This window comes from Siphateles boraxobius, unplaced genomic scaffold (assembly GCF_051911475.1).
Source record: "Siphateles boraxobius isolate OS27281-9 unplaced genomic scaffold, OSU_SipBor_1 24, whole genome shotgun sequence".
NCBI lineage: Eukaryota > Metazoa > Chordata > Actinopteri > Cypriniformes > Leuciscidae > Siphateles > Siphateles boraxobius.
This window is the reverse complement of record NW_027508855.1, coordinates 16,074,639-16,210,086: the sequence shown is the minus strand read 5'-3', so window position 1 is coordinate 16,210,086 and position 135,448 is coordinate 16,074,639. Positions and strand designations below refer to the sequence as shown.

At 38.9% G+C, this 135,448-nt stretch overlaps 1 protein-coding gene across 1 annotated transcript; it reads right to left on the bottom strand.

Moving 5' to 3' along the window:
- Positions 1-24,922: 24,922 nt before the first annotated feature.
- Positions 24,923-90,124, bottom strand: cabp7a (calcium binding protein 7a). Its single transcript, XM_077241681.1, has 5 exons — positions 89,630-90,124; positions 43,252-43,395; positions 32,699-32,811; positions 29,678-29,828; positions 24,923-28,565 (listed from the first exon to the last, which is right to left on the bottom strand). The coding sequence occupies exons 1-5, from the start codon at positions 89,736-89,738 to the stop codon at positions 28,435-28,437; spliced, it is 648 nt and encodes a 215-aa protein (XP_077097796.1). The 5' UTR covers positions 89,739-90,124; the 3' UTR covers positions 24,923-28,434.
- Positions 90,125-135,448: the final 45,324 nt, after the last annotated feature.

The window sequence follows — 135,448 nt, the reverse complement described above, 5'->3', positions numbered from 1 at the left end:
ATTATTATGGCCTCTCTTTGTTTGCCATCACTGCTTAATCCAACAGGTCCTAAAGTATGTTTATGGCAGTTCGGATGTAAACCTTCGGGATTACCCTCTGGATTAAGGAAAGAAACTGCCTCCAGAACCAATGAAGTCCTGTCTTGAAGGGTCTGTCAGTTGTTAGCATCCTTATCTGATGGTGTTGGACATTTGTTTATGCTAATCCACCAATATCCAATCAAAATGTAGCAAACCTTTGTCCATTCTTAGATATGGTTCAGCAAGGGCCTATTCAAAATAAATAAATAAATAAATAGAAAAGGAGAAAAATCGAAATAAACTGTACAATATAAAACAAAACAAATGTCACTAAATACAAGTCTGTAAATCACAAATTGTCCAACATCGAGACCTGTTTCCCTGTTTTGTTCATGTCTGAGTTTCACCTGTTCCTTTGTTCAGTTTCCATTCTTACCATCATTATTACAGATTGTTACACATGCTTGCAACAGGTTCACAAATCAGCCTGAACCGGTCAGATTTTGTGAGCATTCAAACTGTGTGTGAACAAATTACAGACCACATCCAAAACCGAGGATTTGATGACAAAGGGTCTGAAAAGTAGTTTAAAGAAGTTAATTATAATATGTTAGCTGTAACAAATACATATAATAAGAAATATGCTTTTCATATTACTTTTGAAGCAATGAAACTCACAATTTTTAAACTGATTTAAATAAACAGCATTATGTTGATAGAAAATATTTTCTTGAGTAAGAAAAAGAATGACTTTATAATTTAATACATAAATAAGTACAATACATTAAAAAAAAAATTAAACAAATGCTGTTCAAAAGTTTGCAGTCTGTAAGATTTTTTTATGTTTTTGAAAAAATAATCTTTTGCTCACCAGGCTCTTTTGCATTTATTTGATCAAAAATATATAGTAAAAGATAATAATGTGAAATATTATTATAATTTAAAATAACTTGAATATATATTTTAAAATGTAATGTATTCCTGTGATGCAAAGCTGTATTTTCAGCATCATTACTCCAGTCTTCAGTGTCACATGATCCTTCAGAAATCATTCTAGTATGCAGACAACAGTTGTGCTGCTTCATTTTTTTTTTTTTTTTGTGGAAAACATGATGGTTCAAAGGAAAAGTTCAAAAGAACAGCATTTATTTGAAACAGAAATATTTTGTAACATTATAAATGTCTATTTACTGCACTTTTTATCAATTTAGTGATCAATAAATAAAAGTATTCATTTATATTAAAATGGTACTTTTAAACAGTAGCACAAGTAATCAATTAAATAAATAAACATACTTGGAAAATAACGCAAATTTGATCACTTTGAAAAAGTAATTGCACACAAGCCACGTGATTTCAGGTATCATGTCTGCAGCACACAAAAAAATGAAAGAGAGAGTGTGAGCAACAGTAATAGAGATTCATGCCACAGCACTAGTAACTCAACTGTGCATTATGTGTCAACACATATATATTATCATCCAATAGCTGTTTCCAGGAGCTAACCAAATGCTCAGTAACGTATAACCTGTCCAGATATCGGCTCAAGAATTCCCCGGGTTTGCCACTCAGTCGCACAACACATGTTTTTCATCCTGACACATAAAGGCAGTGATGTAATCGAGGCCAGAGGTGATCTAATGTCACTGCGGAATCAGATGTAATTAAACCTTTCGAGTTCCCTACAGCACCTGTCCGCTCATGACCCACAGGTCAGACTGCACCCTTTCCAAGACACACTAAAGAGTTTGTTTTCTAAGTAGATGTCCATGTGTGAGCACTCAAGGAACTGTGACACAAGTTCAGAGGTCAGCAGCTCAGGGAAATAGGGTAGAAAATTACTGAAAGGTTACATTCATAACGTCAAGATGGAGAGAGACTCTCTCCCTCTCTTTTTTCTCTAAGCCGGGCCTGTCCATCATGTCTAATTGTAGCCTATTTTATGGAGAGAAAAAAAGTTTGTTTTCTATTTTTAATCACATTTGCATTACTCTTTAATTGCATGTTTGAGGAAAATGTATATAGAACGTAACACGAAACACAATTTCCAACCCATTTTACTTCTATAGACCTTATGTAGCCACGCTCGCTGTGGTCTGTCTTCCGGTTTGTATTTACACAGCATGACGCTAAGATCTTATGGATTTATGAATGAACCGCTCGACAGACGGAGCATGACTTGTTTGCAATAACCATCTCAACAGATCTCAATCTTCACAATTATGTTTAAAATACACAGTTACATACACCATAATTTGACAAAAAGTACAATTTCACATCCAGATTTCACATGTGGTTCTGCAAATGATTCTTCATGAACATTTCTTTTTTTTTTTAATAGTAATTCGTGATATGTTGTTTGGGTGTAATGACACTAAAAGAAATGGAAATAAATATTGAAAATAAATGAATATTAAATAAACATTTTATTATTTAGTAACATTATAATCTAAATAAAAAATATATTTATTTTCATCTCTTTTAAATCTGTTTTTTACTTTTATTTTTGCCAGAAGCCTTGGTAACGTCGTACTCGAACGTAATATCACAAATGTCAAAATAATGACAAACAATTTTAATAAAAGTATCTGCCAAATACATAAATGTACAACTTTACAATCTTAATTACTGGCAACAGTACCAACTGAGTCATTTAGTACATTTGGCTTGACTTTTGGTTAACATTAAACATTGACCTGCACACCTGTGATGTTATACAATACATTTCTGAACAACTTATATTTCAATTACAAAGATTACCAGGACAAACTTTTTTGTGCACAATAAGAACAAGAATATGTATTAAGAAAGTAAATGAGATCACTTCTGACTTCATCTTGACTTTAACTGTCAAGCCACTATTTGGAAGACGTTTCATATTTAACCTTGACGATGACTGTCCCTTGTACCAATATAACAGTCGGAGTTCCCCAAGCGTGTATATTTGAAACTGTAATCATCTGAACATGTTCTTCCACCCTTCTGCAATATCTCAAAAAAGACACATCATGGATATGCTCAGCATACTTAATTACAGAACCCTGTTGCCCAGCCCAGCAGAAGGCTCTCAAAAACTAATTGAGTCACGGTAAAAAATTGGAGAGGTCCTGTATGAATAATTAATGAAGGCCAGGGTCTAATTTCTCACCATACTGTTGGCTTATTAACAATGCAGATGTGAGGCACATCCATTTATCCTGAAACCGAAAAAGGCTGTAGGCCTACTCCCAAAAAAAGTGTGAACAGTTTAAGGGAGAATTGGTGTGCTCTAAAGGGGATCATTCACCCCCCCCAAAAAAAAAAAAAAAAAATGTCATCATTTACTCACCCTAAAGTTGTTCCAAACCTGTATGAGAAACTTTCTTCTGCTGAACACAAAAGAAGATGTTTTAAAGAATGTTGATAACCAGACAGTTGATGGACCCCATTGACTTCCATAGTAGGGAAAAAAAATACCATGGAAGTTAATGGCTACCGTCAACTGTCTGGTTGCTAACATTCTTCAAAATATCTTCTTTTCGGTTCAGCACAAGAAAGAAACTCACAAAGAAACAACATGAGGGTGAGTAATGATGACAAAATTTTCATTTTGGGGTGAACTATCCATTTAATATCCAAACCTGCAATACCCGAAAAGTGCTCTACAAAAGTATGTGAACCAAATGCTTCTAGCTCCAGAAGCATATGGCTGCAAGTTTACTCTTTCAGAAAAACGAATGTCATGGCAACCACCCAGAACACCATAGCAACACACATACAAATCACTCAAAACCTAAGTAACATTAGCAAATGAATGCAGCACTTGTTGTTGGAGCTTGATTTCTGTTTACTATAGACAGAGAATATCACAAATCATCATCATCACTACATTGTGTGGATTCCAGATGGTGGTACTGGCTTATTTCATTGTGTCCAGGTGAGGCTTCTGGGGGCTTGGGTAGTGAAAATGTAACTAAGAGAATGAGAAATTAAATTGTTCAATGCTCCAGAGACATTATGCAGCCAGTTGGACTTAGATTCTTTACAAACACACATGCAGAAATCCACTTACACACACACACACACACACACACACACACACACACACACACACACACACACACACACAGTTCGCAAAGAAAAAGTTCATAATACAAATTCATTTAATATTTTGCTCACTTCCAAACCTGCAAGATCTTATTTTTTCCATGCAACGTGAATTTGAAAGAAGAAATTTCACGCTTTTGTAGAGTGTGAAATTTTGTTTGTAGAGTGAAATTTAATTTGCTGATAAATATAAATGCACCCATAGTAAATTTCTCAGCCGATACGGATTATCCATGTTATCAACCAATGCCGATACCAATAATTAGATTTTTCTTATGGGAAAAAAATCTCTCCCAAATAACGGAAATGTTTGTATATAACTCAGTAGCACATATAAGGTATTTATTGTTTGAATTTCGTAGTACACTGAAAATTCAAACGACAGAAGATTCAGATCAAAATATATTGTTCATGGATATCCATCCCCTTCAGTGAGCTGACAACTTAAGAACTGGAGTCTATTAAAATTTAAAGGAAGATAGGAAATTTTCAAAGTGACTAGCAATTGCAAGTTAGCTTTGAAAGAATGAGATCCCACCGACTCCAAACCCACGCCTCCTTCAAAACACATGAACGCACACAGCAGAGTTTTTTTATTTTTTCAATAAACAGTTTGGTCTATCTGGTTCACAAACAGGACTGATCTTGTTATCCAGTCCAACTCAATGATCAAGTCACATTGGACATGGTGTTAACAGCTCGCTGGAGGGGAGAATTATTAGTGAATAATTCATTTATATTTCTGTCGTATGACTTCAACATAAACTTTTGTGGCATTTTGGTCAGAGGTTTAAAACAACACGAGGGTGATTCAATGACAGAGCTTTAACTTTTGGATAAACTATTAAACCATTTCTTTACCATGGGGAAAATTTCTCCATTGCACATGCTTCCTCTGTAACCAGAAACCCAAACAAGAGAGAGAGAGCGAGAGAGAGAGAGAGCGCGAGAGAGAGCAAGAGAGAGAGAGAGAGAGAGAGAGAGAGAGAGAGAGAGAGAGAGAGAGAGAGAGAGAGAGAGAGAGAGTTGGGGTTAAAGAGAAGTAAGGCTATAGAATACATAATTGAACTACAGTGTGTTATCAAATTATTCAGCTTATCTAGCCATCTCCTTTACAAATCATACACACATTATAATTCTATCTACATTCAAACTGAACTTTGCTGAAGACTGTTCAACTGCTAATTATAATCTCTTCATAATTTTGTGGCATTCTTGTGATGAGGTGCTGATTGCTGCTTTTTCACAGACAATGTCACAATGTCCCCTGTCATCTTAGTCCTGTAATTAAAAACCAGTGAAGTGGGTTTGGCAAGGGGGAAATGGTCAGTATTGGAAAAATGGACACATTTCAAGAAGGAGTCAGGACCCCAGTTAATCGAACTGCCATAATAAAGATAAAACTCCAATCCATTACTGAAATACTAAATAAATATTTAGCATAGTATGACAGTGCGTCTGTCAACATTATCATTTAGAACTAACTGAGATTGCCAGTAAGACTGCAATAATGATATAAACAATGCATTGTTAAAATTCTATAGCTCAATTCATGTGCTTATTGAAATCTAATTAGGAAGATGTAAGACACCATCTTTTCAACTTTCACCATTTACTCACTACCTGCAGTGAATAGACAAAGAGTTCAGTGCTAATTAAACACTGACAACCATATACCATTGTCTTGCCAATTCTCGAATTAAATGCAAGTGTCATTTATTAAGGGTACCCTCTCATTTTTCTTGATCTAAAGGCATGCATCCTAGAAAAGAGGATTAATCAAACAATAATTAGTCAGACCCAAACTGCAAACTACAAAAATGGGTCATTCAGAGATACTGTGACTTCAACAATGCCTATTTTGTATTCAATTCTTGGTGGGGGTGTTGATACTCATTTCTATAGATGCACAGAATATAATAATTATTTTCATGTTATGCCCAATATCAAAATAAAAAATAAATAAATAAAGAACTTAAAACTAAAAGAAATACATTTTAACTGCTACAGTACAAGTGAATTTAGGCATCAAAATATTAGAATGTTCAAAGTTTGGGCTCGGCAAGATATGTGGCCCTATTTTAACGATCTAAGCGAATGACCAAAATGCACGGCGCAAGCGCACCCGGCACATGGTCTGAAAGGGTTGTCCCTATTCTCTTCATAGGAGTTTCCTTCTCCCATTCCCTTTAAAAGCCAGAAAAGCCACCATTTACATGGTGGAATTTGCAAGCGGAAAAACTTCTCTAGCAAGGAAACGGATCAGACCATCTACGGGACAAAGTGTTGTGGACCCGCCTATAGGGCATATTACTAATGTGCTCTTTAGATAACTAAAAAAATATTGCGCTTTTGACTTTAGTTCAGTTTTCAGTTGGTCAATAGCGTAGTCGATTTCAGTTGCTTCAAAATAGCAACGCGCCAACAATGCGCCTGAACACACCTCGTTTTTAGACCAGCACGGCCATTGGCGCACAAATGGGAGCAAATGCATTTGCTATTTAAACAACATGGTGCAGGACATGAAAATGATAACTGCGTCGGACTGAAACTAGCAAAAAACACATGCGTCGCGCTTGGCGCTGCATTGCGCCAGGTGTATGATAGGGCCCATCCGTCAGCCCATCCAAACGGGTCCTCGAACGCCAAGACACCGAGACTTACCCTACCCCCCGCCAGCGAGACATCCGCCATCTCTTTCCACATCTACTCCAGCCAATTCACCCATCCCTGCCATAGAGAAATGGACAATAAGGCCCAGCGAGCCCCAAGCCCCCATGCAAACTCTGACCGCCCCACTACCGCTCAATCACGAGCACAGTTTATGCCATCTGGACACTCAATATTGATCGGGGGAATACGTGTTTTAAACAGTTTTGTTAAAAAAAAAAAGTGTTTTGCAGTTCTAAACGAATGCACTGCTTCCTTGTAGCTCAAACACAGACATACAAACAATAGCTTGCACATCACATATACAGATTGCACACAGAATCATTAAGGAACGCATAACTTGTTGTCAATGCTGTCCTGCAATTTATCATCAAAATCACTTAGAAACGTAAAGTTATACATGTATTTCTGTTTTGAATTAAAATAAACCCAAAGCTTCGCTTTTGGATCAGACTGGTAGGACAAACTCATGCATGCAATCATTCTCTCATCTAATCTTACCGTTCCACTTCATCTGTATCTGATTTAGAATTAACAGAAATCTTAAAGTAATGTAATGACCCATAGACAGATAACTGATGAAAATAAACTGCAATGTTAGAGCAATCGGCTTGTGGGCAGCGCTTTGCTTCAGGCGACCCGAGTTTGCATCCCAGCTATGGGGACTATCTAGTTATCGGCCTGTTGAAGGACATCAGATGTTATTTTGTAGGATATGTGTGGAGAGATAATTGTATGACTATTATAGAATGGAAATATTGACTTGCATTAGTTGGAAAGCCATTTTGTGTTACGTTGGATGATAATATTTTAAAACATCAATAAGCTTGGTTAATTGTGACCGGCTCTGTGACTGGCACTCAATTTGTTAAATTGATACATTGTAATTTACTATTGCACTGCAATTAGACCTATTTGGTCTAAACAAAATAATGAACTGAATAATAGAATAGTAGGTAATACTAGTAAAAAAAAAAGTGTGTGGCTCCCTCTGCAAATAACCTTGGCCCCCGGCCCTTTCTCCCTTCCAACTCTCCATTCTTCGCAACACCTTTGCCCATCCAACCAAACTTAACGTTACATGTGGTCTTTGATACAAGTCATACTCCATTGAAATTATAGTTCTCTATCGCCGCAGCATGATGTCTCCCCTTGCTACTGCAGCAGCTTTTCCGATTGAATCCTATTACTTCACTGCCGCAGCAGTGACCTCTTCCTCTGCTGGTTGTGGCCGCTACCGGAAAAGATTGGGCCTCCAAAGCATTCTCTTACATTGCGTCCATTGTCCTTAAGAGAAAAAAATACCACCTTTGACAAAGCAAACCAGTTACAATGTGAAAAACTAAAACCAAACACGATTTATCCTACAAACAGTTCACGAGGATACAACACGATTTGTTTTCCACCGACATAGGACTGAGGAACTGCAGGTCTCAGATGTCAACATGCTCCTCACTCAGCAGTACACTGGAATAAAAGAGCCATATCCTGCAAAGCTTATGTGGGATCAGGTGTTAACCCCCAGACAGTCTTTTCCACACGTGTTAGCTCAATGGCAGAGTAGAGCAAATAACCATTTACAGACCAGAGACCAGAAAGCCTGTTGAGTACAGAGCATCATTGCAGACAAGAACAGCTCAGGTTCTTGTCGACACGGGGAGTACCATGCAGAACAAACCTAAAGTCAAGCATTGGTGTCTGCACACACTGAGTATCCAAGAGATGGTAAAATGATCCATGAAGGGCTTTACATTTAGGTTTATCCCTCCCAATTCAAAGGCAACAGGAGCCTAAATATGAAGGGGAATACAGAACTATTCTCAAGATTTTGAAATGTCTTTACAGCACCATGTCAAGAATCCTGATGAAAAATGACATGTAGTACTCTTGTATTCTACAGTTGATTCTTTTCTTTGAACTTTGCTCTTATGCATAGGAACAGCATTTATGTGTATGTACAGGACCTCTAATTATTCCCTCTGAGGCCTATTAGTTATTGGATGAACATATGCAATTGAATAAGTCCATCCCAGTTGGTCCTACAATTTTCTAGATTTCTATATTCAGTATATTCCATAGAGTTTGACTGAGAAGTATAAGATTCAATGGTAAAATTAACGTTATATTATAAGTCAGCTCTTTTATCGCATTTTTAAAGATATTATGAGCTATAGTTAGTAGAGCCAACCATGCACAGCCAAAACACAACAGTAAGCAGTATCCAGAAGGTTCACTTTTGTCAGTTCGCGGATTACGCTAATAAATATCCATTTTTATTCAATGCAAGTATCTTTAATCAAATTTTTTGGGGACTGCATACCAAGTAGGCCTCCAGGTCTATGGTCCAGACGGAATCAGCAGACATTCTTCTTTTTTCCCCCTCTCTCTGCATTAATGTGGGAAAATCTTCAGAGTTTAAATATCGTAAAATGTGTTAGAGCTGCGAGTACACACTTTTGGAGGCTGAAAGCATTAGGAAAATTACCTAAATACTAAATGGATAAAAATGCAAGTAGAGGATGTGCAGAATTTTTTGCACACTAACCTGCTCGGCCCTGTCTGTCAGTGAATAGTCCGTGTTCTCTATGTTCATCTATGTTTTCTCACTGCGTGAGAATATATTTGTGTGGCGTGAGATTTTGTTAATTGAGTGACTCGCTGAATATGTGAGTTGTCAGCCCTGGTACACTTCAATAAACCCCCTGTAAGCAACAGCTAAACAGCTCTTTAGGTACGTTGTGTAGCCTATTGTTTGATAGCTTAAGTCAATGACATTTAAATCCATAAAATAATTAAATGATGGGAATCCATAAAAGGTTGTGTATGAAATGCCTGACAGAACCCTTTAAGGATCTATAATAGAACCTTTTCTTCTGTGCATATTGTCTGTTATAGATCAGTGATTGTAACATTCATTTTAAAAGTAACATTCCCCAACACTTTCAGTCAGAATATGCATGTAGAGTTAAGGATTTTGAAAACAGTGAGGCATTATACCAATATCCAGGTTGTTTATGTATTTGCAACTCACTTAGTTTATTCATTCAAAACTCCTATAGGCAAGGGTTTGCAAGACAAATAAAAAAAAAGCAATAGCAATCAAAAAAATAACTATTTAAAATGAAATCATTCAAAAGGAAATAAATAAAAAGCTAGCTGACTAAGTGTGAAGAATAGAAATGAGCTACACGCAGGTCTCTGCAGTGTTGATATCTTGTGGCACAGAGGAACAAATCTGACAAAAGCTTATCGTTTATATTAAGAATTTATTCCATCAATCAATACGAGATATAGCCACACAAATAGGACAGAAAAGCAAGAAAGACAGAAAAAGCTATTTATATATGACATATCTCTGTAAATCTTCTGTGAAATAAAGGTAGCAGGAAGCTTTTGCCAACAAAGGAAGCGGCATGCATTGGAAATGAGCTGGAAGTATAGACAAAAAAAAAAAAAAAAGGAATTCTCAGTACCAGTGTCAATCACATCCACTGCAAGGTGAAATGAAGGTCATGTCACAGAGACATGCACAGAAGCACTAATAGAAAATCTGAAGAACTAGATCATTTTCCGTTCTTCCAGGGTTATAGAAATCTTCAAGAGGGAGAAATGTTCCCTCCACTTCAAAAACAGTGGCAGTAAACAACAAACTCAAGGTCGGGTACTGAGAAGTGGGAATTCTTCAAATCCATTTGGTAGGACCAATGTGCAGAAGCTTTTTGGAAGGAAAAACCAAGCAGCAAATCCAAGCTCTCGAGAGGAGTGCTTGGCAAAGGAAGAAACAGAGACAATATGAGACCTGTATAATGGATGGATTACAGAACGAGGCATAAACAGGAAAGGAGAAAAGACAAAAGCTCAAAGGTATAGGGAAAGGTGAGGCAACACATCAAAGTACATGATTATAACAAGTTTCTTCAATACAACACAAACACACATCAGTGACCAATGGGAGACACAAGATCATAATTTAAATGCAAAAGATGTAGACTAGGCTACTATTTACCTTGTGTTACCAGAGCACAAATTCCACTCCCTGAAACATGTCAAGACAATGTCACGGTCCCCAAAATGAACATGAATAAATATGAAATAATATTTAACAAACAAAATTAATGTTGTTTAAAGGTTATTGCATTGTGACATAATTTCATGACATTAAGAGCATTCCCCTCAAATTCTAATCTTCAAATTCTCTTTGAAATACTCTAACTACTCTAAAAATTCTCTAATATAAAAATACATAGCCTATCTTTTCAAGTGTAAAATATTTATACACAATTAGGCTATTTGCTGTATAGAAAAACTGTTAAGAGGACTTGGCCAGTCAGAGAATTTCTTATTGGTGACAGAGGTAAAGGTCTATCAAAATCGCATACTTCCCTTATAGTAGGCGAAAAATAGCATGTGATAAATTTAGTAGACTATGTTCGAATTCACAGCATTCATAAACGAGTCGGCAAAAAGTACCCGGATGACTTAATACTTCCGGCGAGATTCTGAAGTGTGCATACGATGGACACTTTATTGTCCTATATGAGGCTACAGGAGAGGATTTATGAATGGCGTACACGGTAGAAACGTACACCGTAATTTTGGTTTACTTACGCAGTTGTTTGCGGGTCGTAATATAAAATGTTACTGAACCCCCTGGTGTGAGACAAAAAAGGAAGAGTTAGCAGTTACATAATCAACAAGTTACTAACTTCCATAGATACAACACATTCCGTTTTTGCTCCGTGGAAAAAAATAGAACAGCAGACTGCATCTCCGAGCAACACTGTGTTTTGTTTCTGAAATCCGGACTGCGTATTCGAACGAATCAGATGAGGGATTCAATTACGCTACCAATTCATACATAGTCGCGATTCGCATGTTTAGTTAAAGCTGCAGTCCGTTACTTTTTCGGGTTGAAAAAGATCCAAAATAAATGTGAGCAAGTACATAACTAGCCAGTGTTCAAAACTATCTGCTTGCCGTAGCTCGATTCAAAACGGTAAGCTTGTAGACTAATGATGTTTTTAATTCCAGTGGTACTGGTGGAAAACTCCCTTGACTTCTATTTGATACCAAGATTAAACCTGTATGCTACAAAAAGAAAACCTTTGAATTAATGCACTTGTGGAAACAAAACCCATATGAGAGAGTACTTTGTCTCCCTGATTCCTCCTGAGTTCTCTGATTTGATTTCTCGGGATGCTTTTGTTTCTGACATTCTCTAGAAATAAAGTGGCAGCTCAGGCGCTTTGTTGGAGAAACACCTGGCACTGAGAGAGAACAAACAAGACAAAATAAAACCGGAAATGTTCTAATCAGACAGCTAAAAAGACACAAACTCTATGAGTTGCTTTCACCTGCTCCTTTTCCCCAATATTCTCCTTCTTACGTTCTGTGTTGGTTTTAATTGTAATAATATTTCAGGATATTACGGTTTTACTGTATTTTTGATTACATAAATGCAGCCTTGGTGAGCATGAGACTTTTCAAAAACATTTAAAAAAAACATTTACTCACCTCAGAATTTACACACATTCATATATTTTTTAATATTTCTTGGTCTATAATCTTTGTTGTTTCACAGCTCATTCCGGCAGCACTAGGGCATTGTGTATGACTAAGACGGATTATGAGCATCATGGGGACTTTTGATTACTATATAGCCCCAAAACCATTCAAAATAACATTGATTTATGTGACCAAGTAGAAAATATGTTTTCTATAGCCTGTGGGAGAGAAATGAGAAGAGAAAAGGGACCCCGTTGAGTATTAATAGGGAGTGCTATCATGTGTAGACAAGTTCGCCCCAGTCTCCAATCTGGAATCTAACTGCATGTGGAAAAAGCACCAGAAATAGACGGATCCTCACTGCCACTTAACAGCCCACAGTTATAATAGCAGGCACCCATGATATCAAACCCCATCAGTGTTGTTTATTTACAGGTTCAATAGCTCGTGGATAACGTCCCGAAGGTTTACTCGCAGTATACATGAACACACACCTGGAAAGACACATGAATAGTATGACATTTTACCCAGGATGCAACAGGATTTATTTTGGTTTGCAAAGAATATTTCATGTGATATTTCCAATAGCAGTATCTTCCATGGTCTAACACAGAAATATCAGTAGTATTGTGATTATTTCATCATGTAGCTTGTGTCAATGGCTATCTTGGACAGTTAGTGTCGTTTCATTGCTATTGATTTTTAAGAATTTCTTATTTCTGACCTCACGCTCTCCCTTCAGATGCTGAAATGAGAAACATTAAAACTCTGGCCATACTGAAGGTTGCGCCACAGTTCTTGGTGTCAGCACCAATTCAAACCTTTTTTCTTTTCTTTTTTTTTTGTGCAGTGGAGAAGCTCTTTGCGACATACAAATAGTCCAGTAAAATAGTCAATACATTTGACTTGTCTTGAAGTAATTTTTTTTATGAATTCTTTAAAAAAAAAAAAAAGTATCACTGTTTCTCAAAAAAATTAAGTATTTTAAGATCAAGATTAAGTAATATTAACTTTAACTTTTTTTTTCATTCAGCTCAGAATGATTTCTGAAGGATCATGTGACACTGAAGACTGGAGTAATGATACTGAAAACTTACTTTTGATTATGGAAATAAATTTCAAAATGTATTTAAGTAGAAACTTTTATTTTGAATACTAATTTTACATGACTGTTTTACTTTATTTTTGATTAAATAAATGCTTTGGTGAGCATAAGAGACTTTTTACATTTCTGATCTATTTTTATTTAAAGTTGTTTACTTTAATGCTTCTCCACAGACTGACATGACGAAATACAATAGACAGTATTGATCTGTACAAAGATAATTTAGTTTTTACAGATGTAACTCTTATTTTTTAAACTGTAGGGAGTCATAAGCATTTTCTACAATATTCATATGTCCATCTATAAAGAAAAGAAGTGATAATCAGATCCCAGCAACCACCTAGCAAAGCCCTAGTAAACACCCAGAACAACTTAGCAACCACATGGTAACACCCTGGCAACCACCCACATTCCAGCATTGTGGCTGTGAATTTTGCACCTCTCAATTCTAATTAATTTGTGAATGGAGTTAACATAAAATGGCGTTATTTGTGAAGTTCTTGCCCTTGAAAATGAGAAAATACCAATGAAAGAAAGAGCAAGAGAAAGATTGAGATGGGGGGAGGGGGAAGGATGTTTTTTTCTCCTTGAACTGAGTATGACATTGAATCAGTGCTCTACTTCGATTCGTCTCTTGTTAATCACAATGGACTCTATTATGAGATTGATCCACCTGCTGCAATGAAGCACTAAAGCACTATTTAAAGAGAGCCAAGTTCCTTTCTGTGTTTATTAATTAAAGAAGCTCCACATCTACGTAAACAACTTGTTTGTTCGATGTTAACCTTGTGTGTTCTTTGAGATTAAAGCCATTACCTCTCAACTCTCCGTTTTTCTGTTCTTCCTTCTCTGTCGTCTCTTTGTTCTCGGCAGTTTACAATTAGATTCCCATTAAGTCTGATCCACTTTGTTGCTTATTCTGGCCATGAACTGCTACTTTATAGATTATTTGACCAACATGTGAACTGTGAGCTGTCAGGATTTGGGGTTGAGGAGATGAGGACTCAAGTGCAGGAAACAAGGGCTTTTGTAATAAAAATAAAACAACATACAAACAAAAACTACCCCAAGGGTGAAAACAAGATTGACTTGACAGCAGGGAAACAAACAGTGTACATACAACGACGAACCAGCACAGGACTAAAAAACCAAGGAGAATAGATAGGGAGAGCAAACAAAAGCAGGTAACGAGGGAGGACAGGTGGGGCAAATGAATCAATAATCAGGTAACAAGAAAAAGCTTCTCATGTATGTTTCCTTGTGCCATGTGCCTTCTAACCCAAACATGACTAAAACACAAGCACATGCAGTAAAAAAAATCACAACCCATGTGCTAACACAAAACGAGACATGAACATGCAATGATAACACACCAATGATAACACTCATAAGCCACGTGTTCACACAAAACATGACAACATGTTAAAACATCTTAAACACAAGCTGTGTGCTACACAGTATACAAGACATGATACGCAGTTTTCGCGTGCACATGATACGCACTTTATGGCGTAAAAATATTGCGACCTTCAAGTTCATCTGAGAGGGAAAATTAACATTGTTGCCACTTTTGCATATAGGCTAGTTTGTGCTTTCTGTTAATCATTTGAAACTGAGCAAACTGACATGTTTTAACCCTTTCATGCATGAATTATGATAAACTCAGTCAGGATTTTAAAGTGTTTTTATTGCTCTTAGGGCATGAAAAACAAGATTTGAAGATTTGAAATGTTTTTGTTTTTTTTACACATATTCTTCGAAGAGATTTTCAGATGTCCACTTAAGAGGACGCAGCATGCATTTATGGTTTAAACTGACGATATACTGTATTAAACACAATACAGTAATAACACAGCAATATCGTGTGTATTTAACAAACCAATCAATAAAATTGTATAGAATCCTGTGAAAACTATATACAAAAAATGTAAATGTGAAATATTGCAAAGGCAATTGTACTTCATACAAGTTGAAATATGCATATCTTTGAAATCAGAACATGAGGACATGATTATATCAGAGATCTCTACAGCCTTTCAAGGTACAACTTTGGAAACCCAACTCAGATGCTCCCTCCAGTGTACCAGAGTATGTCAATAATATTTTATAATTTAAATAATTCTAATTATGTTCAAGATGGACACATTTCTAACATAGCTCTCCTCTAAGAAAACCTAGCGATCAGGTGTTTTCAATCTCATCTGAAATGAGCAGTGTTGGGGGTAACGCATTACAAGTACTGTATGTATAACGCAATCAGATTACTTTTTTGATGTTACGAGTAATGCGTTACAAGTAACGTGAATTACATAATCAGTTTCTTTGATGTCACGAATAATGTATTACAAGTAACATGCATTGCTTAATCAGATTACTTTTTGATCAGACAAGTAAAGTAATTCATTACAATTAATGTGCATTATGTAATCAGATTTATTTTTGATCTAAAAAGTAATGATTTTAAAGGACCAATCCCCCAATCACTAAAGTGGGCCGACACCTTTACCTCCAGCCATAGAGGGCGGTGTTGTCATGGAATACCTGAAAAAGGTTTTCAGAAAGGGACTCTTACTAAACCTGAGCCAAATGTTGCTAAAGAACTCTTTATTTGTTTATGGTTTGGTTGATTAATGTTTCTCGCTGAATACTTCATGTGGACATTGTTTTCTTGTTTTACAAGAGTGTATAGGCCTACGTTGGCCTACTTGCCACACAAGCTTTTATTTTGAAGTCCATGAAAGGAGTGAGTGCAGCGGCACAACAGCTTGCCACTTGGTGGCAATGTATAAGATGATGCACCAGGGTCCACTATAGAGGTTGATGTGCACCTATGTCATCAAAACCCATGCAAATGCTAGAAAATGCTTTTAGAATAGGTGTCCACTGACCTCTATGCATAAAAGGGCTAGGCTGAAAAGATTTACTTTGAACTCTATCATGAAAACTATCATTAGACAACCCTTAAAGTAACAACAGGTAGTTTTTTGCTCTCGGGCTCCCCCTACAGTTGGGAAACACTATTGTCCTCTACTACTGTCGTAAACTGTCATCCTACATGCACGTGCATTTGTTGACAACCATGATAGCCCTGAACACTGTAGGAGGAGGTCACATGCAGGTGTTCTCGCGTGTGTGAAATGTCTTCATCCCAGGTACAGTGGCATATATTTCAGCATGTCATATGAATATAATTTCATGTGTTTTATTTTTTTTATAACGACAAATGATCGCGATGATCACTTTTACAAGCCAGCGTCATTATAGTAGCCTAGTCTATTGGTTACCGTTTTTCTGAATCTATATGGCTATTCATTCAGAATGAACTTTACTTTGCATTCTACAAGACACACGTTTGTGTGTTTACACTCAGCAGTGTTTTCTAGTTGCTAGTGATGAGCAGGAACGTGAGAAGACAGGTTCTTCTTGGAGAAAAGTCACATAATCCTTATGTGAAGAATCACATAAAAGGGCAATTACTTTGTTGATTACTCAGAACAAGCAACACATTTGAGTTCTACTTTTGTTGAGGTAACTTAGTCATGCACTGAACACAACAACCCTTCATGTTTGTAGAATCTAAACACACAGAAGTATTGCACAAGAACAACATGAGGGTGGAAATTAGTCATCCGAAAAAATTGCGACAAGAATCCCGTTTGCCTCTGTATCTAGCAATAATCGGAAAATACACAATCAAGTAACTTTACACATGTAACAAATGAGAAGCTATGAACTCAATGATAATATTATTATCTTCCTCCTTTGTTTGTACATGTTGAGTAGACTACACTTTTTAGGTCAAACATTTGCTATTTGCATTTCATCGATTGCAAAGTTCCAATCAGAACGAGAATGCTAAAAGAACGAGAATAGCATTTACTAGCTACCAGATTGATAATTCGCTATTCTACTATCATTACTTCATTCATGAAGATAAACGGAGGATAAAATAGCTTCCATAACATAATCAGGCAGCCAAAAAAACAAAGAGATAGTATGCACGCAATATACTTACTGGTCCAAAAGCATGACAGCCAAGTCAGCATCTGTCGGGAACCCCTCCTCCTCTTTCAGCTCACGCCAGCGAGAAAAAGCTGGCCCAATGTTGATCCTCGTTCTGCCTTTTATGCGATCACTTTCTCTTTTTCTCTTTTTGCTTTCCTCCGACAAAACCTTTGCTTTCTTTTTTCTCTGTGCTGCTTCGGCCATGACTGTATAAAATTTGGCTCGCACGTCCGACTTTAAGGAAGTGGGGGTGGTGGTGGAAGTGACGTATATGCCGTAAAGCAGTCGAATTATGTAGTTCTCTTTGTTCGCCGGTTACTACCAGAAACCCGAAGTTTAAAAGTACAATTAAAAACGCTACAGACCCCGTCAGGCTATGGCAGACGTGTCATTCAAACTATTGTAAGTCGATGTACCATCACAAGAGACTTGGAAATGTATTATGAAGGTTGAAAAGTTACCTGTTGTTACTTTAAAGGGACACCAGGCAGGAATCCCGTTTTTGTCAAACAGCGACCCCTAGAGTCGACTAGAGTGGACTACTTGTATTTAACGTTACTGTCGTAAATTTCTTTTGCCAAGTGTGTCAGAGGTTCTGGGTTCTAATCCGTACTAGTAGTATAGTTTATTTTCCTCATCAAAACCGATTGTTTATTAGTGGTTGTATTTCAAGCAGGGACACGTTTTTTGTGCATTAGGTTTTGTGATTTCACCGTAACAAATATAGAGTCTCTCCGCAACAGATTGAGGCGCGCGTTTGTGTGAAGACTGTGCGCTTCACAACAGAACACTGTATCCGCGCCACTGATCACAGCGGCAACAAGCACTTTGGTCACTTGATTTCAAAAACAACACATTTCAGATCGCCTCTTATTTAACAAACGATCGAAATGAATGCTCTACTAGAGTTACCTGGAGATGTTTTATTTGTTTGTATTGGTACATCCGTGCCACGAGATGTTTCAATGGGGACATATAACACCCGCAAATTACGCCTATGCTTGTGTCTGACTCCTCGCTCGGTCAGTCTGCCGTTTCCTCTTTCTCTGTTCCTCCGACAATGGTTTCTGCATCTTAAATGCCGGCTCAGCCATGACGATAGTGTGACAAACTCCATATCTCTCTACCTTCCTGGATGGGGGTGTGTATGTGTGCAGTGCCGTAAAGGAATATGTTACTCGCGAGAGCTGATATCACGCGAGACGGCCACCATTCAACCCGAAAGAAGTCATATAACCATTTCAATAACTCTGAAGCTGTTCAGTTAAGCTAAAAAACTGCATAGAATCCCTTTAATTAAACAATTTATTAATCAAGTATAAGGAATATGCCTGTATGATGTCACGCTGTAGCAGAGACAATTTATATAGAGACATGTCACTTACTCAATCCTCAATACAACTATACATGAATATCAGATGATGTCACCAACGTCTCCTCACTGACGTCACTCAATTCTAAAACTTGTCTTCCGCCATCTTGAGTACCTGATTCGGCAAGATCGATACGTCAGTCACAAAGGAAGTAGACCTTATTCTCTGGCCGAGCCCGAACTTGCGGGCCGATATTTCCCGTCACTATCCTCGGGCCGGGCCCTTGATCTAGAGATGTGCACTCCCAATGCAAAAGAGTGCGGCGCGGGACTAGATTTGATGGCGAGTGCGAGCGGCAATGCACTCTCTGTGTGTGCGCGCGTTGCAGGGAGAATAAAACGATTCGCGGGACTCCCGCAAACTAGAAATATCTATGAATAAAACATAAAAACTAATACATTTTTGCAGAAAAGCAACAAGAACTAAAACAAAATAGAAACGATTTACAGGCCAGAGTTTCCTTTTAAAACACGTTTGCAGCGTTGAGCGATGTAGCCAATAACAGACCTACGTGTTGATTTCTTCAACGCAAAGGCCAATCAGAAGCATTTAGGATAGACTCTCCTCACTGCTCAAAACCTCTATGCTCAAAACGGACTTTTTGTTCAGAGCTCTGTATGCCGACAAATCCTCTAATTGTAACAAGCAAAGTGTATATATTATGAAAGATTCACTGTGCAGTCATCTTAATTGATATTAACAGATGTGAGATCGCGATTAACTGATGTCAGCTTTTTAGGAATTATTAAGGGAGCGCACTTTGCGCACATTCAGTCAAAATCCTTCAATCATATCATGCCCAACCATGCACGCAGCTGCTTGCTTTTATGTTATAACCGTGGTGTGCAAACTCTCTGTGCAGTGTTCATGTTGTCTGTGGTGAGTGGATGTAAATGATAATGAGCTTACGCTAGCTTAGGGGTGTGCGATATCACGATTTATGATCGTGGATTAAAATATATCCACCATCTGCTTTTGAAGAAATGTCGTAGTATCGTGCATTCTAGCAGTTGCAGTTCTGGCGCCTCCGTCTCAGCATAGGCTACAACGCGACGTATATTCACATCAAATGTTAACGCAAAGGAACGGGACAATGCAGTTCACATAAGTTCATTATTTGCATGTGCTAACAAGTCATTCACGTGTTGATGCGCGGTTCTAACAAGCGCTTTTCTGAGCGCGTACACCCGAAGCGCACGCGCACTAAGCCTGTCTAACAACAGCGACAGGTTACTGAACGAAGTTATCTTTCTAGTCTTATTGCGCGAATACTGTCAAATACACACAGGGTTTACATAAACAAAGTTGGTTATGTATAAAGTGAAACCAACAGAGAAAATCTGCTTCCTAGCTAATGCCGTCAGTATTGAAGACAGTACTCGGCAGGTACTCAAGATGGCGGCAGTCAACTGGAAAAAGAGCGGATGACGTAAGAGGTCATGTGACTGATATTCATGTATATAGGGAAAACCCGTAACACCAAAGATGGAGGTTTTTTGCACATGTCCCACCCCTCTCGCTTGAAAGCCAATCGTCTGTTTTAACAGTCAAGCCGGGAAACATTTAAGCCTATCGTCTGGTTCCACTGACGCATGCGCATGGTTGAGGTTTGCGACAGGGGAAAATACGTTACTGTTTGAAAAGGTGGCAGATTTGATATGCAGTGTATGTTTGCGTTGTGTAAATATCAGACATCCCAAGTGTCTACCGCATATTGATAGCGGCTCCCTAACGCCCCCTAATTAGTTCAAATCTCCCGGAATCTAGAGCGAGCGAGCAAGAGCATACTGTGCATCAAGCTTTTACTGTCTACGGCTTCAAGCCGTGTAGAAAGTGCACGTCAGAGAGGGAGAGAACCCTTGCGTAGTAAAAGTATAACCTGTGGGGAAAAAGGCGTTTTAAACCTTATTTTGGGGCAAAGTCATCAAACTTTTTCAGCGATTTTTATCATATTTTACTGCTGTTTCTATACATGCAGTTTTTATGTCCCGGTGACCAGTGAAAGTGCAGTTCTGACTCTCTGCCCATTCATTTAGATAGGAGCCTGGTCTTGTTAGTCCGAAATAGCTGCCCGGAGGCGTTGCCAAGATGGTGGCCGAGTGGCATGACCAAGGGGTAATCCATCAGCCGGAAACTGAAGCTTCACGGGAGCCGCCATTGTAGCAGAACTTCACCTGCTGTTAGCATTCCATAGGCCTATTTCACAAAATGGCGACCGAGACTGGAAGTAGGGTAAACTCTTTTCCGGTGAAAGGGCTAGCAGTTGAGTTGCGGAGACTAAAAGCGGTCAGTCCTGTTGCGTACCTTTTTATGTTTCAACCCAAAGAAGAAACAACCCTATTTATCACTTCACAGCTTTCCGTGTTTTGCTGGTTTCCATGGAACAACTGGGGAGAAGTTAAATCACGCTAGAGTGACACAGACGACAAAAAGTCTTCTGGTCGCGCTGCTGCCCGCTACGATCGCCATTCATTTTCAAAATGGACTGTGAACAGCTTGTTTTCTCTCTCAGTCATTCATATATCTGACAAAAGTAAGAATAGCAGATGTTGTCCGTTTTGTTGATAGTTTTCAGGGAGCTGTGAAAAGATCGCTGAAATTGGACAAAGGTTACAAATTCTTGACGTTTGCTTACATTAAAACAAAAAATGCCATGGCATGACACTTGATGACTAAGCTCACATTTAACGTTACTATATCTAAACACAATAAATAAATAAATTGAAATGATGTCTGATTGCTATGAGTGAAATTTAGTGGCTTTTGTTACAAATTCATGTTATTAAGTGTTAGTTTGCCCAGGAGATTGCAGCAATCTTCCACTAGATTATGGCTCATTATTCATGTTACCACCATGAATGAAACTAAGAATTGAACATCTTTACAGTGAACTTGACCTAATTGTGCTATAATTAAAAAATGGTTAGACTAAAAACATGAATGAAGTGAGTGATATTAGGCCTAAATGTTTTTTAAAAAATCATGATGTTACAAAATGACATTTTAATGTCTGAGGTCCCCTTATGGAAAGAAAATAATATTTTTCTATATATGAATGGTTAATATATGAAAGGGTTTAACTGCTCACAGGCATAAATGGTTTAAAATATACATAATATATTGTGTTAACATATTACAATATATTGAATAATACATAAGGAATTTTCATATATTAAAAATATATAATGTATGTAAATTTTATATTCAGTAATACACTTCATCATACAGGGATTAAAGTTATCCGACGCTACGAGAGTCTCCGACGGATTTCCGTCAATATCAGGGTTCCCCCCTGTCCTTGTGTCTTAAATTCACTTTTCATAATTTTAAGGCCGTAAATATGCTTACATTTCTCAAATAGTGTAATAAATGTCTTAATTTTACTTTGAATGGGAAGGACAAAATGTTCACTCTGCTGAGGGGGATGTGATAAAGCCTGGAGTGGAGCAAAAGCCCCTTCCTCTCTGCACTCTAAGCGTGCTGTCGTCACTCCGCTCTTGATCCACTCCGGGTTTTCCAGTACCACTCACGGGAAAAACTGCTCTGTGTTTACACAACTTTAAAAGTCATTCTAATGTTTATTTTTTGTATATCACAAACGTCTGAATTTATAATACTATATGTAACGGTTTGGAAAGTATTCTACGTTTAATAAATGTTCCAGCTGCCCTTGCTTGCACAAGTAAACAGCAGGCCTGGCAAAGCGCACCCAGGAAAAAAGGGAAAGAAAGTTACAGAAAACAACTTCTACAAACAATTTTAAATTGCCAACATTATTATTATAATAATAATAAATAAAAGTGCATGACGTGCAAATCGGATAACAATCAAGTGCAATATAAACATGTTTTGTCAGGGCATCACTCCCGAACCCCGGCATCAACACTCAATTTCAACATCTGCTTCCTCCTTTACACGTCTCTGGCGTGATTTAACTTCTCCCCAGTTGTTCCATGAAAACACGGAAAGCTGTGAAGTGATAAATAGGGTTGTTGCTTCTTTGGGTTGAAACATAAAAGGTACGCAACAGGACTGACCGCTTTTGGTCTCCGCATTAGTCCTCCGACTGCAACTGCTAGCACTTTCACCGGAAAAGAGACACCACAACAATGGCTGTCCCTCAAACAGTTCCCTATTTAAGGGTATAGCGGGTGATTTCAGACACAGCCTAAGATTTTTATGGGAACTGAAACTTTCCAACGGCAGCTGCATCAGCGATTGATTCTTTTATTAAGAAGGAGGTACATTTTCCACCATAGCCTGTAGCACGTTTTAGTTTTAAGTAATAGGAGTCAACCGTCTTTCTAAATAGTCTTTGACCTTATGTCGTTCCAAACCAGAATGCTGCTATTTTCACATAGAACTCAAAATACGATTTTGAAAAAAATCTTTTTGCATTTCTGTTGTGCATATTTGGGCCATTAAACATTTAGGCTATAATGACTGCTGCAAATATATTTGTAAATATATTTACAAATATAAATGTATATTTGTAAATATATAATGCACATTATCCTTTGATTATGCTAAATATATAGGGTTCATTGATTTTTTTTTAATTGATTAAATTATGTTAATGATTTAATTTAGTTAATTATCTACATTACTACTTTTTTTCAATTGTGATTCAAATGTTTTGTATTGACTTCACATTATAGGCCTACATAATTAAATTCGCAACTCCACCATCACAGCATAGTTCAGACAAACACTGTGTTGCACATTACTTGCTGTCTCTTCTGATAAATCAACACCACAACGGAACTCAGTTATGTAGGACTTTAACCGGGCCTTAACTCTCCGAATATCAAAACTTCTCTTTTAATGATAGGCCTGCCCACCGGTGGCTAAAACTGATTAATCTCTGTGCTAGGAAAAGAGAGAAAAATCGAACAGCATAAAGGGAACAGATATATAGTCTCTTGCTTTGGATTGAAAGTATGACAGTGTACTAGAATTAGGAAACTGATAGCATCGTATAACCTGTGATCAGTAAACAGGCAGGTTCTACACAGAGATAAAGGGATTTTCTCAAGAAAGAAATCGAATATGTCAGATTTGTATTGAGATCAGGATTAGTTATCGTCACTGCAGTAAGATGTGGCAACATGTGATTGTGATTATGTCAAAGGATTAGGCTACAACAATCATATCTAATTATGGTAATGAACTGTCAATTTTGATTAAAAAATAAGAGTAACTAATGAAATTATGAATACATTATAGGCACTTTACTGCGAATATAGGGCTACTATGAAAGCTTGTTTCCACCACGGAATAAAAAAAATTAAAAAAAGTAATTGTGACTTTTTCATGCAATTGCAAGATTAAATTTCTTTTTTCTTCTTTTTTTAAAGATATAAACTTGCAATTCCCAGAAAAATGTCAGAATTACAAGATAAAACCTTGCAATTGCAAGGGAAAAAAAGTCAGGATTGCTTAGGTGTATATCTCACAATTCTGACTTTTTTCTCAGAATTGTGAGTTTACAATAAAAAGAAAAAGAGTCATAATAAAAAAGTCCCAATTATCCTTTAGGGTACAAACTGTTGCCCCACGAAGCATGAAACATTTTTTTTTTTGCAGTATAAACTATTATATTTTGACATAATCTGTTGAACTAATTTTCAAAAATGATTTGGTATTAAGAAATTTAAATGACCAAAACACATTTTTTCCTTTTTTCTTTTACCATTAAAAAAAATATATATTTAATTATTATTATTATCATTCATTTTTAAACACTTTGTGTATTTACTTTTAATGTTTACTTGTTATTAGTAAATAACTATTGTTATTTACTTTTAATGTTTATTAGGAAAATAGCACAAATTAAAGTTTCAAACTTTTGTGAGCAAATACGTTGTAAATATTGTTAACAACAAGGTTGCAAAACTGAAAACATTCTATACAATTCTATATAAAATAAAACTGATTCTCCTTTAACTCAACATTTGTGAAAAATGCAAAAGAAAAAAATGAGAGATAAAAATAGTTTCAGGCTCTATTTTGTAAATATGTAAAAATTGCACATTAACACAGCATGAACACAACACACCAGTGTAGACGGTTCAAGTTTTGTCGTTTAGTATCATGTTGCTATTTTGAAGTGCAGTCTTAAAGGAAAATTTGTTTTTAAGTTTCTTCGTCCAGTGTATTTTGGTATTATCTTTATTCATTTGGAATACAGTACAATGTCACAGGTGGATACACAGATTTTGTGCACTCGGTTAACACACTTCACAAGGTGAAATGAATGGATAACGTTACATTGACCCTCCTCAGAGTGTGCAAGTTGCACTAATAAACATAAGTATGGCACATTGATTATCCACATTCAAAAAATAGTTCATCCCAAACAGAAGTATTTTCAGACCTGATAGGAACACCATGTCATCACTGTAAACAATATTCTTTGTGATCTGATATGAAAAACAGCATAAGGCAAAGTAAGAAACGTCACAGGACAACATTCAACACGCTTGATGTCTCAAGTTTCGAAACGGGCCGAAGGACGGCCAAATACTTGTTTACATAAATTAAATGTGTGCAGAATTTCTGTGCATGTCTCTTTAGAAATACACAGAAATGTGGCTCACATTTTGAATAAAGCCTATGTCATATACTGTATATATTGCCATCTCTTTAACAAAAATAATGATGCTCTACATGTACAAACATAAACATCTTGATAATTCATGTAATACAAAAAAATCTGGTTATAATAAAAATGACTTCAATGCAAAATTACTAAAAATCTTGGATACTAAAGTGCTCTACAGATAATAAACTACTGGTCTCTATATGACTAATGAGAAAAGAGAACCATCCTTTTATGCACAATCATGTACAAACCAACATTCTCATTAAAATCCACAGTTATATGTAGTTAGCATTTGTCAACCCACATTTCCTAATCGCTTTCATGTATTGCTTAAATATACACTCAATATTTTCCTCCCAGGAAACAATAAATCCCATAAAAATGTATGCGTTTTAGATACCCTTTTTTACCGTTTTAGATACCCATGATGCCAAGTAGACATGAAATACTTACATATAATATATGCTTTAGGATATAATGTACATTATAATGAACCATATATTTTGAATGCTTCATGAGTCCCAGTTAAATAGGGAACATACGTTTTATGTACAGGTGTCCCCCAGTAACAAGCATAACGTGTCTTTTATAAGAAATGTCTCACAAAGAAGCTTTTAAACAAAATATGTGTCCTGTTGACATCAAGCAAGGCAAAATAAAGAAGGCATCTGTTTGAATTTCATTTGTCATGGGTCTCAAGAGAAAAGTAAATAAGTCTTTACTAGTTACCTGGAAAAAAAAAGTAATTGGATTACGTAACTCAAAGTAATGCATTGCTTTTAAATTTACAGCTAAATATCTGAAGTTACTTTTTCAAATAAATAACACAAGTTACTTTGTTTTCCTATTTATTGACTGACTGACAGACAGACAGACTGACAGTTAAAAAAAACAAATTCGAAAAACAAATTTGAAAAACAAATTCAGTATTCCTCAAAATGAATATGTTGATTTGGATAATCGAAGGTCAGCAGCAAAGTCAATGGTTAATAAAGTGAGATTAAATGAATAAAGTATATTTATGTGATTTATGTAATTTAACATATTTAATTATTACAGGTTTGCGTAACATTCTGAGTTTAGTTATACCAACAAAAGTATTTCTAAAGGCTAGAGCAAGTAGAAATAGATTAGAAGTTAACACTATTTATAGTGTGATACATCTAAAACTAAGCATTCAGCAAGGCTCTGCTTTTGTTGTAGGTCTATAATTCTTTTTCTCTCTCTTTTTTTATGAGCAGCTATTGTGAATAATTAATTCTGCTGGATCTGATTTACTAAGCACAAATAAAACTCTGGGGCAGATGGGGTTACCAGCCAATCCGGTAATGATATAATGAGAATTTCCTTATCAGCCAAATGCTATTCTAGACGAGTTTTAAATAATAGGCTATTCTCTGGTTAAAGCTAGTGCGGCTCAGGAACATTATTAGCTTTCTCATTTCTATTAATGAATTAGTATTCGTGCCTGTATAATGAAGGAAACCTGTACATTGTTGTCCTGTGACTCCTCTTTGGCTGTCACTCGATCGTAGTGCTTGTGTGAGCGCTGAGATGTGTGTTTCCATCCATTGCATATTTCGTTTATACCTGGACATCCAAATGTAAGAGTTTCATGGTGCTGTAACAGCTAAATCAATCCAGGCCCTGGGCTGAGTTGAAAACTAATGTTATGCCCTAGAAAATGTCCATTAACAGAATGACACACTAGCTGATACATATTCAAACCCTGACATTCACATTTTAAACATTATTCACATCATCAAGTCAACCTGCTCACAAACTTATGTTTCCCAGGAAAACACTGAATGATGTCACAAATGGCACATTCATATGGACATCTGAACAATATATTTTGAAATAGAAGTGAAACACTGATATACCACAGTGTTTGCTGTCAGATTATATTAATACACATATTCCTTACACTGCAAACTAATAGAAACATCATGATCATCCATTTAGGTTAGGCGATAAGCTTAAATGGACATCGATTTGGTTCAGAAACAACCATTAAATAATTTCCTGATATGTCAGAAATCAAATACTCCTTTTATCCTGTGTCTTACGTAATCATTTGGTATAATTGCCTGCCAGTCGTGTCATTTCAATTCAAAAGCTCCTAATTATCATCTCTACGTGATAACTACAGTGCAAATGTATGCAAAATGTAACCGTTACATTTGCACAGACGAGCGTTGTTGATCATTCAGAACAGAAAGCCTGAAAATGCATAGTGTATTTCAGGTGAAAAGAAAATAATTTTTATCCACATACTACAAACCTCTTAATACTGCATGTCACTATTAGTATCACTTTTGGGTTGTTTCACGCCCCCTTTGACCATATGCAGTACTACTACAATCATCTCAGGCGTGTGCAACAGGTAAAATTCCACGAAAGTTACTCGACAAACACAAGACTAACATTGCATGACATGAGCATGCCCTAAACAGCCCTTATTCTCATGCAAAGGGATCAGTATACTGGATGTAGAATGTCAGAAACGGCCTCTGCTCCATATCCAACTCTTAGTCTGTGTGAGACGAGTCCTTCTCCGGAAAAATTTGTTTTGGGATCTTATATGCAGGTGAAAGGGATGCACAGCTGAGCTCTACTGGTGCGTCCAGGCTATTGTAAGTCCATGCATCGTCATGCATTGAAGAGTAGGCTCCTCGGTTGGAGATGTCCATGCGGCCAAACTCACCCAGAACACACTGAAGAGGGAGAGAGCGGTTGAAGGGGAAACTTTTTAGAGTCCATTACAGTACAAACTTCTTCTTTCGCTCTTTTCCTGTACTTCTCAATGCGGGTAAGACACAGTATGTGTGCTTTTACATATTTGTGTGCATTCTGTTTTGAAACTGATGTCAAATAATAAAAATAACTGTCCAGTGGAAGCTGTAGCTCGTCTCAAAAATATTTCAGTCACCAGATTTGGATTTCACGTAAATTAAATTAACTTTTCAGTAGCTCCAGTTTGTGTATGCATGTGTGCGTATTTAATTTTTTTTAAGCCATTGTTATCGCTGTCATATGTTGAGTTGAATCTATGTTGTGAGCGGTCACTTCATGCCACTGCGAAGCACCTGATTGGCTGCAATGAGCATGACACTGATGATGAAAGCAATCGCGAAGGCGCAGATCAGACTCTTCCGTACGCATGTTTGCTTCACCTGCTGGGTTGGACTCTCCGCTGGAGAAGCAGAGAGAAAACAAATAAGAAGATTAAGAGAAATAAGGTGGTAAGACAAGGTTCGAAGATGATGAATTGAAATTAAATGAAAAACGTGTGAAGGTTTCAAAGGTGTTTGAAGACTCTAAGAAACTACAGCTCTGTTCCAAAACCTAGAAAGCTGTATACATAGACAATCTTTTTAGGTAGCATACTGTAGGTAATTTCATGAAAATCCATGAAAGATGGTAGATAGAATTGAGGGAAAGGTCAATTTGAAATGTACATTTATTTTGCAAAGTAATGATAAAAAGTTGAATTAAAAATAGACTTAAAAATAAGTTAGTCAAGTCTCATTCATGTTCAGTAAGAAGCACTATTTATATGTCTCACACGCTATTCGTTAAATAGTTTAGGGTCTGCTCGATTTTTTTTGTTTTTGAAAGAAGTCTCTCCTGAGACTGCACTGATTTGATTATAAATGCTGCTAAAACAGAAATATTGTGAAATATTATTACAGTTTAAAATAAAAGATTTTTATTTGAATATATTTTAAGATGTAATTTATTCCTGTGATCAAAGCTGAATTTTCAGCATTATTACACCAGTCTTCAGTGTCACATGATCCTTCAGAAATCATTCTAATATGCTGATTTGCTGTTCAATAAACATTTCTTATTATTATCAATGTTGAAAACAGTTGTGCTGCTTAATTTTTATTGGAAACTATGATAAAAGATTTTCAGGATTAATTTGATGCTTAGAAAGTTCAAAAGAACAGCATTTTCCAGAAATCTTTTTGAAATGTTTTTGAATTTTGAAATGCATTTACTGTCACATTGATCAATCTTTTTTGCATCCTTGCCGAATAAAAGTATTAATTCACATAAAAAAAAATTATACTGACCCCAAACTTTTCAACAGTAGTGTATGCCTAGTTCAAGATATTGGGATTTTTGGGGTCTTCTCACAAAATTCCAATTTAACCAGTCATACACCTAACATAATTAATCAAGATTATGAAATTATGATTTTAATCAAGATGATGAAATTATGATTTTAACAGGAAAGTAAGATATAATTGTATCTCAGCCAGAGCTGTGCATTATTAAAAAGAAAGAAAAAATTCTTACTGTCAATGTCAACCTGGCAGTCCCCAGGATTTTCTATGTGATTCTCCTCTGTCATGATGATATTCTCAATGTCCTTCATAGACAGGTGGTCACAGAAAGTATCATATAAGAGTCTCTTCAGCTCTTCCACAGTCAGCTTCTGCATATCACACTAAAAATAGAAACAAAACTGTATAATTTCATTCTGAAATTCTTTGTGATCTTCAATTGGTCTGAATGCATTACTTTACTTTACTGTACATTAATGCATTACGTAGAATCTTTTATTGAAAGAGACTTACATGGCATTAAAGGTATCCCAGAAAGCAACATAGTGTCGTTCCAGATCCGGTGGATTCCACACAGCCCAGACGTGGGCAGGATCTGGCCCGATACTATGTTGCTGTCTGGGATACATTTTTATCAGTTCATGCATTCCCTGGGAGACAAACCCATGGTCTCGAGTTCACATTTACAAATAATCAGATAGAGTAAAAGAGTAAGCAAATTTGGTGTGCTGTCCGAGGAGAGGGCTTCGAGCTCAGAATTTGGCCCAAACCCAGATGTCATTGTATCCTTGTCTGGGATATAGGAACTAGCCGATAGTGAGGAGTTGGGGTGGTGGAGGGATGCAGAAATCTGTCGAGGAACATATGAGAGCTGGGCATGTATAGGCCTTCTCTCGTGCTGATTGGATAGCTCATTTGCTAAAAAGGCGGCCATTTTTCAAGATGGCCGCCATTGCTAATCAATGCTTATTATATCAATTATTCAAACAGTAATCCAAGTAGAAAATTATATACAAATACTCTCTATATGACATGTTAATGGAAAAAGATGCTTGTCCATCAAAAACTCAAGATGGCTGCCATTTTTAAAGATGGCCACCGTTCCTGTCGAATATTAATTATTTCAATTGTTCAAATGGTGATGCAAGCATAAAATTAGGCAGAAATACTCTTCACGGAACACTCTTTTGGAAAAAGGTATGTGCCACTCAAAAATTCAGGATGGCCACCATTTTCAAGATGGCCACCATTTCTGTCAAATAGTCATAATGTCTGCTTTGTCTGCCTCCTCTCCTTTGACTTGTCCGGCTTAGTTAAACTTGCCATAGATATAAATTCCCCGCCGGCATAGCACTCAGGTTCATTGAAGTACACAAGCCTCTCCACCAAGGCAATGTGCAGTCCACAGTGAGGAAGGGCCACTGTTAAAAAAAGGAAGTGGCCAGTAAAATCAGGAAGGAAAACAATTTTGAAAATGGCTTCCCTCATTTCCTATGTTCAATGCCTATGTTTCCAAAAATGTATGTAAGGATTCAAGAGACATGGTGGCCATCTTGAAAAAATGGCCGCCATGTTTAATTTTGGGGTGGCCAACGCCTTTTTTCCAAAAAGTGACCCTTAGAGAGTATATGTATATTCATGCTTCTATACCAATTTGAACGATTCTCTTGAAATATGCCATTAATCTGCTGCACTAACATATTTTATACAAAAGGATATTCAATATGAAAAAAAAAATATGACTAAGAATGTGTCATGCACACATATTAATAGCACTGTACTCATAATTACACAGAGAGACGTTTAAGGGAGAACTCTGTAGCTATTTAGGGTCAAACACACTGCATAAAAATGCACCAGCAGTGAACTGAGATTAGATAAAATATTTGGGTGAATCACCATATAGCCCTTACAAATGATATTCTGCTCTTCTCACTTAGAGACATGCAGCGGAAGAAACTCATTTCTAAAATCGATTAATAAGTCTTATTTAACTACATCTCAAGTAACTCTCATTTGAGTATTAGTAGAGTATTAGAAGACTGCCTGCTTAATATCTGCTAAAACTTAATTTGATGGTCCCCCCAACAGACATTTTACTAACTATAACTTTGCAACTACGTCAACTTATTCTATTAACCCGAACCCTAACCCATAAACTAGTCTTTTAACAGTCTACTAATTCTCTAACGAGAGTTACTTGATATAGTTGCAAAGTTTAATGTCTAAAGTGGACCATCGAAATAAAGTGTAACAGTAGATTTTGCTCATGTTTAAAGGATAGGAGGCCAAATCTCATAAGGTGATTCATGTCTGTTTGTGTGATTTCATAGAGAGAATTGAAAGCAGGGCCTAAAATGAACACCTGCCAAATGCAAATGCGGTGTTGGTGAGTATATGAAATGGTGTCAATCAGCAGTTAGCCGTTTTCTTTTTACATTTTTATGAATTCGAACAATGCAATGTTGTGAGAACATGAACGTGAATAAACGTGAACGATGCCTAGGACAGTTGACGGCCAGCGCTGCATCATCACGAAAGTTTAAGACTTGGCAATTTAAATTTTCAAGCAAAAAAATGACGCGAAAGGGAACTCAGTTCGTTACTCGCGCGCTGTTTGGGAAGTTTTCGCCCACAAATACGAATCTCAGAGAGCGTGCAATTAGTAAATTGAGTTCTCTTTCACGTCTTCTTGCACTTAAACAGACATATTTAAACAAAATTATGTCAAAATGCCAGTATTGGGGATTATCCACGTAAACATATCAGTTATGCCTAAAGTGAACATAAACAGTTGAGAAAGAAAACGCATGATGGATCTGTGCATTAGCTCTTAAAGTGACAGGAACCTAATATTCCTGCTGCTGTCTGTGTTTTTAATGTTATTCAAAAGACAAGGAAAAACCACTCACTTTTCTTGACTGAATAACTTTTGTAACTTTGATAATGAATAATCCATGTTTAATTTAAACAGTGAAGACTATGCAGTGTTATTTTTTCATTTGATTCTTTATTAAATTTCTGTGCCTGAAAAGTGAATTTTCACTGGCATCTAAAATTTGGATGCCATAACTGCCAGTTTTTGCCAAAACAATTACATGGCTGGTAAATTTTTTGGCAGGTGTGGCAAAAAGTTAGTTTCAGGCCTTGATTGAAAGTGTCTGTAATCCAGATCTAGTTTTGGTGTGTGACAGATGCAGCAGACTGTGTGTCTGTTGTCACTTTAAATAAGAGAGAAGTGGCTAATAATCACCTTCCAGAACACAGAGTCAAAATCGGTTCCATTGAACTTGTCAGGCATCCCGGCAGCCGTGAGTTTGGGCCCCAGGAGAGTAACAAATTCCTCAAAATCCACCTGGCCGTCTCCTAAAAAACAGACCGTGAAGTATTAGAAGGATTCTAGAATGATATCAAGTTGTAGTCAATTGTTGGCTCCATGAAACAAGTATAGAAATGGATAGAAATATATTTTCTGTCAGGGATGTGAGTTATTTAAAATTTAATTGAGAAAGCCTGCATAGAAAATTCCTGCATTTTAATCAAATTTGCATTGAGAGAATGCACTGTATGTAATGTAGAATAGTAAAACGGGAAACTTAATTTCTTGCGTACCTATAAACACGTTATCAAAAACCATCAAATAGAGCGGAGTTTCCCAACTTGGCGTTTGCGAACTGCTGGTGGTTCATGAGTTGATGAAAAAATGATAATTAATTAAATCCTAAAAATGAAATAAGTGAAATAAAAATTAAACTCTTACTAAAGAAAGATTAGAATTTTATTAGATAAAATATTATAAAGATATAGAATAATTTAAAATCTTTTTTTGTGGTATTTTTAATATTTTATTTGTTCATCTGTCATGTGACTTAACTAAAATCATAGAATGGAGAACATGCAAATAAAACTTTAAAAACCTAAAATATCTCAGGGTTCCCTGAATCCCTGAAATAGAGTATTTCTAGAAATGCCATCTATAAAAAAATTTGTTTCAAATTAATGTTAATGATTTTGATTTTGTAATAATTAATAATTTTGAATAAAGTTTGGAGATGTATGTCTAATCAGTTGAGAAAATATTATGTGAGAGTAAACAGCCTGACAAGCCAGACCCACATCAAGATGTTGTGTCTGGGAACACACCATTGGCAGGTCTCAATCCGAGGGGCGGGATAAACGGTTGTCTTTCAAATTCCCTCTGCACGCGATAAGATAGCGCTACAACCAACCAGAGCAACGAAGAAGGTGACAGTCAGAGCGACAGACTTCAGTGCCGTTCTTTGATCTTTTCTCAAAGAAACGCTTAACTCCAAGTCTTCCAGAGTTGTGGCCAGTGGCGCCTCCAGAAATTTTTCATAGGGGTGGCCAGATGGGGCCACTTAAAATCTTGGGGTGGCACACCAAAACTATAAACCATAATTTCAGAATTTTATTCTACTGTTGTAGCAAACCGGCCTGTAGAAAACTATCAGAAAAACTTAAGGAAACTCCTACTGATATACTTTGGTTTATTGTGTTATATTTAATGTTACTAATGATATTGGTAGGGCCCTACTAATATATATTATATATAATGATATATATTATACATATATGATATATATATATATTTAAGGGCCCTCGCCCCGCGGCATATTTCAAGATACTTACATAATTGTGATGAATTTAATCCTTTTTAAGTTATTATTTTGGCATGTAAGATTACAGTTAACACCTTTAAGTATTACATAAATGTATTATGAATTTTTAATAAACTTAATGAGTGTATAAATCAGCAGCAAAAAGTAATTCTTGAAAAAATGTGCACAGTAATTTTATGAAATCTAAATATGTTAATAGAAACAAATTACTATTAGTTCTCTTATAAAATTCAATCAGGCAATCATACATTTCACAATTTTATATTTATATATTAATGTCAAGAATTCAGAAGTGCATATATACCCTACACTACAAAGAAATAATATACAATTAAATTATGCTTATTTTAAATGTATTGAGCAGGCTAGGTATAACAAAATATATTGGCTTTTAATAATATTTCAGTGCGCAAACCCATGATAACATGAAAAACAGCACGCACACAGCGTGTATGCGCATCGCGGGATTCGCGGGTGCAAAATGATGTGCTCAAAGCAACATGGAGTCACCGTGTGCAGCGCTGCGCTGTATCAATAAATATTGATACAGCTTAAGGGTTTTAAACGACTCACTACCAGTGTTGGGAAAGTTCAATTTCTACATGAACTAGTTAAAGTTCAGTTCACAAATTTTAAAACGAACTAGTTCAGTTCAGTTCATACTTTAAAATTTTTAACTAGTTCATTCATAGTTCTTTTTTTCCATATGTTGCTGCGAGCTATTATTTTTCAAAATGATTGCCACAACCCATGAATTAGAGATAGCAATTATTTTATCGGTGGGCAAAGTTTGAACAGAAATGTAAGATTTTTCCCATCCTCACCGACCTTGTCATAAAACCCGTTTAAATGATCAAACGATCCTCCTTGCTGCATTCTGTGTTGATGACGCATGCGGCCTTGCGACGATGGCGGCTGGTGTTGCCAGATTGGGTGTTTTTCCCGCTACATATTAAGGCCTGTTTACGGTGTGTTTTAGCCGGGGTTTCGCCTGGAAGGCTAGAAATCTGACACCCTAATGAATGAAGTGAAACTGTGCGCGCGCTGTTCACAGACACCAGAATGAACGAGTTCACAGTAACGTTCATCGGGCAGTAATACAGTATGTGCAGTTAACGTTCACCCAAAATATGAACGAGTTCATGAACTATCGTTCAATGAACGCGTTCAGGCACAACACTGCTCACTACCGTGTGCCGTTTAAAAACAGCAGCAAACTCCAACAAAATAAAGTAATTTTATGCAAATCTACAGCCTTTAATCTACAGATCATGCATTATAATGTGAATATACCATATTGGAGAGAGTTTTACCGTGCATCCAAGAGGCGCGCGCGCTGTTTGAATATGAATGGAGAATGATTGACAGCCGCAGAGGAGGGGAAACGAGTTTCCGTATACTTTAATGATGTAAATAGACTTCTGTCCCTCACATTAAGCTATGGAATGACTTCAGATGACTTTGTCACCCAAACTGACGTGAAAAAAGCGGGAGGCGCCGAAAAGCGCGCTGTTTGCATCCCTGCTTGTCAAAACGCGGCAAAGACACATCAAAAAGCTGCTGTAGCAGTATACTGTAACCATTTGGCACTTAAAGAGCACGTCACGACACATAATACCCCGTCTTCTTTTACTAAAGAATATTTTTGACTTATTTATGAAATGCATAACCGATGCTACTTTAGTAGGCAAATTTAATGAATACTAATAAAGATTTGATAATAATGAATAATTATAATGATAATTAACAATATTAATTAGCTGTTTTGACTCAAATGTTGTACTAATGACACTCCTCTGTTAAAGAATTTTACTGAAACGCAGTTCACAAATATTCAACAGTTACTTTTCAATATTTGTGAACTGCGATTCCGTAATATTCATTTCCTGTCATTCCAATTCAATTTTAGTAGAGTGGCCAATTCAAACTCATTCATTAAAACAAAGTAATTTCGTACATTTTGCATGAATTTACATGCTGGTCATGGAATGGTTGGTCAACTATTCCTTTTTGGATTAGATCGGTTAGTTCATCTACATTTCTCTCTTTTTTTGTTACCTTTATTATTTCAAGTGTCAGAATGAGTGTAACTTGGGTTTTATCGAGCTGAAAGTCCCTCTTGAGACATCCTTTAAAGCACCGCCACTACAGCCATCAAAGCACCGCCTTCGCCTTCAATTAATTTCAAGACAACTATCTTCAAACTTCAATACGCCTACTGTCAAACAGTGCTCTCATTATCAGTCCATGCATAATCCGCATGTCTCCATGCATTATGAGGAATATGATAGTTTGGGGCAATAAAAAGTCACAGTTGTTCAGCTTTTTTATTTGTTGAATATCTGTCAATTGTGTTTAGCATCCGTACAGTGCAGAGAGATGCATCTGATTGGTGACTGTTGGGCTTCATGGAATAATTCACCCCAAAATGAAAATTCAGTCATTATTTACTCGAAATGTCTTATTCTGTGGTCTAAATAAAAAAGAAAAGTCATAGGTTTGGAACAACATGAGTAAATGAGCCAAAAATCGTATGGAATTTTTTTGGATGAACTATCTCTTTAACTCTTCCTCCACCATTGACAAGATATTCCATCATTTATGACACAATGCTTCCCCGCCATGTACGAGGTTCCCTTTCTAGGGAACTCGAGCTGCGTTGAGACGTGGTGGGAACGCTCTGCGTGATTGTGTCGTGAAGAACGTGTATAATCAGCCCAATGGAAGAGCGAGACGTCATAGGCAGGTGAAGTCATAGACCAGGAAGCTATAAAGCACACCAGAAAACAGACCGCGACAGCTTCTGTGCCTTCAGCAAGCAATCTGTGTATACTGTCCTTGTCATATTTATTGTTGTCTGTCAAGTTGCAATATATATATATATATATATTATGGCAAAAGAGAGCAAGCAGCTTTGTGTTGTTCCCTGCCCACGTTATATCACGGGTGGGGACACACACATCAGCTTTTTGTTACTATTTGGGAGTGGAGCATGCCACAGTCAGTTCTCGAGTGGGCTGACTGTGAGCATTGCGAGAAGCTGTCCGTGAGGACACTCCACTCCCGCCGGGCGTTCTTCGAGGAGGACGGTTCGGTTCGCACTCCCCGCGCGGGTCCCGCGGTTCCCGAGGCACAGCGGCGACTCGCATTTTGGGACGGATCTGACAGCGGCGGTTGGGACGGGCTCCGCCCTATCTCAGCTTTCACCTGTCAGATCCAGTGCTGGCGATTTCCAGTTCCGAGGAATTGGTATCGTTAGTGTTTTGTTTAGAAAAAAGAGAACAAAACAAATAAAGATATTAAGAAAAAGGCAGATGTTTGAGTTTTCAATAAATAAATAAATAAATATATAAGTCAGCTCATAACTCTGTTGAATAAAGAGGAGCTTTACAAGGAGGTTTATCTAGTGCTGTTGCTAGTTAAATATTTACTGGCCAGCAGAACATTATGAGAGTGAAAATAAAAAGAGTTTATTAGATGAAATATATCTAAAAACAGAAAAACTCTGTATTCCAGCCTCCTCGTCGGGGACTGCTGTTTTTCCCTATCTCCACACTGAGGTGTCAAGATCGTGGAATAAGCCGGTTTCTATTTTATGTGTTTAATGCCCAAACGTCTAACTATAGTAATGCTTTGGGTATTAAGTATCATGGTATGGCAGTGCCTCGGGTTTAAGAGACACTTGCGAGCTTTCTCTCTCCCGAGTCGGAGTCATCATTTTTTACCCCGACGTTACCCACCAGCCATCTTAAATAAATACATTTTATTAGGCAGCGCTGGTGGGTAAAGTATAAGGACATGGATGAATGTGAGGATGTCAGCACTGACGCTATTCGAGAATTGCGTCGTGCAAAAACAGATAAACTATACGGGGAATCCCTGCCGGTTCGCCGTTTCAGGGTGCCGAGTAGCCTGCTTTTTCCAATGATCCTCCGAGGAGGGTCGTAGGAACTAAGCTATTTAGAGGTAGGCAAGATCTGAGGATTATCGTCATCTCTAATAAAGCTTAGACAGGAAGTCCTGTTGCAAAAAAACGAAGCTATCAGGCTTCTGAGGGCTCCTCCGGGGCAGGGACGGTTTTGAGAAATCGTTTCTCCTTGGCGCCCTCTGGGGTGCGACTCTCTGAGGAGGGTTGCAGCGCTGCCAGTTTGGTTGTTCCCTGCCGGTTCGCTGTTCAGGGCACCGAGGTGTCAGCGTCCCCATACGATCCTCCGAGGAGGGTCGTAGAACGGTCAGTTTGGTTGTTCCCTGCCGGTTCGCCGCTTCAGAGCACCGTAGTGACTGTTCAACCAAATCCAGAGGCCAGTCTTGAGAGAGTGGTTCCCCTAGTGGAATTTCTGGCAGCGTGGAAACTACTGCCACATATTTCTCAGTGGGTCCTGCACACTATAGGAAAGGGTTCAGAATTCGGTTCTTGTCCGCTCAGAACAGGGGTTCCTCCTCCCGGCAGGGTTTTACAGCCATTACTTCATTGTTTACGAAAGAGGATGAGGGGTTGGTTCCTACTCTAGACCTGCGTCATTTAAACAGCAGGTTTCAGAATCTTAAGTTCAAAGTATGCTTACGCTAAATATGATTGTGTCACAGACTCAGTCCGAGGACGGGTTTGTCACAATAGACTTAAAGGACGCTTACTTATCTATCCATCCTCATCACAGAGGTTCTTGAGGTTTGCTTTCAGGGGCGAAGCATACAAGTATCGGGTTCTTCCATTCGGCCTAGGTTATCACCCCGCACTTTTACAATATGCGTGGATGCAGCTCTGGCTCCTCTGAGATTCCAGGGCATTCGCGTATTAAATTATATCGACGATGGGTTGATTTTAACTCAGTCCGAGCTTTTGGCAGTTCAACATCGAGATGTCGTTCTGTCCTAAATAAGGAGGTTGGAGTTGCGGCTCAACACCAAAAAGTGTACTCCAAGCTCAGAGGACCATTTTTCTAGGTGTAATATGGGATTCGACAACATGCAAGCACGTCTGTCTCCTGCACGCATTTCTGCGATTCTCAGTCGTAAAGAATGTAAACTAGGTCAGTCATTCACTGCAAAACAGTTTCTGAGACTGTTGGGGCTCATGGTAGTTGCGTCCAACGTAGTTACTTTTGGCCTTCTGTACATGAGCCCCCTGCAGTGGTGGCTCGGGACCAAGGGGTTTTCTCCGAGGGGAAATCCGTTTTCGCATGATCGAGGTCACGCGGCTATTCCTTCGTGCCTCGGTCATGTGGAAGAAACCTTCTTCCTCGCCCAGGGCCCAGTGCTGGGGGCTTCTTGTCGACGTGTCACGCTATAAACGGATGCTTCCCTCACAGGATGGGGGGCGGCCATAAGTGGCTGCTCGGTGAAAGGTCTTTGGTTGGGGCTCATGGCAGTTGCGTCCAACGTAGTTACTTTTGGCCTTCTGTACATGAGACCCCTGCAGTAGTGGCTCAGGACCAAGGGGTTTTCTCCGAGGGGAAATCTGTTTTCGCATGATCAAGGTCACGCGGCTATGCCTTCGTCTCTCGGTCATGTGGAAGAACCTTGGTTCCTCGCCCAGGCCCAATGTTGGGGGCTTCTTGTCGACGCATAATGCTTTCGACGGATGCTTCCCTCACAAGTCGGGGGCAATCATGAGTGGTCGCTCGGCGAAGGGTCCGGACAACACACTGATGGTCTCATATATCAGAGCAGATATCCTGTTGAGGCAGGGGCTGTGGCCCGGGGAATTGAGACTTCACCCCGAGGTGGTGAAGCTTCTTAGGGAGAACTTCGGTCAACTCAAGTCGACCTTTCGCATCGTTTGTACAATGCATTTCCCTTTGTGGTTCTCCCTCACGCATCCAGCTCCGCTTGGACTGGACGTGATGTATTAGGTGTGGTTGACGCTACACCTGTACGCATTCCCGATATCTTTGCTCCTGGGAGCTCTGGAGTTATGGATACTGTTCATAGATTCAGGTCTCTCGACCGAGGTCGTGGAGACCATACTCCAGTCCAGAGCTCCCTCCACGAGAAGACTAAATATGCATTGACATCGAAACTGTTCTCTGCCTGGTGCAGAGAACGCCTTCTGAATCTTGTTTCTGCCCTGTTGGTACAGTACTTGATTTCTGTAATGAATGTTTCTTTGCTGGGTTATCTCTGAGGAGAGATCCTTAATTTCATCTTCTCCGTGGTACATAAGGCTGAGGCCTGCAGGTACTTTGATTTATACCTGGTTTGGTGGTAGTATTTCTTCACCCCAGGTCGGGTTGTATTTCTTAGTTCCCTACTAAATGTGCGGGTCATTTGTGCTCCAGGCCTTCTGTCCTCCACCTTTAATACCCCAGATCAGGAAAAACTTAATCTGTTATGCCCTGTCCGGGCTTTGGATGCATATGTCCACAGAGCTGCTCAGTGGCGTATATCAGAACAAATTATTTGTCTGCTTCGGGTACCTTAAGATAGGTTGCCCTGCATCTAAACAGATAATGAGCAAGTGGGTAGTTGAGGCTATCTCACTTGCTTATAAAGCGGCCGGACAGCCTTCACCTATGGCTGTTCAGGCCCATTCTACAAGGAGTATGGCTGCCTCTAGGCTTTAATTTCGGGGGTTTCCCTTCAGGACATTTGTAATGCGGCAGGCTGGTCCTCACCACATACATTTGTCAGATTTTATGACCTAGACCTCTCCACTCCCGGGGCTAGGCTGCTTGCTTCTTGGTGTGCGCAAGGACTTCACACAGAACAGGCATTTCTCATTATGGCGTAATGGGTATAGGGTTCCCACCGCGTCTCAACGCAGCTCAAGTTCCCTTGAAAGGGAACGTCTCAGGTTACGTATGTAACCCTGGTTCCCTGAGAGGGAACGAGACGCTGCGTCTTCCTGCCATACTTCCTGCATGCCCTGATCGACTTGCTTCAGGCTTTTTCAGAAGCTGTCGCGGTCTGTTTTCTGGTGTGCTTTATAGCTTCCTGGTCTATGACGTCACCCGCCTTTGACGTCTCACTCTTCCATTGGACTGATTATACACGTGCTTCACGACGCAATCACGCAGAGCGTTCCCTCCGCGTCTCAACGCAGCGTCTCGTTCCCTCTCAGGGAACCAGGGTTACATATGTAACCTGAGACTTTTTCTGGCAATCCATGTTTTCACTGTTATACTGTACGGTATGGGATGCTGTTATGGATCTTTTGAAATAGTACTACATCTCCGGATCCAAACACAAGGGAAGAAGATGATCTGCATAAAACTGTTTTAGACCTAAACGAGTTTTTGTAGGCCTATATATGTCACCCTTAAAGGTCAGAGAAAAGAACAGAATCAGAGATGAATTTTTTTATAGAAAATTGTACTTTGCATATTGCACTGTAAAAACACATAATTATAGTTGATTTTATAGTGCATCTTAACTAGAGATGAAATGGCATGAAAATTTCATTTCATGATTATAGTGAACAAAATGATCATGGTTATCACAGAATCCTGTTCAAAAAGTACTAATACCATACAATAAAATCAATTGAACAAGTTTTATGTCGAAAACCAGCAAATAACAAATATAATTAGCATTAATATGCACTTTTTGTTTACATAAAAATTAAAATAACAACATTAAAATTGATGGCCAGATTTTAAAGGAGTGTCTTGCGGCATGTTATCTAACATGTACAAGTTCAAATAAAGTTTTGACAAAAAAAGATTTATAAAAAGAAACATTGCATATTTCAGCCTTTAAATAATTTTTATAAAAAGAATGAGTCAAAAAAGATAATTTACTGACGTTTGCAATGCACATTAGCTTATCTTTTATTATTAATAGTAAAATTCGGTCAGATTTTCCCGTGGCGTCTGTCGTTGCTAAGCAACCATGCACTGCGCTCTCCACAATGACAAAGTTTTAATGGATTTTTTCATCTCACTGCGCCTGGAAATAATGAGTGCGTCGCTTCAATTATGAGCTTTCTACATTTGAAATAACGAACTTGAGCGCACAAAAGACGAACTACCTCCAATCAGGCCACAAGCTACTGGTAGCTGGCGAGCGACGTGTTGGAGAACCCTGCTATAAGCTAATAATCAAACATTCAACAGCGTATAAATTAAAACTGCGTAACGTTACCAAGCAAAATGTCGAACTCATGAAGAGGTAAATGACTGTGCAAGCTTTGGGGGTGTTGATGGACTCAATCTACTCCATCAATGTTTTGATCATCGCTCTGAATCCGATCCTCTGAATCTGAACCGATATCTATGTAGGTTTGTAACAAATTTGCTTAATGCCAGCCTATGGTATTATTCATTGGCTTCAAACAATGCCAACTTAGAACTTTGACCCGCCCTCAAACACTGTAGTTGTAGCTGAGAAGAAACATTTTGTAGCAATATGTCGTGTTGTTGACATGTCGAGAAGATGTTATTTTCTGCACTGCGAATCCACATTGCATGCACTTCAAAAGGATGTGGACTCAAGGCCTCATTATGCTTCTGCGTCAACTCCACGGCGTAGCTACGGCGTCACTCCTACGGCGTCGTGGCCGTTTTATGGTTCTGCGTTAGGTTGCGTTGCATCGCGGTGCATCTGACCAATCACAGCCCTTGCGGTCTGCGTCGTCTCGACGCGTAGTTACAATTTCTTGGAGGTGCACGTCGGGCTACGGCGGAGGGGTCGGTGAGGGGTTTGTGCCGACGCAGAGGGGTCTGCGGGGGTACGCCGTCGATTCGACGCAGAAGCATAAAACAGGCTTCACGCTCAAATTGATATAGTAAAACTGACGCTGTTCATATCACTGTTTATACAAGTGTTGAGAAAGCCTCCAGAGCTGAAATTCAGATATAATGGGCGTTTAGTTTCCGATGCACGATGTAAGTGGTAGACCAATCACAACAGACTGGGCCATCTGACCAGTCAGAGCACACTAGGCTTTCGGAAAGGAGGGGTTTAGAGATACTGAATATTTTATCGAGCTGTTTCAGACACTGTGAGAAAAGAGGTGATTCTGCAATATAAAATGAGAAAATTAAAGTGTTTCTGACCTTGGATGCATGAAAACTTGTTGTGAGAGACCTTTAAAATAGAATAATATGGTCACTTTTAGCAGCCTGGTGGGAACATCAGCACACCAGCATCCCATGCTAAGGACTTCTAGCTATTCTGGTCTTTTCTCTGTGCAGTCCATTCACAGTTTGTGTAAGTGTCTCCTCACCATCCATGTCGAGTCTCTGAATGATGACCTCTAGCTCGACCTCATTGGGCATGTACCCTAGAGAGCGCATAGCCATGCCGAGCTCCTGCTTTGAGATGAAGCCATTCCCATCTCGATCAAACACCTTAAACGCCTCCCGGATTTCTGAGGAAGAGAATCACACACAGATCTGTAAGACGGTGCTTTATACTTCCCATTTTAAAAGTATTACTCTGCAACATTGTTATAAAGGACATATATTAAAATCATCACACCGAAGTGACTCAAAAAAAAGGGATGATTACAGTACATTGATTTTTCCCACAATAATTCACTTTCTGCTCCTTAAAAACATTCAGCAGAGCACAGCCTCTTTACTTTATGGATTTAAAACAAAGGAACAGGATGGTTTCCGTTACATTCGTATAGGCTTGTTAAAAGACGTGAAAATGCCGCAATGCATACAGTCTGTTGAGCCGACTTGTTTCATCGTATATGCATTATACATCATCATTAAGTCATTTGCAATTTTCCACTTGTCACGCCATGATGCCATATTCATAATTATGAAATATGCGCCACACAGGCTGCAAGATATTACTATAAATCCAGATAATATATTCAATACGGAGTGTGAACAGGAGTATTTGGTACTGTGGCTTGCTCACTGTGCTGTAGGTTTGATAAATGGCTATTTGGACATGGGGTCCAAACAAAAAAGCACATTAAGTCTATCGCTCCCCTGAGTGAAGGATATTAGGAAGGAAATATGAGAAAAATACAAGAAATTATGCTATTGCGGTCCATAACAACAGCAACAGATGGAGAAAGCAACTTTACTCCACATTACGGTGGATGTAAGCAGATTTTAGAGGGAAGTGAAGTGGGGGCTCTATTTTGCTCATTTCAAAGCAAAACTGTTTAGCTGCAAGCAACACATTAGGATGCCCAAAAAAAGAAATAAAGTTTTAAAGAAAAACAGGATGGTTCTAAGATGCCCTATCAGCCATACGAGAGAAAATCAAACAGGATATTCAGACTCATTTGCAGATTTTAATGATCATTAACATGCTCATGTTATCACCCATCTTTTAAGAAGCTCAGCAAGTAGATCATTTGTGTGTGCAACATTTTTAGAATGAAGTTTTAGAAGTGCCATGAATGCAATCCAATCATAATAATCCTTAACTATATATGAAATTACAATTCTAAACAAACTTTATTAAATAATATAATACGCCTAATTTTTTAAAGAACTGAACCAGTTACTTTGTTATAGGTAAGGACATAAATCTGCAGAAATGAAACAAGATACAGCAAAAATGTACCTTTTATGTGTTCAACAACTGCTAGTGTCATCTACAAAGTGTACTCTATAAAATCAGTAGAAAGATAAACATTAAAGATAAATGATGTACTGTACTGTATATAATCCCCTGTATAATATATATTTTTATATAATTTATCTTTAATGTTTTTTTTATTATAGTTTAAAAGTATCAAACCATTTATGAATGTCATTTGGTTCTGGTATTTAAGTATTTCAAACCATGCCAACAACCAAATGTATTATAATTCATGCACTGCATTTTGAAAAGAAAACAAAGTTTATCGGCAAATTTCAGCAAGTTCATAATTAATTGTGATTGTTTTAATAGATTTACAGAACTACTGTTGAATACTTGAACTGTAACTAAAAAGTGCTAAAGAACTCATTTCAATGTTATTGAATATTGTGCAGTATGTTTAAGTGCATCAAAACATTGTAAAGTACAAATAATAGAAATTTTAATCTTGAAATAATGCGGCTCAACTGCCTAAGTATGTCTGTGCACACCGCAAAAATGATCATTATTCAAGCCAAGTCCCCTTTATTTCTATAGCGCTTCATTATACAGATGGTTTCAAAGCAGCATTACAGTGATAAACAGAAAAATGATGATTCAGTGATGCAAACAGAATTTAATTCTGCTGTAAAGCAGCTCTAAAAAGAGAATACTAAACAGTCATCATTCAGTTGAAATCAGTCGATTAAATAGCTGTAAAATACATAAATTATGAAATAAGTTCAATTAAGCTATAAAGCAGCTCTGGAGAAAACAGTGATGTCATTGTCCACTTCAGTTCTCATCCAACAGTCTCAGTGCAGTCAAATCATTAATATTACTGAATATTAAGTGTTCCCAAGCAAGCCATAGGCGATAGTGGCAAAAAAAAAACTCAGGGAGAAACCAAGCTCAGTCAGGTGACCAAATCCCCTCTGGCCATCGAACGAACACTGTGTGATTTTGATTATTATGAAGAACAATATAATTAAAGCTTCAATCTAATAAATAATAATGTCTAAGTCTAGGTTATAGTACAGTACAGAAATAGACAACAGGCCTCTTGTCTAAATATATCCTTGACTGATATAATTACTGCCATGCACTATACATACTCCATACAGTGACACAACCCATGTGACCACAAAGGTACAGTACATGATACAAGTGTATCAGCATTTGTTTTGAATGACTGATTCACTATTAACCTTTAGCCTTAAATTGAGCAGATACAAGTTTCGAACACGCTGACTTAAGAAGTATGCTTTGGGCCAATCATAAAGTTTTAATGGATGCCGCGCTGTGTACAGTAAGCTCCACTGCTTTTTAATATTTTTTTTAGGTAAATATGCACTAGATGGACATTTATGACATTGCTTTGCGTCTCGTGAGAAGGGTAAAGCTGCAGCCTGGACGTGGCTTCCGCCCATTGACAGACAGGCACATGACAGGAATGCGTGATTTTTCACCCCAACCAACCCCCGTCCCTTAGAGCAAAGTAATACCGTAGAAGCCGCGCTGAGGCGGCTCGTGGGAGAGCTTGCGGGGTATTCCCGCTTATATCATTTAGCGGAGGTTCAAACTGCCCCGTTTTGGAGGTTGTGCCCATGTTTGGACTTCACGCTCAGTTTTGGAGATCTCCAGTCTGCAGCTATACCTACTTGGAGAATTTTCAGCCTGTTGTGCTCGAGACCCTGCCTTCTATTTATCAGCGCTGCGGCTTTGCAGTTGAATACAGTTGGGGCGGTCATGGCCTAATGGTTACAGAGTTGGACTGGTGACTCAAAGGTTGCTGGTTCGATTCCAGTACCGGCAGGAATATGACTGAGGTGTTCTTGAGGAAGGCACCTAACCCCCAATCGCTCCCTGGGCGCCACTCAAGGCTGCCTGCTGCTCCCGGTGTGTGTATCCACGTTTGTAGTGTGTGTGTTCACTCACTACTCTGCTCCTAATGTGTGTGCACTTACTTGGATGGGTTAAATACAGAGGTAAAATTCCAAGTATGGGTTACCATACTTGGCCGTCACTTTCAATACTAGGCCTATAATGTGCGTCTCGTGTTTTTAAGATCAAAAACGCGTTCTGTGTGATCATCCCCTTACACCTACAGTACCACTCAGAACTTCTGTGTAAGAAGTAAAAAATTGTGTTTCAGGATGATCATTCAGGATGAATGGCGTGCTCAATTCCTTTTGAGTTTAATTTGGGTGCTCTTCGGTCCAAGGTAGAACATCTTTAGAGACAGTGTAGATTAAAAGAAATCTCTGATGACCGAGGCACTCCTTAGTTAAAATGTCTTTATTGGAAAAATGACATGTCCTAAACGGACAATTTTAAAACACCCACGCGTAGCGGCATGGAGCCTTCTTCAGGGCATAGTGAAGCAGATAGAAAACTGATCTTATAATAACAAAGACACACTAGTAGAAACAAACACAGGTGCAAGTAATCATACAGGTGTTGAAGGTCTACACAGGTAATTACTAAGACACGCCTCTCACACGGTTCCCAGTACTAAAACTATAAATCACAGTAAAAAACAAAAACAAAAAACAAAAAACACACAGGCACCAAATAGCATGCATATATATTCATGCATATATTGCTAGGGCACATCTCTCACATGGTTCTCAGCAACGAATCTATTGATCACAATAAAAAAACGAAAAATATACAAGCAACAAAAATAGCATGCATATACACTCATGCATATATTGATAAGACACACCTCTCACCTGATTCACAGCACTAAAGCTGTTGGTTGCATTGTAAATAGAACACAAGCAACAGGTAGCACGCATGAACTCATGCATACACATATACATATAAAATACATATGAGAAATAGGTAGTCACAAGAAAAACAATATTACAGAGTCACAGAAAAGGTCTATAGTCTATCTCCTCATTTAATCCTGGGTAATCCATTGCTTTAAAACTCCATATCCAAAAAGTTTCACGTTGCAATAACCGTTTTAAAATGTCACCTCCACGTATTGATTTTTTAATAATTTCAATGCCCTGAATTCTCAAAGATGATGGATCACTATGGTGTACTTCTTTATAGTGTTTGGCCATAGGGTAATCTTCGTTGTTGACTCGGATTGCGTATTTGTGTTCATAAAACCGCTCTTTTAGTTTTCTTTTAGTTCTACCCACATAGAAACACCCACATGGGCATTGTAGGCGGTAGACGACATATTCAGAGTTACAGTTAATAAAACCATTCGTCTTGAATTCTCTCTGCGTTCTCAAATCACAAAAAATCTTACTCTGAATGACACCCTCACAATGGCTGCAAGAACCACACCTATATGTCCCCCACAATCCTTTTTCTAACCATGTTTTTTGTTTAGGACCTGGAAGGTAGCTTCTTACAAGTTTGTCCCTTATGGATGGTGCCTTCCTAAACACAGTCATAGGCGGCTCTGGAAAGACATTTTTCAGAATCGGATCACTTTGAATTAACCCCCAATTGGACATAATTATTTGTTTCATTTCAAAAGCACTACTACTATATTGAGTAACAAAGACAGGTCTGGAGTTGTTTTTAACCATGTCTTTCCTCCTCTTTTTCTTTTTTAGTAGTAGATCAGAGCGTGTTATGGAGCGTGCTTTTACTATTGCTTTCTCTATTGTCATTGGTGAGTAGCCCCTAGCCCTGAATCTTAATGACATATCTTGAGCCTGCATTTCGAAATCAGAATCTTTGTTACAGATGCGTCTAAGACGCTGAAATTGTCCAAATGGAATGTTATCTTTCAGGCTCCTTGGGTGGAAGCTGTCAGCCCTCAAATCCAAAAAATGTATAGATATTTTTGAATATTCAATTGATAGTTTTATATTTGGGTTAGTTGTATTGATGTACTCATGAAACTGCAAAAGTTCTTCCTCATTCCCCGACCAAACAAAGAGAATATCATCAATAAAGCGTCCCCAAACAATTATCCTATCACAGAATTTGTTACTAGATCGATCATATATGTATTGCTCTTCCCAGTGACCTAAAAATAAATTGGCATAATTAGGAGCAAAACATGCACCCATCGCTGTGCCCTTAAGTTGTCTAAAAAAAATTTCTTGGAAGAGGAACACATTATTGTGTAAAATCCATTCTGTGAGAGAAAGTAAAAAATGGTTGGGGGGTGACGTTTCTGACCTATGTACCAAATAATGTTGTAAGGCTGATAGGCCTTCTTGATGTTCAATGTTGGTGTACAGAGAGGCTACAATTTAATGTCACCAAATAACAATTTTTTACATCTGTGATATTCATAAGTTTATTTAACACATCAGTAGTGTCTTCAATGAAAGAAGGGAGATCCCGCACTAAGGGTTTTATAAAAAAGTCCACAAATTGGGAGCAGGGCTCTGTCAAAGATCCATTGCCTGAGATAATGGGTCTACCCTCAGGTTGTTCTAAATTCTTATGAAAAAAAGAGGAGTAAAGACATGGTTAAAAACAACTCCAGACCTGTCTTTGTTACTCAATATAGTAGTAGTGCTTTTGAAATGAAACAAATAATTATGTCCAATTGGGGGTTAATTCGAAGTGATCCGATTCTGAAAAATGTCTTTCCAGAGCCGCCTATGTGTTTAGGAAGGCACCATCCATAAGGGACAAACTTGTAAGAAGCTACCTTCCAGGTCCTAAACAAAAAACATGGTTAGAAAAAGGATTGTGGGGGACATATAGGTGTGGTTCTTGCAGCCATTGTGAGGGTGTCATTCAGAGTAAGATTTTTTGTGATTTGAGAACGCAGAGAGAATTCAAGACGAATGGTTTTATTAACTGTAACTCTGAATATGTCGTCTACCGCCTACAATGCCCATGTGGGTGTTTCTATGTGGGTAGAACTAAAAGAAAACTAAAAGAGCGGTTTTATGAACACAAATACGCAATCCGAGTCAACAACGAAGATTACCCTATGGCCAAACACTATAAAGAAGTACACCATAGTGATCCATCATCTTTGAGAATTCAGGGCATTGAAATTATTAAAAAATCAATACGTGGAGGTGACATTTTAAAACGGTTATTGCAACGTGAAACTTTTTGGATATGGAGTTTTAAAGCAATGAATTATCCAGGATTAAATGAGGAGATAGACTATAGACCTTTTCTGTGACTCTGTAATATTGTTTTTCTTGTGACTACCTATTTCTCATTGTATTTTATATGTATATGTGTATGCATGAGTTCATGCGTGCTACCTGTTGCTTGTGTTCTATTTACAATGCAACCAACAGCTTTAGTGCTGTGAATCAGGTGAGAGGTGTGTCTTATCAATATATGCATGAGTGTATATGCATGCTATTTTTGTTGCTTGTATATTTTTCGTTTTTTTATTGTGATCAATAGATTCGTTGCTGAGAACCATGTGAGAGATGTGCCCTAGCAATATATGCATGAATATATATGCATGCTATTTGGTGCCTGTGTGTTTTTTGTTTTTTGTTTTTGTTTTTTACTGTGATTTATAGTTTTAGTACTGGGAACCGTGTGAGAGGCGTGTCTTAGTAATTACCTGTGTAGACCTTCAACACCTGTATGATTACTTGCACCTGTGTTTGTTTCTACTAGTGTGTCTTTGTTATTATAAGATCAGTTTTCTATCTGCTTCACTATGCCCTGAAGAAGGCTCCATGCCGCTACGCGTGGGTGTTTTAAAATTGTCCGTTTAGGACATGTCATTTTTCCAATAAAGACATTTTAACTAAGGAGTGCCTCGGTCATCAGAGATTTCTTTTCTCTACACTGTCTCTAAAGTAAAAAATTGTGTCAAATTTAACAGAAAATGACACTTAAGATGAAACTTAAGTGGTTCTCATAATCGCGGATGAAGACAACAGCGCAACATTTAAAGATTTTAAATAATTAAAGTTTAAAGTTTTTCAAGTTTAAAGATTTCCAATGACTGACATCTCAAAATTTACTGGTATTTTGGTGCTGTTGTGTGAATCTCTCTTAACGTTAAAAAGCCTGAACGCCGTTGCTTATGTGAACAGCATATTTGTGTGTCTACGGTAAAGTCATTCTGGTAATTTTATGGTAATTTACTAGGATTACTGTGTGAAAGGGGCTAACACGTAATGAATACATGGCGCTATGTAGGTGTTGTTTGGAACAAAGAATCAGGCCTCTGTCACAACCAAGAACCCCATAATGATGTGTGAAATGTGGGGAATTTTGGGAAACTACCGAAGCTCAATAGTGGACTCAACAATGTTCATTGTGCAACAAAGCTTTTGGGAAACCCACCACTGCCCGTTGCTAGGCAACTGCACAACTGTTCAAACCCACTATTGTAAGGGTTGTGATTAGACCACAGCCCTTCCAGGATGATAGCGCTCGCTTGTCACAGTATATATCAAAAGTTGTAACCACTCATAAAAATAGCACTCTCTATAAAAATAATAAGGATATCTTTGAAAGCCAAGCATGCACCTAAAAATGAAGGGTTAGGGTTACTTTTTAACAAACAGATTTCAAAGAATGTTGAAGCTCATTATTGGGAAAGGTTACAAGCAAAAAAAATAAATAATAATATATATATATATATATATATATATACAGGTCCTTCTCAAAAAATTAGCATATCATGAAAAGGGTCTCTAAACGAGCTATTAACCTAATCATCTGAATCAAGCATCAAAAGATTCCTGAGGCTTTTAAAAACTCCCAGCCTGTTTCATTACTCAAAACCGCAATCATGGGTAAGACTGCCGACCTGACTGCTGTCCAGAAGGCCATCATTGACACCCTCAAGCAAGAGGGTAAGACACAGAAAGAAATTTCTGAACAAATAGGCTGTTCCCAGAGTGCTGTATCAAGGCACCTCAGTGGGAAGTCTGTGGGAAGGAAAAAGTGTGGCAAAAAACGCTGCACAACGAGAAGAGGTGACCGGACCCTGAGGAAGATTGTGGAGAAGGACCGATTCGAGACCTTCGAGGACCTGCGGAAGCAGTGGACTGAGTCTGGAGTAGAAACATCCAGAGCCACCGTGCACAGGCGTGTGCAGGAAATGGGCTACAGGTGCCGCATTCCCCAGGTCAAGCCACTTTTGAACCAGAAACAGCGGCAGAAGCGCCTGACCTGGGCTACAGAGAAGCAGCACTGGACTGTTGCTCAGTGGTCCAAAGTACTTTTTTCGGATGAAAGCTAATTTTGCATGTCATTCGGAAATCAAGGTGCCAGAGTCTGGAGGAAGACTGGGGAGAAGGAAATGCCCAAATGCCTGAAGTCCAGTGTCAAGTACCCACAGTCAGTGATGGTCTGGGGTGCCATGTCAGCTGCTGGTGTTGGTCCACTGTGTTTTATCAAGGGCAGGGTCAATGCAGCTAGCTATCAGGAGATTTTGGAGCACTTCATGCTTCCATCTGCTGAAAAGCTTTATGGAGATGAAGATTTCATTTTTCAGCACGCCCTGCACCTGCTCACAGTGCCAAAACCACTGGTAAATGATTTACTGACCATGGTATTACTGTGCTCAATTGGCCTGCCAACTCTCCTGACCTGAACCCCATAGAGAATCTGTGGGATATTGTGAAGAGAAAGTTGAGAGACGCAAGACCCAACACTCTGGATGAGCTTAAGGCCGCTATCGAAGCATCCTGGGCCTCCATAACACCTCAGCAGTGCCACAGGCTGATTGCCTCCATGCCACGCCGCACTGAAGCAGACATTTCTGCAAAAGGATTCCCGACCAAGTATTGAGTACATAACTGAACATAATTATTTGAAGGTTGACTTTTTTGTATTAAAAACACTTCTTTTATTGGTCGGATAAAATATGCTAATTTTTTGAGAATTTTGGGTTTTCATGAGCTGTATGCCAAAGTATTATATTATATACTTTATATATGATACTGGAATTTTCACCTTTTGATAAAATACCTTAAAATGTGAATTATTTCATGCCAGAGGGGGAAATGCCATACATACCGTCATACATATAATTTGTAATTATCTCATAATTTTTGATAATTTGGTTAATTTTGTTGTAATAGCTCACACACTAAATTTACAACAACAACAAAAGGCAGGTAAACAGTGAGTAATAAAAATAAGAACAAATAAACAAAGTGCAAACAATAGCACAAATAATTACAATAGAATGAAGAGACAAATTAAATAAACATGGCTTTAAGATTTTCAGCTGGGTCTAAGTATTTATATAAGACATAATACAGAAAAGAAAATAATCAAATGTAAAATAACACTGGATATTGTTCCTTGTAAAAATTAAATATAGATTAATGCTTACAATTAAAGTTACAAAAGTTATTCAGTCAAGAGCAGCAAGTGATTTCTCTTTGTGTTTTTTATTAACATGAAAGATCAACAGGTTTATTAGACTGCTGTCACTTTAAGAGAGTACGCATGGATTCAATACACTGTTACACAACATGCGTTTTCTCTCAACTATGTTCCCAAACGAGCTGTATTTACCTGAATACTCAGCAAGATGAGCATTTTGACATCATTTTGTATGTATTTGACCGTTTAACCGGAACAAGCTACGAAAAAGAAGTCAATTTGGTACTCGCAAGCTAAAATGTATCTTTTTTGTGTTTTGCAGAAGAAAGCAAGTCATGCAGTTTTGGAACGATACGAGGGTGAATGAATGAATGAAAAATTGTGCACTTCATGTGTGACTAGGTTTTAAAGCATGCATCATTCAACTCCATCAACCAGGTAGATCTGCACAGCTGATTAATCACTGTTTTGTTCAAAACGAACCAACAACCAATGTGCCTCGAACCACACCTGCAGTATAATTAACATCAATTACAACTTTCAGCTCACTGCACATGCAATGTTCATAAATACAATTAGCCTACACTTTCTTTTGTCTTTGAAGTGAAACAGAAGATGTTTTCTGCAAAGTTAGTGGCGTGAGGCAACAACAACAGCACAGAGATTGTACATGTCTTGTGAGGAACAGATAGCAATCCGATTAAGGGATTGCCACGGGAAGTCCTTGCCAGAGCACAACATGCCACCAGATGCTGTGCTGCTGGCAATGATTAGATTTGTTGGGAAATCTCAGTCCTTTGCCAAATTAACTTTTACCTACCATATGTATTTCTCTATTATTTCGACCACTTTATTATTATTTTTATCACAAACCACAAAATTCATTGAAGCCTAACGTATCTCCAAAAAAGACTTTGCTAGCTATATTCACTTCTGAATATGTGCACTTACTTTATTGCAAAAATATTTAATCATTTACACAGTTAATGCTTTTCTGACATTATATAACTGTCATCCAGTCCCTATACATTGGAACCAGTCAAAACACTGCTTTTCACAAGGGGAAACTGATGGATATGTATATCCGAGTCCTGAAAAAAGAGTAGCTTTAGAATAGAGATTAATGAAGTTCTCTTCAAAGAAAGCTAATTAATCACTTTCTTGTGTTAAATTTCTCTTTGTGAGCCCCTTATAGAAGGATTAAACTGTCATGACAGCCAGTCCAAATCACTGCTCAGAAAGAGAGAGATAACATATCCATACTTTTTTTTTTATTCCTACAGTGAGATAAAGGATGTACAGAGAAGAGGAGAAACCCGTTTAAACTCCCTCTCACGTGGTATTCATATCTGATGACCATATGCTCAGGGGTTTGCCAATGCATTAAGACTCAAAGAATTGGTTTCAATGTAATTATAGCATTTCATTTTACAGCTTTAATTTTAGTAACGAAATTTTCTTCCATTAAGTCTGCTACTTCATTTTCTAAAAATCTGTTCATTAATGGTTTTGCAATTTACATCATTGCGGTTTTGTTCCTAAAATAGTCCAGAAAAGTTCTGTCAACACTGTCAACCATGTGACTTAAGCAGAGGATAAGCCAAATTTTCACTCTGCTCATTTCCATTTAGTGAAAATAAATGAGGATGCTATATGGACCAAAATCTTTATACTTTTATAATTTGATCATGAGTTTACAGCTCCGTCCGCATTCATTTTGACTGAATGAAAAAGAGCTGTTTGAATCTTTTGCTTAACATCTCTTTTTTTGCGTTCCCGAGAAGAAAAGGTTAAAAAACGACATGAGGGTGAGTAAATGATATTCCGATTCAATGATTGTATAATCAGATCATGACATCACACTACCAACAAATCACAAAGTGTTCAGATCAAATTCTGCAATCATCTACAAATACACTTTTCTGTACCTTTGTTGTCCTGGGATTTTTTTCTCATATTGAACCTCTATGTTTAATCCGCTTTCACCTTCCTTTTAAAAGTCCCGGGAGCTTGAAAGGGCTCGCAGGATCTCTATCATCTCAAGGCAGGGTGCTTCTAATACACGCTGAAGCCCTGTTTGATGTATGAAGGTGAGGTTGCACTTCAAAGCTGTAATGTGTTCCCACAGTTCTCATATAGAGATGTTATTGATAGAGAAAGACATGAAAGTGCATGTGTGGGGTTAAAGAACTGTCAAGTCTTCAACACAAGCCTTTTTCTTTCTCTCAAACACACTTGAAAACAAATTATGCAAGGAAAACTTTAATATAATGCATTATGCATGCAATGACTCACTCATTAGATTTTCATTTAAAGTAATTCATGATAGATAGATAGATAGATAGATAGATAGATAGATAGATAGATAGATAGATAGATAGATAGATAGATAGATAGATAGATAGATAGATAGATAGATAGAGCTATATTCCATAATCTCTCATTTCCCCAGTGTATATCTATCAGCTGCGTCCGTCCCCCTTTCACAACAGGCTTCCCTCAAATTAGCTCTTTATGTAAAACTCTTAAAAATCTATTTCTTCAGAGGTAGTCTCCAACTTTGTGGTTTGACAATGAGAGTGTCTCTTTATACTAGCATGTCTATGTGCACGTAACACCTGTGTGTGCGTGTCCTCTGGACTATTTTTAAACATCTGTGGCAGACTTAATCCATCTTGTGTGGTGAGACGGCCCAGCAGATCTGAATATTACAGTAACCATATTTTAACAAGACTCTGGAGTATTCACATAAGCATTAAATACATCGCTAGGCCGCGGAGTCGAAGGGGGGTTCTCTCATTTGGCATTCTGATCCTGTAAACCTCCAGAGACACCTAAATCACACACAGTTTCGTGTTGTGGAAAAGCGTTTGCATTTGCCTCCCAGTCGCCTGAATAAAGGCCACTAAAAATGGCAGTTAAGCTGGGAGACATTGGCAGTGAAACTCATCCTTATTCTTATTGTGCTTCACTATTATGCGTAAAAGATATTTTTGAAAATGTAGGGTCAGTGAGGATACAACACTATCTAATCAAAGCAATTTTCCAAATTCCACCATAAAATAAATTATGATAAAAAGTAAAGATTATGAAAATTATAAAAAAAAAGTAAATTATGATTAGGTGAATTCAATAAAGATAAATTGTGTCTGCTAATGGCTCCATTTACTTGCATGCACTCTCTGCATTGTTTTTTTGCCCGTTTCACTAAAAGAATTGTACAAATCAAATAATAGCAAAACGTGGCACAAAATCTGCACTGAACCCAATTTGCACTGCACAATTTTTACTAAAAACTGTCCATGCTACTTAATATATCCACACTATCCACTATATCTTTTGAATAAAAAAGAGGCAAAAGTCTCCCCAAAAATTAAAGAAAAAGTTGCACAAGTTTTATAAGCAAAAAAACAAACAAAAAAAACTCATAAACTTACAATAAAGGAGAGAGCCTAGTCATAACTAGAGATGGTGGTGATGGCACTAGGGGTGGTGATGGCACAGTGGATAAGACGCATGCCTTTGGTGTGAGAGACCCGGGTTTGAATCCACTGTGAGACACCAATGTGTCCCTGAGCAAGAAACTTAACCCCTAATTGCTCCAGAGGCGTGCGACCTCTGAAATATAGCAATTGTAAGTCGAATTGGATAAAAGCGTCAGCTAAATGAATAAAAATGTAAATGTAAATGTAGATGAAAATATCATTGAGACTTAAGTGTGGGATTTTTTATTTGGTCCTGCAATAATACCCTAGCAACCAACCTGAAGGCCATAGCAACTGCATAACAATATCCTGGCAACTATCCACAACACTCTAGCATTGCTTGGCAATCAAAACTCACATGTTCTTCAGCAACTAGCAGCACCAAAGCATCTTACAAAAACCATAGACTGTAAAAAAGATGGACAATGCACCTTCACTCTCTTCCATTGTAGAAAAGTAAAGCCGCCAATGTCCCAATATGCCGCTGACATCTTGCCGTGATTCGGGACCAGAGTCTGCGCAGTAGTGAACTTGGAACCCGAATCTGTGCAGTAGTGAACTCGGAACCCGAGTCTGCGCGCTAGAGAACTCAGAACCCGACTCTTCACAGTAGTGAACTCGGAACACGAGTATGCGCAGTAGAGAACTCGGAACACAAGTCTGCGCAGTAGAGAACTCGGAACACGAGTCTGCGCAGTAGAGAACTCGGAACACGAGTCTGCGCAGTAGAGAACTCGGAACACGAGTCTGTGCAGTAGTGAACTCGGGACCTGAGTCTGTGCAGTAGGGAACTCAGAACACGAGTCTGCGCAGTACAGAACTCGGAACACGAGTCTGTGCAGTAGGGAACTCGGAACACGAGTCTGTGCAGTAGTGAACTCGGGACCCGAGTCTGTGCAGTAGTGAACTCGGGACCCGAGTCTGTGCAGTAGGGAACTCGGAACACAAGTCTGCACAGTAGAGAACTCGGAACACGAGTCTGCACAGTAGAGAACTCGGAACACGAGTCTGTGCAGTAGGGAACTCGGAACACGAGTCTGCGCAGTAGAGAACTCGGAACACGAGTCTGCGCAGTAGAGAACTCGGAACACGAGTCTGTGCAGTAGTGAACTCGGGACCCGAGTCTGTGCAGTAGGGAACTCGGAACCCAAGTCTGCACAAGGGAGAACTCGGAACACGAGTCTGTGCAGTAGGGAACTCGGAACCCGAGTCTGCGCAGTAGAGAACTCGGAACACAAGTCTGCTCAGTAGAGAACTCGGAACACGAGTCTGTGCAGTAGTGAACTCGGGACCTTAGTGTAAGCAGTAGGGAACTCGGAACACAAGTCTGCGCAGTAGAGAACTCGGAACACGAGTCTGCGCAGTAGAGAACTCGGAACACGAGTCTGTGCAGTAGTGAACTCGGGACCCGAGTCTGTGCAGTAGGGAACTCGGAACCCAAGTCTGCACAAGGGAGAACTCGGAACACGAGTCTGTGCAGTAGGGAACTCGGAACCCGAGTCTGCGCAGTAGAGAACTCGGAACACAAGTCTGCTCAGTAGAGAACTCGGAACACGAGTCTGTGCAGTAGAGAACTCGGAACACGAGTCTGTGCAGTAGTGAACTCGGGACCTTAGTGTAAGCAGTAGGGAACTCGGAACACAAGTCTGCGCAGTAGAGAACTCGGAACACGAGTCTGCGCAGTAGAGAACTCGGAACACGAGTCTGTGCAGTAGTGAACTCGGGACCCGAGTCTGTGCAGTAGGGAACTCGGAACACGAGTCTGCACAGTAGAGAACTCGGAACACGAGTCTGCACACTAGAGAACTCGGAACACGAGTCTGTGCAGTAATGAACTCGGGACCCGAGTCTGTGCAGTAGGGAACTCGGAACACGAGTCTGCACAGTAGAGAACTCGGAACACGAGTCTGCACAGTAGAGAACTCGGAACACGAGTCTGTGCAGTAGGGAACTCGGAACACGAGTCTGTGCAGTAGAGAACTCGGAACACGAGTCTGCGCAGTAGTGAACTCAGAACACGAGTCTGCGCAGTAGAGAACTCGGAACACAAGTCTGCGCAGTAGAGAACTCGGAACACGAGTCTGCGCAGTAGAGAACTCGGAACACGAGTCTGCGCAGTAGAGAACTCGGAACACGAGTCTGTGCAGTAGTGAACTCGGGACCTGAGTCTGTGCAGTAGGGAACTCAGAACACGAGTCTGCGCAGTAGAGAACTCGGAACACGAGTCTGTGCAGTAGGGAACTCGGAACACGAGTCTGTGCAGTAGGGAACTCGGAACACGAGTCTGTGCAGTAGGGAACTCGGAACACGAGTCTGTGCAGTAGTGAACTCGGGACCCGAGTCTGTGCAGTAGGGAACTCGGAACACAAGTCTGCACAGTAGAGAACTCGGAACACGAGTCTGCACAGTAGAGAACTCGGAACACGAGTCTGTGCAGTAGGGAACTCGGAACACGAGTCTGCGCAGTAGAGAACTCGGAACACGAGTCTGCGCAGTAGAGAACTCGGAACACGAGTCTGTGCAGTAGTGAACTCGGGACCCGAGTCTGTGCAGTAGGGAACTCGGAACCCAAGTCTGCACAAGGGAGAACTCGAAACACGAGTCTGCGCAGTGGTGAACTCGGGACCCGAGTCTGTGCAGTAGGGAACACGAGTCTGCACAGTAGAGAACTTTGAACACGAGTCTGCACAGTAGAGAACTCAGAACACGAGGTTGTGCAGTAGGGAACTCAGAACCCGAGTCTGCGCAGTAGAGAACTCGGAACACGAGTCTGCGCAGTAGGGAACTTGGAACACGAGTCTGCACAGTAGAGAACTCGGAACACGAGTCTGTGCAGTAGTGAACTCGGGACCTGAGTCTGTGCAGTAGGGAACTCAGAACACGAGTCTGCGCAGTAGAGAACTCGGAACACGAGTCTGTGCAGTAGGGAACTCGGAACACGAGTCTGTGCAGTAGTGAACTCGGGACCCGAGTCTGTGCAGTAGGGAACTCGGAACACAAGTCTGCACAGTAGAGAACTCGGAACACGAGTCTGCACAGTAGAGAACTCGGAACACGAGTCTGTGCAGTAGGGAACTCGGAACAGGAGTCTGCGCAGTAGAGAACTCGGAACACGAGTCTGCGCAGTAGAGAACTCGGAACACGAGTCTGTGCAGTAGTGAACTCGGGACCCGAGTCTGTGCAGTAGGGAACTCGGAACCCAAGTCTGCACAAGGGAGAACTCGAAACACGAGTCTGCGCAGTGGTGAACTCGGGACCCGAGTCTGTGCAGTAGGGAACACGAGTCTGCACAGTAGAGAACTTTGAACACGAGTCTGCACAGTAGAGAACTCAGAACACGAGGTTGTGCAGTAGGGAACTCAGAACCCGAGTCTGCGCAGTAGAGAACTCGGAACACGAGTCTGCGCAGTAGGGAACTTGGAACACGAGTCTGCACAGTAGAGAACTCGGAACACGAGTCTGTGCAGTAGTGAACTCGGGACCTGAGTCTGTGCAGTAGGGAACTCAGAACACGAGTCTGCGCAGTAGAGAACTCGGAACACGAGTCTGTGCAGTAGGGAACTCGGAACACGAGTCTGTGCAGTAGGGAACTCAGAACACGAGTCTGCGCAGTAGAGAACTCGGAACACGAGTCTATGCAGTAGGGAACTCGGAACACGAGTCTGCGCAGTAGTGAACTCAGAACACGAGTCTGCACAGTAGAGAACTCGGAACACAAGTCTGTGCAGTAGGGAACTCGGAACCCGAGTCTGCGCAGTAGAGAACTCGGAACACAAGTCTGCTCAGTAGAGAACTCGGAACACGAGTCTGTGCAGTAGTGAACTCGGGAACTTAGTGTAATCAGTAGGGAACTCGGAACACGAGTCTGTGCAGTAGTGAACTCGGGACCTGAGTCTGTGCAGTAGGGAACTCGGAACACGAGTCTGCGCAGTAGAGAACTCGGAACACGAGTCTGTGCAGTAGTGAACTCGGGACCCGAGTCTGTGCAGTAGGGAACTCGGAACACGAGTCTGCACAGTAGAGAACTCGGAACACGAGTCTGCACACTAGAGAACTCGGAACACGAGTCTGTGCAGTAATGAACTCGGGACCCGAGTCTGTGCAGTAGGGAACTCGGAACACGAGTCTGCACAGTAGAGAACTCGGAACACGAGTCTGCACAGTAGAGAACTTGGAACACGAGTCTGTGCAGTAGGGAACTCGGAACACAAGTCTGCACAGTAGTGAACTCAGAACACAAGTCTGTGCAGTAGGGAACTCGGAACCCGAGTCTGCACAATAGAGAATTCTAAACACGAGTCTACGCAGTGGTGAACTCGGGACCCGAGTCTGTGCAGTAGGGAACACGAGTCTGCACAGTAGAGAACTTTGAACACGAGTCTGCAAAGTAGAGAACTCAGAACACGAGGTTGTGCAGTAGGGAACTCGGAACACGAGTCTGCGCAGTGGTGAACTCGGAACCCGAGTCTGCACAGTAGAGAACTCGAAACACGAGTCTGCGCAGTAGTGAACTCGGAAGCCAAGTCTGCGCAGTAGAGAACTCAAAACACGAGTCTGCGCAGTAGTGAACTCGGAACCCGAGTCTGCGCAGTAGAGAACTCGAAACATGAGTCTGCGCAGTAGTGAACTCGGAAGCTGAGTCGGCGCAGTAGTGAACTCGGAACCAGAGTCTGCGCAGGAGTGAACTCGGAATGCGTGAACACTCCCACGCCCACACTCCTGCAGAATCGGTTAGTACAGTTTATATACAACTCATTATGTCAGTGTAAAATATACAGTTATGGAAAGGTAGAAATTAAAGTTAAAGCTCCAATCTCCTACCAAAAAAAGTCTGTTGGTGACTCATTGACTACTTTGCTCGAGCTGTCAATCTCAGCAATCAATCACAACGTCACACTACAATTTTTATAGCATCAAATAACTAACTAAAATCAAACTTGAACTTACTTAAAAAAATAACTACCTAAAATGACAGATACCATCTTTGGAAAAAAATTATTTGAAGTGTAATTTGATTGTTTAGTTTGTCTCAGTTCCCATTAGATTACATGTAGAGGGCAGGGTTTATGAGCTATACTGCATCCAGCCACCTGGGGGAGATAGAAACATTTTGGCTTCACTCTTCAGGACTTGTGCGGTACACTTGGCAAAAACGTGAATGCACTTGTTTCCCAAATGCATATGTGATTGTATCGAAAACAGGAAATCCCGCCCCAAACTCCATTGCCAGACGTCCACCTCCAAGTGTTCTGATTGGCTAAGAATCTCTGATGTCAGTCAGGCCGTAGTATGTAGTTGTGATAACTGCACAAAATGTTTAAAGGCCAGAAACATTTTCAAGAGTTCCAGGAAGTTTGTGTGCAACCTGTTAGCGACGCATCTGTTGTAACCACCTTTCTCAGAGAAATTGCCTTGACTCAAGAAAAGAGCTGTCTCTCCACTGACGGAGAGCGTGCATGCAAAGTGACATCACTATCAGTTTGCAGTTGAGGTGGCGTTTTGGACACAAGTGCTGTGTCCAGTGCTAAAACTCCCTCATTTGCAACAGGCCCAGTGGAATGACAGAAACTGTCGAGGCCATCAGCTCTAGAAGACGTAAGCACAGTCTGAATGGAACTCATCCTTTCTGAAACAGGGATAAACAGCCACGAATTTACCTGATGCGCTCTCCGACAGAAACACTTGATACAGGTCAGTCTTAGACCCAGGTAAGTTATCTCCTGTGCAGCTTTTTGTCTTGTTTATCTTGAAGCCTAAGCTCTCCAAATGAAGCAAAGCAGAGGAATTTTCTGTGTCGGGTAGATGCTTATTTGAAAATATGCATCCTTTAGATGGACTGACGTAAGCCAGTCTTTAGGATGAATAAATTGTGATAACATCTTTAATGCAACATTTTGAACTTGTATTTTCTGAGTGTGGCGAACAGGACGGCCGAGGGACGTGAGAGAACGGCGCGAGGCCGGTGGTGCGATTGCTAATGAGCAACACCTGTGAAGCACACCGGTCTCGCATCTTTCACGGAGGAGCGGAAGCATAAAGGAGGAGCGACGACGTTGATAATCGAGAGAGGAACAGGCCTGTATTTTAGTTGAGTTTTGTTTTTTGTATTTGTGTTTTATTATAGCCAGCAGCCGTCCGTGAAGGGCTGCTGGCCATTATGTTTATTTTAGGTAAGCCAGCAGTCGTCCGCGAAGGGCTGCTGGTGGTATTTCAGTTTGGTTTGTTTTATTTTAATAAAGTTTATTTGAATGTTCGCCGGTTCCCGCCTCCTTCTTCCCTGAACATTGCTACACTGAGGTGTTTGTTGAGGTTCTGTAAATCCAGAATAGGATGGAGACCACTCCTCTTTGGGGAATGACAAAGTACTGGGAGCAAAAGCCTTGATGGCTGTCCTCTGGCAGCACAACCTAAATTTCTCTTTTGCTCAATAAAGAGGTTATTTCTTCCTCTAAAATCTGTGCTGGCTCCCCTTCTGCTGCTGACAATAACCCTGTTGAAAGTGGTGGTTTTACAGCAAACTGCAGACTATAACCCTGTGTTATTGTGGATAAAAAACCAAGGGTGTACTGCGCTTGTTTATCCGCTGCAGACGCAAACGAGGGTTCACCACGCCCGCATTAACTGCTGGACTGGGGCGAGCCTAGGATTTCGGTACCCTGACTGTCCCACCCTGAAAACAGAAGAAAACCCATGGCGTGTGGGTGGGTGGGTCGGGAAGTAGGCTTCCTGGAGAGCCAAGTATCACACGCCTTTCCATCTTTCTTGCAAAGGTCACACTGCTGTCGCCTATGTATCACAGCATCCCCGAAAAGGGCTTTCAGCTCCACTGGAGCCTCAAGGAACTCCGCCTTCTCTCTTTCTGACAGGCCTGATAATCCTAACCACAGTGCTCTTTCACCCACCACTGCCAAGCCCATGCTGCGGCCAAAGATCAGGACTGCTCCTCTGGATGACTGGAGGTTGAGATCTGCAATGACGCAGATCTCTTCAAACAATGCTGAATCAGGAGATCTGAATGGGCCTGATATGCTGTGAGCAGTGAGGTGGCGTTTAAAGCTCTGACCTGCCAGGGCAGATGAGCGGTAGATTTTTTGAAACAGAGAAGCGGAAAGCCTCTTTGTCCATCCTGGGAGTAAAGGAGAGATGGGGGATAGGGCTGTCCGACGATTGGGGTGGAGGTAACTTGCAACAGAAAATTCTACTTTTTTTGACATTCCCAGTTCCTCCATATTGGGGTTGACATCAGCCTAGAGAAACCTTCAACAGGCACTCTGTGAGAGAAAGGCTTGTCCCAAAAACGGTGCACCTCTGCAACGCATGCTGGGACGAAGCATGCTTGGCTGGGAAAGTGTGTGACAGCAGCCTCTTCCATCATATGAATCCCTCTCTGTGCCCTGGCCTTCCTGATGTGATGACCAGTCGATAGAGAGTTTAGCAGCTGCTCTCCTACACATTTCAATAAGTCTCCCTGTATGGGTTAGGGTGACTCACCTGTCACGCTGCTAGGCCTGGAAGAGAGATTAGGAGGGAGAATTGCATCCTCTTCATCTTCCTCGAAATCTTCTTCCAAGAGACGAGCAATCATCTCATCATCTTCCTCCTCCTCTTTATCCCCAGCCAAGGGGTCTGATTCAAAGAGAGGGGGAAGTTCGGGAAAGATTTAATCCATTAACTCTCCCCAACTATACTGGGTTTGCTGAGCAGGCCCATCTTTCTCTGCGAGTGGCGCAGAAAAACTTGGATCCTCCTTATTCGCGTAGAATAGAATAGAATAGAATAGAATAGAATAGAATAGAATAGAATAGAATAGAATAGGATTACAGAAAAAAATGAAAATAACAAAAAGAGGCACAAATTGAGTACAAGGACAATTCATAGTGGCTAAAATAAATAAAAGAAAAGAAAAAAAAGCCAATAGCTCTGAAGCCAATAGCTACATGATGGAACAAACCAAAATGTATATTCTTATCCTCTAAAACTCTTACCCCCTCTAAAATCCACATTTGAATGGATGTATCACAATTAGTTAAATAAGCAAAGAAATACATAAATACAAATAAACAAATAACATCATACCATTTTGGAACAACATGAGAGTAAGAACCATATTGTTTTAAATGAATATCAACTTATTAAAATGAACAGTTCTATGAAAATGTGAAAATAACATTTTCGATCGTGCTGATATTCGGGAAAGCATCACTTTTTCTTGTGTGATATTGCTTAAATAGATCACATGATATAAACATAAAAAGCTAAATGTCATACAGGGAAAATTCATATCTTTAATTTTGCAGACATTTTTTATAATTTTGGTGGGATTTTCGACCACACATTCACATGCCAACACCAGACTCGCTTTTTTGTTGTTAAGCTTAATGTAGGGCAATTACCTAGTTAGGCTGGCTCTAGATGTTGTAATAGTGCTTTAATTTGACACTATCGTTACCTGCCTGACACTTGGGGTCTATCTGTGCACGTGCCTAAATCTCTCCCTCTCTTCTCTTTCAAATCTCGAGACAGATTTTAGGAGCAGTTTTTTAGACAGCATTTCAGCGTTCCTTTGTGAATGTTTGACAATGACTGCAGACATCTGCCTTCCACCCTGAGTCAAACAATTCTCAGTCCTGCAATTATCAGTACAAGAACCAACAAAAGAGAATCTCATTTTATTGAATTCTAACACAGATCATGTGATCAGGTCTAAGACACTTTTAAAAAACAAATTAGAGTTGATATTTGATAATATTTTATCCCTAATGTACACACCTTTTACAAGTGGGTTAAAGGGTTCAAATAAAGTGTAACCTTACTAGTATTATACTATTAATATTTAGATGCATTTACACTGCAATTACAGTTGCAGGAATAATGTTATGAAATAAGTGTTTTAAATGTAAAATTTGAAAATATGGAAATATGAAATGACAAAATGAAATGACACTTTTCTGAATATGATACTTTTATATGAAACTGAAACCTCCAATAGTTGGCGGCAAGTCTAGGTTAGTCAAATAATAATTTATTCACTGATTCGTTCAAACCAGCTGATTGCCTGATTCATGCATGAACGAAACATCGCTCAGGGAGACTTAACTTTGTTCAGAACCATTTTTGTTTGTGAAATAGAGCAAAACCGATTTGACTGTGTTAAGGTAATGTATTTAAAGTGTACTTACTCAAATAATTACTGAGTAATATTAATTAACTACATGTACTTACTATAGAGTTACGGATAGGGTTGTGGTTTGGTTTAGGGTTACGGTTAGGATTGTGGTTTGGTTTAGGGTTAGTTACTTGTAATTATGCATTATTTACTGTAATTACTATAGTAAGCACATGCAGTAACGTGCAACTACGTCACCATAAAATAAAGTGTTGCTAAAAGTAATAATAAATAGTTTAATTTATGTAAGTAATGCACAAGATTAATTTAGCTAATTTTCCAATTCCAGCATAATGCCAACAAAAGACATATTTATTTTAATGAATACATATAAAGGTCATTTAAAAGTATTTCTACAGTATGTAACTAATATCATTTATTTTTTATTTTAATAATGAGAGGGGTGCCCTTTTTTCTCATTTGAGCACCTGCCCCCCAAAATATCTGTGGGTGCATAGCCCTGGAGAGAATGATACAAGCTTCATGATTCCAGAGACATCTCATGTGTTACTTTCCCCTCTTTGACATCTTCTGATTTTGTGTATCTGAGCCAACCAGCCTGCTTACATTTTTAGACCTTGCTCTGTAAATCCTGAGCCAAAATTTATCTCAACTTCATCTCGGCTCCTACAGCTTTGTGGTATTGTGTTACTGTGATTTGAGAGTCGTATTTGACCTATTTGAACTTACGCCCCCATAACGCCTACCCTCCAAGTTGAGACCTACATTACAAGCGTGAATGTGAATCACAAAGCTCATGCAGACAAACCGTTCTTCTGGATAAGCTCTTAAAGCGCCAATCATGCTGCCAATCAGGATTTCGGCTGACACAATAACATTGTGTTGAAATACTCTCAAACATAATGATAAACACTTTACATATTATTCAGATTGTTGGTGTTTCTCAAAGATTTTTGTAGGATTTTATTCAATACAAGCAGGGTGCGAATTACACAATGGCCAGAGAGTTTGGGGGGTGGGAGGTACACTACTTATATACACAGTACAGTGTTAAGTTGTGGATATTTTCAGCAAACAGTTTGCTTCGTACATTCAGTTTAACAGTATTGAAGAGGTGTCATTCAACTGAACTGTGTATATGCATTTTAAACATTGTGTTCTTCGTCCATGCAATAAATGCACATCTCTGAAAGAGCACTGTTTTATAGCGCTTTCAATTCCACTGCTTAGCTTAGGTAATATTAATGGTATCTTCAGATTACAAGGTAAATCTTAATTTCACTTGCGTTACATCACATGCATTTGAAATTTCCTTCAAATGAAAAGCAGTAAATTCTCCTATGTGGAAAAAAATGCTTCACTTGAGATGACACCAACCCATTAAAATTCATTCAGAAATCGTAGATCACATAATGCATAGTCAAGAAGTTAACAATATATAGCCTAATTAGTACATTATTTGAGATGCAACTCTCTGTTTACAAAAGTATTGAGTGTATGGACATCGCATTTCATTCCATGCATAAGTACATAAGGGTGATTCTATAATTGCAGGTACATTTCGTGTCCAAAGTCATAATTTTTTTCAGCTTTTTTCTAATGGTTATATTTCTAATTTTATGAATAATTTATTACTCATTGTCATGGATCACACGATGTTACAGGCAATAATTTTCTGCAAAAAGTGTCTTGTTGTCTGAATTAGTCAATGTATTTTTTCCATCATGTCTCGTTGTGTAATCAAAATATTTTCTTTTGGTAATAATTCATTTATAAAAGCCCTAAATGGTAATTTTCCTTATTCTACAACATTAAATTGTTTAAAAATAACTTTTATTTTATACAAATGTGTCCATAAATCGTGCTTCAATTCTGTTACTGCACCAAACTTTGCCTTTAAATTGGTGAAATTATCTCCCACAACTAAGATACCAAACTTTTCCTTTAAATTGGTAGAATTATCTCCCACAACTATCTAAGATACAGGAAATGATGTCACTTTCCTCACTGATAAGATCTAAAGTAGTGATGGGCGATACTGCAAATTTCTGTATCGATCCGATACCAAGTAAATACAGGGCCAGTATCGCCGATATCGATACCGATACCGATACTTTTTCATTTTAAAAGCATGCATTTGAACTTGTATGCACTTACAGCAGTGTGTCATGATTTATGAGGTGAATGCATCATTAATATGCTAAATCTGAACACGTTTTCATGACTACTAGGCCTAAATATTTTGTGATCTGTGCTCTCAACTCCCCTTTAATTAGTCAGTGACTTTTACAAAACTACCCAAATTATAGTACTAGCCTACTGTTCAAAAGTTTGGGGTCTGTAAGATTTTTATTTCTCTTAGTAAAAACTGTAATATTACAATTTAACAATTTAACATAGGCTAATTGTTTTCTATGCCATAGTAAACTGTAATTTATTCATGTGATCAAAGCTAAATTTTCGGCATCATTACTCCAGTCATGATGATAATTCATTTTAATATGCTGATTTGCTGCTCAGGAAACATTTCTTATTATTATCAATGTTGAAAACAGTTTCATATTTTGTTGGAAACCATGATACATTTTATGCAGAATTATTTGATGAACAAAGTTGAAAGAACAGCATTTATATGAAGTAGATTTTTTTTTACAGTGTAAAACCCTTGACTGTCACTTTTGATCAATTTAATGTATCGATCCTTGTTGAATAAAAATATTAATTTCATTAAAAAGATCTTACTGACGTCAACATTTTAAACCATTATGTACAGTTTTGGTTTGTTTATTGCGAAATAACTCCCGATTGTTTCTCTGTCATCTAAGCAAGGCTTCGTTTCCCAAACGCACTGAGCCTGTGAGCTCAGCGAAGCACCAGCATCGAACGCTCTCTGTGATTGATTGGTTTCGTCTTGTATACAGATGACTAGGAGAAAAGGTTCTATCCTACACAATTACCCGCTAACATTCGCTTATTTTTCCACTTAGAAGCTTATTTTACACACTGAATTGCATGCTAAATTAATAAAAAATGACTGGTAAAAAAAACACACATTTGGATGATATTCTTGTGTGAGGATCGATCCTTTTCGATACCACGTCAATATCGAAGTATCGATACTTCAGGATCGATACGCCCATCACTAATCTAAAGCGCTGAAAGGATGTGATCTCTCTGAGAATATATTTTAATCTTAAAAGTTCTTACACAAAGAGTCATTTAGTAAAACGTCAAAATTGTTACCACAATATAAAAAGGAAAACAGAATTAATCACTGATCACACAGTGGGTTGTTTAAGTCTTTTAATCATGATTTCATTAGTACCATGTGTTCTTAGCATTTATAATAGCAAGTGGAGTTTTTTGGCTAAAAAGTTTAAACTTGTCAATTCTGTTACCATCAAACTCTGTTACCCGAGGTAGAGTAACAATGTTGACAGTATGTAACAGAATGGACAATTAAGCAGAACGAGAACAGGCAGTAGTCTACTGGCGCTGCGGAATGAACTTCAGTGAAATATTCAATGACTCGATCATAAGACAGTTGCTGAACTCAGAACCACATACTAGCATACTCTTACTATTTCTGCCATAGAAAGATATGGTAAAAGTATTATGAATAGTATACTAGTATTCGGTTCAGCAAGTCACTTGTTTCATTCCAGAATGAATCAGTGCTTCTGAACGAACCAGTTGTGTGAAAGATTAATTGACTCATTAAGACAGGGATTCATTCCTGAATGAATCTGTGTTTTTGAACAAGTCGATGTAAATGAATAAACTCAGAAAGACAGTCTTACACATAGTATTAAAAAATATATTACACTAAACTGAACTAAATAAAAGGCATGAAAATAACAATTAGGAAATGTGACTAATGTCTGTAATTTAAAGTTAGGGTATAGGCAATTTTCAGAGAGGCTAGTTATAACGAGCTAGCTTTGAAAGCATAAGATCCCACCCTCCCTTCAGAGCGTCTCCGATGCCACGCCTCCTTCAAAACACATGAACGCACACATCAGAGTTTACAAAGTGTCACGAGAGACAGCCTTAAATTAACACGTCTCACATGACATTACAATAACAATGAACATAAACAACTTAAAGAGCACTGACCTGTACCACATCACTTCTGCAGATTCATTTCAGCGTTGATAGTGTTGTCATTGAAACGTATAAATTCGAGTCTCGAACCGCTCCGTTTATAACGTCAAGGGTTTCCATCTCTTTCAAATTACAGTAGTTGGCATGAATGCAGCGGTGCTCGGCGACTCTGCATAGCATGAAACGCACTGATGACGTGTGATGTCTGTGCGAGCAGGGTGCGCAGAGATATGAAAATATATACTTTGACAAGCAGGCAGGAATGACCGAATTCAATTATTGGACGAACATTTTATGGTCATATATGCCTTCCACAGACAATATATACTGTATACATATAAATACATTTACACCACTTGACTTAGTGATTGCTATTAGGATGTGAAGAAACTTTAAACCAGCAACAAAAACATGTTTCTGGAACAAATCACCTACCCTGCCTCTAATGTTATCAATGCTTTGGCAGTGTAAAGCCTTTTACTACATGAACTGTGCCATCTAATGGTTTAACAATGTAACGTACAGACAATCTTTCTGGAACGTGCATCTAAATACTAATAAAATTAGTATTGGTATTAGCAGAGAATGTCTAATATGGGGAGAAGTTTCACTGGCAGTAAACTTCCGGGTTCTGAACTGGTTGCACTTCCACTCTGGCTCCATTTGAGGGCGCTCACAGGACGAGTGCAGAATGAATGGAGGTCTATGGAGCTATACCCCTAAAAATCCACTTTTCTCAGGATATAATTTTTTGTCTAGTTTTGAATGTTGTTTTCGAAAGGAGATACAAAGAAATTACAGATTACTGGGTGTTAGATTTTTTAGAGTCACTTATTTGCTTTAAAAATTCTTTTAAAATGGCAATGACGTCATACATACGTCATGAGAATGAGACGTCATACAACTTTGGACCTATAATCCATGTTGAACTTGCAAAATCTACATTCAAATCTGAGATTTCTCAACGGCAATCGGGTGAAAGAGACAAATTTAGCCGTCTAGCCCCATAGACTCCCATTCATTTTGCACTCGGACGATCGCTCCCCAGTGGAACTCTGGTGGAACTACAACCAAAATTCGGTATAATAGGGCTTAATAGAGAGTGGCCAGGCTTTCCTTAGACGGCTTTGGTATTATTAATATATAATATATATATATATATATATGCACTGAGCTAATGTGCTAAAAAAAAATTCTGTAGCCATCCTGCTAAAGGGCTAATTAGTTACCATCATTAGATGTTCAAAAGCAAGCCTGCAATGCTATAGTTCTATTACTGATTCTCATAAGCAATTTCATTGTTGCGGCTTGCGAGCAAACAGCTTCTATCTAAATCTAAAATTAAATAAAAACAAGTTTGAGCTTGACTGCAGCCGACTTAACTGCCTGGACATGTAGGCTGTACCAGGATCCATATTTCACCCCTCCCAAAAGAGTTGAAACATAACACAAATAAACAAAGCCCTCCATCTATCAACCTATTGTCTCTCGAGCCGCTTTACCTTAAAGTGTCCACAGCACAACTTTGTGCCCATCCCAGAGGGCCATTTATTGAAAGTGCAATGCCTTCACTTGAATGTCAAGCGTGTCGTTTTGGGGTTGGGTATAATAGTGGATTAATGGTTTAGGTCAGCGTCAGGTTTTCGTATTTGATTGAACGTACATTCAGTTTAAAAAGGTGCATCACACACACACACACACACACACACACACACACACACACACACACACACACACACACACACACACGAGCAGTGACAGAAGATCTTGTATATTGTAGTCTAAAAAAGAAAATTATTTTTTTCCCCCATAAAACAAAATGGCATCCTATTTAAAAAAATAGGGGTTTGGAACACCATTTTGGAAAGCTGTGGGAGCAGAACCCTCGTCTAGTTCTCACCAGTGCATATGTTGGTAATTGAAAGTCAGAGTGTGTGTAAATTACCCCTCCTGTCCATGCTCCACGAAACAAGCTGCCCTCACAGAGAAATGCACAGCAGATTTATACAGAGAGATTTTTATCAAGTACATCATTGTTTGGCTCTTGTTCCGTTACTTTTATTATGCTATTATGTTTTTGTTCCATAATATGACATATCAGTATTTAAATGACAACACACACACACACACACACACACACACACACACACGCACACACACACCACGTTTAAATTAGAAATGTCACAAATGTCACCTAAAACTACCTAGCTAACAAAAATATGTTCTAAGAACGTTTTGCTAATGATCCCATAAAGTTATGAAAATTGTATTTTGTAAAGTTCTCTGAACGTTCAAAACTTCCAGTTTTTTTAAATGTTAATTTTTAAATGGTTATGTGAACATTATGGAAAACATTAACATTCTCTATTTTCTCATTTTCTAAATATTGTGGGAATGTTACTTTTCAATGTTCTCTGAACCATCTGAAAAAAGTAGTAAGTAATGTTTAAAAACATTATACTAATATCCAACAAAAATGTTTCAGAAAAACATTACATGAACGATGTATAAACAAGATTGTTGTGCTATTGATGTTTTGATCATGTTATTAAAGATTAGATAACTTTGAACGAATGATCTTTTAATGTTACTGGAAGAATGTTTGTTCATAACTTAGAGAGAACCTTGACAGAATGCCAAAGTTCTGAAAATGCTCCATCAGGCAATAGCTGGGTTTCAGTCACGTGATTATGACGACGATTATGATGACGCGGTTAGGCGGGGCGATTTCAGATGGAGGGCAGGAAGTAAACATGGAGAATACGTCTATGGAGAAAACCGTTGCGGAGAGTCCGTATTGAGTCTAATTTACCTTGATAATTTAATGTCCCATTCCCACTGATCCCCTAAACGACAACCTAATGCTATATAAACACAGACACAAAAAAACACGTTGGCTAGCTAACATACCGTCGCTGCAGACACGGCATTAACAGACTCTGCTCTAGGGGTGTGCCATATCATACCCTCCACGATAATACCGGTATACATTTTTACATGATAAAAAAGTGTCATATCGCAATATCAATGATATAGCACGCACAACAACAACACCTGTCTGAGCGCGAGAGCAGCCTGTCAGTCTCCGATGACGATTTAGCAATTTCACAAACAGCTTGAATGTTCAGCGGGGCTTAGGAGTCGGGACATGACTGAATGGTCTCTTGCACAATCTAGCCATCAGTGCATCGTAACTAAAGTTTATAATTTTGAAGTCTTCTTAATTCTTATCAGTTTAAACATTCAAGCGGTTTTAAACTATCCAGTAAGCTACTCGCGCACTCTCTGAGAGAGTTGCACTGCCTGCATACATAGAGTACCTAGGCTACAGCTCCCGAGAAACTAAAGTTATTTTTCGCGGATTATATCGCTTTAATGGGGGGAAAATCGCAAAATTGTGTAAAACTTCCGGTCATGATAAGTATACTCATAAACACAGTCGGTTATGTATAAAACGCATGTGACAGTGTGACAAGACAGTATAATGAAAACAGCAATGGATCCGTGCACTAGCTGTAAAAGTGACAGCAGCCATAGGCTATGCGTCTGTCATTAATGTTGTCGTCAAAACAACAAAAGATAGCTTTAATTGTAATGAATGAGAATTATTAGCCTATGTATTTAATTTAATCAGGAAACAGAACTAAAAGACTATGTGTTGTTTTACATTTGATTACTTTATTATGTTTCTGTAGTATTTCTGAATACTTGTGTTAGACCTACACACATTTAACATTTAATTCAAAGATTGAAATCAAGCTTCCTTGTGTTGTGTAAACTCTTAACCACAAAATTACCACATTGTAAAAACGCAATTAGTGAGCAAACATTTAGGCGAGATAAACATAATAAGAAAATTTTCAACAACAACAAAAAAAAAATGTCTATATCGTCATAAATATCATTATCGCAAATATTCTTGACATATCGTGATAGAATTTTGAGGCTATATCGCCCACCCCTACTCTGCTCCTCACAAACCGCAGACGTAACGTTACGTTAAAAATCCACTTTTTACGGCGTTGCTCAGTGAGATTTTTACATTTCTCACCTTTATGAATGACGAGCTTTGGTACTCTATAAAACCCCTTTCCCTTTTCTCGATTAGAACGATTGGAGCAGCCGTAAACTACACAAAACATTGATGGCAGATCCTCAGCTATTTCACTTCCTGCCCTCCATCTGAATTTCCGCGCTCTCGCGATGCAGCAGCGTGACGTCACGTGAAACCAACCTATTAAAAACATTAACATGGCTCTCTGTAATGCTTTATTCTATTTGGTCAGGCGTGACATTCTGCTTTCAGGTTGTTGTTGTTGTTGTTTTTTTGCACAATAAAACAATTTAACTGAATGTTTCAGTTCATTTATCTATTTATTTGTGGGGTAGGCTAATGTAATAAGTGGGATGAAGTAAAATTATTCAGCCATTGACAAAATAAACCCTGTTACACTAATGCAAGAGCACTTGATCACCCTGTTGGAGTTAATAACTAACTGCAGTATTCCTTACATATTTGCCTAAAACTGCATATACTTTATGACTAGATAACTGGCTTGTTGATAATACTGTAACGATCGGAGAAAATGATGGACGCACTTAGCAGTTTCAATACTCTCTTTTATTCGTGAGCACCCGTGTGGCCGATGCTCTTGCCTCACAAAATCCAAAAACAACAAACTTAGGGAAAACCCCTGCTCTTTAACCCCGCCCCCGCATAACTGCGCAGGCTCGTTCTCCAGAAGAACTGCAGATGCCTTAAAGCCACACACACCCAGAACACATAACACATAAAAGAAAATACATGCATCTACATATTGAACATAAACCGTCTTTAGACTTGCTACACTGCTCCCCCTTCACAAAGTTCCTCGACCTCGAGGGAACAAACAAAGTCCCTGAACCGTCTCGGCGGCCTTCTGACACCCTGAGGCCGCAGTTGCCCTTCCTGTGTAACTGAAACCGGGCTACCTGAATGTGAGGTTCGCAGCTCAAGAACTGGTGTGGCTGCATGTGGGTCTGCCAGAGGACTGGAAGTGCTTGACTGGGGACGGGGACCGGGATACAGGGGTACTTCCTCTATAAGGTGCCAATCTGTCTCGGTGAATGGCCACCTTCCTACCCCTCGGAGGCAACTGCAGTCGGTAAACCACTTCTCCAATTCTCTCCAAAACACTGCACGGCCCAACCCACTTGGTGTCCAGTTTAGGGCACCTGCCCTTCTGTCTCTGCGGGCTGTACACCCACACCAGCTCTCCCGCTGTAAAATGCCGCCCTTTTGCCTTCAGATCATAATTTCGCTTCTGCCGGGTCCCCGCTTTTAACAACTGCTCCCTTGCGAAATTAAGAGCGGCTTCCAATGAGTCCTGAAGCTTCCTAGCATACTCAGGGCCCGGGGGCACAGCAGGCGCATCAGGTCTCCCAAAAGCAGGCCTCCCAAAAGCCATTTCCCCAGGTGTTCTGATCTCCCGCCCCAACATCAAAAGGGCGGGTGTGCAAGAGGTTGAGTCTTGCACAGCGGATCGCCACGTCATTAAGATAAATGGCAATTGCGTATCCCAATCTCGCTGATGCTTGGCAGACACAATGGCCAGCTGTTCCGCCAGTGTCCTGTTAAACCTCTCAACGAGGCCATCACTTTGGGGATGCAAAGGGGTGGTCCTTTTTTTGTGAATCCCTAATTTTTCACACATCAGCGAGAAGACACGCGACTCAAAATTCCGGCCTTGATCGCTGTGTATGGATTCAGCCACCCCAAACCGACTGAACATGCCATCCACCAACACGTTCACCACTGTCTCGGCTTCTTGGTCAGGCAGTGCGTAAGCTTCTGGCCATTTAGTGAAATAATCCATAGCCGTCAGCACAAACCTGTTACCCCTCTCGGAACATGGAAAAGAACCCATTACATCTACCCCCACTCTATCCATAGGGCCTCCTACGGGGAACTGTTGCAGGGGAGCGAGGGACTGGCCAGACGGGCCCTTGCGGGCAGTGCAACCATCACATCGCCGACACAAATCCTCCACATCTCTCCTCGCAAGCCCCCAGTAAAAACTCTTTCTGACACGTTTGAGTGTTTTTGAGACCCCAAAGTGTCCAGACCCCACCGTCCCGTGTGCAGCCCTGATAACCCCTCCCGCAGCGACCTGGGCACCACCACCTGCCACCTCCCCTCCCCAGTGGCAGGGTCTTTCCACTCCCTCTCTAACACCCCATCTTGCAGACGCAGTTCTTTGAATTTTGCCCACAAGTTCTTCGTGGGCAAAGAGAGAATGGCCACTTCCTCCCACAGGGGGCACTGCTGTGTTTGGACCCACTGGATTACTGGCTGCAGGTCTGCATCTTCCTCTTGCAGACGCCTCCAGTCCTCTACTCCCACTGTCCCCACCGTCAAACACGCCGGCGTATTGCCATGCTTGCAAACCACAGAAGCCCCGCTGGCATCCGGGTCCCCCAGCTCTCTTTCCCTGGCTTCTCTTTTATCACAGTACCGACAAACGTCGGCAAAGCATGGCCGACGAGAAAGAGCGTCTGCATTTGAATGACCTGACCCTGGACGGTGTACTACTCTCATATTGTATGCCTGAAGTTCCTCAATCCAGCGTGCCAGCTGGCCCTCTGGCTCTTTAAATGACATTAGCCATTGGAGAGCTGAATGATCAATGCATACAGTGAAAGGTAGCCCGCACAGGTAATACTTAAAGTGCCGGACTGCAAACAGCACCGCAACAAGTTCCCTTCTGGTGACACAGTATCTGCGTTCGGACTTGTTGAACACTTTACTGTAGTAAGCCACAACTCGCTCTCCCCCAACCCCCGCCTGAGAGAGAACCGCCCCCATACCCACATTGCTGGCGTCTGTGTCCAGAATGAAGGGCAGTGCGAGGTCAGGGGGAACCAATACAGGGGCTGTGACAAGAGCATGTTTCAGGGCAGCAAAAGAGTTTTGACACTCTTCAGACCAAGCAAAGGACTTATCCTTCTTCAGCAGGCGGAAAAGTGGGTCCGCGATGCTGGAAAAACCCTGCACAAACCTCCTGTAATATGAGGCCAACCCTAAAAAACTTTTGAGCTGCTGTGAAGTTGTAGGAGTGGGCCAGTTCCTTACCGCCTGCACCTTTTCTTCCATCGGGCCAATCCCCTAGCCCCCCAGCTTGTGCCCCAAAAACGTCACCTCCCTCCTAAACAAATTACATTTTTCTGGGTGCAGCTTCAAGCCAGACTCACTTATTCGAACCCAACCCCCGCCTGAGAGAGAACCGCCCCCATACCCACATTGCTGGCGTCTGTGTCCAGAATGAAGGGCAGTGCGAGGTCAGGGGGAACCAATACAGGGGCTGTGAATAGAGCCTGTTTCAGGGCAGCAAAAGAGTTTTGACACTCTTCAGACCAAGCAAAGGACTTATCCTTCTTCAGCAGGCGGAAAAGTGGGTCCGCGATGCTGGAAAAACCCTGCACAAACCTCCTGTAATATGAGGCCAACCCTAAAAAACTTTTGAGCTGCTGTGAAGTTGTAGGAGTGGGCCAGTTCCTTACCGCCTGCACCTTTTCTTCCATCGGGCCAATCCCCTAGCCCCCCAGCTTGTGCCCCAAAAACGTCACCTCCCTCCTAAACAAATTACATTTTTCTGGGTGCAGCTTCAAGCCAGACTCACTTATTCGAACCCGCACACGCCTGAGTGCCTCCAACGAGGTCTGAAATGATCGGCCATGGACCAGTATGTCATCCAGGTACACCAGACACTCTGACCGCGGAATACCCGATAACACCCTGTCCATTAACCTGGCAAAAGTGGCTGGTGCATTGCAGAGACCAAAGCAGAGCACCCTGAACTGCCATGGCCCCCTGCTCGTACAAAAAGCAGTTTTCGGTCTGGCATCGGGAGCAAGTGGTACCTGCCAATAACCAGTGCGCAGGTCCAGTGAAGTGAACCATGACGACCCGGTTACGAGATCCAGTGACAACATCCACCCGAGGAATGGGGTAGGAGTCCTTCCTGGTGACCTCATTAAGGCGCCTATAGTCAACGCAAAACCTCCACTGCCCCCCCCTTCTTAGGCACCATGACCACCGGTGCAGCCCATGCGCTTTCTGACGGCTCAATAATCCCCGCTGGCTGCATGTCTAACAAGGCCTTATCAGCAGCATCCTGACGGGCAAAAGGGAGCCTCCGGGGCCGCAGCCTAATGGGCATGGCATCCCCAGTCTCAATATCGTGCTCCGCCAAGGTGTGTTTGCCCCACATCTCCTTCCCCAAATGCAAAACAATGTTGGAAATCAATCAACAAATCCCAAAACTGCCCCCGCTGACTCTCATCCAAGCCCTCACAATTCTTCAGCCACAACTCCCTCAAAGCAACCAACCCCTCCCCCTCCTCGAGAGCAAGACATGGAATGCCATTTTCCAGCCCATACCTGCTGGAGAGGCTCGAGGCTGGCTCTAAAGAGGACTGTGTGTCCACCCCGGGGAAGAGGTCAGCTGGGGTGTTGGATAAGGGGGCGGGGCAAACATCTACCTGTGGTGGCCTGGCGACAGCGCTGAGGTGGGTCCACGAGTGTAGTGTGTGGTGCTCCAAACTAGGGTCCTCAGGTGCAGCTGCTGCATCCAGCAGACCTGTAAAAGACATATCAACATTCCTTTCAGTGGACATGGCAACCTCAGGACCCCCTTCAAAACGGAGCAGGCCATCTCTCAGGTCTAACTGGCAACCTGCACTTCTAAGGAAGTCCAGACCAAGAATACAAGGGTCCTGGACTGCAGCCACCCACACTGAATGACTTAATGTCTTTCCCCCTACAGTCAGACCCACCACACCCTTACCCTTCATTGGCGCCAGTTCACCTGTCACTGTGCGTAGTCGGACAGTGGTGGGTTCCAGACTGGCATTAGCAGGAACGACCTCTGGTCTTATAACTGTTACAGTTGATCCCGTATCCACCAATGCTAAACATGGAATCCCCTCCACCAAAATTGTTACTTGACAAAAATCACTAACACATGTTCGTCCTACCACAATCACAGACTCCTTAGGGCCACATTCACCCTCCCCCAACAGTCCTTGATAATTTTCCCTCTGTCCATCCCGTGAGACTCCTGCTGGTGATGACTCATATTGGGGATGAGTGTTGGGGGTCCGCATGGCCCCGATCATGCGGACCCCGTCCCATTTCCCGGGTTACTGGCTAGCTTAGGACACTGACGAACTAAATGTCCCGTCTGCCCACAACCCCAACACATCCTTGGTCGTGTGCGAGGACGCTGATCAGGTTGCAGAGCCACTGCACGAATTAATTCAGTAATCTCAGAAACCCAGGCTGGCCTTTCCCTTATCCCCTCCCCCACGTCAGTAGACCTCACCGACACAGATTGGCGCTGGCTTTCATCCGGCATGCAAGTTCCCCAAACAATCTCCCTCTCCAAAGCCATCTCCAAGGCATCCTGCAGGGTTTGAGGGTGGGCTAGTTGTGTCTGTCTACGGAGCTCTACAGGGGTAAGGGCCTGTATGAACTGGTCTCTCGCAAGCTCCCCTTGAACCGCCGGTGGCATGTGGGCATATGCTCGCCGAGTCAAATTTTCGATATCATTTGCCAGGACTCTCAAGTGCTCTCCTGACTGCCTGCGTCTATTACTCAGTTCAGAACGCAGGAGCCCTGGCTGCTCAAATTGAACAAAACACCGTCTCAGTGCCCCGACAAGCGCATTATAATTGTGTCTATCTTCAGGGTTCAGCAGTAACAAACAGTTAAGAGCATCATCTGTGAGACACATAGCCAATTCAAGAGCTTTGTGGTTCTCTGGCCAGTTTTCAGCATGAGCCAGCAGTTCGAACTGAGCATGAAAAGCTTCCCAAACAGCTTTACCTGAGAATTTGGGGGTCTTCACTGCCACCGTAGCCGCGGCAGCGCGGGCGCCGCCATATTCATTCACGTCCGGAAGCAGCGCAGCTCCGTGGGCGCCGCCATGTTTGTTTACATCGGCAACCATTGCGGCTCTGTGGGCGCCACTATGTCTGTTTACTTCCGAAGACAGCGCGGTTCCGTGTGCGCCGCCATGTCTGTTTGCTGTACTCGTGAAACTTCGGCGGTGCTCAGCGGCACTCGGCTCCGGCAACGAAAAGCCAGCATCTGCAGCCATCTTCCTAGTAGCCTCCCTCACACAAGCTTTGTGCGATTCCAGAAAGTTTTCCTCTGTTGCGAATTGATCGGAAGCCGACGCCGAAGCGCCTAACCATAGAGCCTCACGAAACATCCGGCTTGCTTCTGGCTGCTTCTGCTTCCACATCGTGTTTCAGGGACGATACGAGAGCAATCTCATATACTAACTGGATTCAAACAGTTCACTTCTGACACCAGTGTAACGATCGGAGAAAATGATGGACGCACTTAGCAGTTTCAATGCTCTCTTTTATTCGTGAGCACCCGTGTGGCCGATGCTCTTGCCTCACAAAATCCAAAAAAAACAAACTTAGAGAAAACCCCCTGCTCTTTAACTCTGCGCAAAAAACTGCGCAGGCTCGTTCTCCAGAAGAACAGCAGATGCCTTAAAGCCCCACACACCCAGAACACATAACACATAAAAGAAAATACATGCATCTACATATTGAACATAAACCGTCTTTGGACTTGCTACAATACCACTGTATGTACTCGTTATCATCTACGCTAATATTAGTCTCTTTGTTAATCCCAAGGTTTACCGTAGTCAGCCGGATCCAGGCTGTATCCAGATCAGATGAAGGACCTGCGCCTAGACATGACCACAACGCAGCCCTGAAGTGTCAGCAGAGACCGTATAAACTAGACTATCCCCTGCGAAGGTCTCATCGACACGACAAAAGCTTTTTTCCTGTGTACAGATGAAAACGTTATCAAAATGATTTCCGATCACACGGATCTGCATGTATAAAACGAAGTATTATACGTGCCAGACAAGTAATTGGCAATGTCACTTTGTAAAGAAAGACTACGTGCCCGCGCACATAAGCATTTAAAAATGCATGCCTGACTAAAAACGTACAGTAATACGCATGTGCATGCCGTCACAGTTTTCACAAATTTCAAAGAGATGATAACAGTATCAAAACACTGCCTCTCGTAAATACTACTGTGTAATTGTGCACATTATTTTTTTGATAGACATCGATGTTGTGATATTTAAACCATGTGGATTTGAAAATAGATGGGTCGTAAGGTAGTAATTATTTATTTCTTAGCTGGCAAATATTCAGTGTTTAGTTCTTAGTTCATGTTTTTAGTTCTAATAGTCCAACCCAAAACTTATAACATAAGTTTTTGACGGACGTGATAATGTGCACGAGGAATGAACTATATTTGATTTTTGGATAATTATAAAACATGCTTGAGATTTTCTAAATTTTTTTTACAATAAAAGTTTATTTCGTGGCTTAATACATTACATTGTCAAAAATGTTACATTCAGCTGTCACAAATTTGTTGACTTTAAGAAATTAAGTTAATTTCTTTTGCCAAAGGAGTGGTTTTGTTGCATAAAGTTGTTTTTATTGTCCCTTATATCAAAAATCTTTTATTCAAACCCATGAAAATGAAAATCCTGTTGTAAAAAAAACTTTGAAAAATCACTTTTTATTAAACTGTCGTTCCATTATTACACTTTAGCAGATTTTGCCACATATATATTACATGCATGTTTATTCATATTACATGAAATGTACAAATAATGAATTTTGTGGAGTTTCACAACAAACCAATTAAACATTCTGTGAAATTTAGCCAGAGGAGTTCATTTGACTTTATCTCTGCATCCCTAATGCACATTTATGGAAAAACAAGCATTTCCAATTCTAACACTCAAAATATTTTCTGCGTCCTCATTTTTTTGTGACCAACAGCTAATGTATTTCTCAAAAATTTAAAAAAATTGATTGCGCTGCAAACAAATCAGATCAAAAAAGTGAAATATGAAAATTAAGTTATTCTGAATTTGCATCAAATGAAAGATTCAAGCAGAAGATGTTGCCAATGTCCCTCTGTTTCCTTTCATTTAAAATCTTGCAAAAAAGGCAGTGTGTGGAAAGAGAAATGTGATGGAGGAAAAAAAAACAGACCAGGTAGAAGGAAGGTTTGTTTGCTCTCATGTTCGTCTGTCAGTGAGATACGCTCAAGTGAATCACTCCTCTTTCTGTATGACTATTTCTAAACCAGTCTACCTGCCAAACAGCCATTTGATCTTTCTTTACTTGTACTGTGACAGGAAATGGATTTGTACCTTCTGCACTGCGTTCTGAATTTACACAAACCGTGATTTTACTCATATAATCCCCATTACATTTATACAGAGTCAGGACATTCATATATACTGTATTCATTAACAGCGTCAGAACATTCATCAATGATGTCTGATGTCAATACAAAACGCTGGGTTTCTCCGAATCATTAAGTAGGATATTAGTAGCACATTATTTAATATCCGTGGCATGTTTTCCATTATGTATTCCTGAGATACCCGAGTAATACAAACACACTGTAAATCTGTAAATTGACTACTTGTGTCTGTAATTTAATAGATCTTTCCACTTGCTTTCACAGTTTAAGAGAGACAAATGGCACAAAATAAACTATGTTCATGTATTTTTATTTCAAAACAGCTGGTAAAAAATCTCCTATACTGTAAAATGAAACTTTAACCAGAGCAGGCCTGAATTTACATGACAGGCCTCCCTTGTATTTATGATGGTTTACTAAAAATGCGCAATAGATGGATGGTATATTCTTAATAATAATAATATTAATTCTAGAAGAACTATAAGACAAACACAACAACCCAAACATAAGCCTGCATAAATGTCAATACAAACAGTGAAAATGAGTCTATCTATCTGTAATGTATTACAATGCATTTTATTTTTGACAAATGCCAAGGCCCTTTCACAAAATCATTTTAAGTTTGTAAAATGGAAGTTAACTTCCATTTTCGTTGAGACCAGATGCCATACCCGGATGCAGGTAAATCCAGACATGCTGGAAACTCATTTTGAGAGTTCATTTTTAATGTAAGCCTAACATTATTCTTTTAAGCAAATCATTTAATTTAGTACTCTTCTAAATTAAAATCAGCTTATTTCGTTATTTCTTGTACTGCCAGAAAGAAAAAAATCAATTGTTTGGTAAAAAGCCACATTTTTTAAAAATGTATGCAGGTGTCCTTGTCATTTTGACTAAATAAATTAAACTAAATAAATTTAAGATCGCACAACAAGACAAGAACACATCTGTTCTAATAAAATGCTTCATTTAATTACGTGGAAAAGTTTTCCTCAGTTTAATTAAGTTAGGGTTATTGACCATTTAATTTTTTGAGTGAGGTTCTGGATGCTCAAAATTGTCTAAATCATTCTAGAATTTATAAAGCTATTGTGCTTTAATAGCTCTATTTCAACACAATGGCTGAATTTTCCTCAGTAATGAAAGCATCTGTCAGATTATTCAGTTGGTTACACTGCTGTCAGCCGGATCAGACAGATCTGCATCCATCAAGTCACAACGACATTGGCCTATACAACACATTCTCTCTAAGATACATCATGTATGTCAAGATCAGGATCCAAAGTGTAGAAACTTCAAAGATAACACCATATCCAATGCCTTGATACATAAAAAAGACAAACAAAAAAGAAATAAACATGGAACATAAAAACAGGAAAATATAATTTAGTAACATTGCAAAATAAATAAATATATAACAGAAATAGTGTTTAAATATTTTTTTAATTTGTCAGATTAAACATTTTACAATAGTTTTACAATTTAAAAGAACTAAATGTATTTTGATTTATTCCTGTGATGTAAAGCTGAATTTTCAGCATCATTACTTCAGTGTCACATGATCCTTCAGAAATCATTCTAAAATGATGATTTGCTGCTCAGGTAAGATTTATTTTTATTATGCTGAAAAGAGATTCATATTTTATATTTTTTCCTGCTTAACATTTTTGTGGCAACTGATATATTTTTTTCCAGTATTCTATGAATATAAAACTCATAAGAACAACATTTGTTTCAAATATAAATAGTTTGTAACATTATAAATGCCTTTATTGTAAAAAAATAAAAATAAAAATCACTTATAAAGTTCCATTTCAGTCCACAAATTTAAATTTAATTATTGTGCCATTTAAATGCCCATTTGGTTTACATCCTAAAGATGTAATTTTTTATTCTGAATCGTTCCTGCTATATGCCTCATTCATTCATTCATTCATTCATTCATTCATTCATTCATAATCTTTCCCATCTAATTCCCAAATTAATTTCATAAGTTAGTGATCTCTGTTCAGGGGTGTGTTTCTGTACAGCAACGTAACTCGCTACTTAACTACCATAGTACGATGCATCATTGAAGAAATCAACTAGTCACGACTGTTTCCCAAAACCGTATTGTCGCAAATCTGTCATTCAACCAAGTTGGTTAATGATGTCACACAGGTGGTGGAGTAATAACTTCTTTTAAATAATCCGTCTGAGATCAAATTAAGTGCACATTGAACGATTTTGGGCTGTCCAAGAAGAAAGATGACTAATCGTGGCGATTTCTGTGGTCGTGGCTCTTAAACTGTGAAAGTGAAAGTGTCATGTGATGGCCAAGTATGGTAACCCATACTTGGAATTTGACCTCTGCATTTAACCCATCCAAGTAAGTGCACACACATTAGGAGCAGAGTAGTGAACACACACACACACTGCAAACGTGGATACACACACCGGGAGCAGCAGGCAGCCTTGAGTGGCGCCCGGGGAGCGATTGGGGGTTAGGAGCTCAAGGACACCTCAGTCATATTCCTGCCGGTACTGGAATCGAACCAGCAACCTTTGTGTCACCAGTCCAACTCTGTTACCATTAGGCCATGACTGCTCCTACGTCGTACAGTGAGAGAGGTTAAAAGACGTCCGTTCTCAAAGATGGCCTGCGATCATTTTCTGACAGAGTTAGAAATTTAGCATGATCATCTTGCTGTTTTTGCTGCTACAACCTACGTCTACTGGCTAGCCAATAAAATGCAACATGGCGCTTAAACTTAAAACTAACCTCAAGCTCCATTTGGCATGTCAAGTTGACCTCTTTTCGCCTCCTCTTTTTTTCAGCGCACATAAAAACCACAATTGCCAAATTGTGATTCATCTTGCTCTATTTGTTTACCACTAACGCATGCTGATGATGTTTTATTCTGTACTAACTAGCGTCGTAGCCTACGGTTCAAAAGATACCATCATTGTACAGTCTACATATACATCATACCCAAGTTTATTAGATCCATGTTGTGAAGTGCGATTGTAATGATCTTATAGGATAGCGGAAATCGCTCAGTCTGTAGCAGGCATTAGGGAAACGCACCCCTGATTAGTTAGTCTCTTCATACTGATGTAGTTCACACCGTCTCTCACCAGGGTCTGTCAAGCTGCTGAATACTAAATAGGCTTTGATATGAAAATTTGCTCATGTTTGTGACGTCAATACCATGATTATTTCTGAAATAATTATAAAGTTAAAAATAAAGTTTCCATAAATCCCCTGAGCGGACTTAAGGAGTTTCATGTCAGAGTATTCCAACAGAGTAAATAAGACGTGCAATGAAAGTCCTGTTTTCCTTGATACACCCTCTTTAGTTTCATACATTTTTGACTGAGAAGAAGGAGCTTTAACAGTTTTTGGACCCTATAGGGCTGAACGTGACTGTGTGTGTAAAACATCAGTCCAGTATGTGCTGTCAGTGTGGTCTCGATCAAGAGGGGCTGGCATGATCTCAGAGGCAGCAAATGGCACCCTTTCTATCTCTGGCTGGGACAATAATGGGCTCTGAGATTGCTTTCTGAAATCCATCCACAGCACCAAATTTAATCACAGCTTTATTTGCTTCCGTCACCACAGCCAACCTCTTTTAATAAAATTCCAAACAAACTTGATGTCTGATTGTCATGCACTGCCATAGAAATAGCATGTGGCGCCTGACGTCGGTGTGGTTAACAGCTGGGTAATTCCCGGCACACGGAGGACCTTGAACATTAACTGAATTTCACTCTCATGGCTGCTGGTTTGTGTTTATTCAGTTCATGTGAATCATATGGGTCACTGTGAATAAAGGCCAACAAAAAAAGCAGCTTTCTGCTTCCTTTGCATGAGGAACCAATTGGAATTTAAGCCGTTATCCACTAAAAATACTGACATTCATCCTCATGAGAGAAGTAACAATGGGTCATTCACTAACCGCACATACTCAAATGTGTGAATGAAATTTGCGTACAACTGCCTTGATGAATAAACCAAGATTCACCATTAACTTTCAACTTTACTAACATTTATTTATATTAATATAGAATTATGGAGTTAGTTATTCCAAGTTTTTGTCTCTGAAATATTTCCATTTGGTTTTCAGTGACAGGCACATTTGCAAATAGATTGATTCACATTTTGGATATGATTTGGATCATTTACTACAAGAAACATCCATATGTGATATATAATTAGGCATATATTTTTTTGTGAGAAGTTCTCCTGTATATAATATGATTAATTCACGCTACTATCAGTGAATGAGATCTGATCCTTCAATTGAACTGACTTTGAATCAGATATTTTCAATGAATCAATTGAACCAGTTCATTAAACCAGTCTGAATGATTTTTTTCACTAATCTGTCTCAACTCACTGACTTGATTCCTAATGGTTAACAGTGCACTTAAACAGAGAATTATCAGTGAATAATGATTTACACAGCAGTTTGTTCTTCATACAACGCTTTTGTATGGAAGAAAACTTTGAATTTAGCACAGGAGTCATCTGGATGAATTGGAAAGCTTAAAAGCTCAACTCTCCAGTCATCTTCCTTTATTATTCCGCTAAGGAAAAAAAGTTCTATGTGTTTGGAGCAGGTCAGAATTTTTGTGTGTGTGTGTGTGTGTGTGTGTGTCGGTGTCTGTGTGTGTGTGTGTGTGTGTGTGTGTGTGTGTGTGTGTGTGTGTGTGTGTGTGTGTGTGTGTGTGTGTGTGTGTGTGTGTGTGTGTGTGTGTGTGTGTGTGTGTGTGTGTGTGTGTGTGTGTGTGTGTGTGTCTGTGTGTGTCTGTGTGTGTACTAATCCTTTAAGGGATGTTATCAGCGGGTTCAGATGTCCAGTGTGTGAGAGCATAAAGTCAGGAGATAATGTCTTTTAGATGAACCACTTTAAGCATTCTTCAACTGAGAATAATAATGAATTATTCTAGCGTTATCTGAGGCTCTTATCCCCATTCTTCATTTTGAAGGACGGCTTTATGATTAAATATAACTTGCTAACTAAAATAAAGATGCACGGATCTAGCTCACAAATAACATCTCAATTTCTGCCCCCAGCGTGCCATTTGAGTTCAAAGAAAAATATAAAAATCTGTCTCAAACTCGAGATTCACAGATAAACAACTACATATCCTAAGGATGAGAAAGAACATGGCCTGCTTCGTCAGTGTGAAGCACTTCAACCAACAGTTTGGTCCATGAGCTGTTTATATTTCGTGAGGAAATCTGTGGAAAAGCAAAACTGTTACAGGGATGAAACCCTATGTTTCTGTTCATATTGATGCTATACAGCTATACAGACTACCGTATATGATCTGGGATGTGGCACAGTTTTCCTTTGTAAACATGTAGGCACATTTGCAAATAGATTGACACATTTACACTTAGATGTTTGTGTATGTACAGTTTGCACACAATCATGTACTACAAGAAACATCCATATGTGATCTCTCATCTCTTGCATTTGTCCCTTTTGGCCACTTTGTCAGACTTTCAGTGAAAATATTTTTTGCATAACCGGATTTTATCCAGAAAGGGTTTTGAAAGTCTGGACAGGAATTTTCTTTTTCTTTTTTTTTTCTCTTTTTGGATTCAAACCACAGTTGGAGGTGGTTTGAAATGCGATTCCAACCAGATTTTTACAGATAGAGTCTGGACGCTCTGACTGCTCAAATCGGATTTCAAACTCTCTTTTGCGTTACTCTTAACGTGATACACAACGATAACGTCAAAACTGGTGACGGAAATGCCAGAAGAATTCATACAGTGTTCAAATGTCATGTCCAAAGATTTCGTTATTCTTCTATGCGACAGAAGTTCTGCACCGCGATTCAGCGGAGTGAGATGATGCACCTCCATTTTTCCTGCATCTGTTTTGAAAGCCTCATCACATATGTGGGTAAACCTTTGTCATTACCAAAGCAACACATGCAGATATTTGAACACTTACAACACTTATAGTTAAAGTTTCAATTAACACGTACACACTTTTGAACACTTATTTGAACACTTACAATTAAAAGTGCAGAGAGTCTGCCTGAAAAGATCTGATTTGAGAATTCTGAACATTGCCTAAATCATCATTTTAGCTTCTGTTTTTCATCAGGAAATATCATAAGGTTTTTAAGTGTTAAGAGCAAGAGAATCAGCCTTGAGATTTTGAGTTATGACTCATAACTAGATGTAATGATAGAAAACATCCCTTGGTGAATGGAATTGCAATGAGGTACTGAGATACTTAATTAAACCTTAATCACAAAAGATTGACCTGGAAAGACACTTTGAACGGAGCCGACAATCACACCAGTCAGACGTCAATATACAATGTTTAATAGCAGAAACAGACTTTGATAGAAAAACTAAACTAGAAAACCTGAATGAATGTATTTGATTGCACTGTCATTCACAATTACAGACCCTCACATTACAAACTTTTATATTTTTGCAATTAAGAAATAAATTGATTTTAAATTTGATTTAAAACTGTACAGTATATACAAAATACATAAAAAAAAATATGATGCAATATGATTACACTGAGCCATCTATGGTTTGTATTTCACACATAGCCTACCTAAAGCATTTGCATGGTAGTGGAGAATACAAAAAAGCCATTTATTTGTGTTTATTATTTGTCTAGTTCAAATGACATTTTACGGCTTTTTTTAATTGGATACTTATCAAGGTAAACCAAATGTTTTCAATCCCGCAGCACTGCAAATTTTGGAAGTCTCTCTATCTGACACACATATTTCATGTCTTGGTGCTAGTGTTAATGTGCTGAAGTCAAGTGTGTTATTTAAGAGACATCCAAATTGTGCAGTGGAGGGATATTACAAGACCATTATTGGGAAACTCAAGGGGGTAAAATGTAGTTTATGAAGAAAATTCAACAAGCATATTCATTTGCATATGGTACAGTGCGATATGTTTCAGATGCTAAAAATGAAAGTGTTGGTTTTATGCTTAGAATAACATGGTATTGAAGACTCTGAGTCATTACTCCAAATGAGAGGTCCACATTATAGAGAGATATTAATTGCTGCATACCAAAAACAGGTGTTTTTGCTGGATTATGAGAAACCTACTCTCCACAAATCACAAAAAAAAATTAATCAGAAAAGCCAATTGAATTGAAGGTATAAAGCATGTGGATAATGTGACTAGTTGTTTTTAAACTAATATTCAGTTGAATAATCATCAAGGTAAACTCTCTGACACTGATGAATAAGATCATGGAAATACTCTCGCGAATTGCATTATGCATATTTAGTTTAATATGTTACAGAATCTAAAAACAGAGTTATTTGCTTTATGGCTGGCGTGTGTCAACGACTTCCTATTTTTATTTTGGCTACTTCTGATTTGTTCACTTGCTTCAAAAAGCCAAAGAGATGTCTGAACTGCAGAATATCACTAACAGGCTGGCTTGTGATAGACCTACTTTCTATAAATCATTCAATCAGATGTATCCACCTTATATAGAAACATGTACAGGTAACCGGATTTTCACGCGTTTTAAATAAACTGCGGTAAATCCTTACAAACTTGTTCTAACAAAACAGAAAAAATTACAGGATAGAGTAGCCTATTTCACTTCACTGTTTTCAAACAATATATTTTAAATCGAAACTGGGTCACTTGGATACAGGGAAAAAAAAGAAAAAACAACAAATAGGTCTAGGAAACAGGCTGAAATAGACTAAAGCAATGCAAGAATTAGTAAGCGTTTAGTCATTTTATAATACAACAGAATAGGGGCTTAAAAACCATCAGGACCCTCTTACTCACCTTCCACCTCATCCTCAGGCAGGTTGACCGGTGCCCGGTACGACAGAATATCTGGAATGGTGCAGATCCCCCGGTACATCAAAGTGGAAGTCACCGGATGCATAGGCATGTTTGCGCTTTGTGTTGACCAGCACGTGTGTTTTGATCCTCATATATGTGATTTACTGTCCAGACTGCAACTTTTTACCCCACATCAGATCGGACCGAAACCTCAGTGGAGATCACGGGTGGAGTGGATTCCATGGAAAGCGCCGATAGTACTCTCACAGCGTGCGCAATTGCGCAGACCTCTCCAAGAAGCCAGGTGTGGGGATTTACAAGTCTTCGGAGTTCAACGGGTGGACTAGATGTAGGCTAAGCTTTTAGGGTTCGCACCGTCAAAATATAAGCGAACCGCCCGGTATCTAGATCGTTGTTTTGTTCATTTTTACAACAAATTACGGCGGCTCCATCGGCGGGGAAACTAACAGATCCACATAATCCACCAGCTCACTCGACGCGCATCAAACAAACGCGCATTTTTATCACTGCGACAAAGTATGTGCGTGTCGGCGAGGTTGCGTGGATCGATTCGAGGTCCAGGTCGTTAGGCAGGCATCTCCATCTGTTTGCACTTCAATCGCGTCTTAAGACACAGCAGTTGAGCTTCGAGCATGCACTTGTTGGATATGCGCACCGTCAGGAACAAGGAGTTAAAAATGCGCTTTACGCGCGTGTAGTTGAGATGTTCATCTAAAGAAATCGTGTGTTTTCCCCTTTAGCAAACAACTAGAGTATTTATAAAATGGCCAAGATGCCATCGATACAATCAAACTTTCCTGCTAAACACAACATGAAGATAAACACGCCGTGCGTGGCGAGGCGCGGTGCGGTGACCGGCTTCCTTCGCAATGGATCTATATTTAGTCTGAGTGTAAGCTCTGCTACAAGGTATTTCCCCCCGCAGTTGTTAGGAGGCATTCACACAGGACGCGTTCTTGCGTTCAACAGCCAGACGAAGCGTTTCAGATTTGACGCGTTTTAACTTGACAGGCTGTCTTAAAGCGCTACGCTCATGGCGCAAAATACACCGTCTGACTTGTAGCCTACAACAGTGGTAGACATGAACTTTTAACATTATTCGCTCCCTGTGTTGATTTTAAGGAGTTGATTTTGTTTTATCTCTGTGTGTTTAATGAGGTCAAAAAACAAAGTGTCATCATGTCTACATTTCTGTCTGAACAAATACCCATTAAATCAAACATGCTACCAATAAATTAATATAAAATCATTATCAGCTCAGATTTTATGATAAATGTAGGCCTACACTTTTTAGAATATGTTAAGCAATACATTTAGAACAACATCAAAACTACAAATGTTGCTTTTAAAGTCCCCATGAAATCAAAATGTAAGTTTTTTGGCTTTTATTATGAATATGTTAGCCTTATTGTTATCTATAAGATAGTGTGCTCCAAAACAATGACAAAATTCACATTTAGAAGATGTAAGCATTCAAAACTAACAACCTCTCACTTCCGCCAATATGGATCAATGATTTTGATGACATCACTCTGCACTTCTGCTTCTCATAAAATTTTCTGCTCCAGTCCAGAAACATGATAGCACAGAGCGGATCATTTGCACGAGTCACAGAATGGAGGAGACTAGGAAGAGAAACTGTTAGAGATTAGGAGGAAACTGCGGCTGTACTGAGCTCAATGGCTCTGGCTGAGCTGTGATATAAAATAAATGCTATTGGCTATTTAAAAAGGGGAGGAGCTATTTGATATGTCTCGGCCAGTCTTCCAGTTTCAGTGAAAAAACATCAACACATTGAATAATGCTTCAATAATCGTTTGAGTGAATGAATCAGTGACACCCCAATAAAAGCTTTGATCCTCAATGAATGTGTTTTTGAATGTATTGACTCAACAAATGACTCAGTGACTGTCACAACTTGTTTAGTTCAAGAATCATTGTTCTTGCCCTTTATGGATATATGGACATTCGTGTGCCATTAAAAATATGTTTGATTCTGATATATACAATTAAAACATGCACAGATGGAAGAAAGGAACACGTCTTTAGTGAAAAATAGCACTGAACGAACATCCTTTGTGAACTCCCCCTTATGCTGCATTCCATGCGGGACACCACTATTGAGTAGATAAAACTGTCATTTATTCCCATTCATTTCAGCGTATTTCTCAACGGACAACTGCAATCGACATGATTCCCAGAACCCTCTTGAACAAGAAGATATGTTTTCTCAGGGCAGGGGCAAATCCCATTCCTTTTGGCATTTCTCATCTTTAAAATAAAATCTCATTCAGTTCGATAACCAGTGAGTTAGGCTACTGCTCTTCTTAAACTCAAAGGCTTTGTCAGATTAGTCCAAACAAGAGAGACTGAAAGCATCCCAAACCACAGTACGTGACAACATGCCAACATTTCAGAAAGAGATGCTTATTATTTTGCATTTGCAAGAGCATCCTGGTGGAAATGCATTGCACTTTGCAATGCAAACACATTAATCAAAAGGTGCTTGGCATGGTGGAAGACGTCATCCACTGCACACTAATCTGTCTGAGTGAGGGGGGGTTATCTTTCTTCGCTTTTCTAAATTTCCTTCTCAGATTTTCAGACATATTTGCAAGCAGGTGTTCGATTCCCTGGCAGGGATTTTCTGCATGCATCCTTTGTCAAATGCACTTAGTAAAAAAAAACATGTGCATTCTTTCTGAGACATATGAGTCTTATTATGGGTTATCTGCAGCTGTGATGCATTTAGGTGATGTAATGACATCATTGTCTCCTCCAGCTGTGGACCGGAGCTCTTCCGACAGGACCCAGGTGCACATATCAAGACTTGATGGCCTATTATGACCAGTGGACTCCGAACCTCCAACCCCCAGATTTTGAGGCATTTTCTACTCCCTCTGTGTTTCCACGACAGGTGTCCTGTGTTATGCACACACACATACGCACACACCTCAGGTGGAGCGCATCAACTTTTCACAGTGTCACCCACGTCTAACACTGAGTGACGGAAGGAGAGAGTGGGGCTTCTTTCCGTCTCTCTTCACTGCTGCTGGTGCTCTCCTGGGTGCATCATCTGCTTTGACAGAGAAATACTCCTCCAAGAGATTTCCATCATATTCTATCTAGATCAGGCCCATTGGCGGGAGACATCATCTATGAGCTTAATGTCAGAAGTCCAATTCTTAGTGGGATCAAAGGTTTGTTCACACTTGTAGTTCGGTTCGCTTGGTTCGTTTGGTCCTGACCAAAAAAACAACAACATTTAGTCCTGGTCCGCTTAGCCTTCATATTGGCATTTTTAACACCAAACCTAAAGATGCTGAACCTAAAGGGACAGGGATATATGTTCACAACCTGATTGGTTGGCTTTTATGACATATATTTCGCGTTGGAACTTACCAAACATCCACAACAATGTTGTGTGCTGGGATAAATGTGCTTGTTGTATGTGCGTATCTACATATGATGGTATTTTTAAAACATGTTATACATTTTACTGTTATACAATCCTTTTTTAAATTTAAAGGAAAAGTTCATCCAAAACTGAAAATTCTGTCATTATTTACTTACCCTCATGTAGTACAAACTCATGACTTTTTTTATGCAACACAAAATGAGAAAGTTATTAAAATATAAAATATTCTGTTCATTTTTTTATATAATGTGGTAAATTATTCCTTTAAATTAGTATAAGGATGTAAAACAAATATCACTATAATGTATAAATAATTTTATATTTATTTTTATATATTAATACTCATTTAATAAGTAATATATTTCATTAAAATAATGTCAAAATGCATCTAAAAAAATATTTTTGAAATAATAGTTGATTTTACTTTTGATTTCAAGGAAATATACCCCAGACAGGCTTCCTAAAACTCACACTATTATATCATTGTTGCATTGGCCTATAATGAATTTTGTCCTAGTAAGCACACAATGCCTTCAGGGAGAGCCGGACGAGCCCCTGCATGGGTTCCCTTTCACTCCGGTGCTTATTGATCCCTGTATTGGCAGTGCCCACTAAATACAAAAAGCAAACGGAACCCTTAGTAAACTCCATTCAGACATCAGCACAAAACGTCCACAGCATGGAGAAGCATCCAAAAGGTCACTCAATAGCTTCCGCTGGACTTCATTATGGCACATACTGATGATTCAGTTGTTCATAAGGCATGTTTCATTCATGTATAGTGTACACAGAATCGAATGGCCCTCCCAACAGTCTGTCTGGAAGGCTTTACAGCTCATCCTTGCTCTTAGTTTACATGTCAGTCTCTAGAGGGCAATATTGAGTGCCCGTGGCTCCTCTCTGCTGGAGGTCTAGAAACTAGACATTGGATTCAAGTTTCAGAACATTTCTGTGGACACTGAGACAAATTAGAAAAACAGCATGTACCTGTTCACAAATTTTATCCATCATCTCAAGTTTGCAGTGTGCTCTCTGAAATGTAAAAACTTGTAAAAAAAGAAAAAAAGAAAATATGTAAGTAGTCAAATATTGAATGTAGTGGATGGTTTTATTCTGAAGTCAGTTAGGGGCCGTTTACATCACACCGTTTTCAACTTAAAACTGAGAACCTTTTGGGTGTTTTGGGGGCCTGAATTCAGCAATTTTAGATGTTTTCGCAGATCCGTGTGAACAGGGATTGTTTTGAAAGCATTGTCATGTGTACGCGAAAAACACTAAGGCGAAACCTTTCCGTTTTTATTACATCCTTGTCATGTAAACGTACCCAATTAATGACAGTCAATCCCTCCAAGACAACCGCAACGCTGATGGTTTCTAAGAGACTTTAAAGTAATAAAGTAAGATTATTTTTTTCAAGTTCATTAGTAACCAATGCTAGAGTGTAAATAGAGAGTAAAATTGCATTTATTTTCCAGATTCTATTCTATTCTATTCTATTCTATTATAAATAACTTTTTGTAGAAGTTATTGTTAATTTTTATTAATATATTTTAATTTTGTTGGAAATGTCTGTTTTAAAAAAAACATCTCTTATTCTGCATATTATAACTCTGTTACGTGTAAACCAAAAAAATGTATTCAGTTAAAAAGTATGAACATGGCTAAAATATATCTAGCTGTGAAACCAGCAATATTCATTTATTTAAAATATGAGATTAAACCCAATTGGATTTATTGATGATAAATATATAAAACTGGGTTTTGTGTATTTAAAACACATGCAGTTTATTACTGCTACAGAAATCTTTCCTTTTTTCCTCACAGTGTCCATGTTAAATCTGTGTTGCCCAAATGGATGGACATTTTAAATGCATTTCAAATATAAACAATTTAAATTTAGGCCTAAATAGTTTGAATTGGGCTAGAAAGTATCCACCTTTTCCCCCACGATGCTTTGCATGAATTATTTGAGTAACTTCTGTTAAACTGGAAAATGAACCTGGAAAGAGACATGAGGATTTGGGGAGGAAACAAGAGATTCTTAGTGCATTCCAGTGAAGTATTCATGGGATATATCGTAAATTAAATCGAGAGAGCAGACCACATATGCGCAGTATGTTGTCCTTTTTCATACTGTTACAGCGAAATACAAATGAAAACATACAATAATGAGGAGGGAAAGAATACAGATATTCTTGTCATAACACGTCACATTAAAATACCAACAGTTACGTTATTTTCTTGAAGTTTGAACATGAGAACTTGAAGGAAACTTTACAGCTCACTCAGTCAAACTGACAGATAAGGATTATTTGTAGCGCAAACTTATGATTTGAAATGATTCCCTTTCGAATGGGAACTTGCACTGCGTCCTAGGACGCTAATGGGAATGCCTCCGGCATGACCGGTGTCTAATGCACACGTAAAAACATGACAAAAACATTGGCTGGCGACAGCCTATGACTTCACTACTGGTACAACCAGAGTATAAATAGGGCACCTATAGTGCACGTCATCCGCTTTCATCTCTACAGGTGCCATTTGTTTTGGTTGTGAAATGTGTCAAAGGCAATATGGCAGCACAAGCTTTCAGTAAGTGTTTTCATCCATGTCAGCGCTTTCCGACGCCGGATGTCACACATGAGATGTGCGTGATATATTTGGGCGAGGAGACTGCTCGTTCAGTCCTCAAAGGGACTGAATGTGAGCATTGTGAGAGTCTCTCTATGAAGAAACTCTGCTCTTGTTTGTCCCTTTTCACAAGGGAATTGGGATAATCATCTGCCGTGGCGGCGTAAGAAATGCGAGACGAGCGATAGCTCTCCGCCATAATCGCCGAGCACTCGTAAGCAGAGCCGATCAGCCGTATACGCACACTACGCAAGTTGCGTAGGGCCTCGCAAATTACTCAAGGCCCCACCTCCCCCTCGTGTCAAAGCGCGTCAAATCAAAATTTACAACATCGATGAGAAAATTAAGCGGAAATGAAATCTTTAGCATAAAGTTCTGCCAGGACGACTTAATTATTAAGCCACTTATAACCTTCACATCTATCCAATCACGTCCTTATACTCACTGTATAAAAGATTAGTGCTTATTCACGTTTGAGTTCGCAGATGCTGTCGCGGACAACTACCTCCATCCTCTACACCACCACCAGGATGGTCCTGTCCATACCTCCCAGGGGGGTCGGCCGCGCCCCGGCTTTCATCTTCAGGCAGGAAATGCAGATCCACTACCCTCGGATTATGAACTACGGACGGGGCCTACGCCAAAGAACTTTATAAATAACTGCTTGCTGGGCTGTCAATAAATTAATGCTTTGTTACATGATTATATCTCCCAAGTCTTTCTGGTAGAACTATCCTTCTGGTCACGAAAAGAGATGAAAAAAACACCATGAGAGTGAATTGCGGGATCAACAATCAGGTCGACTTGTGTTCTCTCCTCTCCAAGTTTGATGTCAGAGAACAGTAAAGCCACTTCCAGGGCTGTGTTCTATGACTTTGTGCCTGACAAAAAAAAGTGAGAGTGAAATACAACTATTTATTCCGTTGGAAAAACGACAATTGGCAACAGTGTTTGCTTAAACTGCAGCTCGGGAAAGATAACCGCGTCACGCATTAACATGCGCTCATATGCGCAGGCACGAAATGAAACGTGCACTTTCCAGAAAAACATCTGTGGGGACCAGTACAATGGGCGTGATGGCACTCCTCATTATAGGCGCACATACTTTTAAAAAAAGACAATGATTGTCTTGTCTCCAAGTCAGTTTTGTTACAGCTCTGCAATAAAGCAAAATGGAAAGCAGTTTATTGACATTGCCTATTGATTTATAGGCTATATTGCATTTAAAATGTTGATTGGCTGGACATACTGGTCAATTTGGATGCACATCCCTCAGTAAATAATAACTATCAAGTGTCAAGTATTGCTTTTATCATTTAAAACACAGTGACATGCTATGGCAAGCCATTTTAGCTTTTATTCATTAACATGATGCATTTTTGATATCAATAATTAAATTTGTGCTATTTAAAATGTGAATTCTTGATATTAAGAATGTACTATTTCTAGTAACAATATCTTTTTCTGATATCAGGAATTACATTTTTATTAGTACTAGTTAAACGAGGGAGGATTGTAGTTGGAGCACTGGGGTGTCAGGTGTGACTGTCTGTTAATGGCAAATGGTTTACATGGCTCACGGGTCAGGTAGCAGGGCCCCTTAACAGAATTTCGCTTAGGACCCCAGGGAAGTCAGGATCGGCTCTGCTCGTAAGCCTTCCGTTTCTTCCCGATCTGCACAGGTGGAAAGATCACAGAGGAAAGATCCCTGATCGGCCGAGCGATGGCAGCAATGGTGGCCACGGAGAACCATCTCTGGGTGAACCTGGCAGACATCGGGCGAAAGAGAAATCTTTCTCCTCGATGTGCCGATTTCACCATCTGAACTTTTTGGCATATTTATTGAGATAGTGGTAAGGAAATTCAGAGAGGCGAAGGTGCGGTCTGCGGCCTTTAAGACCTATATATCTCGCAGGTCCAGGACCACGCCCCCAAGCCTGTAGTGGCCTTGCCCATCTTGGTCTGAAGACCAAAGACAAGGCCAGAGGGTGAGTGCCACTCGCAGTCCTCCTCCTCCAAGGAGTAGATCCCAGAGGAGACTCAATGCAAGGAACAGGATTTGAGGGAAGTAATCCAGAGTAGATGCACCCTGCACTCTCAGGATGCAGAGGCCAAATAATCCTTCCTTCTTTTCCGGCCCACTTGGCTGAGGTCAGGTGGGGTGTGTTAGAGGCTTCCTTCATGCATTTACATCAGGCCCTGAGGCTGGACCTCTGATTTTGTTTGGCAGTGATTATTATATTTATATTCCTGCCCTCTGATGGTTTTGCACAGGCTACTGTTTGTAAGTGTGTTGTTGGGTCTTGGGGGTTTTTAAGTTTAGAGTAGTTAGGCCTCCTCTCGTTGAGTGTTTTTGTTGAGGCCTCCGCTCTGCCCAAGTTGGTCCTTATGGGTCATTGGCTCCCGTGAGCTTCCCATTAGAACTGTATATATATATATAGAAACACATCCTGGTGAACTGCAAGACCAGCCTTATGCAAGGCAGATACACCTGGCGCCACACCCAAGTGCTGAAATGCCTACCTGCTATACTGGAGAGTAAAAAGGGTAACCATCAATGCCATGCCCCTGGAAGCCCAGACAACCTTCTGGCAACCAAAATCCTTCGTCCGGGAAGGGGAGAAGTGGTTGAGCAATCGATCCCCTCCGGACTCATGCCCACTGAACGCAGCCCGGGAATGGGAAATGCGGGTAGACTTAAGTCAGAGGCTCACCTTCCCACCCGAAATTGCAGCGACCAACCTGCACCCAGACCTGGTACTTTGGTCCAAATCCTGTCGACGTGTCTTTAGAGTGGAACCGACAGTCCCGTGGGAGGAACCCATCGATGAGGCATTTGAAAGGAAAAGGTTGCGATACGCAGATTTGGCTGCCGAAGCAGAGGACTGGGTCTTGAAGGTAAACGTGCGTCCAGTGGAAGTGCCCTGCAGGGGCTTTGTAGCTAGTTCCACCACAAGGCTACTAAAGGAGGTAATCAGAGGACAGGCTCAGCGGAAGACCATCAAAGACCTTGCAACTGCTGCCGAAAGAAGCAGTCACTGGCTGTGGCTGAAGTGGAAGGAGACTGCATGGGCTGCCAAGTGACCTCATGGAGCCTCCGATGCGACACACACCCAGGTCTGATCAGCCTGTGGTGGGCCAGCCTCGGGTGAGGGTGTATTGTGATAAAAGGCCGAAACGCCCAATGAGGCCTGGGTGCACAACTGATGATGTGTCGTATTGGAGGTACCAGGCGGTCATCCCCCACTCCAACCCCAACCAAGAGGACATCTCCAACAGCAGCGCTTGCTGAATATCAAGGGATTCTGACATCGAGTCCTAGTAAGCATACATAATGTTCTAGAAAAATAATAATCTATTAGGCCTACAGCACTTACCAAGTATTTGACAACTAATTATTCAAAAAGATGCTATTAATAATAATGAACAACTAGACTAGTGTTAATAATTTAAGTTATGCAACATATTTTTGTTGATAAGTTATTGTAGTTATTGTTTTTCTCATATATATATATATATATATGGATGGATGTATGTGTGTGCCGCATATTTTATAGTTTTGTCTAAGACACTGAATTTCCACTCAGTTCCAGGAATTCCTGTTAAGGACAATAATTGAGGACTAAAAAATGTTCATCCAAGAAATAGCTCCTAAAAAGTTAACACTGAACAAGGTATTTGAAAATGAAGAAGAATGACTTGAAGGGCACTTCAAAAAATCTGTTAGAACAACAAGAAAGGGCTTAATTTACCAGAACTTTTTTATTGGCAGCACTGCTGGCTGAGTGTTCTGTTTGAACAGACAGGGGTCCTACAGCAGTGACCTGCTCAACAAGATTTAGATTATGCCATCAAACCAATCAGATGTATAATGTTTACATGGAGAAGGAACCTTGGTGTGTTTTAGGGAGAAAGAAACAGACTTTTTATTTTTCTGAGATCAATAGCCTGTAGAACAAGGCACGTCCAGGGGTGAGGTTGTGTCCTTGAGGCTGTCTTCCGAACTTTATGAAACCAGCAGAGCTTGTTCGTAAGAATCTCTGCTTCCTACAACCTGGCCGGTCATATTCACAGCAGGGACGGGGGGTGATAAAACGCATGAAAGCGTGGCCTTCGCAAAGATGACGCATGGAGCTGCCAAACTTTGCTCGACTGGGCTGAGAGCCTGCACAATCCTCTGGCATCCATGCATCCCTTTCCGAACACTTCCAAACTTCCGCTTTTTTATCCTAATGTAGCCCTTCCTCTCCCAGAGAGAAAGAGTGTGCTGTTGGATGGCGTTAAGCTCTATTTGAAGTGTTGCTCAGCTGTTATGGAACCTCCACAGAGATAGGAAGAAAGTAAGAGAGGGAGGAAGGGACCAAAGAGATACAGACAGAAGGTCGTACAAACGAGAGATATTTCATCCTGTGCGGAAGGAGAATGGCCCCTTTTCAGGATGTAAGATGAACAGAAACGGCAACTATAAAAAAAGGAAATTCCCTTATGAAGACAACTTCAGCTGCTCATCTAACATAAAGCTACCCTTGATTATATTTACACTTAGCAAACAGGAATCTGTGTGCCAGTTTTTTTTTTTCTTCATCACAGCTTAGTCATTAACAAAGAAACTGAGACTTCACAATCGCTTCTTATGAAAAACAGCTGTGACATTTTGATTGTTTAACAGCTATATATGCAGCAATCAGTTTATCGTTGAACACTGTTGATATTTGAAATCAACCCAAACAAACACACCCCTCTCTTCATTGTTCTGCCCCCAAAATGCGCGAACACACAATGCAAGAGCGGATGTCTCTTTTCAAGAAAAATAAAGCAAAGGTGATGAGATAAGGAAGAACAAAAATATATACATACAGTACACAGGTTCATTGTTAGTCACAATCACCACAGCAGCTCCAGACAAACAATGACACTCACAACTGTCTTGTTTCTGCAGCTAACACAACAACAGCATATCTTGATTCTGTGAAATAGCACAAACTAATTTTTTTTTTTTTTTTTTTTTTAACTCACGTACAGTTCCGGCAGCTGATTGGTGGTTCAACGGCTGATTGGATCTTGGAACTCCTCCTGCTCGTCAGTGGCTGCAGCGGGCTGGGCTCTTTAAAAAGCCTAGTTTTGAATCAGTTCGAGCTCTGCTCTGTTTTCTGCTCCTGCTGTTGGTGTGGATGGTATCCCTTTGTGGGTATCTTTGTGACTTTTAGATAACTTCATTGTTCTCTATTGAGATTATGATTGGAACCTTTGACAATGCTTTGACAATGTTTTAATCTGATTTGTTAGCTAGTAAATCTAGCTTTGTGTTCCACTTTTGGAACTTGTGAACAGCAGGACTGACAGTGAAGTGACATTTTACCCTTCAGGTCAACAATAGACAGAGCATTAAGCAAGCACCACTAATAATGAACGATCACAAAACTTTACCTCCTCAGGATATGATTACCCATATCAGTAAAAATTTAAACATAATCGGTTGTTGACAGCAGAGAAAGGCCAATTTAAGTTCTAAATAATAACTTTTACTGCTCTGTAAAGTGCTTCTGAAACTATAAATACAAGCAGCAAAATAATCAGGGTGACTATCGTGCTTCTCATTAGCAACAACTGGCTATGAATCGGAGTTTTATCCTCATCATAAATCTGTGCACAGTCCATCAAGCCATAAACCTGTCACAGAGCCAATGACCAATAATTGAGAGTGAACTCAAGGCTTTGCAGCTCTAATGGGATTCTGATACTAGAGATCAATCTCTCTCTTCCCACAGCTCATTAATGCTCATCTTCCCACATTTGGAATGCAGTGTCTGCTCTCTGCTCTCCTCTCACCTGCAGGCCATTTCCAGCCCTTCCTCTGCATCTGTCAGCCCACCGTAGAGATGATACACGTGTGCTTCTTTATCCTGCGTGCTCTCACTGCGTAATGATGGAGACAAGCTGTGCGCTTTTAAAAATATATTAAGCATCTGCCCCGGGGTCTCGCCCCTCCGGCAGGGAACAGGGGAATGACCGTTATGCATGGCAGCTGGTTCACAAGACTCGCATGGGAAGCCAGGCTGAGGTAATGGGATGAGAGAAAGATCTAAAGAGTGTCGAACACGGAGCAATCTGTGTGTTTGTAAATATAACCTGTGTATCTGCACTCCTGGGCATCAGCAGCAGAAAGATGCACTTGTTCCCGAATATTAATCGAGCAAGGAAAAAAAGGCCTCCACATCAAAGTGGGAGAAAAAAAGGACAGGATGGCTGTGTCATGCACTCATACACCCTCTCTCTCTCCCTCTCTCTCTCTCTCTCTCTCTCTCTCTCTCTCTCTCTCTCTCTCTCCCGCTCTCTCTCTCTCCCTCTCTCTCCCGCTCTCTCTCTCTCCCGCTCTCTCTCTCTCTCTCTCTCTCTCTCTCTCTCTCTCTCTCTCTCTCTCTCTCTCTCCCTCTCTCCCTCTCTCCCTCTCTCTCTCTCTCTCTCTCTCTCTCTCTCTCTCTCTCTCTCTCTCTCTCTCCCTCTCTCCCTCTCCCCCTCCCTCTCCCTCCCTCTCCCTCTCCTACTGCATCTCGCCTTTCATCCATCCACCCGCTGTTTTTGGATATTTTAGTGCAATCGCTTATGACACATCATATTTGGAAGCTGACTTTTTTCATTTTTGTTATGAAGATTGTCTAAAAGCAAGTGGTAAATTGAAAAATGTATGTGTTTATTTTAGTGCTGGGGAACAATTAATCGAATCCAAAATAAAACTTTGTGTTTACATAATATATGTGTGTGTACTGTGTATAATTATTCCCACATGTCAATGTATATATTTAAGAAATATTTGCATGTACTTACTGTACATATATTTAGACATAATTGATATTTTATATACATATTTATTCTGAAATATATACGTGTGTGTGTGTATTTATACATACAAATTAATTATAAACAGTACACACACATATATTATATAAACACAAACTTTTATTTTGTATGCGATTAATCACAATTATTTAAAAGTATTTATTTAACCCTAGAATGCATGTGGCCTTTCTCTACTTATCCACTGCATCTGAAATTGTAGCTAATTGCATCAGTCTAAGTAGGTATGCTTCTATTGTGCTTTACATTCATATTTTTATGCTGAAAATATAATTTGTAATGATAAATACTAAATAAAGAATGCTGAATAAGAATTAGCCAAAAGAAAAAGCAACACATAAAAACCCCAAAAATGAATATTCAAGGTTTTAATCAAATAAGAATTAGAGACAATGATCCGGTGATGCTTTAAAACAATTTCAAATTATGCAAATTTTTACAGTATTATTTATTTATTGTATTTTTTGTTAAGCTGTTAATAAAATTGGTACTGATATATTCTGTATTGCATTATTACAAGAATGTAAAATAGAAGCATTTAAACCTGTGGTCTCAATTGTATTTAATGTATAACTGTAAAAAGTGGAAATGTGTTATACCTTAAAGAGCTGTATTTTCCTGACCTTACCCTTACAATTACTTTCCTCTGTGTATTCTAACATCAAATCAATTGCCAGTTTTCTTGGAAAGAAAGGATGGCTTCCATGAAAATGCCCTTACAAAACAATAAAGTTTATTCCCTTTCAAAATAAACTTGCATGGACTCAAATCTATTTTCTTCATGTGTTCAGAGAATGAATAGGCATCCTTTCATACACATAGGAAAAATCCATTTGAACAAAACATTAAACATAAGTAAGACCAATTCCACTCCATAAAAACAAAACCGCACCCAATAAGGTTAAAGGAAACATGATGTCATGTGATGTATTGTGAATAGAGGACATACAACAGTAAATACACCAGCAACACAGCACAGTTTGGATTTATTGGGTCGATGATAAGAGCTTATTGGAAAGTTGTTAAACCATCAAGGACACCACAAACGACGATTGTTTGAGCACAACAGCGATTAAAACAGAAGCTCTCATCTGTTTTGCATACTCTAAATGCATGTCGACATGACAAAAGTCATTTTTATTATTAGGACGATAAACTATTGTATATTTCTGAATCCAATAAGACAGATCCGGAAAAGAGAATTATGCATCCTTTGAGGAATAAAGAAATCGAACAAAAGTAGATTATTCTATTTCAAATAAAACTATATAAAAAATATTGCATATGAAATAAATAATCTTTTAATGTTCCTTTTATTTTTTCATAAAGTGTAGCATTCAGTCAAACACATTAACTTTTCTAATATTAGCCAGTCAAGAAGCAAGATATCTAGTTATTTTGTCAATGTTGCTTTCAAGCGTGATTCCCAACCAGCTGGTTCTTGGAAAGATTTTGCTTTTGCTTTGTTAAACCTGTAAGTCTTTGTAACTTCTCATTAAAATCTGCACTGATTCACTCATTGCATTTCATACTTGTTGAACTTCTGTGGTAGCCTATTTATATTCCATCATAAAAAGAATGAAAATGACTTCACTGCTGTTAACCCAAATCCCATCTGGATTTCATTTATAAATAAATTCACCATTAGGTCTTTCTCTGAGAAAGTTTCTCTATGATTGTGCCCAGAACTGTCAAGACAGACAAATAAACTCAGGTGTCTCATTAATGTGAGAGAAATATACTTTTCCAGCCACTGTTTTGTAGTCTAAAAAGTATTGTAATAACAGCTGCTTTGATAATATTATTGATATTGCTGAATGAGTCAAAAGGGGAAAATTGAGTTTGGTGTCAATGAACCTTATTGACGGGGTCAAAAAAAAAACTATATACAGCATCCATCCTTACACTTTTCAGTGTTGGTCATACAGTTTTAGTAGCCACAAGGTTTTTTTTTAAGAATATAACGTTGAACCAGACCACTCGATCATCAGGACACAATGAAATCTAATAATATCACATCACTTTGTCAATGACTATGATAGACTTCTCAATTTGCCACATTCAGACACTCACATCTGAAAAATGTCTGTACGAGCAGGAATGTGTTGATATTGCTCTTGATATTGAGTAATACGAACTAGATGTACTACAGGAACTTGGCATGAAAAAAACTACAGTATAAGTATATTCTGGTCAAGATCCATATTTGGCACCTACAGGGAACAAGCTCTACATAGGCCAGTTTTATCAGGGAAAGACGTGCTGTACAATTAGACGTCTGGAATTGCATCTCTCCAGTTCTATGACAAGGATAATTTGGTTTGGATGAAACTCAGCAGCAGCACCAAGAACAACACTGTAAACAATAATAAGCCCAATTTACTCAAACACACTTCCCCAAAATAATTAAGGATCATCAATTACTTCTAATATGGTCTTCTGAAACTTCAAAGTAAGCAATTAAAGTATAGTTAAAGATAACCAATTATGCTTTTTTACAATTTCTACTTTCTTTAGTGTGTAATGTTACTGTTTGAGCATTATACAGGTCTGCAAAGTAAGCACACAGTCCCTCCAAAGGGAGTTATTCTCTATATCGATTAGTAATTCAGGAGTTATTCGACTACTAAAGATTGTAGATTGAGTTTAAATCCAGTAACGCGGTACGTTACAATATTTCTCATTTCAATAATTCCCGTCCAAGTCATAGCCCATGAAAAAAAAAGGGGCCGAGGCATGGTTGAGTTGCGTTAGTAGTGAGTTGTCGCCATGCCCAAGAGAAGCTGAAATGTATGAGAATTATTTACAAAACAAAAATGTACCACTGTGAATCATCCTGTTCAAGTCGTGCTTGCAAAGGTGGTTCTGGTCGATCTGCTTGTTCTTCTGTATTTTCATTACCTGACTCGGACTCGAATTGTTAAGTCAAAACTAACACCATTGTTAGTGTTTACACTCTGAGAAGCTGAATCTCGCGTTTCTGGTAAGGGAAGTGACATTTCTGAAAACACGCTCGAAGCGGTTGATCAACCAAAATACCCTGGTCCAGCTGACCAATCAGAGAACATTGCGATTTTCAGAAGGAGGGGCTTCATAGTGACAGGAACTAAACTATACTCAAACCTATTCGTCCTCGTTTCCTTGCTCCTCCGTCCTCCAGCCATTGACCCGGAAACCGATCAAACTTAGCCATTTTGAAGGGCATCTCAATTCTCGAATTGCACCGCGAGGTGAGAAAGCTTCATCATGAGGAGTCATGAGCGAGGATACACAGATTTATCCTTCCCTTGCATCCTAAGGGGTGGAGCTAAGACACTAGGAAAGGAAGTCAAGATGCGCAAATGAGAAATGAGATGCACCCATAGTTACTGACAGACTGGGAAGAGAGGTGCTGCAACAATGCAAAATATGTGAAAAAATAATATGATTTTTTGATCATTCTGAACAATGTAACTTTCTGGTAAGATATTTGTCAAGTCAAGTCACCTTTATATATACAGTATAGCGCTTTTTACAATACAGAATGTTTCAAAGCAGCTTTACGGAGATAACAGGACAATAATGCAAAAAAGTTAAAAAACATTATTGAACTAAAACAGCACACAATTGGAGCTTAAATAAATGTTTATAATTAGCCGTCTTACTCATGTTCAGTGGATGTGATGAGACTTGCTAATGTTTGTCTAATCGATGTTCCGTTTCTGTTTGCAAATCAAGTCCTTTGGGCCCTGACCTTAACCAATGATCTGTGATGCAGCCAGCTGGAGAGAAACTGCTGTTTTCCTCTCCAGTCATTCCTGTACGCATGATCCCAATTTGACACTGCAATAATGGAAGCTTTTTACCATGCCTTCATCATTTACACATCATTTGCTGCTTTTCAAATGTCTTTTATGTAAAGATTTTTGTTTTACTCCACCCCAGCTGACTTTTAAAAATAAAGTGCCCCTATTATGCTATTTTAAAGGTCTCTCAATTTGTTGAGGAGGTCTCCTACAATAGGTCTACAAGTGTTCAAGGTCTAAAAACACTTTAATATCTCATAATATGTATGGCCTTTACAATGTCTGAAACAGTTCAATCAAGGATTCAGTCTCTCTAAACCCCTCCTTTCTGAGAGCGTATACTCTGATCTGATTGGTCAGATGGCCCAGTCTGTTGTGGTTGGGTACCACTTACAGCCAGTGTTGGAAACAAAATGCCCATTACCATATCTGAATTTCAGCTCCAGAGGCTTCCTCAGCACATGTATACACAGTGATAGGAACGGTAACAATGGAGTTGGTTTTACTGTATTAATTCGAGCTCGAGTCCTCATCTTTTGAAAGTGAATTTGCTTTGGCAGCGCAGAAAACAACATATTCTCGACATGTCTAGAACACGACCCAAATACTTCCAGGAATTTCACAATCTACACATTGTATATGACCATTTCAATATGTATTGTCTGTAAATTATCAAAAAAATCCTCCATACATCCATCCATTTTCAAAATTTTCCATAAGTCCATTGATATATTATATACTTTCTAATATAATTATATACACTGCCAGGCCTAAAAAAAAGTTGCTGTTTGGATTTAAATAATCAAATTTTTAAGAGTATATGATTGGATCGTCATTGCAGTGCTTATTATGTTTATAGCATGTGATATGTTTGGCAACAGTTCTTCTAACACTAATTGATGGACTCAATTTCATTTCTTAAACCAACATGTTTAGGAAGACACATCATGGCCATATTCCAGGATGACAATGTCAGGATTCATCAGGCTCAAATTGTGAACGAATGGTTGGGAGGGAGCATGAAGAATCACTTTCACACATTAATTGAGTCCAGACCTTAAATTCATTGAAAGTCTTTGGGATGTGCCCTAGGAGACTTTACAGAGTGCTGGACTCTTGTATTGTCAATACAAGATCATGACCAAAAATGTATGCACCTATGATGGAAATAAATGTTATTAAATGTATAAATGTTTAAATAATAAATGTTATTTCTATCAAGAGGTGCATAAAATTTTGGTCAAGGTCTTGTATATAACGCATATTGTCAGAATGATCTAATCAGAGCTAGTATTTGGTTATTGCTGAACATCTCTCCTACACACCTTTTCAGAAGTGCAGTGGGATGTTTACAAAAAATAATGCATGTACACCGCTGGGTTTGCTCTTCAATCAGTTGCCCATCACACTGGAACACTCTCAAAAGGATGTGGCTGTGCTTTTGGGTTGAATTAAGCTCAGCGAAGCATGAAAAGAGAGAGGAAAGACGTGCATCGGTGAAAGAGCACAGTTTGTTATGCCTCAGCCTGTGGCTGCATGGAAATAGAGCTAAACACACCCTGTTCTCTGCTGGTTGTGGGTTTGTACAACAGTACATTTGTCTGCACACATACACACACACTATCACATTTTGAAAAGTGCATACACATTTACATTTACATGCACACCCAGTTTTGAATTACTTTGAGATGAAGACTTCCGTTTTAAATTTGCCTGAAGTGTAGAACCACTTAAGTGGAAAACTAATCATAAAATCATTGTCTGTGCAGATTGACATCATTATAAAGGGTTCTCAAACTCAAGCGTGAATTATGTTTCCTTTTCTTGTTAGAAAGAACAACCTGAAGGATATTAAACATGTGACTATATGCTCAAATGAGAGTTATTTGTCAGTACAAACATTAAATACAACTGCAAGTGCATTAAAGGCATCATATTCTATGCTGCAGTATTGTCTTCTTTCCCCCCTGAATTCCACCAAAAACAGCCAATTTTCCACCCTCTCGCTGACCCTGAATTTATCAGGTTGCTTCTTCAACTGAACTGTTAAAATGTTCATAATTTATACAATAGAAATACACAGACACAAATGACAAGAAATAAAAATCATAGAAGTACCATAAAACTCCTCAATTGTACATCTGCATATTCATTCCGACCTTGACTGGCAAATGCTATGATCCAATCAAAAAATATTTAAATGGACTAATGCAACGCATTTCCTCTTCCCACAAATCACTAAAAATGACTCTGAAACTACATTTACAGAGTGTACAGGTGGCTGTCAGCACCGCTTTCTATACACCCAACTGACAGAGGAGACATCTGGAGAAAAAGAGTGTTGTGAATGGTGCTAATCTATCAGGAGCTGAGATATGGCAGTTGGATAGAGATGCACATTAAATGAAGGTAAAACGCAGTCAATGCAGTCAAGCAGTTGTGGATGTGATTTATAGTTATGTACCAGCCGATGGGAAGGAGACGATATGGGAAATGATGAGCTATGAATGAAAGATTTATGGTAAGTAGAAAGAAACGCATCCAAGATTGCTTTCCCCTCCCCAAACTAATGCTGCATTCAAGTCACGTTAAAATGATCGTATTTAGGAGATGAATGCACAACAATGTCAAAATTACCAGTGGAAAGCATTGCAGTTTTATTGAGCCCAGACTCTCTGAATTGGGGCCTTGTCACTTGAAGAAACATCATAGCAAAGTTAATTGGTATTAGTTATAATTAAGTTGTAATTGTGGATCTTGACTGCATAATTTAGCTTGTATGCATTCTGACTACTGTTCATAAAGAATGGCAATAAAGCTTGCCAGAAAATAATTCTCGTTTAGCTGGCGTATAAGTCAACAGGTTTGTGTGAAAAAATAAATAAATAAATCTTTGTGGTAGGAACCTAAAGTTAAAACATTGATAAAGCATCTAATGTGCTTATATTGCTCTTCATTTTGTTGTTGTCTTAGTCTGTAGGTGAAAAGACAACAAGAAATACATCCCATTGAATCTAATTTCATAACCAAAATGATTTGAATTAATATAATCTTAATGATGACCTGGAGAACTTGAAATCATCACATCAAGAAGGATAATAATGCGTTCCACCCAAAGGTTGATGATGGATATTAAAATAGTAGACTCGTGACCGTGGCATCTAGTGTCAGTCACTAGTGCAACGCTTGAGATCAGGGGAGTGAGGTTTACATGTACAGCTCTTACTAGCTTGCCATGGTTGTCATTATACAGACAATCAAAATAAAGTGTTAACAAATTTAAAATGCCAACTCTAAAAGGATTGAGTTATGAAGTAAAGACATTTATGAACAAAAAATGTGATAAAAGACAAAAAGTTTACCCATGATGCACATAAATGTATGGGGTTTTTCAGATCTTTTGATCTAATGGAGAAAGTAAGCTTGGAAAATTTACATAAGAACGCGATCGGAGACAATGCAAAAACATATAGAGAGCAGCAGCTTTAGTTTCTTCTCTGATAGCCCCAGGACCACACTGAGCGCGGTGTGTGTGTTAGAAACAACTACTGCAAAAACATATGGACGTAGTGTCCGTGATAGACCAAAACTACTTTTTGTACCAGGCTGTAAACATATTTTGTTCTGCTCTAAAGTTGGGCATTCTGTGTTGGATTCAAGAGAGAGACCGGAAGGTTGCTGCTTGGTAAGTCCCGTCTGGCAAGCGTGCTTCCCATATTGTTTACTCATTAGGTCAGTAGTTGGAGAGTAGACGGTATTTTGTGGTTGTTTGAACGCGTTCGACAACATGAGCGTTTGCATTACGAAAGCAATCCGGTAGAATATGTTTTCAAATACCTCTGGAAGTGGTTGAAAGTTGACAAGCTAAAAATGTTTTAGATGAAACTCTAGATTGCGCAGCTGATTGACTGCTGTGGCATCAGCGGCCAATGAGCTGCAGCTCAACATTCAAATACTTGCCATTGTTTTGCTATATCGCTTTCAGAAACCCTCCACCTTCCCCAGCTCCACCTGTCTGCTATGGGGGTTATTTCATTTATGCAAGTCTCTACTTGCTCTGCAGCAGCAGCAATAATCAACAGCAGCAGCAGCTGCTGTATTTAGCGTAATCCACTTGTGATCTGATGACCAAAATGCAAGGTGTAACCCAGGCCTAAAGGGGTGGTTGAATTGATTTCACTTTTCTAACTCTAGATAGTTAGCTCATTATCAGCAACATAAATGAATCAACTAACCATTCAGAAATGTTCTGTTGCATTCTACATGTTGTCACTTCTTCTTGAGTCTCTCCATCATTGTCCGACTCCAGTTTAAACATAAAAGGCAGAACAGTTTCTGACATTTTAGTGCTTGTCTTTGTGAGATAATCGGAGCTGCTAACACACACACACAAGGTCTTGAAGCTTCGCGCTCTGTGTCGTGAACAGCAGCTCATTTGCATTTAAAGGGACACAAAACGACGCGTTTTTACTGACCATCAAAAAGAGACAATTTTAACATGCTGTAACAAAATATCCGTGGGATATTTTGAGTTAAAACTTCACATACACACACTGGGGACAACAGAAACTTAATTTACATATTGTAAAAAGGGGCATTATACCACCCCTTTAAATGTTCAATATGTTGCAGGACAAATCAGTCTGAAATAAAAGGAAACAAAACCTAACGACTTTTAAGACTTTTAATTTTTAAGGAAAATGGTGCGTGCGTGCGTGCGTGCGTGTGTGTGTGTGTGTGTGTGTGTGTGTGTGTGTGTTTTGAGGGTATAGAGTAACTGTGTGTGAAGGGTACACAGGTGTCACAGGACTGGTGCAATCTGGAGATTCTGCCACAGACAAATGAGATGCCAACTTTCTTTCTGCCAGCACCAGCAGCCTCCCCTCCTGCTTCTTTCTCCAGGTTCTGGTTTCTCAGATAGTGATATCTCATGAATTCATTGCTTAATAAGAACGGTGATCTTGCTGTTTCTCTCTCTAGCATATTGAACTGACCTGCCTGCCAGCACTTTTTCTGAGCCCAAAAAAGTTTTCAGATTTGTATCCGTTCTGAGCCTTCAGGGAGGACAGAGTCAGGAAAAACACAATGTTCCATCTCCAGGATCTTGGGTTTGATTTGAAGTGATACCAAGCTCAGGTCAAGCGTCCTCAAAAAAACAGCTTTCCATGTTTCAGGCTGGATGAGCAAATTACAGGCAGCTTCCTCTTGAGCCTTCGGAGTCCCAGAGGGGTTGCAGATAGTTTTCGGGGGAAATGCCTTTGTGAGCATTATTAAACCTTGGTTATGTCTGCACAGAATACATGAGAAGAGGGATACGGCTGATTTCAAAGGCTTTGGAGGTTGCGTGAGCATCTTTGACTTTGATTTGACCTCCATATATTGCAATGCTTGGATATAAACTTTTAATGCTCAGTAAAAAAACCAACAGCTTTTGAGTTAGACTGAGGTTGTCAACTTTATAGCTCCCTATTATGGGATCAGAGCTAGAATTTCATGGCAGATTTGTTGTTAAATGAATTTACAGTATCCTTACGGGGACATTTTATAAGCATAATGGTTTTTATACATCACAGAAACCAAATTCAGTAACACTTAATAACTGCACGCTATTAATCATTAGCTATGCATTAGTAAACAGTTAATTCATTATTTATAAAGCATTATTACACTTTAATAAGCAGTTTATAAAAACAGCTATAAATGCTTTATTCTTGATTTCATAAGCATATCTATGATATGTTTAATAATTGTATTTTCATACTTTATTAATAATCAATTTATCATTTCTAAATGAAGTATTGCATTATTTACAAACCAGTTATTTTGGAGTTGTCAGTGGTTCATAAGATCACTTAGAAAGTGTAAATAAATGATTAATAAACTATTTAAATGTGCATTTTTACATCTTAAATATTTCTATGTTCTGTATCACTTTGCTGTGTTTGTTTTGTATTTTTTCTGTTTAGAAGATAACTGAGCCTTTAAATCTCCTTTGTAAATGCCTTACACGGCATGAATAGTCCTCACTTTAGATGAGCTCACAAAAATAGTTAACTGACCCCTTCTAAATGCTTTATAACTACCTGAATTAACCATGAATTACAGTATAATACATGCTAATAAAGCATTTAACAAAACACTAAGTAACTATTACTATAGGTCTGAATAATAAGCTGTATGAATGTACATTTAAATAGTATTAATCATTAACTTACACTTTCTAACTGATCTTATGAACCACTGATAACTCCAAAATAACTGGTTTGTAAATAATGCTATACTTCATTTAGAAATGATAAATTGATCAGTAATAAAGTATGAAAATAAAATTATTAAACACATTATAGATATGCTTACAAATAAAGAATAAAGCATTTATAGCTGTATTTATAAATTGCTTATTAATGTCCATTAATGCTTTATAAATGATGAATTAACTGTTTACTTATGCTTAACTAATGATTAATAGCGTGCAGTTATTATAAAATGTTACCAAAAATTCTGCATTTTAAATATGTTATTAAAACGTGTTTAGTATGTTTATTTAGCGTTTTGAATTACAAGGACCTAAGCATGTCCTCATTATATATAAGGTGTGGCCTGAAACCTGAATACACACTACAAAATAAGTCAAAGTAGTCTGCAGTCAGTAGTGACTTTGGGCCTGACGCAGTTATCATTTTCACGTCCTGCTCCACGTTGTTTAAATAGCAAATGCATTTGCGCATCTGTTCACCCCGCATGGGCTGCTGGTCTGAAAAAGAGGTGTGTTCAGGCACATTATGTTGGCGCGTTGCAATTTTGAGGCAACAGAAATTGACTACGCCATTGACCAATTGAAACCTGGTATAAAGTCAATGGCACAGTAATTTTTTTGTTATTACAAGAGCACGTTAGGAATATGCACCTATAGGCAGGTCCACAACGCACGTACATTCTGCTTATTACCAGAGCCGGACAGTAACGGAGTACATTTACTTGAGTACAGTACTTAAGTACAATTTTGAGGGATCTGTACTTTACTCGAGTTTCATTTTTGGGGAGTACTCATGACTTTACTCAAGTACATTTGAGAGGCAAATATTGTACTCTTTACTCATTTCTATCCATAACCGTGAGTACCCGTTACTACGTCTAAAAAAAAATTTAAAAAAGGAAAAAAAGAAAAATCTCGGAAACCCTCAATTTGTTGTTTCCCTCTCAAACGTGATTGGATTGTGCAGGCGCCACTGATTGGGACAGCCTATCAGCAATCACCTTCAGCTCTCCGCCAAAGTCAACTCCATGGTCAGATTTTATATTACACATTAATATAAGCCAAGCATTTGCTTTGATGTTGTTGAGAATGCGGTGTGTTTAACATGTGGCAGTGGCGTATCCACGAGGGATTTCTGATTGCTTAAAAAACAAAAACAAAACTTTAGGAGGCAAAATATTTTTTTTACTGATTATGTGAATTACACTGCGCAAACCAAAGTAGGCTACTACCCAGCGGGTGAAGAAGGGTTGGCGCTCAGTCTCCACAGTACATAAAATATTTGTTTTATTTTATTTTTCGGGTTTGCATTCATGAGGAAAAAACAATGTTATGGAAGTGTTCTCCGTTACGGACGTGAGCGCTCTGAAAGCGGCATAAAATATGCTTTAAAACTTTCACAGAGACATCAAACAGAAAACACAAAACCTTTCTTTAACCTGAATTTGGTTTTGCATTAATTGTATCTTAATTTTAATCAATGTTTCATCAACCAATTGCCTGGATTTAATAAATAACAAGTAAATATAGCAGACGATAGATAAGAAATGGAGGCGCCGGCGCTTGAACTGGAGCTTGTCTCATAAATGAACCGAAACTCAGCGTATAAGGTAGCCTACTTGCCTCACAGACATGTCTACGTTTAAACAACAATTCAAAACGAAAGAAAACACTTGTTTATTAATAAACAATTAAAAGATCTCCTTGCTATATTTTACATATTCATAATCATCACTTTTGCCGGTTCTTTGTGACAGCTTTTAGGTGCTTTATTGGCAGCGCCACCCTTGTATGTTACACCGCAACACCGCACCGCATCACCGCACCCACCAGAATAGGCCTGTATATATGAAATTCTGGCTTTATATATACCTGTATATATATATGTGTGTGTGTGTGTGTTGTCCCCGCATTTAAGTATGGGACCCCCCAAAAATTAAATAAAGCAACATGGTAAAAAGATCAAATGACTTGATTTTACTTTCAATTCCTTTTACATTCTCCAAGGTATTAACATTAACATTTTTCATAACTCCATGTAGGACGTTTCTGTGCATAAATGTAAGCACTGTGGCAGTAGACTAGTAATGCAATATTTAGAAAATCTACTTTTGTACTCTTGATACTCAGGTACTTTTAAAAACAAGTACTTTAGTACTTTTACTTAAGTAGACATCTGACTGTAGTACATTTACTTGTACTTGAGTAAAATTTAGCAAGCGGTATCTGTACTTTTACTCAAGTAACAAAGCTCTGTACTCTGTCGGCCTCTGCTTATTACACACACAGGGGAGCAGCACACAAACATGCCAAATATTAAAAATAAAAGAATTACAATGTAAAAAATTATAAGTGTACATAAAGATGTAGATGGTCTGCTTGCGTGCTTTAACCTCGCGCACGAGCAGATCTGTTTCCTCTCTGAAAAAGTGTTCAGTCTTTCCGCTATCAAATTCCGCCATGTAAATAGCAAATCCGCCATGGCGAGCGCAACTGGCTTTTAAAGGGAATGGTAGATGAGACTCTAATTGGTTTATTGCACGTTACGCCCAAAACACACCCATTACTCATTAAGAGAATAGGGACAACCCCTTTAGACCATGCGCCGGGTGCCAACCATTTTTCCCATCGTTAAACTAGCAAAGGCGGATTCAGACATGTGCTAAGTGCACTTGCGCCATGCACTTTAGACCATGCGCTTAGATCGTTAAAATAGGACCTTTAGTGTCAGATGTGCTTTTGAAGTATATAGTGAATTAATCTGAAAACACATCAAATAAATGCTGCTAAGAGACTTGTCCAGCCTTCCTTTAAATCGGACTGATTTCAGTGCCCTCTCGTGTTTATCTGCACTGTCGGTCTCTGTGATGGATGAGTGTCCTGCCTGTCAGTCAGCCAGAGACTCAGAGTTGCTCAGTCTCAGATGTGGGAGCATGCAGGGTTAAGTTGTCCTTGTAGTCCGAGCCTTATCTTTCCCTGCTCTTATCCGGCAGATAAGAGGAAGAGGGTCGAGCAGATAGAAGCAAGGTAACTAAATGATGGACAGTTTCAGGCTCCTGTCTCAACAGGAATCTGATGAAGGTGTTAATGTGTTTGGGTCTGCTAATCTGGAAAATAATTGGTGCACCTGTTTTGAATCTTATAATGCTATCACTCCATTCCAGAGAGATGTCTACACGGTAACAACCTATTCCCACTACCTATTTGATATAATGAACAATTCAATTGCCATCAGTAATATGCATGATATTGTGAAAATGAAAATCAAGGGACTAAATATAGACATTGAGTATATAGATAATGCTAAAATACCACTGCTGCAAAGTATCAGATTTTATTCCTTCATCACTTTGTAATAACGAAAACCATTTTTGTCTTTTTTTGTTTGTTTTTTGCACAGACAGAAATAATACAGAAAACAACTAAATAAGGTAGGCTTATATTAAAAGTTTGGCTAATCATTAGGGGGGAATAAAAGTTAAATAAGCAACATTTACAGCAAGCTGTCACGCTGTAAAAAAATCCTCCCAAAAAAGCAACAACAAAAAAACACCAAAAAACTATAACCCATATAATTTGTGTGCTAATCTGCTGAGGCCGTTAGCTTTGAGTGATGATTTTTGTTTTCTACAAATAAATAACAGCACAGGGATTTAGAATTGGCATGAGGAAAAATAATGACTGTTTAGTTAACTATTCGTTTACGTGTATCAGCAACACAAACAACAATACAATAACCTATTAGCTGTATATATATATATATTAAGTATACATTAGTTCAACTGTGATTATGGGCATGTTTAACACAGAGAAACTTGTTGAAAACTTAAAAATGTTCTGTGGATTAGTGTCATGTTGGGTGTTACATTCTGCTTTTGTACGTATCATTTTTGTCTTCTAAAGTTTTTTTTTTACTGGGAATGGATCATGCAGTAAAATATTGTTTGACAGGCATCTCCTGGAAGACAAAAGCCATTGCCTATGGCTGAAAGCCACACACACATTGTGTGTGAAAGCCACACAGACAAAAGCCATTGCCTATGGCTGTAAGCCACACACACACGAGCCTTGACAAACTGAAGAGAAGTCGTGTTCTCCGTAGTGCCCTTGGTAGTGAGCCAAACCGAGCAGCGATCAATCGCAGTAAGTTAATTACTGCTCAGAATTCCAGCTGACCACATAAATGCTCCCTAAATCATTTCTACAGTACGGACGTTCTAGATGGATGCTGTATTGTTTAATGATGGCAATGATGCCGTAATGGTTTGATGTGTGCTGAGACTGAATGACATGACAGGCAGCGATCACAATTCCACCATCCTGCTGGATTTATTTGGTAAAATCTTTTTTTGTGTGTGTTTACCAAACATGTAGAAGCATCATCATGCTTTCAGAAATCTCAATAAAGAAAATACAGCAAGCTTGATGAGTCCAGCCTATTCACCTGTCAGACTTTGTAAATCAGTGAATGTATGAATGAAAACAAGATGGTTGGTTAATAGCAGACTAAAAGCGCCAAAAGTAAAAATAAAATAGTTAAAAATATTAGTTAATTAACTTAAAACTAAACATGTAGATCAATAATCACCTTTGAAATAAACACATAAGTCAACATTTTTAAAGCTGATTATTTTATTACATTTTGGAATGTTTGCCAAATGTTACGCAAATGCAAATATTAAAAGGATTGTTTTTTAAAGAATTTACCGATTTATCTTAATCTATTTGCCAAATACGTTTCTTTATCAGTTTGCCCAGTTTTTCAAAGTATAGCAGTCACTGCTTATGGACTGCTACATTTGATCACCAATTTCATCAGATCAGTCATCTGACAAGAAATGGGTCAGAATGGTTGATATACTGTACGTCTACCAACTCACTGAGGTTGCCTGAGGTTGAAACTAACAGAGACCCAAAAGATCTGTGTCCTGTAGATATTGTTCTTGTATACACAAAAAAAAAAAAAAAAAAAAACAGCTTTGGACCAGGTAGGAGGTTCTGCTAATTTATAAAACTGCTGTAAATCAGGACGAGAGTAACTACATGCATGGAAGATACTGCAAACATACTGCGAGAACGCTGGAAACATTGTTATCTGATTGAGTGAAGATAGTGTCTGTGTGGCGACATCAATAACACCAGCACTTATTTACTTCAATGCATCAGGTTGCATTCAAATAATGACATGCATTAGCCAGGTTTATTAACAAATGAGCTGTTTGAATAGCAATTAAATACAAATTTGTCATAATTTGATCTTGCTTTTGAATTGGGGACAATGTCTTTGTTTGCATCGGCACTGATCACTATGTTAATGCCAATTGATTGCTTCCATGAGCATAACCTTTCCTTCTTTTTTTTATACTGCTACTGACAAGAGAAACTTGGTATTGTGGTTTATTTACGTTCATTCATTTAGCAGACGCTTTTATCCAAAGAGAATTACAAATGAGAACAATAGAAGCAATTAAACTACCAATAGGATAACAATATGCAAGTGCTATGACTCTTCCCAGTTTAATCTAACGCAGTACCTGTATTTTTATTTTTTTAAGATAATAGATATAGAATAGAAGTGTTATTATTAATGGATCAAGTGTTGCCGAAAAAGATGCGTCTTCAGTCGTTTGTTGAAAATGGCCACGGACTCAGGAGCTCTGGTTGAGTTGGGCAGATCATTCCAGCAGCAGGGAACACACCAGAAAAAGGTCAGAGAAAGAGATTTTGTGCCTCTTTGAGATGGCACCACAAGACAGCGTTCACTTTCAGAGCGCAAGTTTCTGGATGGCACGTAAGTCTGAAGTAATGAGTTTAGGTAAAAGGGAGCAGAGCCAGTGGTTTTTCTGTAGGCAAAAGTCAGTGACTTGAATTTGATGCGAGCGGCAACTGGCAGCCAGTGCAGTTTTATGAGGAGAGGAGTGACGTGTGCATTCTTCGGCTTGTTAGGTGCAGCATTTTGGATCAGTTGTAGAGGTTTGATAGTGCAAGCTGGAAGACCTGCTAGGAGAGCATTACAATACTCCAGTCTGGATAGAACAAGCGCTTGGACAAGGAGTTGTGTGGCATCCTCTGATAAGAAGGGCCTGATCCTCCTAATATTTTATAAGGCAAATCTGCAAGACCGAGCAGTTCTAGTGGTCTGTAAAGTTCAATTGGTCTTCAATCACAACTCCAAGATTCCTGGCTGACCTTGATGGAGTTATGGATGATGAACCTAGCTAAATGGAGAAGTTGTGGTGTAGTGTTGGGTTGGCCGGGACCACAAGCAACTCTTTCATTTTCATTTGATTTAGGAGTCACATGTCATTTTATATCACAATTCCCCTCACTTTTAGAGATGTAAACCTAGTGAGCTGTCTACATAGACAGCATCTCACCATAGTCAGCTGCTGTTGGCTGACAATAGTGAACTTTCTTTTTAACTTTCTAAAAAAAGTTTACATTTTCCACAAAAATACAGTTTCCGGGATAATTATGAGAAATGTTTCTTGAGCAGCAAATCAGAATATTAGAATGATTTCTGAAGGATCATGTGACACTGACGATTAAAGTAATGATGTACCCTTGGTGAAAAGAAAAAAAAAATCTTACAGACATCAATCTTTTGAACAGTAGTGTAGCAAAACATTTTATATTGTGAATGCAAATGCCGGTTACGCTTTAGATTACAGCCCGGAAAGTACTGTGTAATTAAGAGGAATTTACAGTGTAACTTTCTGTAATTATAGTGTACCTATAAAGTACTTTCATGTAAGTATGAGGGAACAATATTTTAAGTTTGGGGAATAAAGGGGTAACAACCAGGAGAATTAAAAAATATATTTATACTCTAAGTATTATAGAACTAAGGGGTACTTATTCTACTATTATGATACAACAATCTTACATTTGGGAGCAATGTGAAATTTTTTAATAATTGTGTACCAATACATACTGTGTAATTGCTCCCTTTTTGTTATAATTGTGTACCAATACATACTGTTTAGTCTTTTTAAAAATGACAGGGTACATATCTGTGCATTTATATAATTTTTCTTCTTTTTTTAGCGCTAAAGTGCAGATGTTTAAGTTTGGGCTAGCATGTTTCAAGGCGAGAAAAGCTAAGACTATTGCAATTTTTTTGTAAATACTGGGAAATATATCTTGTTTGATGTGGTTACAGGGTAAGTGGTGCTTGTATAATAAATAAAGGTTCCCGAAATCTTATATCAGTGATATAGGATTGTGTGTATGCATTTTTATTGTACTTACCCTGTAACTACATGGAACAAGGGGGTAACAAGCACCACCATGAAACAAGAATATCTTTCTCCAATATTTAAGCAAAATTTGCAATAGTTTTCATTTTCAGTGCATTTTTGTTAAAAAAAGATTACTTTACAAATGCATAGATATGTACCCTGTAATTTTTAAAAAGGCTTTACAGTATGTACTGGTTCACCATTATTACAAAAAGGTACGCAGTAAATTGCTCCCAAATGTAAGATTGTTATATCATAATAGTAGAATAAGTACCCCTTAGTTCTATAATACTTACAGTATAAATATTTTTTTAATTATCCTGGTTGTTACCCCTTTATTCCCCAAACTTAAAATATTGTTCCCTTATACTTATATTGTAAGTACGTTATAGGTACACTATAATTACCGAAGGTTACACTGTAAAATCGCTTTAATTACGCATTACTTTCCGGGCTGTAATCTAAAGCGTTACCCAAATGCCCATTCTTAGGCAACAGTGTCTCTAATTTCATTCTCCCAGCAGAATCATAAAGATATAATTGCTACTATAAATGTCTCTAAATGTTTACGTTTATTATCACACACAACCATGTACTAATTGAACAATACATGTTTGAGGGGAAAATTGTCATCTTGCTAGTTCACTAATGTCTTCGCAGTTTAACACCCACTGCATGGCCCTATTAAAGGTAAAATGATCTAGAGACTTAGAGAGTTTGTCGTTACACCCACGAAGACATTCACTGGTGCTCTAATTCTCAAATATGGAGTGACTGTACGTTTGTAAATGTACTGCGTAATGGTGTCATTTCTCTTGAACAAATTGGCAATGAATAATCTCAACTCAACAACCTCAATCTGTGTTACACAACACTTTAAACCTCTAACGCTAAACCTCTTGCTGGAACTGACATTTCAAGCAAAAATTAACACTGACCATTTGCTACTGTTACCGCTTCTAATTCAGCTTTACAGCACATCCCATAAAAGACATCTCTAATGTATTATGAACAGGATCATTTTCAGAATGTGCAGATGAAATGGTTAAAAGTGGTAAAAATTTAAGTGGTTAAATATACTTTTCTGCTGATTTTCTTCTAAAGGGACATTCTCCTGGTTTCACAGACAGGGCTTGAGCCTAGTCCCAGACTAAAATGCATGTTGTTGCTGAAAGCAACTTGCACTAACATATATTAAAATATGTCAGTGCCATTGTTTTGTCTCAAGGTTCACAGCAGCATGTTTTTTTCTTAGGCACATTTATAAAATCGACTTAAAATCGACTTAAACGAGCCGAGTTCCAATCCCGGCTGGTGGACCTTTTCCGATCCCGTACCCCTCTCTCTCCCACCTTGTTTCCTGCCCACTCTATAACATCCTATCACAATAAAGGCAAAAATAAATCTAAAAAAAAAAAATGGGAGGAGAAGACCAGGTGGTGCTCTGGCGGGAAAAAAAACTAAATACACATGTAAATTTAACAACAGCTGGACTGAAGAATTCAATTTCATTTCTCAAAGCCATATCGACATTGCCACGCCTTTTGCAAAGTGTGTCGCACTGATTTTAATATCGGACACGGTGGGGAAAAATGACATTACTCAGCACATTAAATCACAACAGCTGCGGAGGCACAGAAGGTAACACAGGCCATTTCGACGTTCATGGTGTTTAACTGCTGTGCAGTGTTTCTGGTTATGTAATTAAATTTAGAATAATGATAAAAAGAAATTAAAAGTAGCATGCGTACAAGAGACTTGTAATTCAAGGCCGGATATTCTCACAACGAATTTCTTTACATTTTTTTGCTTAGAAGTAAAAAGATGTTTGAAATACCTTTGCAGAAATATACTGTAAACGAGCCGCGTCCTCTCAATGACAAAATAAATTCACAACAAAATTGACAGCGACTAAAAAACAGCGGTTAAGAAAGCATCTGATCATAGCGATATGGATCTGTTTGCACCAGCTGTGTGATTCACAGGCATCATGTCAACAAATGAGGTAATTAAAATTACACAGTTATGATCAAAGTTGTCATTATTATTATAATTAAGTTATTATTATAAAGTATATTTGAGGTTATAGACTATATAGATCTGGCTATATGAGGCTATAGTTTGAATGAATCCCTTTTTCTTTGCATGACAGATTGACATTACAGTACAGAATTAGTTTTTTGGCATAATCCTGAACATAAGCATTTATTTCATAGGCATTTACACATAGGATTGAAGAGAGGCTCTTCGAGTGCTTCAAATTAGTCTACACAGTCAACCTAGGATGTCGGGGGAGTTCTCGTTATTTTTTTTAACTGTTTGTTTTTTTACTTGCTGTTTACATAATGGCAATAAAAAATAATTAATATATGAAAATTCTTACATATACCCCTTTGAGAAATGATGCAATCACATGCTCATCAAAATTGAGGCAAACACTTCTCAGTTGACTGAAAAGAGCAAAGCCTCATTTGAAAGCAATTAAATCTGATAATATTAGTGTATGAGAACAGAACTGTTTCTAACGTTTCCACTACATATATTCACAGTGGTACTGTGAACCCTTTGGTTACCACAATATCACCCAAACTATTATCTGAATCCATACACAATTAATGTTGAATTGGTACCATTTATTGATCCTGAAGAAAATGTTGTACAGGTTAATTTGAAGATTCAATCCACAGCGTAGGTTACAAGTAAGAACAATAAATTGAGGACAGTATTTACAAAGCCTTCTTTATTTCTGTCTTCAGTCAGTAAATGTGAATGTTTGACCTTTAGGTCAGAACATTCTGTATTGAATCCTGCATCTTATATTTCACTGTGGCTCTACTGTCCAAAGATACAGATAGTACGACGAACACTTTATTAAAGGTCTCCTTATCTTGCAGTTTCTAGGAAGCCTTGAAACTTTTGGGTGTTTTTTTTTTTTTATCATTTTTTTTTACTTGATTTCTGGGGGGAGGGGGAGTGGTTTTGTATGTTGATTCCATTTTGATATATTTTAAAATGTGATTTATTCCTGTGATCAAAGCTGAATTTTCAGTCTTCTCCAATACTCCAGTCTTCAATGTCACAGGATCCTTCAGAAATCATTCTTATATGCTGATCTGCTTCTCAAGAAACATTTATTATTATTATCAATGCTGAAAACAGTTGCGCTGTTTAATACTTTTGAGGAAACTGCAACTTTTTTTCCGCAGGATTTTTTGCCGAATAGAAAGTTCAAGAAACATGCTTATTTTAAATAGAAATCTTTTGTAACATAATACATTTCTTTACATTACTTTTGTTCAATTGAATGCATCCTTGCTGATTGAAAGTATGCTTTTCTTAAAAAAAAAAAAAAAAAAACTTTTGAACAGTTGTGTATGTAAATAAAGTAAGGCTTATTCGAACCACACAGATCTATCTCATACATAGAAACTGCACTTCAAACGTTGATTTTTCCTCAGCACATTCTTTTGAAATCTCATCATCTATTTGAATGCTTGTAGTATCCAAATACCCTCAAGTGAGTTTGACTCAGCAGGTGAACGATCTGATTCTGAAGACAATTTGAAAAGAATTCTCCTAATTAAAAAGCAATGGATTACCATTTAATGATGACTTCATGAGCTTTTCAAAGGAGCATATCTGGTTTCTTAAGAAAGAAAATGTAAAAGTTTGTTCGTGTGTGCGTGTGTGTGTGTGTGTGTGTGTGTGTATTAATCTTACTCAAATATTATCTCTGTGATCTTACGTTCTCTTTCTTTAAAGGGGTGATGAACTGAGAAATCAAATTTTCCTTGAGCTTTTGACATACAAGAGGTCTTCATACTATAAGAATATCCTGTAAGTTTCAGAACTGAAAACTTCCTTGTTAGTCCAATAAAAGTTTTTATTGACACCAGGCTCAGCGAACGACAGGTTTTTCAAAGTGGGGATGTATGACGTCAAAGAGGATAAAACCCCTCCTCTGCAAAAGAAGATCAGCGCCTACTTCAACACGGCCTGTTTAGCCCCGCCCACCGACTTGTGCATTACATGCTATAGCCTGTAGGCCTACGACGAGGTAATTTTGCTAAACTGGATCGAGCTACCAAGCAATAAACATTTACGAAATATTGTGCAGTACCTGGTTGTGGAAGAAGACAGTTCCTGCATAAGCTTCCTTCGGATTCCAATATTATGAATGCGTGGTTAAGCTTTATTAAATCACCAGACTGTATGTCATCTGCTCAGCTCATCACTGCAACCTTTCATGTGATGGAATAGATTTAAATATAATGCTTTAAACAATACATTTAAAGATTTGTTAATCTTCTCGATAGCTGTAATAGTAAAAACCTAGTAGTTTCCGAGAGTTTCACATGTAATACTAGCTATTTTATATGCAAACATGTCAGCCAATCACAGCAGTGGGCGTTTACACTGAAGTCTCACAGCAGACATGCCCCTTCAAACAGAGCGTTCAAATCAGACGCTAAAATCAGGCTAGGAAAAATGCCTTTTATTTCTTAATTATGAAAATGTTTGATGTAAAAATCATACTAACATTATAAGGGCACCCCAGGCAACATTATAAAATAAAAAAATAATCCAGTTCATGACCCCTTTAAAACATAATGTGATTAATCAGCAAAACATGAATCAGATCTAAATGAGTGGGCATCTCAGTGTACAGTATTAACAGAACCGAATAAAACTGTGTTGCTCGAAGCATTGGAACGTGCAGTTGCTGTTCTTTAATGTGTATGTGTGAAAACCTGGAAATGTGCTGAAGGCTCTAGAGAGTCACCGATGCTGCTAATAACAGGACATGCACGTTCAAACGTGTTTGTAAGGTAAAGTGACATTCAAAGTCCACTTAAGCAAACTTAAAACGTATGAATGTCATTGCATTAGATAACAAAATACCAAACCAAATGGCATATCCACTTCCATTCAAAAGATTAAGGTCAGCTAAATGTTTTTTGAAAATTAATCAATAATTCTATTCGGCAAGGATGCATTAAATTGACCAAAATTGACAGTAAAGACATTTATAATTTTAATTATTATAAATTTAAATTTTTTTTATCATGGTTTCCACAAAGATATTAAGCAGCACAACTGTTTTTAACATTGATAATAATAATAATAAATGTTTCTTGAGCAGCAAATCATCATATTAGAATGATTTCTGAAGAATCATGTGACACTGAAGACTGGAGTAATAATGCTAAAAATTCAGCTTTAACATCACAGGAATAAATTACAAAGATAAAGATATATTCAAATAGAAAGCAGTTGTTTTATATCAAAATATTTCACAACATTTTATTGTATTTTTAATACAATAAATGCAGCCTCAGTGAGCACTATATGCTTCTTACAAAAACAATATATATATTTTTTTTAAACGATTGCACTAGTGTATTGTAAAGATTAAAAAACTCATACTTTTCAAGCAAAACATTTAAAATGTTTTTTAACATAACTTTACATGGCAAAACGGTAGATATACTGTTCAAAGTGTTAATCCTTGGAACAAAAAAAGAGAAATTTTCATTCAATTATATGACCTGAGGCATTCAAGCTTCAAAAGACACAAAAGAACTTTAAAATATTATAGAAGTAAATTTGGCTTGTGCGCAATATGTAAAGCCTTTTTAAGCCATAGTATAGCTTTGTATGAGAAACAGGCTTTCAGTGCTTTCGAGACTTTTTGACAATTGAAATTTACTGTCATTGCAGAAATGACAGTAACATTCTTCATAACCAAAAACATTCTATAAAAGTTCTCCTTTTGGTATAAAAGAAAGTCATTCAGGTTTGCAACGACATCGGGGAGAGTAAATGTTGACCGAATTGTTTTGTTTTGGGGTGAACTATCCCTTCATGAACCACAGGACAAAAACACTAGCATCTTATTTTCTCTGACATGAACGTCAGAACTTCTTTTCAGCGCAGTGCAAAACACCCTTCATAACCTTCATTTTCCATCTGAAATCAATAGCTTATAGACAGACGGAACAGCTCAACTGTATTTAATTTGGGAACTGTACCTGTGGATCCTGCATTTGATCGTCTATCTATAGACCACAGCTCGATATTGCCACGCTATTTCATAATCCTATAGCGCTGTAATGAGGAGATATCAAATATAGACCGTGCGATTGTCAGCCTTGCTCTCTAGCGTAATCAGCTCCTTTTTTTTTTTTTTTTTAAAGCAGTAGAGATTCCTAATGCATCAACCTTGATCCCTCATTAAGAGAGTGTCTTTATCCTATCCGGAACACAGCTGGAACATAAAGAGACTTCAGACAGCAATGAACACTTCATTCAATCCCAAACCGCCCGCTAAACCCTTCATATTGATCTGCAGGGCGGCATGGAGAAGCTAGATAGATTTATCAAACAGGTTGTCGTAAAGGCGGCATTGGGGTGTCACGAAATCCCACCAGTCCAGGTGTAGTCCGATCTGTTATCTCTAAAATGCCCTGATACAACGCTGCATCTCTGCTAAGCCCATCAAAACCAGTAGCTGTATTTATAACCCAATGGCAACAGATGCTGCGAAGGGAGAGGGGAAGATGCTGCGGCACGATGCCAACAAGGACATTAGTTTGGGCATCGCCAGGTGAGACCGGCTGAATGACACACGGCATTTTGACCCGTCGCTAACGAGACACTTCACTGGCCGGCTGAAGTGTCACTCCTAATGAGAGCCGTGTCGGGATGATGTGGCGACGTACCCAACAGGTGCTGCACGTGCTCATTAACAGCTGTTCACATGCTCCATGTGCCGCTGATGCCCAGTGACTTTGAGAAAGAGAGAGTTTGGAGAGGAGTGTGAGAAAAAGAAAGAGATACTGCATAGACATTGAGGCCAGGTATCTTTTAAAGGGATCATATATAATAGAAAATGAATAGACACAGACCTCAGTCCATCCAGACTAATTATGGAAATTGAAATGGTTATCAAAATAGAGGATATGCAGTGACGTCACTTTCCCGGAACACTCGGCCGGTGTGAGTGGCAGAAGAGCTGCTGCGTGACTGGATATAATAGAGGAAACTGCGAAAACAGCAGTAAAACGAACGATATTCAGGTTGGCCTCGATAGTGTTTAAAAATCCAGTGATCCATGGATACTGACATGCAGCCAGGAATCGTGTTTCCTGACAATTATATCTGCCTGATTTCACCACAGGGGAAACACATAAAGAAAATTTGCCTGTGAACGCTGTAGGGTATGGACCAATCAGACACATACTAATTATTCATTATATACAAAAGTTTATGAAACTCCTCACACAGCCCAAATGAACAAACACAAGGGCAGAAACAGTGTCATGTTACAGGGCATGACAAGGAGATTTTACGACCTCCGAGGAATGTGGCCACATACTCAAGAGAGAGACTATGAAACAGAAACCCTCTTTAAAACAGACTTTGCTGCATTAATCATAGACTAACTGATCTATAAATGAACATGCATAAAACTGTGAAAGAAACAGTGTAAATGGTTTACTGTCTCGTGTACTATTAGATATATATTATGGTATGTATCCTGGTATACAACCAACTAACGATCAATGTAACCTCACCTGTATCATGCCTCCTACCTAATTAATCCTCATTTAATGACTCACACTTTGATGTACATCACCTTCTTCTAGAATGCAGTGTGGATGTGTTATAGCTATCTGAGCATTAATGAAGGTATAATCATGCTAGGGACAAAAATCCGTAAATCAACTAAGAGCCACTTTCCCTCTCAGACATGTCACCTTTCTGATTGGTCGAGTTCAACCCTTGGGGGAGGATCTTTTCCAGGCCTTATTAGAGACAGTCCACATGTGACCTCCCTCTCTTAGTTCTTTCATCCAGCCGCAACACTGTTCTGGTGTTACTGGGGAACCCTCTCCCCCTCCACGGGGGCCCCAGGGCCCAGCAGGCCTCGATTCCAACCAGATATGGGCACAGGCAGGAGAGAGATGACTCTCTCACAAAGAACCAAGGACAATCTCAAGAGTTTTGGAACAAAGACTCCAACCAACAACGACTCCAATCACCCATCCTTCCGACTTCCTCACTTCTCCTGGGTGCTCGGCGTGGCCTCAACAGAGTCCCAGGCCTTGACCAAACCAGCCATGCGTTCCTGGAGAAAGAGAACGCTCAACCAACTTCCACTTGACACTGCCGGAACCATCAACGACTTCAATTTTCAACAACTTCAAGAATTGTTCCCATTACAAATGCAAGTATTCAATTCAATGAAATGTGAAAATGAAATTCTGATGGTTCTTCTCATAGACCCTCTTCCGGTTTCCAATTTCATCCTATCACTAACCTATTTATGTATTCATGTGTGTAAGTTGTTTAGTTTATTTATATTCATATAAATATCTATATTTAGTTAATAAAACTTGTACATAATATGTATTTGGTTCTGTTTTGTTTGCAATACAAGTCACTTTACGATCACGGTTTTTGCTACTGGCTCAAAGTACTGTACAGGCGAAGAAATAATTATTCTTCTGTGGCCAGGGAAGATACCCTTTATTAGAATAAATTAATAATCAAAAGAGTTCGTTGGAAGAACTGATTAATTGATTGTAATATTAATTCAGCCACATCAAGTTAATCCAATTAACTGACCCAAATATTTATAATTAATAATAACAAGATATTATTGATTATTAATATTTCCAAAAAGCTGAGTTCCTTACAATGCTTAATATAAATACAATACAGGTAGGTCTAAAACATCCAATTATGCAGAATATATGATGGTAAATATTTAATTGATGATTTGTCATTTACCCCAAAATTCAACATGTTGACACAAAATGATAACTGCAAATTTCGCTGCCTGGAGTCCAGTCGTTTCTATGAATTGCAGCGATCCATTTGCTTCTCTGTTCTGTAGCTTTCGGCAGTCAGTAAAAATATACCTGAGATTGCTTGTCAAATCTAGTTGTACAGTCAATTGCAAAGCTCTTTCCCGTTTTAGATGTGTTTTGTGTGTTTTTCATTCACGCTGAAAACAAATGCTGCCACATAGCCTCTATAGTTATAGTTATGATGTCACAACCATAAGAAAGAATGGAAATAACAAGAAATGTTATAATTCCGAAGTGTAGTTAAGAAAGCATCTGATCAAAGTGATGTGGATATGTTTGCACCAGATCTGCAATTCAACGCCATCATTAACAATTACACTTTTATAGTTTGATTCTAAAGTATATTTGAAACTATAGACTATTTAGATCTGGCTATATGGGACTATATTTGAATGAATCCCTTTTCTTTGCAGGACACATTGACATTACAGTACAGAATAACTCTTTCACCATTATCCTGAACCTCGTATAAACATAAGTTTCATGTGTCATGAGAGTAGAAAATGGTCATGCAAAACAAAAAAAATAAATGGTTTTTGTGCAAGAAAATGTGACTAACATTATAAGTGGACTTCAGTGGGGTTACAATTTCTAAAAGTGCAGAATATGAATAATTGATACGCAATTAATTGAAGGTACAGAGAGACCTGGACTGTATAATACAAATAAAAGGGTAAAAATCATGATGCATCAGTGAGCCAACATGAATCAAATCCAAAATCTAGATGAAAATGAGCTAGGGATAGAAGGGAAGAGAGAGAGAGAAGAAAGGACAATAAGAGCTTCAATTTAAAAATTGTCACTACAGCAACTGCACCTGTCATTGGCTTCACCTCGATCACGCCATGCACCGCCAATGCATGCTCAGCCTCTTTTGAAGACCAAAACCATTTGAATGTCTCATATATGTAGTATCAGTCTCCTTCCAAAAAGTTTCTAATCACATCAGTTGTGCCACAAGGAACCACTTCTATAAAAGTTCTGAATTCAATTATATGCAAAGCACAAGTCATAGCCACATTGCAGTGAGGAACCCGGGAAATAAGATTTGAATAGCAATATTTCTGCAGTCAACCCTGCAAAATCCACCCAGCAAATCACTTTGGCAGGCTGCACTGATGTAGCACCAAGAAAATGTAGCCAATGTCACTTTTAATGTGGTCCAGGGCTTCCGAGAACATTGTTTGGGACCGTCAGCACTAGGGGTGAGTGACATGACCAAAATCTTATATCACGATATGAGTTATTTTATTTCAGATAACGATATAGTTATTTTTGCTATAACAAACTTGTACTAAAGACAAGTAAACAGTGATAAAGAAAATACAATGAAACAAGCATCTAGGAAAACAAACTACAATATAACAAAGACACAAAGGAAATGGACCTACCTGAAAAACTAGAACTAAGAAATACTTACCGTATCAAGTAATCAAATGTATAAAAAAAACACTGCATAGTCATCACTGTGTAAATGAAATATACACACATTCTTATTAAAGTTACAAAAGTAATTCAGTCAAGAGCAGTGAGAGATTTTCTCTTTTGTTGTTTGATTAACATTAATGACAGATGACAGCAGGTATATTAGGGAGCTGTCACTTTAAGACCCAATGCATGGATCCAATATCGTGCGTTTTCTTTCTCAACTGTTTATGTTCACTTAAGACATAAACTACTGTTTACCCGCAAAGACGGGTCATTTTGACACATAAGTATGTGTTTTTAATATTTGAGCCCAATTAGGCGGTAAAAAGAACTCTGTTCATGTTCTCACACGCTTTATGAGCGGCGGCTCAGAAACTATCTCTCAGATAACGCATGCATATAGCGAAATGCTCTTTCTCTGCTTAGTGCTTACTGTACTCAATGCTTAAAGACACAATCAAAAAAAGCTTTTGGGACGGCACAGCACAGCAACGTCATGCAAGTGTAACCGCAATACAGACGATAGTCTAAACCGACTGACAAATTTTAGCGGTTAATAGTGTCTACTGGTAAATCGCCCACCTCTTGTCAGAACTGAGTGGTTCTGGAGAGGCGGGAAGAATGGCTTCAGATCTCACTGAAGAATCTCATTACTTACTGAAGAACTGCACCCTAGCATCTCTCAAGGGCGTATGGACAGTTTGGGCAGAATTTACAAAACATGAGAGAGACCTCCATTAACCTTCAGAATGTCTTGTAAAATATTAAAGTCTCTGAGGAAATCACTTCTCATTTTATTTCGGACTTATTTCATTTCTTTCCAGACATTGACGGAAATCCACCAGTTATAGTTTATTAATCATTTCTCTGTTATTTTCTTTTTCTTTTACTGAGAACATTACTAAATGTGAAATAGACAAACTTTATATTGATGCCAGCCAATTCAATATTGCTACAATTTACTGCAGTTGATATTATAAGCATTCGATCTTCAAAGTATATTTAAAATTGTTTATAAAACTATGTACACATTTTTGATTAAATGTGACACTATATACTTTTGTTACAAAGGGTTATTATAGTAAATAAAAATGGTAAGTTATTTTAAATTGCAATAATATTTGATAATATTACTGCAATATTAAAATTATATTATGACTTTAAATTTCCAAATAAATGCAGTCTTGGTGAGCATAAGAGATTTCCTTTTTTTATTATTTTTACTTTTGAAAAAAGGAAAAGAATAGTAACTTAAGTTTCCTATTAAACCAGGCTGAAGCTGTGATCACACAAGGCTTTAAAGAATGCAAAATCACTTCGGACTGCAACACTTCAAAGCATTACAGACCTCCGGTTCCCTGTCAACATGCGTTTGAAATGAAAATGAATGAGTGAGAATGAACGTGAAGTGTGACCACGGCTTGGCCTCTAGTCATGACACCAGAAACCTGCCATGCATCAATCACTCCAATCACATTCTGCCTTCCAATTAACACCCATATTAAAAACATGATATCCCAAACTAACAGTGTTCGTTTGCATATAACGTTAATGAACGCAAGTAGTTCAGCAAATCTGTATCAGCAAGGCCCACCGGTTACGTCATGCGCCAGCAGATCTCGCGCTGGTCTCAAATTAGGATTCTGTGAGTGTTCCTGCAGCAGATTTCATCTTTACCTAATGTTTAATGGCCAGGAACTGCACGACCTGATATTTATTTATTTATTTTATCCGTTCAATTGTACCGCAGTGTCTGTCACATCACAGGATCCCATTCATTTTAATTTTCCGCCTTCAAATATTTTGACATGATGGGAATATTTATTTATTAGGCCAAACTAGCAATCCATTTGCAAACACAAATACAGCGATCTACCATGCACGCACATTTTAGTGGGATGCAATGAATATTTTATCACTTATAATACCTGTCATTTCATGGTCATTTCATTTAATACCTGTCATTAAATAAATTCTCCTTCTGGGTTTCTTGTTCTACGCAATATTCCTGTCCATCAACGACTTGAATATCAATGTTTAATTCACCTTGAGGGTGTTTAAACTGAACTGTTATCTCTTAAGTGAGCATATTGGCTCGTTTTGTTTTCATTCGCATATCTCGCAAATGTGTGTCTCTCTGTGTGCCGTTTACGAGGATGTCTCCTGGTAGTAATTTGAGTGTGATTTCTGCGGGTGTGTGTGTTTGTTTGTTTGCTCTCCAGTCAGGCAGCTCTCCCAGGGCTTGAGTGGAAAATCCCTGCAACGGAGCTGCTGTTCCATTAACATTCTCCACCACAAGCAGCGTAAGCCTTCACACGCTGCCGCAGCAGAAGAACTTCTTTATCACTCTCAGTGTTTCTCTCCCTTTCCCCTGCCAAGTCTTTCTCTATCGCATTGTCCACATTCGTATTGTGTTTTTCCCCTCGCTCCATCTCTCTGACCCTCTCCTCCCTTCTCGTTTTCTCAAGCTTTGTTCATCGTCCTGTAGATTTTCCCGTTTGACCGTTCAGCCAGGGGCAGGATTAATTCACCTCAATCTGACATCAAGAAATGAGGTGTGATCCCTGCACTGCTACACGTATGCACGAATAAAGTGGCTTAAAAGGTTATATCGTACAATTCTTTTTTTACTTTTTAAGGGAAGATCACCTATAATAGAAAATTCTATCATCCTTTCCCCTTATTTTGTTCCAAACCCACCAACCTCATGTTTTTCCTCTTTCTTTGTGGAAAACAAATAGTGAATTATTGAATAATGTAGCCTATACAATATAATGGGGACTTTTAATGGCAAAAAAGACATTTGGTCACAAGATAATTATTTCCAGCTAAATGCTGGTTCACTAGAAAACATCGCATTACGTTTGCAAAGTGCTGGTTGATTTTTACAGTCAGCAAAACGGAAGTAAAAATGTGCAAAAACAATATTCCAATATCTAGTCTTATGCATAATATCCATCAATTATAAATCCCATGCCAACTCTTTAAACTGCATCCTAAAGGAGTCTGCTTTGATCATTCCTCCGTTGGGAAATACACTTCGGTCTGCCACAGCCTACGCTCAAGCGAAGCAAAGCCAAAGCAAACTATTTACCACAGGATACTATCTAATAATTTCCTGTGATGGGAATTTTGATATATGTGGCTCTAAAGGATATATGTGCTCGGAATATCTAAAGAATAGTGAAGAAGTGCACCAAAGCGTCGAAAACTCAATGTGTGTGATACTCAGCTAATAGACTACAGGCAAAAGCATGTCAAACAAAATATTTCAAGAAATTTTTTTAATATAATTTAGGCTAATTTTCTTCTTCAACATCCTTGATAACACTGATATTATTAAAAATCACAAACAGATTGTTTTATTTTTGCACGCATATTATTTACTCACTGGTTACTCTATTAGGTACACCTTGCCTTCAGAACTGCCTGAATTCTTCATGGCATAGATTCAACAAGGAGCTGGAAACATTCCTCAGAGATTTTGGTTCATATTGTCAGCATCACACAGTTTCTGCAGATTTATCAGCTGTACATCCATGATGCGAATCTTCCGGTCCACCACATCCAAAAGCTGCTCTACTGGGTTGAGATCTGGTGACTGGAGGCCATTTAAGTTTAGCAAACTCATTGTCATGCTCAAGAAACCAGTTTGAGGTGATTTGAGCTTTGTGACATGGTGCATTATCCTGCTGGAAGTGTCCATCAGAAGATGGTTCACTGCAGTCATAAAGGGATGGACAGGGTCAGCATCAATACTCAGGTAGACTGTGGCGTTTAAACGATACTCAGTTGGTACTAAGTGTGCTAAGAAAATATCCCACACACCATTACACCACCAGCAGCCTGAACCATTGATACAAAGCAGAATGGATCCATGCTTTTATGTTGTTTACGCCAAATGATGACCCAACCATCTGAATGTTGCAGTTGCAGAAGTAAAAAAGACTGTTGCCTTTCTTTCAGCTGAACCAGTATGCCCATTCTCCTCTGACCTCTGGCATCAACAAGGCACTTTCGCCCACAGAACTGCCGCTCACTGGATATTTTCTGTTTTTCAGATCATTCTAAACCCTAGACATGGTTGTACGTGAAAATCCCAGTACATACTCAGACCAGCCCGTCTGGCACCATCAAACATGCCACATTCAAAGTCCCTTAAATGTTATATTATTTTCATGTTATCACTGTGAAGCTGCTTTGATACAATCTGTATTGTAAAAAGCGCTATATAAATAAAGGTGACTTGACTTGACTTTCTGATGCTCATTTTATTTTAAACATCAGCAGATCATCTTGACCATGGCTGCATGCCTAAGCCATTGAGCTCCAGCCATGTGATTGGTTGATTAGATATTTGCATTAACGAGCAGTTGAACAGGTGAACCTTAAGTGGCCAGAGCGAATTAATGATGCAAGACTGCACTAAAAATAAATCTTCTTAAATGAGTCTTCTTCAGACTTATTCACTTTATCACAACCATATTGTTTCTCACCTTCCAGTGAAGTTTTTAAAATACGTTTTAAAATACATCACGAGATTCATATAAAAAAATAATCTTTATTTATGACACAAAGCATGGACAACAACTGTGTATTTTCTTAAATTAACATGTTTTCAAATGTTTTCAAAATACACGATTTAAAAATCCAAATGATAAAAAGCCAATTATTAAAAACTGTTTAAACTGTATAAGCACACAAAGAAATCAATAAAATGTCAAAAATGAATTATCTTCCTTTATCCATTTTCATGATTTGCTAGATTGTTTTTATTTATTTTTATTTAAAACAATACTAAATAAACATTTAGAAAATGCTGAAACTCTCATTTGGATTTGCAACATTAGGGATATGCACAGAAAGAGAGAGATGTCTTGCTTTTCTTGTTTGTTTCATTCCCATTATGTTTCTCTAGGAAAAAGAGGTTTGATTTTACACGGCTGACCTTTATAGAGATGACACAGTTTGCTGCATTGTGCACCGCAATGTATTTATGTTTATACATCCGCAGGAGGAAGCCAGACCAAACACTACACAAAGAGAGAGAAAGCACATTATGACATGCAATTCCTAAACAGTGACTGATGCACTTTGTAGGAGAACAGTAATACATCAGTTTGACCCGCACAACACAGACAGCGATATCCTCATGATATGCTTCGCAATCCACATCTCAGTCAATAACATCCTCTGACAAAACCCATCACAACAACCCCACTACCTGCTTGCTGCAAGTCAAACAGACAAGATGACATTTTGGATGTCATAACTCACGATTCAAACTGGTTTACAGGCTCTATCGTTG

Coding starts and splice junctions, on each gene's coding strand:
- cabp7a (XM_077241681.1), bottom strand. CDS start 89,738: ATGCCTATGCATCCGGTGACTTCCACTTTGATGTACCGGGGGATCTGC. Junction 43,396..89,629: donor GCCTGAGGATGAGGTGGAAG/GTGAGTAAGAGG, acceptor TCTCTTCCTCAG/AAATCCGGGAGGCGTTTAAG. Junction 32,812..43,251: donor TCAGAGACTCGACATGGATG/GTGAGGAGACAC, acceptor TCTGTTTTTTAG/GAGACGGCCAGGTGGATTTT.